The sequence below is a fragment of the Kogia breviceps genome, chromosome 12, assembly GCF_026419965.1.
Source record: "Kogia breviceps isolate mKogBre1 chromosome 12, mKogBre1 haplotype 1, whole genome shotgun sequence".
NCBI classification, from domain to species: domain Eukaryota; kingdom Metazoa; phylum Chordata; class Mammalia; order Artiodactyla; family Physeteridae; genus Kogia; species Kogia breviceps.
The window spans coordinates 24,547,242-24,691,420 of NC_081321.1; the positions used below are offsets into that span (position 1 = coordinate 24,547,242).

General features: G+C 40.2%; 2 protein-coding genes, 1 long non-coding RNA gene and 1 pseudogene across 5 annotated transcripts; 2 read left to right on the top strand and 2 right to left on the bottom strand.

Annotated features, from left to right (window-relative positions):
* Positions 1-2,821: 2,821 nt before the first annotated feature.
* Positions 2,822-17,511, bottom strand: LOC136792350 (uncharacterized). The gene is made up of 3 exons (XR_010836002.1): positions 17,336-17,511; positions 5,694-5,812; positions 2,822-2,888 (listed from the first exon to the last, which is right to left on the bottom strand). It is a non-coding gene; the product is annotated as an uncharacterized lncRNA (long non-coding RNA).
* A 47-nt stretch (positions 17,512-17,558) lies between these two features.
* ETFBKMT (electron transfer flavoprotein subunit beta lysine methyltransferase) lies at positions 17,559-23,054 on the top strand. Of its 2 annotated transcripts, none has more exons than XM_059080892.2 (4): positions 17,559-17,692; positions 19,238-19,620; positions 21,650-21,780; positions 22,551-23,054. In XM_059080892.2, the coding sequence occupies exons 2-4, from the start codon at positions 19,295-19,297 to the stop codon at positions 22,892-22,894; spliced, it is 801 nt and encodes a 266-aa protein (XP_058936875.1). In that variant the 5' UTR covers positions 17,559-17,692; positions 19,238-19,294; the 3' UTR covers positions 22,895-23,054. The 2 variants fall into 2 exon arrangements, with proteins under 2 accessions (XP_058936875.1, XP_058936874.1); XM_059080891.2 differs by having other exon boundaries at positions 17,596-17,692; positions 19,188-19,620.
* A 1,113-nt stretch (positions 23,055-24,167) lies between these two features.
* Positions 24,168-66,999, bottom strand: AMN1 (antagonist of mitotic exit network 1 homolog). 2 transcript variants are annotated; one of them, XM_059080896.2, is made up of 7 exons: positions 63,105-66,999; positions 50,768-50,900; positions 46,905-47,049; positions 44,559-44,776; positions 43,839-43,895; positions 38,677-38,788; positions 24,168-25,831 (listed from the first exon to the last, which is right to left on the bottom strand). In XM_059080896.2, exons 1-7 carry the CDS (start codon positions 63,140-63,142, stop codon positions 25,758-25,760), a joined length of 777 nt encoding a protein of 258 aa, XP_058936879.1. In that variant the 5' UTR covers positions 63,143-66,999; the 3' UTR covers positions 24,168-25,757. The 2 variants fall into 2 exon arrangements, with proteins under 2 accessions (XP_058936879.1, XP_066865073.1); XM_067008972.1 differs by having other exon boundaries at positions 63,125-63,317.
* Positions 64,672-73,189, top strand: LOC131766500 (ferritin light chain pseudogene; annotated as a pseudogene).
* The last annotated feature ends 70,990 nt before the right edge of the window (positions 73,190-144,179 follow it).

Genomic DNA, 144,179 nt, shown 5'->3' on the forward strand with positions numbered 1-144,179 from the left:
AAAAGAAGTCTTTCAGGTTGAAATGAAAGGACACTAGAAATGTTTTTTGGTTTGTAACACTTTTTTCTTATCCTATCTGATTTAAAAGGCAACAACAGAAAGCAATAATTATAAATTTATGTTAATGAGCACAGAATGAAGATGTAATATGTATGGCATTAATGGCATGAAAGAGAGGGGAAGAAATGACGTCATATAAGAGCAAAATTTTTGTATACTATTGGAATTAAGTTGGTATTAATCTGAGCTACGTTTTTATAAGTTAATATATTAATTGTAATCCCAGAGCAACCACTAAGAAAATAACTAAAAGATATATACCAAAACAAACAACAAGGGAATTAAAATAGTACACCAGAAAAGATCTATTTACACAAAGGAAGGCAGTAATGGAAGAATAAAAGACCAAAAAAGACATGAGACATATAGAAAACAAGTAGCAAAATGGCAGAAGTAAGTCCTTCCTTATCAGTATACACTTAAATGGATTAAAACACTAACTAAAAGGCAGAGATTGGCAGAATGGAGTTTTTAAAAACCATGGTCTAACTATACACTGTCCACAAGAGATTCACTTTAAAGACATAAACAGGTTGAAAATAAAAGAATGGAAAAAGATATTCCATGAAAAGAGTAAGCAAAAGAGAGCTAGAGTGGCTATAACAATATTAGGTAAACAGACAATTAAGACAAGAATACTGAATAGTTATGAAAGACAAAGAAGGAAAGTATATGATGACAAAAGGGCCAATCCATTGATAATATATTATAATTATAAACACATACACCCTAACAATGAAGCCCCAAAATACATGAAGCAAAAATTGACAGAACTGGAAGAAGTAGAAAATTTAGTAAGTGGAGACTTTGATAATAACTTCAATAATAGCTAGAACAACTAGACAGAAGATCAACAAAGAAATAGAAGACAAGCTACACTACAAAACAAACTAGACCTAACAGGCATCTATAGACATTACACCCAATAACAGTAGAATACACATTCTTCTCAAGTGCACATGGAACATTCTCTAGGATGGACAGTGTGCTGGGTGAAAAAAACCAGTCCCAATGATTTCAAAAGTACTTAAATCATACAACGTGTGTACTCTAATCATAATGGAATGAAATAAAAAATCAGCAACAGATGAAACTTGGGAAATTCACAAGTATGTGGAAATTAAACAACACAGAAAGAAAACTGTAAAATTCGTATTTCTGCAATTTTCTCATTCTCTGAACACCAACTAGGTGCCCAGTTACTTCTATTCTGACACCATCTATTTGGAGTTAGCATCAGACCCCACAGGTCTAAGGGCTCAGTCCCACAGACTGCCCTCACTGCAGACGCCCGTCACAAGGACCTGGTCCTCAGGTTACCAACACTTCTGCCCAACTTGGCTGCAAAGTCAGGGGTTCCCACAATCCCTTTCTCAGTTTCAATAAACCACTACAACTCACAGAAATCAGGAAAGGGCTTTACTTACTGTTGCTGGCGTATTACAACTCAGGAAGAGTCAAATGGAAGAATGCATAGAAGAAGGTACTGGGGAGAGAGGGAGGGCAGAGCTTTCATGCCCTGTCCAGCTGCACCGCCCTCCCCCAATCTCAATGTGTCCACCAACCCAGAAGATCTCTGAACCCCATCGTATAGGGGCTTTTATGGAGGTCCCATTAGGTAGGCACGATCGACTAAATCACTGGCCATTGGTGTTTGAACTCCATCTCCAGTCTGTCTTTGCTCCCGTGAGTTCTGGGGATGAGGCTGAAAGTTCCAGCCCTCTAATCATAAGGGTGGTTCCTCTGTTGACCAGCCCCCAACCTGAAGCTGTCTAAAGGTCTACCAAGGGTCTTCCTTGGTAGTCCAGTGGTTAAGACTTCGTCTTCCAATGCAGGGGGTGCGGGTTGATCCCTGGTCGGGGAGCTAAGATCCCATATGCTTCGTGGTCAAAAAACCCAAACATAAAACAGAAGCAATATTGCAACAAATTCAATAAAGACTTTAAAAATGGTCCACATCAAAAAAAATCTTTTAAAAACTGCATTAAAAATAATAATAAAAAATAAAGGTTGGTTGAAAAGGACTTGTTATGAGTAATGAAAGATGCTCCTATCACAGGAAATTCCAAGGGTTGTAGAAGCTTTGTGCCAGGAACTGGAGACAAAGACCATATATATATTTTAACATATAACACAGGTCTGAGGATCCTAACAGTTAAGAGGTGCAGCACATGACTAGAGCCCATTTAGTCATTAATAATTAGTCCGGTCCAGGATCCATATTGTATGAAAATGTCTCCAGGGTGAGGCCACTCAGGACTTCCATCTTGTCAGATTCTAAAAGCAGGAGTGCTCTCAGCAATATCTACCTTTACCCTTTTAGGCTTCTGATAAATTGAGCTAAGAGACAATGTCATCTCTTGCTCTGAGCCTCTTTTGTGGTATTAATGTAATATTGGATTTCCCTTATTTCATAACTCATTTATTTGTTCCTCTACCCTCAGCTACTATTCCTCCTTCTCTCTATCTATACCCAAACTTTTCCACCTTTGGAAGGGACATTAGGTTTGGCCACAGTGCTGGTTTAGACTACAGGCAGCAATACTAGTCAAGCAAGTACCTGTGCCTCAGTGCACCCTGATTCACATAGGGAAGGGTTATAAGATAAGTGGGCTATTTCTAACACTAGGCAATACAGTTACATTCACTGTTAACCCCAATTTTTTTCAGATAGGGTGAAGGTACAACCTGTACCAGGAACAAAGACCAAATACACATATCTTACTATATCAGAGTCTTCAATAAGCCTTTGTGGGAAATGCTTCATAAGACTTCAGAGGATGTCTCTGGAATATGAGCCATCCATCCACACCATACTCCTGGGAAAACTGTAAAGAAGGAAAATTGAAATGAACCAAAACCTTTATGCCCTTTTAAACCTCTACAGATGGATTTAATTCAGTCTCTTTCTCACGGGATTCTAAATGTGTTCTTACTACTCCGTCTCTGTTTTCTGCTTGGGTTGAAGCCTTCTCTTATTGTAAAGTAACTGCTATGACAGTAGCAAAAATTTTTTTAGTACTTATGTTTCCCACTTGAAGAAAACTCACCTAATTTGTCTAGTGATTGAGGAACCCAATTCACTGAAACAGTAGTTAAGGAACTCTCTCTAGGGCCCTGTCACACACAAGCTTTGCTGCCTTATCACCAACAGTCCTCAGAGAAAATTAAATGAATAAATGGTAATTTATGAAACTACCAGAGGAACTCTGGTTACTACAGCCAAAGGCTTTCATGGCCTTTCGGGTCACTCCAGCAGGAACTCATAGACAATCCCCACATATGCTGCTCTCTGAATACTCCATGTATCTGTGGATCTCACCCTCATCCTTGACTCTGTTCTTGTACAGTCCAGTATGGCAAAAGGTGACAGAGGGTGAATGCAGAATATCCCAGCTTATAAAATGGGTCCAGCAGCTTTTCCAAAAGGTAAACTATAGGAACCTCTGCGTGACCTTCATCCCAAAGACTTTGGCTTACTGAAAAGCATACCTATATAGGACCGTCTTGAGCATCACTGGGATGTTTTCAGAAACAGAAGCATAGGGCTTCCCTGGTGGCACAGTGGTTGAGAGTCCGCCTGCCGATGCAGGGGACGCGGGTTCGTGCCCCGGTCCGGGAAGATCCCACGTGCCGCGGAGCGGCTGGGCCCGTGAGCCATGGCCGCTGCGCCTGCGCGTCCGGAGCCTGTGCTCCGCAACGGGAGAGGCCGCAACAGTGAGAGGCCCACGTACCGCAAAAAAAAAAAAAAAAGAAAAGAAACAGAAGCATCGTGAAGGAGACCATTTTCCCAAAAGCCTCAGACTACACAGCAGGTGGCTCTCTATGAGCAGTTTCTACCCAAGAGCTGGGAATCAGGATGCAGGCATACCTGGAGTCAGTGACTTCCAAACTCTTCTTTGTCTCTTTCTCTTCCTTTGCTTGGCTATCTTTTCTCTCTCTGTTAGTTTAAACCTCCTATTGCTAAAGTGAAATTCATAAAGTTTCTTCCCTTAATCTTTGTTACTTTGGGAAAATGAGAAGGATGAACAAAGAGAATGTTACACAGACCCGTTAATCTAGAACCTTATTTCTCTATAGACTCGGGCCAGCAGGTTGGGTTCTCGGTGAGGACCCTCTTCCTGTTTACCCACAGCCATCTTCTTGCTATATCTTCACATGGTGCTGAGCAGAAAGAGAACGAGCTTCTGCCTGTCTCTTCTTATAGGGACACTAACCCCATCATGAGTGCTCTACCCATATGACAGAATTACCTCCCAAAGGCCCCATCTCCAAATTCCATCACATTGGAGATTAGGGTTTCAACATCTGAATTTGGGGGGATGTAAACATGCAGTCCATGACAGCCAGTATTAACAGGACTGAGAGGCACTGTTCAAGGTCTTCTGATAAATCTCATGCTAATACTTGTCTCCACAGTCATTTGCTATATTCTCCTCTGTGCAGCCACTCACTTTGTAACTGGAGTTACAAAGGCAAAAGTCATGGGAAGCTTGGATGCCTGGTCTTTGCGGAGTCTGAGAGAGCAATCTTCAGGAGTAACATAGATCTAGTGAACTGAACAAACCAAGATGTGGTAAGACCTAGATATGAGACTCAGTATCCATGTCGACCAAAATTAGGGGCTGCAAGACCTTGAAAGACTAGAATATTTCCACTGAGAACCTGGCAGGTGTTTGTCCCAATGGCTTTTCCGTCCAACCCTCTTGCACAGGACTTCAGCCCCCATCAGTTCTTTCCCAGCACTGTAAGCAAAATCCAGATGGCTAAAGATACGGCTGCTAAACAGTTCTTCTCTATTCCCAGAACGAGCTGAATTTTGACAGACCCCTCTTGCTGAAGTTGCGTAAAACAGCTTACTCTTTTCCCCTAAACTGACTGCTCCTCTTGAGATTTCTCATGCCAGGTATTCTCAGATAAAGGCTCATGCTTAGATTCTGTGGTTCATTTTTTTCTACATAAACAAGTAATTAAACTTTCTAAAATGCCTGGGGGAGGCCTAGGGTCCTTTCAGAATCACCACCTGAAAGTCTGATTATGGCAAAGTTGAAGAAACAGCAGTTTATCAAGCCCTGGAGGAGATAATTCGGAAGTTAACACCAAACCTGTCACAGGGAGGAGACTCACACGTGTACGGAGACGAACCTACTTTCTCTTTTCCCACCACAATCCATTGCTCTATGCCCACAGCTGTGCTCGCTTAACAGGAACTAAGGCAGACGCCACATAAGCAGAACCGCAGAACAAGCCAGAGCCAGAAAGGCCCAAGATGGGGACAGTCAACTGCCCTGAACCGGTTCCAGCCTGACCATGAGGGCAGCGCCCGCACAGAAGAGCCCCAAAGTGTCTAAAAGTTGCCTTTGCCCCTTACCATGCTAGGACCTCCGCCCAAAGGTGGGACTTGGACGTTGCGCGGCACAATTAGTCCGTGTGCAAGGGAGCCCGAGGGACTGCGCATGCTCCAGCTGTTTCTCTCCGCCCCTTTCCCAGAATTCTGGTGGTGCACCCACCTCTTACCCCTTAAGTTTTCTGCTCCCCCCAACCCCCCGGCAGGGAGAAGGGGTCTTCAGAGCAGGAGCTCTCCCTTGCCCAGTCCTTGATCAACAAATAGTTTACTCTCTGCTTTGCCGAACCTGGTCTCGTTCAATTGGCGCCATCGGCACGGGGCAAGGAAAGGACCCAGTCGGAGTCCACCCGATCCGAGACGGTCGTGACAAAGTCGAATGAATGAAAGAATGAAGAAATCCAAAACCTGGAAGGCAGAATGGAATGGTTTTTAAATTGTGTTTGAGGGCCATCGTCTGCCAGACTTTTGGGTTGCTAGTCATTTGTGTCCCTTGTAAAATAGATTCCTGGGTTCCACCCCAAACCTACTAAATCAGCACCTCCAGGCGAAGACCTGAGAACTAACATTGAATCCAGTGTCTTAGGTGGTTCTTATCATCAGGGTAGCTTGGAATACCTTGTTCTAGCACTGTGTTTGCAAACAGAACTGGCACTTGGAGCTTTTAAAATGACAGCTCCCAGATTCCACTCTGAATATGTGCACCTAAACTGGTTGTGAGGGATATTACGTGTGTGATTTTTAAACTCTTCTCAGGTGGGGCTGGGCACTGCCTTCCCTGGTAACTCGACAGGAATGCAGACTCTCCGGCACCACCAGGACCTGAGCCAGAATCTGACCTTTAACAAGATTCCTAGGTGACTGGTCTGTATATTAAGGTTTGAAAAGCACTGCCATGGGGTACTTGGAGGTGCAGGTATTCTAATTCTGATTCCTAACGCTTATATAAGACAAGTGCAGCGCCCTCCAGAGGGGAGGCACCGAGGCACCCGTGAAGAGGAGCCCACGGTGCCTTCTTGGGCTCTGGGTAATATTTCATTTGAAACAGTTTTTGCTGATGAGAAAATTGGAAACAGACGAAGGTGAAGTGATGCTGTAGAAAGAAAACTGAAGTAGGAGTAAGCAAGATTTGAGGTTCAGAGTTTAGGGGCTACAATATGACTTGAAGGAATGCTGGGGGACGTGTTTGGAAACTATTTGCAAATGGTTTCTTCTTAGGGTGTTTGCTTATTTGAGGCTGCTGGGAGAAGGGGTTCATGGCCAAAGACACCCAGGCTATCCTTGGGGTTCCCCGCTGCTCTCTGGCAAACCGCATCATCTCCCCAGATCTCCATTTTGACTTTTGTAAACAATGAACTTTGGCAAGGGACAAGTCCCTTTCAGCTTTAAGATTGAGAAGCTGGGAACAAGAGACCTTTTTTCCTGTACTGAAAATTAAAATCAAGTTTACTTTTAAAGTTTCATTTGTAATATTACCTTTATGTATAACAAAAATGACTGGCCTTAGAGTTCAACTCTCTTGTTTGCTGTCCCAGAACTTTTCTGTATGATTTCATATCAGTAATATAGATGAGGAATTTCTAGCTACTTTTTGATCTCCAGGAAGAACGAGTGAACCTGTAGTTTTCTGAGTGTTTCTTCTGGGCCCATAATAAATTCTTCATATAAGTTTCATGATTCTCTAGTGAAGTAAATGTATTGTGTGGAAATAAACGAAGGGCACCCAGATGAGAATGAACAGAGGCTATGTATTGGGAGTTTGCTCTAGCGAGGGAAGCAGCCAGCACCTCTTGCACTGGGCGGAGACCTACAGGGGAGTGAGAGTTCCCAGGTGAGCAGTGATTGGAGATTGCTGGCCCCGGAAGCAGGAGGCGCGCTGACTAGAGCAGGGCATCTTATTCTTTTGGTCTGAGGAGCATTTTGGCTTTCTCCAGTAGCTCCTGAGTTGGAAGCGGGGCAAATATTAAGGAAGCTGGCAGTCATTGACCTCATCTGATCATTCTGGACTAATATCTGCAGAGGTTGTGATTTGGCTTCTGGGACCGCTTGCTGCCAAGGTTGTGGGTCAGAGTCTATTGTCATACAGACTGGTCATTGTCCCTTTGTATATTCAGTCTCTTAATATGAAACTGTTGGAAAAAAGATAGCATTTTGTTTGTTTCTAAGAATAGCTCCTGTCACAAGCCACATTTAAAATACATTTTGAAGCAGAGAAAATATAGAGCTAGTCTATCTTAGACAATTTTCGTTTTTAAAAGACATAAGAACCATGTCTATTGAAGACCAAGTTTCTTTCTTTTTTTTTTTTTTGGAATATAAAGCTTTTTAAATTGAAGTATAGTTGAAGCACAATGCCATATCACCTTCCAGTATATAGCAAAATGACTCAGCCATATGTATATATATGAATATATATAGTTTTTCATATTCTTTTATACTATAGGTTATTATAAGATATTGAATATAGTTTCCTGTGCTATACAGTAGGACCTTTTGTTTATCTATTTATATATGAAGACCAAGTTTCTGATCAAATATTAGCTTAATTACCTCTCTGCAATCTGATCAGCTTGATCTGTACGTAAGTGTGGGGCGAAAAAACAACTAAACGAATTCTGGCTAAACTAAGCCAGATCAGTTACGACAGATTCTCTCTCTGTTAATGATGCATGTAGGTGAACCAGATTCCCAAAGTTAGAACTTAATTATAAGCCTTCTTATATGGTTAACTAATTCTTTAATTGATCAGCCAATTATTTAATTAAAGGATAATTATCCTCCAAAGGGCAAAATTATTACTCCCATACAGATATTATGAAATGAACATGTGTAAAATATTTTTGAAAACTCATTAATGAGGAAACTGGTGTCAAAGAAAAACCATAGGGCTTCCCTGGTGGCGCAGTGGTTGAGAATCCGCCTGCCGATGCAGGGGACACGGGTTCGTGCCCCGGTCCGGGAAGATCCCACGTGCCGCGGAGCGGCTGGGTCCGTGAGCCGTGGCCGCTGCGCCTGCGCGTCCGGAGCCTGTGCTCCGCAACGGGAGAGGCCACAGCAGTGAGAGGCCCGCGTACCGCAAAAAAAAAAAAAAAAAAAACCATAATGGAGGCCACAGTTTGAATATACCCTTAGCAATCACCCCTAGCCCCATAACCAAAGCTTCCAACTGTCCTGATCTCCCCCAAATGCTGACTCTGACCTTAAACAAAACTTAAGCTTTCTTCACATCAGCATGCCCTTACAGCTTCCTAGCCCATCAGCTATAAACAGGTAAGCTTGTGTGATGCTACACTGCCTGCAAGAATGTAAGTTTCTATTAACCAATCGCGACAGAAAACAACATCCTTCCTCATTTAACTGAGCTGTAGCTGCTGAAAGCGAGTGTCTTACCCTTTCTGGTTTTCAAGTCTCCCAGTTTGTGAAGTTTTTCTTGATCAATAAAATATTCATATCAAGTAAAGCTCTCTGAATTTTTTTTTTTTTTTTTGGCCGCACCTCGCTGGCTTGCGGGATCTTAGTACCATGAGCAGGGATCGAGCCCAGCCCCCGCAGTGAAAGCGCTGAGTCCTAACCACTGGACCGGCAGGGAACTCCCTCTGAATTTTCTTTTGACACAGGTAAGCTGTTACAACCAGTTCCAAGAGGACTCTAACAGATTCATTCACAGAGCAGGAGAATTAAAATGAATCTGCAGATGGAGGCAAAACTAGCTTCTTTTTCTGTAGAGCAGGAGAAGAGGAAACTGGACAGGACAAGATTTACATGACTGGTTGGGATTTATTTAGGATTGCTATAAGCTGTCTACAATTTGCAAAGTTGTAAAATAGTTCGCAGAGAATCAGAGTGGGATGATTGACAGAGGCTGTAGGGTAAACAATGCATGATTTTCCATTAAAACAAAATTTTCCTACTACTGTTAGAAATTCTAACCTCAGGGATCCTTATAGTTTAACACCTCTATTCCCAGTCTAATTTTTCTTTATTAAATAAGGTAATAGTTTATGAAAGCTTGTGTACATGGTAGTCACTACACTTTAAGAATTCTGAGCGTATCAAATAAAAACCCAAGGATAATTTCCAATTAGTTACCTACATTTTATTAAAAGCTCTTACATTTTTTTTTCTCCCCAAGTTATAAAAGCCTGATGATGTTCAAAGGTATCAACAGCACTATGGGCATAAAATAATTTGAAAAAATGTAAACAAAGTTTTAGGGAACTAAAGCACTATGGCAAATTCTAACTACCATGACTATCAATGTAATATTAGTTCATAATGGGAAAAATGGGCTGTGAGTTGAATATCATTCCTAGTGAACTAAGCTAGGATATCTTTTCTCTTCCACTAAAGAAAGATTTCAAAATCCACGTCAGAGAGAATGTTCTTTGGGTTATTATTAAGGGGTAACAACCTTGAATCCAATCTAATTTGTTTATTTCTTAGAGTAAATCATTGATTAATTCACTCAACAAATATTCATTGATATCCTAATATGGGTTCCATCTTGCACTAATGGGCAGGAAATCAAGCAATAAATAAAATGGACAAAATTCCAGGTTCAATAAGCATGTGGAAGGGACTTCCTTGGTGGCGCAGTGGTTGAGAATTCGCCTGCCAACGCAGGGGACACGGGTACAAGCCCTGGTCTGGGAAGATCCCACATGCCGCGGAGCGGCTGGGCCCGTGAGCCGTGGCCACTGAGCCTGCGCGTCCGGAGCCTGTGCTCCGCAACGGGAGAGCCCACAACAGTGAGACGCCCGCGTACCGCGCTGAAGAGTGGCCCCCACTTGCCGCAACTAGAGAAAGCCCTTGCACAGAAACGAAGACCCAACACAGCCAAAAATAAAATATAAAAATAAATAAATTAAAAAAAAACAAAGCTGGGAAATTGTCTGCTTTTTTTTTTTTTTTTGTGCGGTACGCGGGCCTCTCACTGTTGTGGCCTCTCCCGCTGCGGAGCACAGGCTCCGGACGCGCAGGCGCAGCGGCCATGGCTCACGGGCCCAGCCGCTCCGCGGCAAGGGGGATCTTCCCGGACTGGGGCACGAACCCGTGTCGCCTGCATCGGCAGGCGGATTCTCAACCACTGCGCCACCAGGGAAGCCCTGTTTGCAATTTTAAATAGGGTGGTCAGACCTCATGGAGATGGTAGCATTTGAGCAAAGACTTAGACGAGATGAGGGGTAAAAATCCTCAGCAAAGGACTAGACAGCCAAATTCAGCAGCACATTAAAAGGATTATACACCACGAATAAGTGGGGTTCATCTCTGGAAGGCAAGGATGGTTCAAATACAAAAGTTGATCCATGTAATGCACCACATTAACAGAGAGAAGGGGAAACCACACCATCCTCTCTCTGATGCAGAAAAAGCATTTGACAAAAATCAAGGACATGAGGGGTTAGTTGTGCACACGGCTAAGATAAGACCATCCCAGGCTGATGGTGGAGCAAGTGTGAAGACCCTGAAGCAGGAAACAGCAAGGTGTGTTTACAAAACATCAAGACTGTAGGCGGAGGGAATTCCCTGGCATCCAGGGGTTAGGACTCCGCGCTCTCATTGCGGAGGGCCCGGGTTCAATCCCTGGTGGGGAGAAAAAGATCCCACAAGCCTCGCAGGACAGCAAAAACAGAACAAAACAAAAGAAAAGTTGGTCGAGTGTATTTGAAAAGTCGTCGAAAGGGGAAGGCAGTCGGAGTGGAAGTCAGAGAAGGGGCTGGGCCGGATGTGATGGGAATGGGCAACGGGGTGAGGTCGGAAGGTTCCAGTGGAGCATCGACTGGACCTAACTTCCTTCTAAAAGGATCACTTTGGCTTTTTTGTTGCAAATAGGCCACAGGGAGCAAGGGCGGAAATCAAGGGGTTGGTTAGGAGAACATCACAATAATCCAGGCTAGAGGTGATAGTGGCTTGTACTAGAGGGAAGCGCTGCAGGTGGTGACGAGAGGTCAGATTCTGGGTATATTTTGAAGGTAGAGCCTACGGATTTCCTGGTGGGTTAGTTGTGGGGAGAGAGAGAGAGAGAGGGAGAGAGAGAGAGAGAGAGAGAGAGAGAGAGAGAGAGAGAGAGAGAGAGAGAGAAAGGGAGACAACCAGAGATGGAGAATGTCATGGGTGATACCAAATCTTTCCTAAACTTTAGGCCTTAACTCTTTTCTTTTTTTTTTAAAGAATCAATTTTATTTAATTTTGGCTGCGTTGGGTCTTCGGTGGTGCGCGCGGGCTTTCTCTGGTTGCGGCGAGTGGGGGCTACTCTTCGTTGCTGTGCATGGGCTTCTCATTGTGGTGACTTCTCTTGTTGCCGAGCACGGGCTCTAGGCGCACAGGCTCAGTAGTTGTGGTGCTTGCGGCTTAGTTGCTCCTCGGCACGTGGGATCTTCCCGGACCAGGGATCGAACCTGTGTCCCCTGCATTGGCAGGCGGATTCTTAACCACTGAGCCACCAGGGAAGTCCGTATTTATATTTTTTAAATATTTATTTTATTTATTTATTTTAGGTTGCGCCGGGTCTTGGTTGCGGCAGGCGTGCTCCTTAGTTGCGGCATGCGTGTGGGATCTAGTTCCCTAACCAGGGATCGAACACAGGCCCCTTGCATTGGGAGCTTGAAGTCTTTTTTTTTTTGGGGGGGGGGGGGGCGGAGCTTGAAGTCTTAACCACTGTGCCAATAGGGAAGTCCCCAAAGCGCCTATTTTTAATGTGCCCAAATTATGAAAGATCAGCAAAATACTGCAACAATTTGCACTTAAATGGGACATAATTGGAATAGAAGATGTATGCGTGGCAAACAAACACATGTAAAGATGCTCAGACATTGTTAGTCGTTGAGGAAATGCAAATTAAAATCATGATGAGATACCACTTCATACCTACTAGGATGGCTATAATCAGAAAGAAAGACACTATCCAAGTGTTGGTGAGGATGTGGAGTGTGTTGAGAAGCCAGAGCTGGTGTACTGAATTAAGAATATGTAGATTATGACCTGATGAATGAAGGGGCACAAGCCACCCATCCAGGGTCAGGCTGCCTCAGCATCCGAGCTCCCATTTAGGGAAGTGAAGCCCACAGGTCATTTTGATTGAAGATGCAACTTCAGTACATCCACACAAAGGAAGTAGAATCACAAGATTTATTATTACGTACAGACCCCAGAAGCAAGAGGGTACAATGAGCTGGGAAAGGGAGAGCCGGGCGAGCAGGAGATGGAGAGCAGGGTAGCGAGCACCTATTACTCATGAGGCAGTTGGACAGAAGTCGCTAACTTTCGGTAGGCTTAACCCAAAGTGGTTATTTTAAAAGGTGCCCCGGGAAACGCAAAGTGGGTACTTACTGTGGGTATCCTCAAGTTTTTTTCTAAATGCTCAGACTCTAGGTGTCAGTGGTGTTTTTATACTGTAAAACGACTAGGCAGCAACTCAGAAAACTGAAATTGTTTTCCTCATCACATGGAAGGAACTGGGATTCTCATTCACTGATGATGAGAATGTACAATGACAACCCTTTTGGAGAAGGTTTGCAGGTAATCACACTACCATGTGATCTAGCCATTTCACTCCTAAGTATTTGCCCAATGGAAAAGAAAGCATATGTCCATACAAAGACATGTGCACAAATATTCAAAGCAGCTTTATTTGTAATGGCAAACAAATAAACAATACCCCCCCCAGATATTCATCAATAGATAGACGGATAAACACATTTTATATATACATACAATGGAAAACTACTTAGCAATGAAAAGGAGTGAACAATTGATGCATGAAACAACAGATGAATCTCAAAATAACCATGTTGAGTGAAAGTAAAGACAAAAGAGTACATACTGTATAACTGCATTTATATAAAAATCTAGAAAATGCAAACTAATCTATAGTGACAGAAAGCAGATCAGCGGCTACCTGGGAATGGAGGGGATGTGGAGGACAGGAGGGAGAGATAACACAGGGCACTGAATATGTTTCAGTCTCTTGATTTTGGTGACAATTTCACGAGGGTATACACATAGCAAAACATCAAATTGTACACTTTAAATATGTGAAGTTTATTGTACGTAAGTTGTACCTCAATAAAGCTGTTAAAAATAACATTTGGAATGAGACACTGATATATAATATTTGTTAATTTCCTCCTTTATTTGCTTTTTCTTTCATTTAACAGCATTTATTGAGTGTCTTAACTGTGGCAGAAGGTAAAAAAGGAATGAGATGGTCTGCCTCTAAGCCCAGTAGAGGAGGCAGGCAGTGACAGTTCTGCATGGTGCTCTTGCTGGATATATCTGTAGGAAGCTAAGAAAACGTCAAGATCGGTGTGTGTGTAGGGGCCATTTCTGAGGGCCTTAACTCTGAGCTGCATTCTGAAGGATGAGGAGGCAGTTAGGGTCAGTGAGGAGAGGGTGTATGTGTGGTGGCCCCGGCAACTTTGTCTCAAGCAAGGCATGGAGCGAGAGGACAAGGGCTTGCCACAAGAAAGCAAAGTGTAGAGGCGGGGAGGGTTCTGAAACAAGGCAGGATGGGTAAGTAGGGACTGATTACTAAGAGCTTCGGAAGCTGTGATGAGGAATTTGGCTCTGATATTGAAGGCATGGGGAGCCAGAGAGGCTTTCAAGCAAGGAAGAATGAGATCAGATAGCATGGTCATTCAGGTCAAGTTGATAAAGAACAAATGATATCTTTCCCTTAGATTGTCTATCATTATGGTTAAGCAAGCATATTTAATTGCTCTCCAAGTCCTGCTAATGGCTCTTCCTGAGTCACGTTCAGATGTGTCCAATTCCTTCCATGCCCTCATCAGTGCTTGCTTGGGTTACCACCACATTCTTCAACTGATGTCTCCTTCAATCCAACCTCTCTCTTTGATACCAGCAGCTTAAAACGGTTTTCTAAAACTCTAAAACTCAAATCGGATCCCCTCACTCTTTGCTGAAAACCTGATCTTCAGCCTCCAGTCCTGTGTCTTACCAACACTAACTCCATAGTTCCAATAATGATAATCACAGTGTTTACGATATGCCAGGAACTGTGCTAAGCACTTTACTTTTATCCCATTAAATCCTCCCAATACATTATTATTATCATCATTATTATTTTACAGAGGAGAACACTGATACTTAGTGTAGGGGAGGAAAAACTTTCCTTTACCCTCTTATGTTCAGCGTCTGGGATCTGCAAGCTAAACTGACAAAAGACAGATTAACAGGAGAAAAAAACCAGAGTTTACACATGCAACACATAGGCACATGAGAATTCAGTGATGAATAACTCATAGGGTGTGGTTAAAATTTTGTGTTTATATACCTAACTTAGTAAGTGTTGATGAAAAATTAATTAATAGTCAATCTAAAGAAGAAATAGAGGTTCTTTTCCGAGCCAACCTGAGGATTATAACCCTAGAGACAGTCTTTCAGAAAACTCTGAGGACTGTTCCCCTAGTCAGAAGTCAAAAGCACATATATATACATTTTTGAGACAAAGGATCATTCATCAAAATGACACACTGACATTTTACATAATGTTAACCAGAGATACAAAGTCCAGACCTACATGTAGGAAGGGAGCAGCAGGTCACCATGACCCCTTACAGGATTAAGAAAAGAATGTTATCTTCTAAGGAGTTACATTGCTGGCGTCAGAAGAAGGGGAAAAAATGATCTTTATGGTTGAGCAGACATTCCTGCCTTGAGGAGGTCTGGCTAATGTATAATGTAGATGCACATTGCACATTAGGAAGAGCCCTGTCAGGAAGGGCATCTGCTATGCTTAAATTTTCTTGTCCTGCTTTAAAAAAACATATATTTTATTTCATCATAGGTGATGGGGAAGGAGAGAAAGGGCACTTATGGGAATGACTTTTTGGAAAGATAAATGGTTTTTTAGGAGAATAGGTAGGAGATATGATAGTCTTGAGACAATGTCTGTTTGGGTGTGGTGCCCACTTCTCAAGTCCAAGAAGATTAAATTTGTTCTCGAGGAGGGGTTTTATGACAGTTGAGTTCTTTTGGGAGAGTCAGCTTTAGGCAGATAAGAGATTTCAGAAACTCTTTCGCTCAAAATAATTCCTGTGCCACACTGGCATATCCTAATCCGCTTCATTAGGAAGGTTTAATAATGTGCCCAAGGACATACAGCTAATAAGTATAATTAAATAACTTGTTCAAAAAACCCTTAAAAACAAATTTGAGTATGGGGATAAATTTTTTTAACTTGCACTTGCAAGAGTGTCCAGTTATTAGAGAACTGTCTCGTGTACAAAAATGTACGCAGATATTTAAAGGCAAAAATCACAAGGTCAGATGATAGCTCAATTGTTATCAGACAGTTGATGGGTCTGATTTGTTGCATTTGGGTCAATTTTGATAAAAGCGAGACAGTTCTTTCAATTAAAAAGAACAAAAGGGCGGGACTTCCCTGGCAGTCCAGTGGTTAGGACCAGGAACTAAGATCATCTTGCATAGAAAGTGGCGTGACCAAAAAAAAAAAAAAAAAATCAACACCAAACAATAGAAAAGAAAATCCACGTTTGTTTCTCAGGGCTTACAGTCTGTTTCTCTTGCCTTATCTGGTTTATCTTATCTTGTAGGAATGTAAGGCCTTTTTTTGGACTATGGAATGAAAGTTTCAGAAAAAACCATTTCAGCTGCACTATAGAGAATGGGATAGAGGAAGGCAGGATTGCAGAGAGACCAGTTGCAGGAATTCAAGCAAGCAATCATAAGGCCGAGGCAGGAGGGATGGAGAGAAGCAGATCGATTTAAAAACTATCACTGAGGGCTTCCCTGGTGGCGCAGTGGTTGAGAGTCCGCCTGCCGATGCAGGGGACACAGGTTCGTGCCCCGGTCCGGGAAGATCCCACGTGCCGCGGAGCGGCTGGGCCCGTGAGCCATGGCCGCTGAGCCTGCGCGTCCGGAGCCTGTGCTCCGCAACGGGAGAGGCAACAGCGGTGAGAGGCCCGCGTACCGCAAAAAATAAATAAATAAATAAATAAAAATAAAACTATCACTGGGATAGAATACAGAAGCTGGTTACAAACAACAATCCTTGATTTCCCTGGTGGCGCAGTGGTTAAGAATCCCCCTGCCAATGCAGGGGACACAGGTTCGATCCCTGGTCCGGGAAGATCCCACATGCCACAGAGCAACTAAGCGTGTGCGCCACAACTACTGAGCCTGCGAGCCACAACTACTGAAGCGCCCCGTGCCTAGAGCCCCAGCTCTGCAACAAGAGAAGCCACCGCAACAAGAAGCCCACGCACCGCAACAGAGTAGACCCCGCTCGCCGCAACTAGAGAAAGCCCATGCTTAGCAACAAGATCCAAGGCAGCCAAAAATTAATAATGTGGTTTGATTGCTCATCTATTAAAAAAAAAAATCCTTAGACAAATTGATTTTTCAACCGGGGGTGGGTGGTGGGTGGCATGCGGGATCCTAGTTCTCTGACCCAGGATGCAACCGCGCCCCCTGCAGTGCAAGCTTGTAGTCTTAACCGCTGGACTGCCAGAGAAGTCCCTAGACAAATTGATCTTGAACATCTATTAAGAATTATTACTAGGGCTTCCCTGGCGGCGCAGTGGTTGAGAGTTCGCCTGCCGAGGCAGGGGATGCAGGTTCGTGCCCCGGTCTGGGAGGATCCCGCGTGCCGCGGAGCGGCTGGGCCCGTGAGCCATGACAGCTGGGCCTGCGCGTCCGAAACCTGTGCCCCGCGGGGGGAGAGGCCACAGCAGTGAGAGGTCCGCGTACTGAAAAAAAAAAAAAAAAAAAAAAAAGAATTATTACTAGCAAGAGAATCAGTGAGTGTTATTGAAACGAGAAGTTACAGTTGAAAAAATAAAAAAGATTGTACGTGTATGAAAATTATTATAAAAGGGAGGACATATTATGATTTAATCCCAGTTGAATATAAGCGTCATTAAGGGTTTGTGCTGTGTCTATTTTGCTCACCGCTCTATGCCCAGTGCCTAGAAGTGTGATTGACACGAAGCAGATGCTCCACGGCTTCAGAGTGGATTTTTTAGAAATCAGTATTTGACATTTCCGTATTTCCCAAGTGAGGTCAGGGCGCCGGCTGATTTCACACTTCCTGTCCCTTTAAGAAGCCCAGGTAAGGGAGAGAAAGTGCTGCCGGGAAGGAGGGCGGAGCAGGAGGGCGGGGCGGGGACGCAGGGTGTTGGGGGCCGGCTCTGGGTGGGGGGAGTGGGACTCAGCGTGCAGTTGTAAAGAAGGCGCGAAAAGAGGCGCAAAGGCGAGTGACAGACCTGCCCTGTGCTTAGCTTCCCAGGACGGTGTTAGCACAGCCAGGTAAGGAGAAAAGGAGGACTGGGCCTGCCCCTTTAAGACTGACTCCCGTCCTCCTTCGAGGGAAGTTACGTGCTAACACTTTGGAACTTGCCCCTTTAAACCTGTCTTCTTTCCTTACCAGATAATCCAGGTACCAAGTGTCCACCGCATAATCACAAATTCATAACGGATGCTTCACTGGTGCTGGCGTGGGCGGGGCATCATCGGTCTGCATGACAGGGTGTCCCAAATCAATCATCTTGTATTTGCTCTGCTTTCTTTTGAAACCTTAGGCTCGTGCGCTTCAAGGGCTAACCCAATCATTCCCTACACAATTAGTCCAGTGAGGTCAGGCTGTTAGAGACCCTGAGATTACAAGGGATAAACGTGGGCTGGCACACCCACTTAAGGTCTATCCTTGGTTCACAGACAGACATTTTGCCCCTCCTCGTGTCTTGGTATTTTAACTAATTGCCCACGTTTAAAAGTGGGAGTTTATGGGTAAGTAGCTGGATTGTTTTGAGAAATTGAAAGATCTGGCCACGTGTCCCCTGGCTGGCTCCTTTGGACTGTTTTGAAATAGTTTCCAGTTTGCCACAGCCCTTCTGTGATCTAACAACCAGCTTGCATCACTCATTTATCACCAATCTGGCCCTGGGTAGGCATTTGAGTTTGGGGCCCTTACTCTTAAGTACTTGGGTGGACGTAAGACTATTTATACATTTATGCAGAACAGATCAGAGGTCCCAAACAACTGGGTGTATAATTTGTGCTTAAACTGCTTTTCCTCATTCTTATTTTTATCAAGGTGTCTTTCTATTAAGTCCAGGTTTGGTAAAGACGACTCATCAGAGGTATTTACAGAAAGAGATTTGGGAGTTGATATTCTTTTATTACAATTAAATCCATAGTTTTTGTTTTGTTTTGTTTTTGTTTGTTTTTAGGAAAACACCTGAATCTTGATTACATTGATGTTTTATGCTAGGACTATCTTTATTGAGCAGTCAGTATAATTTGTATATCTCTAACCACAGTTACAATTTGGTAATCTACACAATCTTCGCTAGACTTTATAAAGGCAAGAGCTGTGTTTGCCCTGATAATTGCTTTATTCCATCACTAGAATCTAAGCTTCCTGAAGATGGGGACTTTATTTTGTTCACAGCTGCCAAGCACAGTGTCTGCTTAAAGGGAAGTGATTTATTAAGTGAATGAAAGAACTTTAAAGGTATACCTTATTTTGTGTAAAAGGCGTGTTCCTGAGGATTCTCTCAAAATCAGATGCTTGTATATTTGTTGTTATAAGTTACCAAAAAGGATTCTGTTGTGGAAAGGCATCTCTTAGAAGATTGGATTTTCCTAAATTAATGCACCAACGCTTTCACCTAAAATGAACTTTCACTTGTGCATCATCTGCTACAGAGCTAACACTAACATTTTCTTACTAGGCAATAGGATTTGTAAGTGTTGGTAAACCTTGGAGTTTTCAGTATTATTTATGTTTTCCGAGGTCCAGGGATTCCAGTTGAGATCAGTTTGGCAGCCAGACCCGTATTCTTTCCCCAGGAAGAGCAGCTGTTATCAAGAGCAGCACCAACAAACCTGTGCTTTGGGACAGGACCCATGGCCTCGAGCCCAGGTTGGAGAGCGTTTACATCATTTGCCATGAACCGCTGTGGTGTCCTTCGGAAGGCTGTGAGAAGCAGCGGTTTTCCCTTGTTTCCCTGGGGCCACTGTCCCTGGAGGGGAACCGGAAGCTTTTTGGACCCTGAGATGAAAGCTTTCCTGGAGGAGAACACTGAAGTCACCAGCCGTGGTAGCCTCACCCCTGAAATCCAGTTGCGGCTTTTGACCCCCAGATGCAAGTTCTGGTGGGAGAGAGCTGACCTGTGGCCCCACAGTGATCCTTACTGGGCAATCTACTGGCCAGGAGGCCAAGCCCTGTCTAGGTACGGCCGTAAGGGAAGCGGAAGCCTTTAGGGCTCCGCATATCCTTATTCTTTTCAGCCCCTTCCAACTCCTTATTCTCCTTGCTCCTCACAAAAAAACAGAGTAAAACCCCAAATTCTTTTCTTAATTTAGAGCAGTTTAGGAATAGTTTTGGGTTGCTTTTGTTGCATAGCTTTACTTTCTGCTCCAAGCTTATCAAGGTGTTTCCTGATATATAGCTCTCTCCCCAAGAAAAATCCTAGGTCAGCTGTCAAGACCCTAGGTAGCTGGTCATGATTCAGAAATCTCACACTGTTCTCAGGTTCATGGTTCATGATGCATGGCCCGTGCAGAGTTCCTCAGTGGAGCTTAAAGCCCCAGTCCTTCAGGTCGCCTGGTTTAATCCTGTAAATATTGCTCCTTAAACCTTACACTTCCTCCATCATTGCCTCTTCCCAAGCTCCCAAAGAAAGAGCGATGTGAGTGATTGGGACATTACTCAGGTGAACTCTGGAGTTGCACCTGCATTAAAATTATTTTTTAAAAAATATTTATTTATTTGGCTGCGCTGGGTCTTAGTTGTGGCACTGCCTCTGCATTTTTAAGGTTCCCCCTTTCTAACTCCCCATACTGCAAAGGTCTTAAAACTGAAAGGAAAAGGATAAGGACTTCTCTTTCACAGGAATGGTATGGTCTTGCAGAATTCAGGTTGTATATAGTTTTAAATGCAAAGTAAATAAATGCAAACATAGAGCTTTTGGAGAATCCTAAGTTCTGGAAAGCTTTCCAATATCTAACAAGTCCAATATTCTGGCTGTTGTGTTGCCAAGTTTTCAAGCTTTATTTACTTATATCATAAAAAAATACATTTTAAGTGATATTTATGAAAGTTGTTGTTTATCAATTCCAAATATAAGTGCAATCAAATTCCTTAAGAGACTGTCTGAATCAGAGGTCACCAAGAGGTGATCCACAGATGTGTTTTCTTTGGCCTTTACTTGTAAACTTAAAAAAAAAATCAGTTGCTAACATTTAAAACTTGAGGGATTGCATGTAAAAATTTATTTTGATTTGAAAAAAAAAAGAATCTCTGAAGAATTCCCAGGTGGTCCAGTGGTTAGGACTCGGCGCTTTCACTGCCTGGCCTGAGTTCAATCCCTGGTCAGGGAACTAAGACAGGGAACAAGCCACGAGGCAAGGCCAAAAAAAAAAAAAAGAGAATATCTGATAACACTGGATTTAAATCTCTGATAACACCCCATTTCTGTGGGGCAACAATTAGCTCAAGACGGGTAACAGCTGCCCCTTTAGACAGGATACTACATCCCTGCCTTGCCATAGTTCCTTGGTCTTTTTCTGGCTTGCTGGATCTTAGTTCCCAGATGGGCCCTCAGCAGTGAAGGCATGGAATGCTATCCATGGACCACCAGGGAATTCCCTCTGCTCTTATTATTACAATACTAAGGCCAAGTGTCAGTTGGCATTTATTATTTCAGTGTTTTCCCATTCACCTTCACTTGCTTGGTAACTGCTTAGCCCAGGTCCAAATTCTTTGGTTGAACTGGACTTTGATTGTACCTTACCAGAGAGGTAATTATAAAACAGTTCAAGCAGTAGGTGAAACCACTCTCTGTTGAACAATGAAAAGGAGACTGTGAATCTTGCATCTAGCTTACTGAGTCCTGCTTTTAGCAGTATTTTGTCAGTCTGTGTTTTTGGTGCTTAGTAGTTTCTGGATCATAGTTAGTGCTCAATACTTCTAAAAAGTTGACTTGAAGAGCATGATTAGTCAGTTGTATGGAACTGCTCTTCACACCTGCCAAAGAGAAAAACCAAAATGACTAGGTCCTCTCTCTGCCACCTCTGCCCAGCTCTTAAGATCGACATTTTATCTCATTCTAGGCAGGCCAAACTTGCCAATGTTGGACCAAATTCTTCTGCTAAGTTTCACTATTTCTTTGTCCAGTCAATCCAAAGAAAAATTTTTGTACACCTCTTATTGACCTTCTTCTATCTTAGATAATGTTTTCCCTTTTCTTTCTAATTTAGGTATCTTTTGGATAATCCTGACATTGTCAGGGGAAAATCTGTGTTAGATATTGGGAGTGGATGTGGAGCTACAGCTATCGCTGCTAAGATGAGTGGCGCTCTAAGGATCTTGGCCAATGACATAGACCCTAGTAAGAATTTCACATTTTAAGATACTTGAAGCTCATCTGTTTTTCTTCCACGACAAATATCTACAGATGCCTCAACTCATCATAGCCTAGCCCATTTCCACGTGCATCTTATAATCTGATAGTGTGAACTTACTCAGTGGGACATTATCTGTGGGAATCGTGTGAGGCCTGAGTTGATGGTGCATTTTTCACAGGAGGACTTCCATTTGTGCCTGGCAGACACACACCAAAGTGATACCAACCTGGGAGCACTAAGTGTTGGTCATTGCTGGGCTAGGCATTTCCTGAAATATGTAGGTAGTGTTTATTTGACCAAAACCCAAATGAAGATAGGCCAGTGTCTTTGAGGGAGGTTTTATTCCATTTGAACCCAAGTTGAGACAGGTAAGTTTTAATTTTATCTGATTTTCTTCTCGTCTTCCCTTTCACTGAGGATCTAGCCCTCGAGGAGCCTTACTGTATATGGGGTCTCAGTTCCAACTTGTCATCCTGCTCAAGCACAAGGCTTGTGGATCAGCAAATGTTCCTTAAAAACCTCAACATTTCCAGGTGTTTGGTATTGTTTTATTTTCAGGATATTCATATATTTGAGAATTGCAGGAAATAGCTTATGTTGGCATATACTTTAGGCTTCTTTACCTAAAAAAACAACTTTCAACAGAATGGGAAAAAAAAACATATTGTTGGAGATTTTCTAGATTATTTAAATTAATTAATAGGGAATTAAAACCACCTAGCATATACCAATTCACTATGTGCTTTTTCTAAAGTTGCAGGAATGGCTATTACACTAAACTGTGAGTTGAACCAACTGAATCCTTTTCCCATTTTAACCAAAAACATGCTGGATTTGGAACAAGATAAGTGGGACCTTGTTGTGCTTGGAGATATGTTTTATGATGAAGGCCTTGCAGACAGTCTACATCAGTGGCTGGAAAGTTGCTTTTGGGTCCACAGAACTCGCGTACTAATTGGGGACCCTGGGCGACCCCAGTTCAGTGGACATAGCATTCAGCATCAACTGCACAAAGTAGCAGAATATTCACTTCCGGAGCCTACTCGGCAGGAGAACAACGGACTGACAACAAGCACGGTGTGGGAATTTCAGCCTTGAGCTGTTGAGGTACCTCCAGTAGGGATATAGCTATGTTTGGGTTTAACCCGAAAAGACTGTCCAGTTCAAAGAAGGACAATTTGTGTTAAATGGCAAATCTCGTTTCCAAAATATGAAGGTTGAAGTTTTGTCACCCTTTGTTATGTAACTTGTTCTGCAGTAAGCCAAATATAGAAATCTCTATCTGTAATTTTTTTTCTAGTTTTACTGCTATAGGAATATAATTATAGAAGGCAATATCCACATGTAATTTAAGCAGCTGAGAGGAATTAGATATTTTAGCAGAGTCTCTTTCTATAGTTGAGGACAACTGTGATGTATCTTTGAACTAAACAAAATAAAAAATACAGAAGAATACTATATTTTAAAAAATTATCTGTTAAGATCAGAGATGCAGTTGGTATGGTACAGAATACAGTAAGTCCCCTACATACGAACCTTCAAGTTGTGAACTTTCAAGGATATTAAAGTGCCCCTGTATGCCAGCTGTTGTACTGTACTACCGTACTTTTCAAGATACTCTACTGTAAGATTTAAAATGTTTTTTTTGTTTTTTATGGTTATTTGTATGAAAAGTATTATAAACCTGTTACAGTAGAGTACTGTACAGTTGACTGTGTTAGTTGGGTACCTCGGCTAACTTTGCTGGACTTAGGAACCCACCCTCGTAATGGCGCTCGTTCATATGTAGGGACTTACTGTACGTGGGCTTCAGAGTGAGGCCACTCTGTCACTTTCTAGTTGGGATTTGGGGCTAGTTAAGCTCTCTGAGCTTTCATTTCTTCACCTATAAAATAGTAATAAAATGTAATAAACTGCACCTCAAAGCGTTATTATAATAAATGAAAGTATATAAAGTGTGTAATATAGGATAAGTACATAATAGGGCATCAATTAAGAAACACAGATAGGGCTTCCCTGGTGGCGCAGTGGTTGAGAGTCCGCCTGCTGATGCAGGGAGCACGGGTTCGTGCCCCGGTCCAGGAGGATCCCACATGCCGCGGAGCGGCTGGGCCCGTGAGCCATGGCTGCTGAGCCTGCGCATCTGGAGCCTGTACTCCGCAGTGGGAGAGGCCACAACAGTGAGAGGCCCGCGTACCACACACACACACAAAAACAAAACAAAACAAAAAACAAAACAAAAAAAACACAGATAAAGATTTTAGAATTTCCTACATACTCAGCACTGTGATACCTTATGATGCCTCTTTATGGTTTACTAAGGAGCGATGACTTCCAATCTCTGTACATGTCACAGACCAGAAACTCGAAGTATGGGTATTACTTTTATTTATTTTCTTGTCTATTCATTCAACAAATATTTGGGTGCTTATTATGTACCAGACACTGTTCTAGGTATTGGAGATACAGCAGTGAAAAAAAGAGAAATAATTTCTGTCTTCATGAAGCTTATATACTAGGGTGGGGAGACAGATAATAAATAAAAAATAAAACATGTCAGATGGTGACAGATGGAAAGGCGAAAAATAGTTTAGGGTGACAGGTAAGGGTGACAGGGATAGGTAGGATAGAGATGGGAGACCCAAATTTTAAACAGAGTGCTGAGAAACAGCTAAGATAACTAGCAGTATTAAAAAAAAGATCAAGCTGCAAACTGCTTTAGGATGATAAATCCTTTATAGACTCTAAAAATCTGATACCTTAGATCTTGAAACTAGTTTCCCCCAAAGCGGAAAAAGCTATTGACTTGGTTAGGTGTTCAATATTAAATCTTACTGAATTTGTCTTTAGAAAAATTTCATAGATGGAACAGGCCTTACCCATTTTACACATATATACATATGTACTACCATTACAGTGGCAATATATGTTATCTACGCTATAAACATATCACATTGTAAAGTAGTTAATAGTAAGGACAAGAAGTAGAGTTGAATATGTAAACCCTTCCATCTAAACATATACAAGAAATCTACCATACCACACTTTCCCTGTTATTCACTACATCACAGTTAAAATAGGAAATCTTTAAGAAAGTCCCACTGAGACAGGCTTATGGCACAGGGAATATGCTGAATTTGGGGGTAGTTTAAGCACAGTATACTTCAGAGAATTTTGTGATTATAGAGAGTAATACATTTCATTTGAAAACTAAGACCTGTGTGTTTATTTCACAATGTGAAACCAGTAGAGCTTCAGGATACAAGCTCTGTGATGACATTTCGTGTTTACTCATTCTTACACATTCTTTTTTTTTTTTTCTTACACATTCTTGACTGCAGTTTTTAAGGATGAAAGTTTGTAGATGAATAGCATGTATTTGGGAAAAGTAGCCATACTCAGTAACATTCATATGCTGAATGGCTAAGGTATATGATTCCTGGATTATGACATTAAAACTATTATATTTCTTTGTTTCATTGAAATAATAAATTCTGTGAAGAAGTTACAGGCCTGATGTTCAGCTTTGCTTTTTGGCCAGTGGACATTTAAATAATTTGGAAGGTAGCAACCAAAAAATAGCTAGGAAGGTAATTATGCTTTTAGAAATACCTTCACTTAGAATTCTCCTAATGTTTATCCATATTGGTAAATTTCTCTTACAGCAGCTCAAAAATCTAGGTAGGAGAAGGACATTTCCAGGGAAAACAGGTAATTTAAAACTTTGCTGTTAAAGAAACGAACACAATACCCTCCCCAAATACATCAGAGGGCATGCTAGGATTGTCACTTCAAGAACAATCACTCCTCAAACAAACTTAGAAATAATAGCACTATTAAAATGTTTAAGAGCCTGGTTAACTTCAAAGCATAAATCATATTATTGGAAAGCCAATCTCTAGGTCATTGTTTCCCGGGAAAGTAGTATGAAGATCATAGCTTTGATAAGCTTCAATAAGCATCAGTATACAGTCCACGTCACTTGCTTTAGTTTGTTTGGGCCTACTAATTGCTCCAAGACTTCTCGTGAATGATCTACAAAAGAAAACAATGACAATATATTAATTCACAGTAATCAAAGATATTGAATGTGTCCTCATGTATAAACTGGGGATGATAATAACTATTATATCTCACAGGGTTATTTAAAGGATTAAATGAGATGATATATAAAGCATACTATAAGCTAAAAATACATTTAATTAGTGGTAACCATCACTATTATTAGCTGCAGTAAACATATCATAGTAATACTTGTAAAAAACAGGTATTTACTGTTTTCTCTGTAATTTCATCTTAATTTCACCAACCAGAGTGTAATAGGGTTAAAGTTTCTCAGGGTCCTGGCAGGAAGTGCATTACACACTAAACTAGGGTGCTTGAACAGGTTTTAACTACAAAGGAGTGATTAAAGAAAGCATGATTAAAGAAAGTCAACAGGTATGGTAAAACACCTCGGGAAGCTGCAACATGCCCATAAAGGTTAGGGGACAGAGTAGTTACTAGAACAGGACAACTTGACCTGTAGTTGAACATTTTTCCATGTCATATAATATTTATAAAACATGATTTTACATAGATAACTATTACATGAATTCCTTGTAATTTAACCAATCTGTATGACTGGACATTTAGATGGTTTTCAATTATTCACAATATATAGCAGTGATTTTAATATAGTTTACATATCTTTTGCAAAGTCAGTTTTATATCTTTTAATACTTTTAATGCTTTAATGCAAAAATACTGCTAAAATTTTATTACTTTAAAAATTATTCAGGAGTTTAATAAACTTGTTCCATAGATACAATCTATGTTGTATGTATAACATATCTCTCACCTAGTCTTGGGAAATTTCTAGTTTAGTCATTCTCAGACTTAAAGATTTTGTAGACCACTAGGAAAAAAGGCAGGCCCAACACATGGTTACTAAGTTTTATTTTAAGTAAAAGAAAAATAAGCCAAAACGTTAAAGATTTAGTGCAAGAAGGAGAACTAGAGAGTGTTTGGAAACAAGAAGTTATAGTTGTGAAAACAAAGGTTTACTTCAGCAGCTAATTTTTTTAAAAGCAGCTAAAAATATAACAAATGCAGTTTTCATTGTCATAAAAATATCAGTTATTATAGAGGAAGTATGTTATTACAGGAGATCTAGATTAAGGACAGGTTTCAAATAGGTTGAAAGTAAAAGGATGGAGAAAGATACATCATGCAGACAGCAACTGTAACAAAGCTGTAGTGGTTATACTAATAGAAGAGGGAGGAACACTTTCCAACTTATTCTATGAGGACAGTATTACCTTGACACCAAAGCCAGACAAAAACATCACATATACAAAAAACAACAGACCAATATTTCTTATGAATATGTACTCAAAAATCCTCAATAAAACACAAGCGAACCAAATATAGCAACACAGAAAGGGTTATAATGCCATGATCAACTGGGATTTACCCCAGGAATGAGGTTAGTTTAATATCTGGAAATCAATTAATATAGTACACTCTATTAGTTTCCTCTTGCTGCTGTAACAAATAACCACAACCTTAATGGCTTAAAACAACACACATTTATTACTGTACAGTTTTAAAGGTCAGAATTTCAAAATGGGTTTTACTGGGCTAAAAGCAGGTATTAGGAGCTTAGCATTCTTTTTGAAGGCTCTAGGGGAGAATCCGCCTCCCTGACTCTTCCAGCTTCTAAAGGCCACCACATTCCTTGAATTCCTCCATATTCAAAGTGAGCAACATTGGACAAAGTCTTTCTTATGCTGCCATCTCTATGGTTCTCCTTCTTCTGTCTCCCTCTTCTACTTTTTTTTTTTATCTTTTTTTTTTTTTTTTGGCGATACGCGGGCCTCTCACTGTTGTGGCCTCTCCTGTTGCGGAGCACAGGCTCCAGACGTGCAGGCTCAGCAGCCTAGCTGCTCTGCGACATGTGGGATCCTCCCAGACCGGGGCACGAACCCCTGTCCCCTGCATCAGCAGGCAGACTCTCAACCACTGTGCCACCAGGGAAGCCCCTCCTTCTTCTACTTTTAAAGACCCTTATGATTACATTGGGCCCACCTGGGTAATCCAGGATAATCTCCCTATTTTAAGGTCAATATACTTGTAGGTTCTGAGCATTAGAACATGGACATCTTTGGGTGGGGGCATTTTTCTGCCTATGGCACCCATATTAATAAAGGACAAAAATGACATGATCATTTCAATAGACACAGAAAAGGCATTTGATAAAATCCAACATTCATGATAAAAACATTCAACAAACCAGAAACAGAAAGGAACTTCCTCAACCTGATAAAAGGGCATCTATGAAAAACCCACCACTAACATCATCCTTAATGGTGAGAGACTAAGTATTTTTCCCCTAAGATCAGGAACAAAGGTAAGGATTTCTCCTTTTGCCACATCTATGCAACACTGCACTGGAGGTTCTAGCCATGGAAACTAGGGAAGAAAAAGAAAAGGCATTCATGTTGGAAAGGAAAAAGTAAAACTCTTTATTTGTAGTTAGGTAATATGGTACTAAGGAATCCACTAATAATTAGAACTAATAAATGAGTTCAGCAAGGTTGCAGGGCACAAGATCAATATACAAAAATCAATTTACTTCTACACAATAAACAATCCAAAAATTAAAAGCAGCTCTTTGCCCTTTTCCTGTTTGCCCATCTGGGTTCCCCTCGAACCTTAAAAGAACCTAATTAGGGTTTCCCTGGTGGCGCAGTGGTTGAGAGTCCGCCTGCCGATGCAGGGGACACGGGCTCGTGCCCCGGTCCGGGAAGATCCCACGTGCCGTGGAGCGGCTGGGCCCGTGAGCCATGGCCGCTGGGCCTGCGCGTCCGGAGCCTGTGCTCTGCAGTGGGAGAGGCCACAGCGGTGAGAAGCCCACGTACCGCAAAAAAAAAAAAAAAGATAAGAACCTAATTATAGGAATGAGATAACTAAGCAATTGAAACTAACTCCTGACTTATGCTCTCCTGAATGCACATCATGCCTTGTCTAACCTGTTGATTCTTTTCCTTTAAGCAGTTAAAAAAATGACTTGCTTTCTACCCCCAACAGCTCCCTTAGCAATCCTGCAGGCAGACCACACAGGCAAGGTTTTCTTCTCTCTGAAGAAAGAGTCAGTCAGTCTGCACTCAATGGAGAATGATGCAAAACCCAACCTCATGCCTCAATGATTGAATGAGATTCTTTCCCCCATTTTTCCATTTAAAAACTCTCATGGCTGAGCAGAATCTTTGGAGTTGGTCTTTGGACATGAGTTTACCATCTCCCCAGATTGTCAGCTTTTCTTTTTCTTTCTTCTTCTTCTTCTTTTTTTTTTTGTGGTACGCCGGCCTCTCACTGTTGTGGCCTCTCCCGTTGTGGAGCACAGGCTCCAGATGCACAGGCTCAGTGGCCATGGCTCATGGGCCCAGGCGCTACACGGCATGTGGGATCTTCCCGGACCGGGGCACGAACCCGTGTCCCCTGCATCGGCAGGCGGACTCTCAACCACTGCGCCACCAGGGAAGCCCTCTTCTTCTTATTTTTGGTCACATCGTGTGGCTTGCAGGATCTTAGTTCCCCGAGCAGGGATTGAACCCGGGTCCTTGGCAGTGAAAGCACAGAGTCCTAACCACTGGACCGCCAGGGAATCACCCCGGCTTTTCTGATTTAAGCACCTTTTTTTTTGTCTTTTCTTAATGGTAGTATCTTTTTATTTTTTCTATTATTTATTTATTTTTGGCTGTGTTGTTGGGTCTTTGTTGCTGCAGGCAGGCTTTCTCTAGTTGCAGTGAGAGGGGGCTACTCTTCCTTGTGGTGTGTGGGCTTTTCACTTAGGTGGCTTCTCTTTGTTGCAGAGCACAGGCTCTAGGTGCACGGGCTTCAGCAGTTGTGGCTCATGGACCCTAGAGCGCAGGCTCAGTAGTTGTGGCGCACGGGCTTAGTTGCTCTGCGGCATGTGGGATCTTCCCAGACCAGGGCTCGAACCCATGTCCCCTGCATTGGCAGGCAGATTCTTAACCACTGCGCCCCAGCGAAGTCCCAAAGCACCTTTCTTTTCTACTGACACTTGCCTCGAATTATTGGCATATTAGTGGCAAGCAGCCAAAGCTGGGTTCCGTTACAAAATGAAATTACCATCAAAAAGAATAAAATATTTAGGAATACATTTAACAAAAGAAGTGAAAAACTTATACTCTGAAAACTACAAAACATTGTTGAAAGAAATCAAAGAAGACCTAATAAATGGCAAGATGTCCATAGATCAGAAGACTTAGTATTAAGATGGCAGTACTCCCCAAACTGATCTACTGATTCAATGCAATCCCTAGCAAAATCCCAGCAAACTTTTTAAAAAGAAATTGACAAAACAATCCTAATATTTACATAGGAATTCAAGGGACCCAGAAGAGCCAACACAGTTTTGAAAAAGAACAAAATTGGAAACGTGTACTTCCCGATTTCACTTTAGCTGGTGCTTCTAAGACTATTTTGGCATCTTTACTAGTTATGAATACATTATCAAATATTATATGTAAATATTTGTTTTCTGACTATATTTGTCACTCTTCTGTAGGAATTTATTATTGCACATAAATAGAAAAACACTTTTCCTTTTAGTTGTGAGCATACAGTATATTTTTATGTAATTTTTAAAACTGGATGCTAGAGGGCAGTATTACATTACTCAAAGTCTCCTCAGGCAGCTTTTCTTTTCCCCATAAAAGTATAGAATATTTAGAGCAGTGAGTCAATAGTAGGAATATTTGATGCCTGTAAGTTTATTACGCTATAGCGAGAAACTGGGGGGGGTCTCTGAGTAGTTCGTATCTCTTGCCAGAATACTCTGTAGAAACTGTGGAGGAGGAAAAAGAATTTTCTCTTTACCCTTCTGAGTTCTTGGCTGAGATCCCCTCTGACCAAAGACAGATTAACAAGAGAAAAACAAGCAGAAGTTTATCAACAAGTATACTTCATGGATACATGGGAGATAACCCATGAAAAATGAGTAAACTCCCTGAGAGGGCCCAAGCCACCACCTTAAATACCATCTTCAGCTAAAGACAAAAGAAAGATTTGGGGGTTGTTGGGAGACCGGTTATGGGAAGTTACCAGGAAAAGCATAGTAAACAAGGGTAATGAAACCGGGCAGGACCCTGCTGGGCCTTCCTGGGTACAAGCCCCTCCATGGTTTCCACTTCCTGTCTGCAGAAAAAGCTTTCATCTCCTAGGCCTTCCCCATGTTCCAAAGAGCAGACTCAAACAGTTAATGATTAGAGAAGTAGAAAAATGTAGAAACAAAGAAAGCAGGCAAGCAAGAAAAGTAATAATAGCTTGAACAATAGAGTCACAGGACTCCTGGTTCCTCCTGAAGGGATAGAGATAACAATCTGACATATCTTTGAGTTGTTCTGCAGAAACTAGGACCCCACCCCACCCCCACCCCCAACCAGGTGAAGGATGTTGACTGCATGCTGACCACCAGCACACAGACCCCAGACTGACTGGAACGGGGAGACTGATGATTAAGATTCCCAGAACTATCACCCTGTTATTTCACCAACAACCAATCAGAAAAATGTCCACGAGCTGATCGCACACCCTGTGACCCTCATCCCTAACGTTGCCTTCAAAACCCTTGACTGAAAGCCATCAGGGAGTTCCAGTCTTTTGAGCATCAGCTGTCCTTTCTCCTTGCTTGCACCCTGCACCACAATCGTGTGTCAGTAGACTGGCTCTGCCGCACGTGGAGCGAGCAGACCTGATTTCGGTTTGGTAACAGTAAGAGTCACTATACAGATTTAAGTCAGTGCCTTCTCCACTGAGTATGATTCTGATTTAGAGGCACCCCTCCCTTCTTAGTACAGAGAGGGAGACACTTTACAAGTGGAGATTTCCTTTATAAATGTATGTTTTCCTTACAAAAGGGTAACTTGTACTGTTTTCAGAGCTCCTCCAGTGTCTGCTATTTCTCAAGAAAAATTAGCTTAAAATAATCCTTATGCCAAAGAAAAGAAGCATATTTGGGGGTGGCTTATTCTGCCACTTGCCAAAACACAGACTCTCAGGACTGAAAAAGACTCTAAAGGTCGTTTATACCAATCACACTACTGATGCTTGATGTCACTCTCCTACTTCCTTCCCTTTTCTACTAATAGTGAAACCACTTGACACCAAAGGCTTAGGAAATTGCTCTACTGGGGAAAGAAGTGGAAACTGTGGATTAGGTGACTTAGGTTTTTACTTCCAGTTCTACTATTAACTATTTCTAAGATTTGGGGCAAGCCACCTAAATTCATTGCATCTCTGTTCCCTTATCTTTAAAACAAGGGAGTTGTGTAGATGACTTCTAAGGAAGCTTTTACCATATTTCTAAAAATCTCTGACTGGGCTTCCCTGGTGGCGCAGTGGTCGAGAGTCTGCCTGCTGATGCAGGGGACACGGGTTCGAGCCCTGGTCTGGGAGGATCCCACATGCCGCGGAGCGGCTGGGCCCATGAGCCACAACTACTGAGCCTGCACGTCTGGAGCCTGTGCTCCGCAACAGTGAGAGGCCCGTGCACCGCGATGAAGAGGGGTCCCCGCTTGCCACAACTAGAGAAAGCCCTCGCACAGAAACGAAGACCCAACACAGCAAAAATAAATAAATCAATTAATAAACTCCTAGCCCCACATCTTCTTTAAAAAAATAAATATAAATATAAAAATCTCTGACTAATGTAGTTGGAGACCACTTTTTGAAAGAGATTCATTACGGGACCTTTTGGAGCCCCAAGAAAAAGAAGAAACTATGGGAAATATAAGTTAACAAACTTAAGTTTTTCAAATGATCAAGGAAAATGTAATTTAGACATTTTTATAGAATACGCAGTGAAAAAAGTGAGGCTGGACACATTTTTACCAACAATGATCAAGGTTCTAATGCTTCACTACGGTGGCATAAAGAAGTTTTGTAATTCTGGATTAGTAATGGATGAATAAATAATGATAAGGAAAGAGAATAATATAGGATTTAGAAAATAAAATATGTGAAATTTTAAAAGTAGCTGTCCTTGAAGCAAGGAATCAGCTTCAATTACAGGGAAACTCTGAAGCAAACCACTTGTCTCTTTGTGGTAAATCTTGACATATTTATTATCCAGGAATCTAAGTAAAGAACTTGCACTGTAAAGTAATCAAGCTGAAACAAATCCTCTGATATCCCTTAAATTTGAGTTGATTCAATCAAAGTGGCAGATTTCCTGTTGGGTTTTCCTGCCTTTCAATGTAAACATAAGGACTCTAGTGCTAATTGCTTTATTGCCCTTCTAAAACCTAAACTTAGATGACTGTGATTACTGTGAAACATGTCTAGATAATGATAGAAACTGAAATGCATGTCCATTATAGGAGATTAACAAAACTGTGTGAGTTGAAATTACTGAAAATCATTGCAGACATAATTGAAATTAAAATAATTTAATACATTTAAAAAGTATTTTGTTTCCATAACGTCTATGGTCTATAGTATTTTAAATAGCAGCTTAGTTTTTTTGTCTCTTCTGCAGAAATAAAATCAGAGTGCTTCTAACAGTTTCAAGACTTAATTTATAATGTGGAGTTTTGCTTATAGTCTGATTGTAATGTTAAGAAATTTTATAAAAACTTACAAATACAGTGGAGAAGATAAACCCTATTAATTCAGGGAATCTGATGAGTAACTACAGTTGACACTGCCAATTTGGGGGTCAGGTTGCTTTGAGGATAACATAACACTAGAATTGCACAAACATATGATATACATACATTCTTTTTATAGAATATGTATCGTTATTGTCTTATCTAGCCAGATGTGAGCAATCACATGAATACGTAAGAGGAAACACAGAAGGTGTCATGAAAGAAGAAAGAACATTTATCAGGCAAAAAAAAAAAGCATTTGTCTTCTCTGGAGAAAAAGAAATTAACAAATAAATGTAAGATGAATATATTAGCCCACTTTATTTTCATTCAATGACGGTAGCAAAAATATACAATGGTAGGTGCTGACGGGAAAGCGGGAAGAGTAGAGATGATCTGGGTAGTTGAAAAACTTCACCTTTTTTTCTCTTTAAGAACCTTTATTGGTAAAAGCCATTGTATGTGAACCCTTATATTATCAGATCACCCAACTGTATGACTGACAATTATATGTAAGGAAAAGCTGAGGTCCATAGAAGTTAAGTTATTCAATGTTTTGGAGACTAGGGATTGGTGCTCATTTCACTTTATCTTGAGATTTTTGTTTAATCTTAGCACTGTTATTAGAAACTATGTCACAATGGACAAATACCACTTCAGTTTCTCACTTTCCTCTTCTGTGAAAGGAGGGATCAAAATAATAATATATGAATTATTCTGTGTTAAAAAAATATGTGGGAGGGCTTCCCTGGTGGCGCAGTGGTTGAGAATCCGCCTGCCGATTCAGGGGACACGGGTTCGTGCCCCGGTCCGGGAAGATCCCACGTGCCGCGGAGCGGCTGGGCCCGTGAGCCACGGCCGCTGAGCCTGCGCGTCCGGAGCCTGTGCTCCACAACGGGAGAGGCCACAGCGGTGAGAGGCCTGTGTACAGAAAAAAAAAAAAAAAATGTGGGAAATGCTTGGGTGGGGGAGCAAAACGTGCCACCCCAAAATGTCTCTTTGGCATGAGGATTATTTCAAGCTGATAACAATCAAGGCCCAAATGACTCAAGAAGAAATTCTGACCTTCCCCTTACTGCCTAAAAGTATAGATCAAGTTATCGCCAGAGGTTGTGTGCAAAGAATATGGGCTAGGTGTGGTGGTGGAAACTCAGCAGGGCCTAGAGATGAGAGTCCCTTTATGGTGCAATTGCGCTGCATGGCCCAACAAATATTTGTTTACCAAACATTTGCTTTTTCATCTTTCATGTGAATTGCCTTCCTCCCCTTTGAAGTCTCAAACCTCTACCCCCAACATCCTCTTTAGCTGCTGAAAATGTTATTTAAGGTGAGGGTTCCAGCCATTTTGGTGAGTTACTCAGTTCTCCTGGGTCTCTTCCATGTATACACGTTATTCAACTTTGTTTGATTTTCGCCTCTTAATCTGCCTCCTGTCGATTTAATTCTTAGACCGGCCTGAAGAACCGAAAAGGGTAGAGGAAAACGCCTAACTCCCTGGCACTTAGATAAAAACAGTTAAGTTTATTAGCAGTAGTATTTCTCAGAGCCTTTGAGAAATTAATATTCATTATAGTGGTACGTTGCATTTCCCAAACATTTGGACATATAAACATATTTTGTTTTATGCTTTATCCCTTGATGTCTTCTAGGACACCATACCATATAACTGTCGTTAGTGAGATCAAGGGATTGTGGGGCAGAGCAAGGAAAAAGATACGACCACCAGGTGGCAGTAGCACACAACGAGCTTTAATTGGGCAGCACTTTGATCGGTTTGCATGGAAGGGGCGTCCCTCACAACAGAAGGACTTCCACTTACTCAGAAAGGGAGTAAGGTAAGGGAATTCCCAGAAGACTGAGCTGAGGAGGGGGGTTATGTAGCTGTAGCTCAGCAGCAAGATGGCTGGTAAATTCAGTATTCTGAGCCATTATGTGGATGCGGAAAGATTTAGTGGGATTAAGCTTTCCTAGTATCTATAATCATACCAGCTAGGCATTTCTCTTGAATTCACCAACTGATAATACATCTTTGGTTTCCAGGGATCTCAGTAATTATATAATTTATCTCAAAAGTCTTCTGCTTTAAAAATCAGACTAATCACTGCAACATATTTTCCCGACTTCAAAATTCATACTTGTTAGTCATTTCTATATTGATACAGGCACCTTTAAGCATTTTATTATTGGCCTTGTTGTACTCAAATTTTAAGTTTTTGGTTGTTCCTTCTAAAGATTTCATTACCTATAGGGTCTTTGATGATTGTTTTAAGCAGTCTGCCTAAGGGTAAGTTTTTCTGGTTGACTGTCTGTATAGTTTGTCTTCACTTCTATTAAAAGTAGAGGGAAAATGCCAAATTAACTACTTCTAAATTGTAATCAGAAAGATAATCAAGATAAAATTAGCAAAGGCTGAGTTTATAACATGTTATGTAGCCAAGTTATCCTGCGACAAATATAACAGAACATTAAAACATTATTTCAGCTAAGGTTCTAGGACTAGAGGTACCACCTGCTCTCTCATTCCAAAATGAGATACCAGACTTGTACCTGACTTGCAAATGCTTGGCTGAAAACTCATTTTGGAATCCATGGTGCCTCATCCATTCAAAGATATAAAAGTGTTAAAGTGGAAAGTGATGGAAAACTGGAAATTGAAGAAAGGTAAGACAGTTGTAGAAAGAGGGTTGCAGGTGCTTGCTCTTGCCTTCAAGCCTAGTGAGAGGGGGCTCTAAGGAGATCAGCTGGAGAATCTGATTTGTCCCTTGGAGCTTGGGAGACACATTACACTAATATCAGACCTAAGAAAACTAAAAAGCAAACGGCTGTGGTAAGAGTCCATGTGGTTAAAGAGAGGACTGAAGTTGGGAAATAACCTGCACTCTTACTGTCTACAGTATTGTGTTTCCTGTGGACAGATGTGGGCTGGCATGGGTTGCCTTGTAGTTTGCTCATGAAAGCAACTTGGATGGTCTAGGAAACCTCAACAGAAAGAGACTGAAGGTGTACTGCCAGCTGCCTGGATGCAGAGGAACAAAATGCTAGCTACTAGCCAGAAGAGACACATTTGCTTGAATCAAGAGAACTGCAGACATAGGAGATATATGCAGTGATGAGGGGAGTGGCGGAAAGTAGACCCTGAAGAAGATCAAAAGTGCCCCACTTTTGAGGGAGTACGCATCAGGATCAGCTCACCCACGGAGCCCTCAGTGCTGCCACTAGGTCCCAGTGGTAGTAGTCAAGTTGGACTTTTCTTCCCCTTCCCTTCCCTTCTGTGCACTGCAGTCCCACCCTGTACTGACATTGATGGGGTCAGAAACCATGGTGGGCAAGCTGGGAAAGGAAGAAGAGAAGCGCGAGGTAAAACAGAGAATCTAACAACGTCCCCTTACCCACAGCAGCCTTTCCACCTAAGCAAACTTGAGTTGACTGGAGGAGCAAAAAGCTTTAATTTGTACTTGTTTGGAGTATTACATGGGTCTAAGACGTTTTAATTACTGAAATGAGAGGGTTTCAGTGATATGAAATGACAAAGACTTTTAACTATCTGAGAATGATAAGAAAAGTCAGTGGCACATGTCGGAGATTTTCATTTGGCTTTGGGAAAAATTAGGCCCTTTAGAGCAAATTTGTAATTAATATAGTGTGAGGAAAATGGAGTCACTTTATGAGTACCACTTTCTTGTTCAATGTGTTGATTAAATAGCTCAGTGAGTAGATTTACATACTTGTAGTTCGTATTCTGAAAAGACCTATTATCAAAAATTGCTGTTATTACATTTCACATATTGTGGTCTCCTCCACCTTACAATAATAGCCTACTTGTTAGAATATAATTTTCTGCCTTGTTTGATGACCAGAGAGCCTCTGCCTGCCTTCTCATAACCCCCAGAATAGTGTTCACATGTACCGATTCCCTGTGCTCAGTCACATGAATTTTTCTGGTTCTAAATTATTTTTTAAAAATTATGATTACTAATTTTTAATGGGTAAAATCATTCACATGATACAAAATTCAAAAGGACAAACGGGTATATGGTGAAAGCTTTTTCCTAGTCTTGTTTCTCCACAAACTTCCCTAGAGGTACCCACTGGTAACAGTTTCTAACGTCACTTTTGGCTTTAGTGCTCTGAGAGATGTCTGCCTAAAATAAGATTTAGTCTTCATTACAGATGTCACTGATAACCAAATATAACCCATTACAGGCTTAGTTTAGATTGGCAGTTCAAACACGAGAAAAACCAGAAGATGTCAAAAGGACTTCTAGGATAGTAACTATTAGACTGTAATTAGGAAAAAGAGCTGGAAGGGCTGGGCATAAGTACTGACTCACACGTAAGATCCTGGTTATACTGTGGTATGGGACCCATTGTAGGGGTGATGTGAAAGGGGTATTATGGCTCTTATACAAGCCAAAAGGGCTGTGACTACTTAGTGAAGTACCATATTAGCCAAATGATTCTGAATCTCAGTGGCTACAGCTCGATGAGATTACAGTTAACAGGTCATTTATGGGGCTTCCCTGGTGGCGCGGTGGTTAAGAATCCACCTGCCAATGCAGGGGACATGGGTTCAAGCCCTGGTCCAGGAAGATCCCACATGCTGCAGAGCAACTATGCCCGTGCACCACAACTATTGAGCCTGTGCTCTAGAGCCCGCGTGCCACAACTACTGAAACCCGCGCTCCTAGAGCCCATGCTCCATAACAAGAGAAGTCACCACAATGAGAAGCCCACACACCGCAATCAAGAGTAGCCAGCCCCTGCTCACCACAACTAAAGAAAGCCCGTGTGCATCAACAAAGACCCAACACAGACATAAATAAATAAATTAATTTTTTTTAAAAACAGGTCATTTAGCATATTTGAAAGATGTAATATTATAAACTTGACTTGATAAAGCATAATGTTTAATATCATGACCACTACCACTGCCACCATCCTCCTCCTCAAGGCAGTTAACATTTACTGAGCATTTGCCGTCACCACCATCACCATCACCATCACCATCATGACTTAACATTTACTGAGCCCTCACTATGTGCTAGGCACCACATGAAGTCTTGTCAGATAGTCATCATGACCAAGTTTATGAGGTAGATACTGTCATTATACGCACTTAATGTGAGGAAACTGAATAATGGAATGGGTTAAGTAATTTACTCAAGGTCACACAGTTATTAAAAGGTGAAACCAAGATTTGAACCCAAGCAGCCTCATACTAACCTGTTACCAGGGGGCATCCATGGAAGAGTAATATACATATCTGAGGACAGCAAGTAAGGACAGCTTCTACAGCCTCATCAGTCAGATTCACACAATATCCCATATGAATCTCCTATTCAAAAATAAAGAAGGTATAATCAAAAGAAAAAAAATAGGACAATAATAACAGGGTGAAAAAGCTTGGGAAATATTGTACTCTGATAACAAAAACCCCAAATATCTACTTGCAAGAAAAACTCTATAGAAAGGACCAGTGAAAGTCTGTAATAATTTGGAAGGTATAGCAGCTTTAAGAGTTAAATGCCCAACCACTTTATAAGGCAATTTGGCAGTATCTATTAAAACTGACAATAAGTATGCCCCAGAACCCAGCAATTCCAACTGCAGATGTCCACTATATAGAGAGAAACTCTTGTACATGTGTGTAAGGGAACAACTTATAAATAATGCCAACTGCAATATTATCTGTAATAGTAAAGAAGTGGAGACTGGGTAAATAAATGGTGGTTCATTAATATATTGTAATAAGATAAAACAGTTACAATGAAAAATATCTATTTGTATTAATAGACATAAATCTTAAACATAATGTTAGTTCAGACACTTTAGAAAACAGTATGGTAGCATCTTACAAAGCTAAACATGTACTCAACTATATGACCCAGCAATTTCATTCTAGGTGTTTACCCCCCCAAGATGAAACCATATGTCTACACAAAGACTTGTATGCAAATGTCCATAGCAGTATTTATAATAGTCCAAAATTGGAACAACCTGAATGTCCATCAAATGGTGAATGTATGAACAAACTGTGTCATATTCCAGACTATGAAATACTACTCAGCAAAAAAAAGGAATGAAATATTAACATGTGCAGCAACATGGGTGAATCCCAAAAACATTATGCCAAGTGAAAGAAGTAAAAGAAAAAAGTAAAAAACCAAAAGATAATTTACTGCATGATTCCATTCATATAAAAGCATAGAAAAGTCAAAAAACTATACTGACAAAATCAGTGGTTGCTTGGGAGAGGGCCACAGCAGGGCACTGACTGCAAAGGGATGGGAGAAAACCTCTTAGGGTGATAGAAATATTCTATACTTAACTGTGGTCGTGGTTACAAGGCTGTATAACAATTATCAAAATTCATCACACTGTACACTTAAAATAGGCGAGTTTTATTGTATGTAAATTAAGCCTCAATAAAGCTTGAAAAAATTTTAAAACAATTTTGAATAAAAAAGCAAATTGTAAAACAACACACACACTATGAAACTATTATGTGCTATTTAAAAACATATAAAACAATACAATATCTTATTTATGGATATATACACACATACACACACATATGCATAGAGAGAGAGATGAAGTATCCAAATATGGAAGGAAAGATACACAGAAGAGTGGTTACCTCTGAAGGAAGAAAGGGGGAATATATGAGGGGAGGGAGCTTTAGATATAACATATAATAATTTTTTAAAAAAGAACTGGAACAAATGCAGAAAATGTTAAAATTCAAGTGGTTGGTCCACAGGTCTCTGTTATATTACTTTCTATACTTTTTCATGTTATTTGAAACATTATCTACCTTTTGTTTAATGTTCTAATTCAGAACCCTTTTGCATTGCTGGTGAGAATGTAAAAGGGTACAGTTGCTATGGAAACAGTATGGCAGTTTCTCAAACAATTATACACAGAATTAGCATATGATCTAGCTATTTCACTTCTAGGGATATACCTAAAAGAATCGAAAGCAGGGATCTGTACACCTATGTTCACAGCAGCAGTATTCACAATGGCCAATAGGTGGAAACATATCAATGGATGAATGGGTTAAAAAAAAATGTGATTATAATGGGCAAATTCATAAAGACAGAAGATAGAACAGAGGTTGCCAGAGGCTGGGGGAGAAGATAATGGGGAGTTATTGTGTAAAGGGTAAAGAGTTTTCAATTTGGGATGATGAAAAAGTGATGGTGATGGCTGTACAATGATGTGAATGTACTTAATTCCACTGAATTGTACACTAAAAATGGTTAAAACAGCAATTTTTATGTATATTTGCCCACATTAAAAAAATTTAACAATTCTGGAAGTAAGATTCATGTGGTAATTGATATGTATACTTATGGTAATATCAACTTTTCAGGAGAAAAGAAATACTATGTTGGTGTACATATTATAATTAATCATATCTTAGAAATAAAGAAAACTTGAATATATTGAAAACTCATAAAAATTGAGGCAGAAAGTATTGTATATTATACATGGGCAAAGGCATCCTATGATATGAATTGGCAAAAGCTACAGACAATGAAATAACAACTGAGAACAACTGATGGAAGGAACAGTGTTCAAGTCAGGTTTCATCTAAAATATATTAAAAGAAAGAAAATACTCAACTCTGGCAAATTGGGGTCCTAACAAAAACTGTGAATTCCCAACATAACCTTTATGGGAAACAATTTAGCAATATGAATTTGGGACCATTAAAAAAAGAATTCATAACTATTGATCCACTTGTTTCACTTTGGAGAGTTCATTAGAGCAATGGAAGAAAAAAGTGATATGTCCTGACACATGAATATTTCCAGTAGCTAAAAGCTGTAAATAATCTGATTTACCAACATTAGAAAAATGATTAAAGGAAAGTGATACATAACATGGACAGCTTTTGTTCTCTGATATGCCAGTGCCTAGAACATAGCAGATACTCAATAAATATGTTTAATAAATGAATAATTTTATACAGCAAATTAAACTTTCAATCATGAAGACTATAGAAAACTATAAAATGACTGTAATATGAAGTTAAGAATATGATAACATTTATTAGGTGCTACCATATGTCTGGAACTGAGTCAAAGCTGGGGATAAAATGATGACAAGTGATGAACAAAATGGTCCATGCTCACTGAGAACTCAGATCAACAGATTTCAGAGGCAATCCTGACATTCAACAAACGCTGTAGCATACGTTTGTACTAAATGTCAATCTTTAGCAGACAGAGGTCCTTAGACTTTTAATCAAATTTATTTTCAAATTATAAACTATTTAGCAACATTGGTAATTTAATTTTCCAGAACTGAACAAATTAAAAGCAACAGATTAAAACAGGGTATCTAATAAATAGCAGGCATACATGTTACCCAAAGGAGAAGAATCAGTGAAAAAGATGAAGACATTTGTACTTCCGTTTCAGTCAGAAATTGTGGTTAGAAGGATGCTATGAGCCAGAGGTTAAAATATATTCCTTTAAGGAAGGAATTAAGTTCTAACAAATTAGAAAGATTTCCATTAAAATGTTTTGGCACTTACAGAAATAAGCTTTGGAAAACTGAAAAAGTGAAAGATTCAATGACACTACAATGACCAGCACACGGGTTACTGGATTTTTTCCTAAGTCTGCTTAGGTTGGTGCTCCTAATTTTATAAAGCTGACGTAAATGTGTAGGTATATTTCCTACCACCGCATAACAACTAATTTCCTGGTCGTTTTATTAGGAAGTGATAAACTAGGTTAACTGTTTGAGAACTTTGTTAAAAACGATGGAGACTAACACACCACTGTAAAGCAACTCTACTCCAATAAAGATGTTTAAAAAAAATGAGGGTGGCCATAGGATAGTGTAAAAATTGAGTAACCTAATGAATGTTAGGCAGCAGCATGGAGGCTAGAATGTAGTAAGTGCTCAACAAATGTTGGTATTTAAAACAGTAAAAATTATGGCAGTTATTGTCCCTACAGTTAGAATGCAATTTGGAACTTCATATTTTAAAGAAAGGAATTTCTTAATTAAAAGATTTGTAAAAATATATACGCTCTTTTATATACACACATACACATACATACATAAATACAAGCAGGATGCAAATATATAAATATCACCAAAAAAACTCTTTCAGCATTCAATCAAGCAGAAATATTTTGGCAAAAACATGGCACCGCCACTCTATTATAATAGTGATTACTAACTTTTATAATTCATTTATAGCCAGCTTACTTCCAAGAAGGATTTGATGTGACTTATTGTTGACAAGCACAGCTATATTAATTATGAGTAAAAACAAAATAAAACACTGTAAACTGAAAAAGGAAAAAAACAAAATCTTGGGACAAAAGCCTTCTTAATATTTAGAAGTAGGTTACAGGTGTCACGTCGGTCATTGAATACAAAGGCTGAACACTAATTTAAGATCTTTTTAAACAGCTGCACAATGTGGCTTCTGGAGAGGAAAAACCTTTTCTCTATCCTCTTATGTGTGTCTTTGGAAGCCTTCGAATTAAACTGACAGGAAGATTAGCAAGAGAAAAGACCAAGTTTATTCACAAGTTCACAAAGAAAGTGGCCCAAAGAAATGGCTAGAATTTAGAGTTTATATACCCATCTTAATAGGGGAAGTGGAAGGGGAGAAAGGACACTCAGAAAAACAGGTGGCTTTTTAGGGAAAACGAAATGACCCTCAGGAGAATAGATGGGACTTAAGGATAATCTTGTGACCATGTTTATTTAGTGCAATTTGTCATCTGACTTCCTCATGTATGAGATGTCTACCTTCAAGGGGGTTTAAGGCAGTTGAATTCTTTTGGAAGCGTCTGCTTTTAGGCAGATGGGGGAAGGTAGGGTTTCAGACAAAGTCTTTTCTTTTTAACCTTGCTGTCTCTCAGACACCTTCAGATCAAAATAATTTTTATGCCACAGTGGTATATAGTCTGGATCCCTTCACGGATTCAGAAAAAGGTGATGGCAAGAGAATAAATATGATGTCAAGAAAAATACACTGGCAACAGAATAAGCAGTCCTGGGAAAAGTATCAGTCAGACATGAAAATTCTAAAGAATGTCATTTTACATTGATAAATTTTCAGTATTTTCATTCATAAGACTATCTTAAAATGTATTAGAAGCTAAAATTTCTGGAGAATAAGAACTTTTATTGCAAGTAAAATGGGTTTTATTATAAAGTACACTTTATCGCCTAACTTTAACCAGTTTTTCTTCACTCTGGGAATAAACAGGAGGAGGCAAAAAAAAAAAAAGTCCATGGAAATACCTAATTGAGAATAAGGCACTGGTTGTCTTCTAGGTTTAAAAAAGAATTTCTGAGGATAATATGAATTCAGGTAATCACCATCTTTACAGATATTTTAAAATTACCTCTAATTTCTTGGCACAAGGTCCACTAACAAGCGCAACCACACCACTGTCAGATACCTGAGCAAAGGAAAAAAGGAACATAGCACGTAAATGGAGATGATGGAAGCAAACTTTTATAAAAATTATTATTTAGATGTAGTTTTATCTCCTCCCGTTTGGCAAACGTGTCTTAGCCACACATACCTTCCACCCTTACTGAAAATAATTGAGGGGGGTGTACCAAATTATACTGTAATTATTTAACTACCAAAGCATGAAGCAACAATTTTAGTGGACTTCCCTGGTGGCGCAGTGATTAAGAATCCGCCTGCCAATGCAGGGGACATGGGTTCAAGCCCTGGTCCGGGAAGATCCCACATGTTGTGGAGCAACTAAGCCCATGCGCCACAACTACTGAGCCTGCGCTCTAGAGCCCACGAGCCACAACTAGTGAAGCCCGCACACCTTAGAACCCATGCTCCACAACAAGAGAAGCCACCGTAATGAGAAGCCCGTGCACTGCAACGAAGAGTAGCCCCCACTCTCTGCAACTAGAGAAAGCCCGCTCGCAGCAACGAAGACCCAACATAGCCAAAAATAAATACATAAATACATAAATAAACAAATAAATTTTTAAAAATTTAGCAACAACAAAAAGAATTAATTGTGTTCTGATGAGTTATGGAAATACTCTGGGCAAATACATACAGTCTCTGAATTTCATGTCTGTATTTCATTTACCTGAGTAGCTGAAAAATCAACACACTGCAAAAATGGGCAGTTTTCTCCTAATGCCTGCAAGGACACATCAGTAATACCTAAGCAGCCACCTAAATCAATGATCTTTAGCAGCCGGCAATTGAGTGCAAGAGCAAGGACTCCTTCATCAGTGAGATTGCAGCATCTTTTCAAAGAAGCTTCGTGCAGGTAAGAACAAGATGAAGCCACAGCTTTTATTCCTGAGGGAAAACATAATTCTGTATCAATGAGCTATATATGTTTATATATGAGAAATGTGACTGATTTTCATTTCAGCAAAATCACCAGTACTGATACATCCAATTGCATGTTAGCTTTTTTCAAAGTAGTGCATGTGGGGATATACTTTATTTCCAGTGATGTTGTCATTATTTAAGACTCTTTTGGAATGTTTCAAGAATTCTCTACATAATCTGTAGTATATTCTTCAGAATATCTGCAATTAATGACAAGACTTTTTTGTTTATGATTAGACTTGTTTTTAGGAAATCACCAAAAGTCATTCAGAACTAAAATAGGTAATTAAATAGTAGATGATTCTCCTTTATGTTAAAAGTTTTAAATAAAGTTAATTTTCTTGTGGACTCTGAAAAGAAATCAAAAGTTAAATGGCCCAAATGTCTTAAGTAATAGTTTTCATGCTTATCCTTAGGAATCATACCTGTATCTCTGGTGTTCTCTCTTCCCTCTTTGATTCTGCCCTTTGCTACCACCATGCTCCTTCTTTGTTAGCCTGGACCAATCTTACATTTTATCAAGGGTCAAGAAAACAGAAGCCCTTAAATCCAATTCAACTGATGTAAAAGCACTTTGGTGACAGGTACGTGATAACGTGCCACATAAATAGAAACGTACTTCAGGAATCCTGGGCCCTTCAGTCATGGACAAACATTATAGCACTGTTAAAAGACACTTTCATGGGCAAAATACACAAAAGGGAAGATGGTAAATTCGTGTGCAGGTCATTTTTATTGTTTTCCATATCTTAAGAAAGAACTCTTATTTTCATTAGTGTCCAGCATGAAAGTTCTTTTTAGTGAATCAATATTTGTGTAAACATTTTAAAATTTATGCTTCTTTGCAGTATTATGAATATCCTAACTTGCTAACCAAGCTAACTGTAAAATAGAGCCAACTACCCACAGATTTTTCAGAAACCTAGGTAGCCAAAAAACTCTTTCTTCCTTATACTGAAGAAAAAGATAAAAATCCTCTATTGAAAAAAAATGGTAAAAATCCATTAATTCATATAACAGTCACACTGAAAAATGCAGTTTGTTTGGCTATAAAAAACTGTAACTGGACAAGGCCGGTACCAAGTGTGGCTGCTTGCTGCTCGAAAGGCCAATACTCCAGAGATAAGTGTTGGTGGAAACGGAAAAGTTAGCTGTATTCAGGAGGCCAGCAACCTGGGAAGCTGGTGGACTACTGTCCTAAGACCATCTCCAAGTTGCCAATTGGGAGACAAAGGATTTACAGGCAGTGTGAGGGAGGGAGCTGCAGGGCACATGAGCAGTTTGTACACAATATTCAGATTGGGTGGCATCAGGGGAAGTTTCAAGCAACACCAATCTTCTGGTTTCAACCAGTCTGGGATCTACGTGCTGATGGTCAGCAGTTTTCATCTCGTGGGGTATGCTTCCTGTAAAAACAACTTAGGAGTGTGTGTTAGACCTTTATATCTTTCAGGGAACTGGGAGCTTGGTGATTTTGCTATGTGACTGGCTTATAGTATAAATTGTTGCCACCTTTTGGGCCCATGTCCTTGAAGTTGGTATCTGGAATTAAGCAAGCAGGATTAGTTCTTTCCTAGTCAATCAGTCATTGTCTAAAATAGTTTTATGGCAGCAGAAGTGGAAAATATATGATTAGTTTTGTGCTGTTCAAAATGGGGCAGCTTATGCTCTGGCTACAAAACTATGCATTGAACAGGCTGATAGGAGAATGCCTAGTAAATTTAATCTGATGATGAGTTAACTTTCTGTTGTAATATTACAAGAAAGCCTTAACAAAGTATGAACTGGTCATTTCTTGTTTCACTATACTAGGAAAAATATATAAAATATAGAGGTATCTATCCATGCTTATTTTAAATATGTTTAAACTTCAAGGTAGTGACTTAGTGTATTTCCCAACTTTCAGCACTGATTATAAGCAAGAATTCTAATTTGGATTCTTTAGCTTAGTTTGAATATTTTATTGATAAATATAGTTCCTATTTCTCTGACATCTTTATACCCTCTTTTAACATATTTTCCCCTTCTCTGCTCCAAAATTATGCCAGATGGTGAATAGTACTCAACCAATTCATTGTGTTAGTAAACATACCTTTTGAAGTTATGGAAATTCTGTTTTCTTTTGAGGAATTTAAAATTAATTTCTTCAATTTTCTGCAGTTACATAGGTGCAGGAGAGCAGTATCTGAAATATCACAGCTTCGTAGATCTAGAGTTTGGACTTCAGGATGTAAAATCTATAATAAATACATGATTTTGAGAAATTAATATTTCCTATAAATATAAATGTTTATTCCATATTCAGTGTTTTGATGGTCATAACAAACAGCAGGTGGAAAATACAGCAAAGAACACAGAAACATATCTGTGTGAAGACAGATACATAGAGCAGGAAAAAACCAACCTACTTCCAACTGGAGGTGCAACTTCTAGTGTCCCCAAAGTCTTACTGGGACACAGAGCACTGTTGAGACAGTTGGTACAGAGTAAGGACCCATGAGACCTGCAAGCAGAACCAAGCTGGTGGGGGGAGCTTATCCTCTTCCAGTGGTTCCTATTATTAGAGATTCTAACTACGTGTCTCTTTGCTCAGCAGGTATGAGTCTTTAAGCACTTATATACCAAATGCTTATCTAGAATATTTACCTCCTTCATTTTTATTTTTGGGAGCTAGTACAAACAAACCCAGTATTACTGAATGTTTACTTGAGGGCAACGAATAGCAGATCAATTTCAAAGCATTCTGAGCTCTTTTTCTGGGGGTATTTTCCTTCTCTTTTGCTTTATTTTTATGAAAATAGAAATGGCTTATACTTTTATGAACATGAAAGTAATGTACTGTTATTGTAAAACATTCAGAGAGCACAGAAAACTTATAGAAATGATATAAATAACTATTTCTATTTATTGAGCACTTACCAGGAAGGGTACTAAGTGTGTTATATAAAATGTCATTTAATATTTTCTCTCTCTCTCTCTCTTACATACACACACACACACACACACACACCACCCTAAGAGATTGGTCATTGCTATTTTATAAATGAGAAAATTGAGGCACCCAGAGCTTAAGTAGCAACACAAAGTACACAGCTAAAAAAGGAGCAGAGCTAGGACTAGAAGCCAGGTCTTCCTAATTCCAAAGGCCACGCATTTAACTAGTTATAGCTAAAATTACCCATAATATCAACACCCAGTAACAAACATATTAGTTTTGATGTTTTTTGAGTTTTTAAAAAAACATTTGAAGAAAAATGGGATCAGATCACATATATTTATAAATGGGCACTTTTTATAAAAATAATTAATTGTGGTTGCATACTGTTTCATTTTGTGCATGCACCGCAACTTATTAAATGCATCCTACACTGGCAAACACTTCAGCTGAACATTCAGACTGATTTTAAGAGGCAATGTAGTACAGCGTATAAGCATGCACTCCGGAAGCAAGGCTGCCTGAGTTCCAACCCTGTGATTGTAGATCAAGCTCTGCTTGCTTTCTGTGCCTCACTATCCTCATTAAGATGAGGATAGGGCTTCCCTGGTGGCGCAGTGGTTGAGAGTCCGCCTGCCGATGCAGGGGACGCGGGTTCGTGCCCCGGTCCGGGAGGATCCCACATGCCGTGGAGCGGCTGGGTCCGTGAGCGGTGGCCGCTGGGCCTGTGCATCCGGAGCCTGTGCTCCGCAACGGGAGAGGCCACGACAGTGAGAGGCCCGCGTAGCACACACACAAAAAAGATGAGGATAATATTTGTGAGAAACCAAGGTGCCATGCTTATAATATATGCTATATATAACTGTTAGCTATTTTATTATTACGAAAATGTTATGGTGAGCATTCTTCTGTGCTTTTTAAGTTATTATTTTCTTGAGATTAACAACAGTAAATGGTAATTATGTGACGAGGTGATGGAGATGTTAACTAACGTAGTGTGGTAACCATTTCATAATATTTGTGTATCAAGTCATCACGTGTGTTGTACACCTTAAACTTACACAAGGTTTTATGTCACATATCCCAATATAGCTGGAAAAAAATAACAGAGGTGAAATTTTTGAGTCAATGGTAAGCAAATTTTTAGGACTTTTGATAGAATGCCAAACTGTCCTCCTAAAAGGTTTTTTCAAATCAATTTACACTCTCACAGCAGGGGATAAAAGTGATTGCCCCCAACACTATTGCCAGCACCAGGTATTACTATTTTTGAAGTCTCTGCCAAACTGAAAGACAAACTGTGACTTCGATTACTAATAAGGTTAAATATCCTTTTACGTATTATTGGTGACTTATATTTTTTCCTTGGAGTATTTCCTGATTCTTCTGTTTTATTATGTTTGTTTTGATTTTTCTTAGTGGTTTGCAGGCATGATTTACACTGGCAAGATAAAAAAAATAGAATTTCATACATATTGCAAATATTTTTCCTAGTTTGTTACTTTATTTTTTTCTTCTTGCCATAAAGAAGTTTATATTTTTATATATTTAAATCTATCAATCTTTTTCTTCTTGTTTTCTAACTTGGTGTCATGTTTAAAAAGGCCTTCTCCACCCAGAGACTATAAAAAGATTTAGGAAATTTTTCAAAAAGAGCCATCCCCAGATGTGTGCAACTTTAAAAAAAAGGTTAGATCTGGTCTTTTAAATAATTTCATAAGCAGGACTTTCATAAGGATGGGGATTAGACGGAAACACCAAGGGAAATAATGCTTTTGATTTTTCTATCTCATTTACCCCCTTAGCCCTTTTTTATTCAGGTAAAATTAGGTTTAAATGAATGTTCAGGACTGTCATAAACCAAAAATTTAAGTCACTGAAATACAGGTTAAAGGGATGTGGGGAAGGAAGGAAACCACGTTTTCTGTAGCGTCAATGTTTCATCTGTGAGCCACACATACATTACATACATCCACAGAACCGTCAACAATAAGAACTGGATTCCACCTCCAAAGAGCAAAGCAGACTACAACACTAAAATGTCTATGTCCAAAGGCAAGCTAACAAGAAGAAAATAAAGCATTAAAGGCCCATCAGGTTAATGCAGAGGAAACACTATGGCACACTGGAGCACAATTCCAATGTGAAGTCACCACTGTAGACATATGGCGAGTGCTACCATCAGAGCTTGCTTCCTTCTGATCACAGGCTTTGGGCAGAATATGTAGTAAAGTCAGCAATAAGCAGTTCCAGTCTCTGTAGGCAGTGAGTGATGATAGCTGCAAACCCATTTTACGGCTAGGACAACTGTGGTTCAATGTCAGAAAGAGTAGCAAGGCTAGAATTTTAATTCAGATTGGAGGCCTTTTCTATACTTATTCCCTTACAGAATAGTTAATTTTAGCTTAGTTGGTGAAGGGGAGTGAGTATAAATTAGCTGGAGTGAGGTACCCAAGAAGAATGAGAAGAATTTAGAAGAGTGATTTTTAACTGACTGCTAACCATGAATGACAAAGCCAATACGCTACGATCATTTTTTAAATGGAATAAGACATACTAGAATAAAATAGAAAATATCCAAATGTATTGTACAGGGTACTGTTACACATAGGTGTGGCTTGTGCGCTAGCATCACAATGTAACATACATATTTCTTACTGTGGGTCTTTTTTTTTTTGCCATTTGTTTATTCACCCTGCATTTTAATTTTTTTCCAGCTCTATTAAAGTATACTCAATCAAAAAGTTTAAACTTCTTGAAAACATGGAGTTCATGGATGCTGGTACCATGAAGACAAGAGAAACACCTGAAAGCATAGTGGGAGAAGATTTTTTAGAAACTATTACACATGGACATTCTGGTTATCTGGAGAAAAGAAGAACCCCAACACTTTATTATATTTTAAAATTATTACTAATCCTACTATAAACCACTGTTACAAAAATCTGAAACCATAGCTAAACAGTAAAATATAATAGCCTGCTTTACAGGCTATACATGCTCTTTGTATATGCTCTTACCTCACTTATATTCGAATCTGTTATCTGCCCCTGCACGCTCATTATTTTGATCAGTCTATCTTTTATGTTGGGTGGCAAAGGCTTAATGTCTGTGATATATCTAGAAATATTCTTCATGAAGCACCAAAGGCATCTGAAATACAAATACAATATAGTAAATTACACTGTACAGGTACTGATTCCTAATATTTGTTTTTTTTAAATAGATCTTTATTGGAGAATAATTGCTTCACAATACTGTGTTAGTTTCTGTTGTACACCAAAGTGAATCAGCCATATGCATACGTATGTCCCCATATCCCCTCCCTCTTGAGCCTCCCTCCCATCCTCCCTATCCCACCCCTCTAGATCATTGCAAAGCACCGAGCTGATCACCCTGTGCTATGCTGCTGCTTCCCACTAGCTAACTGCTTTACATTCGGTAGTGTATATATGTCGATGCTACTCTCATTTCATCCCAGATTCCCCTTCCCATCCTATGTCCTCAACTCCACTCTCTATGTCTGCATCTTTATTCCTGCCCTGCAACTAGGTTCATCAGTACCATTTTTTTTTTTTTTAGATTCCATATATATGTGTGAGCATATGGTATCTGTTTTTCTCTTTCTGACTTACTTCACTCTGTATGACAGACTAGGTCCATCCACCTCACTACAAATAACTCAATTTTGTTTCTTTTTATGGCTGAGTAATATTCCATTGTATATATGTGCCATATCTTCTTTATCCATTCATCTGTCGATGGACACTTAGGTTGTTTCCATGTCCTGGCTATTGTAAATAGAGCTGCAATGAACATTGTGGTATTATGAATTACCTCTTTTTGAATTATGGTTTTCTCAGGGTATATGCCCGGTATTGGGATTGCTGGGTCATACGGTAGTTCTATTTTTAGTTTTTTAAGGAACCTCCAAATGCTATTTGTTAGCACTTAGTCCTTTCATAAACAGGGTGTACATTTTATATGAATATTTACAACTTAAGCTTGGTAAGATGCAAAAGCCTAGTCTGTGCTCAGTTATGGGCAAGTTTCTTTTCCTCTACAACTTTTTCTCAGCATACCTCATTTACTAAAATGCATTCTGATGATAAGATATTTTTCTTAAGTCAGTCTCTCCAATTCCTAAGACACAGTTTCTACCAAGTTTTTAGTCACATATTTCTAAGTAAACATTAAACTAGGGCCTACAGATTGACAAATTTTATTTGTTAATCCAACAATCTTGCTTTCACTATTTTTCTTAAAAATCATGCAGGTATTAGAATCACTGAAGAAAGAACTGTAACCACAAAGACTCCACAAATAGTACAAATCACAGAGATAATAAACTTAGTGCCAGTATTGCATATGCACAGTTATCAAAGCAGGCAACAACGGAGACCTACATGATCAACATACCTCATATGTGGCCTGAGATTCCAACTATCCGAGACACTCATATGTTAAACAAATAATACAAACCTTATTTAATTTCTGCCTACAAATACTCCCTCATATACACACTTTTACATTCATGAATAAATATGATCATACACTTGAATTTTTTTAGTGCAATCTTTATTTTTTCTTCTTTTGGTTGCCTCTGCCTTTCCCTCTCCTTTCCTTCCCCCTTCCATTATTTAGTTCCTCACCCTATTCTGTGTATGTTCCCTCTTATTTTTTCTCTGTGCTTGTACACACACGTTTACTCACACATGTATGTATGTATGTACTCAAACATCCACTTAAACGGTTAGGTTGGGGGTGGGGAGAGATCACTGTTTCCTAGAATGGCATCACTGTATACTCACTTTTCTACACCCTCTTTCATTCAATAATACCTTAGGAAATTCTTTAAAGCATTAAGTGTGGTTTTAACTCTCCTTTAATGCCAATATAATATTTCGCAGTGTGGATGACTTTAGTCATCCCCTATTGATGAGAATTCCACTGTTTCTAGGATATGTTAACATATGGTGTCAGACTGTTTTCTTCATAGTTCCATCATCAGTGTTGGAGGGTTCCCTTTCCTCTACATCCCTAAGCAGTAGGTATTATTGTTCATTTTATTTATTTTTCCATTATGTCCATTTCCCAATCTCATCCCCCACCACTCCAGGAAACCATTCTAATGTCTAATATGTATCCTTTCATTGTATGTACCCTCTTAACATGATTGTTATATGGATGCATTTCTAATTTATGTATGTGGTATTTGTCACAGATTTGCTTAGTCTCTCACTCAGTACTGTTTTTTTTTGTTTTGTTTTTTTGTTATTTATTTTTTATTTTTGGCTGCATTGGGTCTTCGTTGCTGTGCGTGGGCTTTCTCTAGTGCAGTGAGTGGGGGCTACTCTTCGTTGTGGTGCGTGGGTTTCTCACTGTCACGGCCTCTCTTGCTGCGGAGCGCAGGCTCCAGATGTGCAGGCTCAGTGGCCATGACTCACGGGCCTCGCCGCTCCGAGGCATGTGGGATCTTCCCGGACCAGGGCACAAACCCGTGTCCCCTGCATCAGCAGGTGGACTCTCAACCACTGCGCCACCAGGGAAGCCCAAGATAAACACTTTTAACCAGTCTCCTGTCATCTGTAAACTGCCACTGTAACAACCAATCATCGTAAATGTTAAACAACTTCCTCAATCTCACTTTATAAACTATCCTGTAACTACATGCCTCTGAGCTTCTAACCACTTTCAGTTTGAAGTCTCTCTGTTCACGAATAGCTTATTTCTCACTCAATAAAATATTCGTATCAAATAAATCTCTCTGAATTTTCTTTTGACAGTTTTTGGTGTCAGAAGTGGGACCTACAGAAGATCCCTGATTAGTCAAGAGGCTGGTGAGTAAACAAGTGCCAGTACTCATGGAGCCCATTATGCTCACTGTTTTCTCACTGACCAGGAAGTTTCACAGTACACCTCTCTTGAATCCAAGCTTCACTCCCTTTTGTGTTGAGCTCTCCAATTTTATTGAGCAACTATTGTTGAAACTTTTTGATAAGTCACCCTATTCTGTTCAAAAAGGGGGGAGTGTAATTCCCTGTGTTTCACAACAGCTGTTCAAACACAGGACCCCTCAGAGTTAAGATGTCCTAGAGTCTCTAAGGTGAAGATGGGTTCCACCTGGTCCAAATCACAGACCAGGGTCTTGTGCCTTTTGGAAAAATGGGTGAACTTTATGAAGGATGACTGGAATTGCAGTGGCCACTTTGGGGAACATTTGATTTAGATAAGATAATTCACCTTAGGGACACCCTTAAAAAGAGAATATTCCAAATTCCTCAGAGACAATGGTAAGCAAAAGCTTCTGAAAGACAAAATGACTCCAAAAACAGCTTCTCTAAAAGAATCCTTACAGCACACAAATAAAAAAAAATTTGGCAAAAAGCTCTAGCCATCAGCAGGTAACCTTAATTTATTCCATATGCCAGAAATAATTTGGATCCAGCTATTCTTTTGAGTTTTATATTACTGTACCTGACACATGGTTAAAATTTAAAAATGAAAGTTATACAATCTCTGTTTGTGTCTGTCTATATATTTATGTATATATGAATTAATGTATGGTCTGTGATATTTTTTAAAGAGCTCTATTTAATCTGCTTAAAGGAAAATAAGCACTTATATAAATTAAGTGCTCTTAAAACTCTCAGAAATATAGAAACTAATCCAAATGCTTTTCAAGTTGGTGTGATCTGGAATGATTTTTGGTAAATAAAAGCTACTTTAAATGTGTTGGTTTAATAAAATAGGCTTGTCCTCAGGGTTGTCAACATTAAATATAATGCAAATATACAAACATTTCTACCCAGGTTTACTAGTAAAATAAGCTCGTGCTATCTCTACATTACAAAATTTGGCAGCACGAAAAACAATATAAGATGATGATTAACTGTTTAATGTTTAATCCAAGCATATTTACTAAAAACAAGTAAATTAAATAGATGTAAGATAAAAGTTTATACTAAGTTAACTTAAATGATGGATATTCATTATCTATTATATCCTATCTAGATCATTTCCAAATAAGATAATATACTGAAACATTAATTGCTAAACATAAATTTATCATAAGTTTTTGGCTTCTTAATTTTTACAGATAAAAGCTACTTGGGGATATAATAAACATGTCTTTTGCCAGATTAAAAAACTGTACTATCAAAAATATGAACAGGTCAATTATGAATGTGAATGAAGTTGAATCAGTAACTTAAAAACCTCCTAAAAGTTCAGGACCAGATGGCTTTACAGGTGAATTCTACTAAACATTTAGAAAAAAGTTTAGCACCTGTCCTTCTCAAATTATTCCAAAAAACTGCAGAATGAGGAATGCTTCCAAACTCATTCTGTGAGGCCAGCATCACTCTGGTACCCAAACCAGACAAAGATATCACAAAAAAAGAAAATTACAGGCCAATATCACTGATGAACATAAACACAAAAATCCTCAACAAAATATTAGCAAGCTGAATTCAACAATACATGAAAAGGGTCATACACTATGATCAATGGGGATTTAACCCAGGGATGGGATTGAACCAATCTCATCCTTGAATGTTTCAATATCCACAAAGCAATTAATGTGATACACCACGTTAACAAATCGAAAAAGAAAATCATATCATCTCAATAGATGCAGAAAAAGCTTCTGACAAAATCTAACAATGGTTTATGATAAAAAAAACTCTCAACAAAGTGGGTACAGAGGAAATACACCTCAACATAATAAAGGCCATATATGACAAGCCCACATCTAACAACATACTCAACAGTGAAAAGCTGAAGGCATCTCCTCTAAGATAAGAAACAAGACAAGGATGCTCACTCTCAGCACTTCTATTCAACATAGTATTGGAACTCCTAGCCACAGCAATCAGACAAGAAAAAGAAATAAAAGGAATCCAAATCAGAAAGGAAGAAGTAAAACCATTATTGTTTGCAGATGACATGACATTACATATAGAAAATCCAAAAGACACTGTCCAAAATCCTACCATAATTCATCAATGAATTCAGTAAGGTTGCAAGATACAAATAAATATACAGAAATCTGTTGTATTTCTGTATACTAACAATGAACTATCAGAGAAATTAAGAAAACAATCCCATTTACAACTGCATCAAAAAGAATAAAATACCTAGAAATAAATATAACTAAGGGGGTAAAAGATCTGTACTCAGAAAACTGTAAGGCACTGATGAAAGAAATTGGAGATGACACAAATTGATGGAAAGATACACTGTGTTCATGAATTGAAAGAATTAAAAATGCTAAAATGACCATACTACTCAAGGCAATCTACAGATTCAGTGCAATCCCTATCAAAATACCAATGGCATTCTTCACAGAACTAGAAAAAATAATCTTAAATTTTGTATGGAAACACAAAAGACCCTCTAATAGCCAAAATAATCTTGAGTAAGAAGGTCACAGATGGAGGTTTCATGCTCCCTGATTTCAAACTATACTACAAAGCTACAGAAATCAGAAGAGTATGATGCTGGCACAAAAACAGAAGGATAGACTAATGGAACAGAATAGAGAGCCCAGAAATATACATTTCTGGTCAATTAATCTATGATAAAGGAGGCAAGAAAATACAATGGGGAAAAGACAATCTCTCCAGTAAGTGTTCCTGTGAAAACTGGAAGCTACATGTGAAGGAATGAAATTAGAACATTTTTTCACACCATATATAAAAATAAACTCAAAATGGATTAGAGAGGCTTCCTTGGTAGCACAGTGGTTAAGAATCTGCCTGCCAATACAGGGGACACAGGTTCGAGCCCTGGTCCAGGAAGATCCCACATGCTGTGGAGCAACTAAGCTTGTGCGCCACAACTACTGAGCCTGTGCTCCAGAGCCTGCGAGCTGCAACTACTGAAGCCCGTCTGCCTAGAGCCCGTGCTCTGCAACAAGAGAAGCCACTGCAATGAGAAGCCCATGGCGCCACAATGAAGAGTAGCCCCCACTCACTGCAACTAGAGAAAGCCCGCGCACAGCAATGAAGACCCAATGCAACAACAACAAAAAATGGATTAGAGACTTGAACGTAAGACCTGAAATCATAAAATTCCTGGAAGAAAACATAGGCAGTATGCTCTCTAACATTGGTCTTAGCAATATTCTGGGGTACATCTCTTCAGGCAAGGAAAACAAAAGCAAAAATAAACAAGTGGGACTATACACATCAAACTATAAAGATTTGCACAGCAAAGGAAACAATCAACAAAACAAAAAGGCCATCTACTGAATATAAAGATATTTACAAACAGTATATCTGATAAGGGGTTAATATCCAAAATACACAAAGAACTCATACAATTCAACATTAAAAAAAAAACTTGATTAAAAAATGAGTGGTGGAACTGAATAGATATTTTTCCAAAGAAGACACACAGACAGCCAACAGGTACATGAAAAGATGTTCAATATCACTAATCATCAGGGAAATGCAAATCAAAACCACAGAGATATCACTTCACACCTGTCAGAATGGCTATTATCAAAAAAAACAACAAATAACAAGTGTAGGCAAGGATGTGGAGAAAAGGGAACCCTTGTGCACTATTGGTGAGAATGTAAATTGGTGCAGCCACTATGCAAAACAGTATGGTGATTCCTTAAGAAATTAAAAATAGAACTACCATATGATCCAGCAATTCCACTGCTGGGTATTTATCCACAGAAAACAAAAACACTAATTCAAAAAGACACATGTACCCCTATGTTTACTGCAACATTACCTACAATAGCCAAGACATGGACGTGACCTAAGCACCCATCAACATATGAATGTATAAAGAAGACGTGATATATATTTTAAAATGGAATATTACTCAGCCATTAAAAAGAACAAAATCTAGCCATTTGTGACAATATGGATGGACCTACAGGGCATTATCCTAAGTGAAGTAAGTCAGGCAGAGAAAGACAAATACTGTATGATTTCACTTATATGTGGAATCTAAAAAACAAAACTGAACAAACAAAACAGAAACAGTTTAGATACAGAGAAGAGCTAGTTGCCAGAGGGGAAGGGATGGGGGGCAGAAAACAAATAGGTGAGGAAGATTAAGAGGTACAAAACTTCCAGCTGCAAAATAAATGAGTCATGGGTATGAAATGTACAGTGTGGTGAATATAGTCAACAACTATATAATATCTTTGTATGGTGACACTGTAACTAGATTTATCATGGTTATCATTTTGAAATGTACAGAAATACTGAATCACTATGTTGTGTAACAGTAACTAACATAGTGTTGTAGGTTAATTATACTTCAAAAACAAACAGCAAACAAATTCATAGAAAAAGAGATCAGATTTGTGGTTACCAGAGGCAGGGGGAATTGGATGAAGGCAGTCAAAAGCTACAAACTTCCAGTTATAAGATAAATAAGTACTAGGGATATAATGCACAACATGATAAATATAATTAACCCTGCTGTATGTTACATACGAAAGCTGTTATGAGAATAATTTCTAAGAGTTATCATAAGAAAAAACCCCTTTTTAATATTTCTTTAATTTTGTATCTGTATAAAACAATAGATGTTCACTAAACTTATTGTGTATGTAAGTCACTATGCTGTACATTTCAGACTTACACAGTGCTGTGTGTCAATTATATCTCCAAAAAACCAAGAAAAAATTGTACTGTGAGAAAACATCTCTAAAAAATATAATTTTTTGTAATTATGTATTCATGAATTTGTTAATTTACTATAGGATGCTGTTATTATGATGGTTCACAACTGCATGCTTCCTAGTTTTCACTGGAAAATAAACGTTAATAAAGGTTAAAATTTATAATCAATATATAAAAATAAAATACTAGAAACAAGAATGAAAGAAAACAACTTTGTATACAAAGTATGAGAGGAAAATGGGATGTATTTTTAGAAGAAGAGCATGCAAAGAATATAGGTTGTATTTTTGTTATGGAAAACAGAGAGTAATTTTGTACAGTAATTTTGTAAAGTAAAATTACTGTTCATTCCAGAATGAGAAAGAGAAAAGGAATAACACAAACTCTAAATGGATATAGAAAGTGCTTGTTTAGAAATTTTATGTTGGAAGGTCAAAGTTAGCTAAAATTATTTATAAGGGTTTTAAAAAATGAGCTCAATAATAAACTGAAACAAACTAGAACGTTTTTCCCCTGTGTTAAAAGCACAAAGTTTCTTAAATTATTGGTCTGCTCTTAGTAAGATATAGTAAGTCCCCTACATATGAACCCTCAAGCTGCAAACTTTCAGTTTCTTAAATTATTGGTCTGCTCTTAATAAGATACAGTAAGTCCCCTACATATGAACCCTCAAGTTGCGAACTTTCAAAGATGCGAACATGCATTCGCATGTCCAATCACATAAGTTAGTTCACGTGTCTGGCATACATAGTCGCATGTGTGCATCCTCTACAAGGGTTGTGTTTTTGCGTACTTTACTATATAGTACGGTATAGAGTACAGTATAGTACAGTATCTTTATTTCAAGCTCAGAATGTCCGGAAGTAAACATAAAAGCAGCAGTGTACAGCTGATTGTGTTAGTTGGGTACCTAGGCTAACTTTGTTGGACTTATGAACAAACTGGACTCACAAATGCATTCTCGGAACAGAACTTGTTTGTATGTAGGAGACTTACTGTATTATAAAAGGTTTTTATTTACCTTTTGTGTAAACAGTCTAGGAACTAAAGTTTCTGTGTCTTAGCAAAATAATTTCCTGTGCTTCATGTTATCTTTATCAGGTCCTTAACTACTTAGGAAAACTGAATCTTTACAACATTACAAGAGGTAAGGTTTTTTTGGTTTTGTTTTGTCTTTTACAACTATGTAACTTTCTGTATTTGCTTTTCAAATCTTTTAATTGTCACTTTGGCTGAAGAGGTAACCAAGTTTTGCTTCACAGTAAAGCATTTACAATCAAGGACAGGCCAAAATGCTTTGTCTTTATGGAGATTCATGGAAAGGACCCTGACAAGTACTCTGGAATACAGGTTTCTGATAACTTTAAGCTCATACCACTAAACTGAGTAAGAATTTCTAGAACTCTAATGGAGAAACTGCTTAATTCATAAAACTGCTAACCCAAGATCAAGCAAAACAAGGATTAATTACATGGGACCAAATGAACTGATGAAAATAATTATAACTTTTATGACTGTTTGAAACACTGTCAGTTCTTCAGTGCTTATTTTCCAGATTTAAAGAACCCTTTTTTTCCCTCTCCTTCTAAGCTATCTAAACTTAAAACAATTTGGTAATGTATACTTTTGTAAGCAAAAATGAAACATTTACTTTTTCTCCTTACCTGATCCCTTCAGAATTAAAACAAATTAAAAAAAAAAAAAACCCTTACTGAGTATTCTTATTTTCATGGCAATATAGATATTTGCATAAATTCAATAAGAATCTGTTCTTTTTGTAACAGGACACAACTGGACAAGTCCTTGGCTTGCCTTCTTAGCATAAAGAGGCTTTTAAAGATCTAACCTGAGTTTACTTATTAAGACAGTTTTGAGGATCTTAAGTTGACTTTATGGAGCCAATAAAGCCCCTTGGATATTACCAAAGCTTTGACTGGAGTATCGTATTTGAGAATGTGCATAAAATCACTATTCTTGCTGCACTTATGTAAATAACAAGCCATGTTTAAAGAGACTAGACTTATTTTACAAACAAATTACTTATGATTATCTTTGGTAAAAATGAGGTGACTACAGAGAGAAAAATTATGTTTAAACAGAAAACTTTGGCATATTCATAATCAAATTCCAGTCCTGTTTATTGTCTTTGAGGTTTTGTATCTAACTGTAAACTGGACTGGGTCCTGAACTCTTCTAGTTTTCTCCAATATCTGGCTACGACTCTCCAAACTAATATTTTCAGTTTTCTCCCACCCTTCTGACTTGAAATAAAAACTAAAACTGTCCTTTTCCTCGAACCCTACAAGCTAAAGCTATCAGTCTTGATATAGACTTCAGAGAAGTCACAACAGATCATGTATAGACAAGACAACCTTCATACCTACTTCTATGTAGGCCACTCAGAGATCAGCAGAATGCCTGATGACATCATCAGAGACATTCAAACTGCAAACCAGGAAAATCTATCAGTTGAAACTGCCACCTTCATTCCACCTTCATTTAAAAATCCGAGCTCAACTCCAAAAATTTTCTCGACTGGCTGCTCTCCACTCAACAACTGCATTTATAATTTTTTCCAACTAATCTTTAATCTTTGCCTTTCTTTTGTTTCCATAGAAATGCTTCTTATTGAATGCCTGATTGCTCACACCATATAGAAGCCTACTTAGATGAAAGCTTACCTATAACACCGCCTCCTAAAATAAGACATCCTCATGTTTATCCCATCCTAAGTAATCATGACATAGTTCAGTACTATAAGGCACTAATGCAATATTGAAAGGCTTATTTCCACAGGTCCATAAAGCTTTCTGTGATCTGCTTCCAAAGAGGACAATGTGCCCCATATATTAAAACCTAGAGACTCAGTTTATTGGAAAAGACACCAAAAAAAGACTGCACTTAAACCTCATTGGGAGAGACCTTATCCTCTGCAAAATCTCTACAGTTACAGCAAGAATCTGTAAATTCTTTCGCCAGAGTTATTTTAGACAACTGCATAGCCTTAGACACCCTAACCACCCAAGACGGAAGTGCATGTACTGTAACTGGTAAAAAAAAAAAAAAAAAATGCTGTTTCTATGTTAATATATCAAAAAGATCTTAAAGATCAGATGCCAGTCTTTAATCAAATAGGCAACGCCTCTCCCCTTGATTATTTAGTTGGTTAAATGATAGCTCCTGGGACCCCGCTCTGGAGAATCTTTAATCCTTGACTACTATTCCCCTCATAGTCATTATATTAACCTCCCTAGTGCCTTGTATCCTCTGAAGAGTTTAAATGTCTTTCAGCGACTACTTACACATCATATGTTATCCATCAGGATTAGACAACTGGAAGAACTCAATGATCCCACTGACCGTGTCCAGGGTGACTATGTAACTGCCAGTAACAGCAATTACATGACCATCCATCCCAAGGACTACATCAAAGGGGTAGTGAGAGGAACACCATATTGGTTCCACTCTCAGCTTGCTGAGAGAAAGACCAAAAGTCGGGGGCTTTTTAAATAAAATAAATGGAGACCAGGCTTGAAAATCCCCCAAGCTAACCACACCAGTTAGACCGCGTAAGCGAAACCAAATCTAGTTTATACCATGAATATAAGTGACACTTAACAGGTTATTCCTTGTAAATGCCTCTAATAATCAACTTAAATTGTCTTCTTAAAATAGCATAAGATAGGGCTTCCCTGGTGGCGCAGTGTTTCAGAGTCTGCCTGCCGATGCAGGGGACGCGGGTTCGTGCCCCGGTCCGAGAAGATCCCACATGCCGCGGAGCGGCTGGGCCCGTGAGCCGTGGCCGCTGAGCCTGCGTGTCCGGAGCCTGTGCTCCGCAACGGGAGAGGCCACAGCAAGTGAGAGGCCAGCGTACCACAAAAAAATAAAATAAAATAAAAATATATATATAGCATAAGATAATCACTTTTAACCAATCCCCTGCCGTCTGTAAACTCCCAACGTAATAACCATTGTAAAGGATAAACAACTTCCTTGTGCTCACTTTATAAGCCATCCTGTAACTACATGCCTCTGTGCTTCTGGTTTCTCCCTCAATAAAATATTCATATCAAGTAAAGCTCTCTGAAATTTCTTTTAATACTAGGTTAGCCTTCTAAGGATTTAAATACGTTAAGTTTATTGCTCACTACAACGCCATGAGATAGGTACTGTTATTATACTAATTTTGTAGATCAAGAACTAGGGCCCAGAGAGGTGAAGTTACTCTCCCATAGTCACACAACTGGAGAATAATAGCAAAACCAGGAGCTGAACCCGGCAAGCACAATCAAGGATTTGGGCGCTGTGTCAAAGAATCAATATTCATCCCTGTTACAGTAACTGGGTGGCACTTTGCTGAAGGCTTTTGAGAGCCCCATCCAGTGTTTTTTTTGTTTTGTTTTACCAAGGCTTTCAGCTCCCGTCAGAGACAGGCCGCTGCCAGGAACCGCCCGGGCGTGGAGCTGTCAAGGCTGACTGTTAGGACATCTATCGGGGGCCAGAGGGGCAAGCCTGCCGGGCAGCCCCCCTAGTACGACGGTCCTCAGCGAGGAGAAGACAAAAATCACAGACCCAGGTCTGGTCACACCCGCGGGGCCTCCTCGGTGGGAGGCAAGAAGGGGGCGGGGAAAGGGAGGCGCGCGGGGCGGCGGGCGCGGGCGGCGCCGGGGCGGGGCGACAGGGAGGCGGGCCGGGGAGGACTCACAGATCCAGGAGCTGACTGACCCGCTGCTGGCTCGGCATCGCGGCCGCCCTCGGAAGCCTCTTCCGCGGTCCCGGGGCCACCGAAATCCAGCCAGAGACCGCCTCTCAACTCCTGCCCCGCGCGAGACGCGTAGACCCTCGTGACGTCGCCCGCCTCTTCCGGTGACCAGGCGCGGGCGCGCTGGCGACTGCCGAGCCCCTTTGGGGCGGAGCCCGGCGCGCTGCGCCGGAGCGGCGGAGGGATAAAATGGAAAGGAGCATTGCGCTCAGAGAAGCGCTGCGGCAGTTGTAGTTCTGCAGCCCCGCGGCCCGTCTCCGGCGGTTTCCCGAGTCGGCCAGCCCGGCGCGCGACCTAGCCCGGTACCCCTGGAGCCGCGCGTGGCTGCGAGGTCGCTGCTCTTACTACAGGCGTGCGTTTGATGCTGGGCCGAGCATTTGGCGATGCACAGCGGGGACCCCCTTGGATACAGACTCCGTGACCGTCAAACAGAGAGTTTTAGCGGATCCGAGAGTGACTGCCGTTTACCGAGCACTTTCTGTAAGAAAGCACGCACTGAGCTGCGTACTTTCAGTAATTAACCATATTCTTTTAATCCTGTGAAGTCGGAATTATTTAGCCTTATTTTACAGATGCGGACACTACGTGCCTACAAAAAAGCTCAGTAAGCATTTCATCATGGAGAACAGGGGCTTGTGTTCAAATCAGAAAGGTTTCTAAAGAAGAGGGACCTTTCCCCAGGTGGAATTCTCTCTCCTTGGTTATGCTGCAGAGTACTTGCTACTTTTTGGTGCTTTTTCATTCTTCCTTGTAGATTAATTTGTTGTTTATATGTCTTCCTTTTGTAAGCTTTTGAAAGTTGGAACCCAGTCTTGTTCATCTCTTCAGGATGCTGCTTATTCAATCAGCACGCATTTAACCAAGCACTGAAGGAGGGCAGGGATTATGCTGGGTGCTGAGGATACAGTGGTGAACCCTTGAACCAGACAAGTAAAAAGACAATCAGGGCCTTCCCTGGTGGCGCAGTGGTTGAGAATCCGCCTGCCGATGCAGGGGTCACGGGTTCGTGCCCCGGTCCGAGAAGGTCCCACATGCCGCGGAGCGGCTGGGCCCGTGAGCCATGGCCGCTGAGCCTGCGCTCCGCAACGGGAGTGGCCACAGCAGTGAGAGGCCCACGTACCACACACACACACACACACACACAAAAATAGACAATCAGAACAACTGTTGAATGCTAAGATGGAGTTCGTTCTACCGGCCCACCCATGGAAGGGTGGGGGCAGCAGGCTGAGAGAAAAACGTGGTCGGTTAGGGACTGCAAATAGTTCAGGACGGCTACAGTAGAGAGTGGTGAGGTGCGTGTAGAGGAGGGCACAGGCAAACTTCTTCTATAAGGGGGCAGAAAATAAATATTTTAGGTTTTGTGGGACATCTCCCTCGTTCCTGAACCGAACTGGGCTCCGCGTGTCCTACCTGAAGCCGAGCTGATCTACTGACAACCTGGTAGTGAGGGAAAGTACAGGGCGCCAAACAACAGGCAGCTGATGCTCAAAAGACCGCGACTCACCTGATGGCCTTCAGGCAAGAGTTCTTAAAGGCAACACTGCAGGTGAGGGTGGCAGGGTGCATGATCAGCTCACAGACCTTTTTCTGATTGGTTGGTAGTGAGGTAACAGGGTGATGTTTGGGGAACATTAATTCTCAGCCTTCTGGTTCCTTCCAGTCTAGAGGTCTGTGTGCTTGTGGTCAGCGTGTGTTCACCATCATCTGCCTGGTTGGGGATCTTAGTTTCTGCCGAACAACTCAAAGATACGCATCAGATTGTTATCTATATCCCTTCAGGAGAGCTAGGAGTCCTCTGGCTATTGTTCTAATCATTAACTGCTTGAGTCTGCTCTGTAACTCATGGAAGTCCAAGCAAGAAGCAGGAGATACGAGAAGTTTGTACCCAGGAAGGCCTCGCAGGGTCCTGCTTTGTTTCAGTCCAACTTTTCTTTGATACTCCTCAGTCCTGTGGGGAACAGGGACGGGACAAGAAAGGGAATAAGTTTTGGACAAGAGGTTAATCATAAACTTGGCAGGGAAACTCGGTTTTAGGAGGACTGGGCTTCATCCCTGACGTTAGAAGGTCACAGCTACTCACCTTGTAGCGCAAAAGCAGCCGTAGACCATATGAATGGCGGAGGTGGGGGAGGTGTGTTCCAATAAAACTTTATGGACGCTGAGGTTTGAATTTCATGTAGTTGTCAATGTTACGAAATATCATTCATCTTCTGATTTTTTTCAACCATTTAAAAATGTAAAAACCTTACATTGAAAACTACAAAAACAGGCAGCGGCCTGGGTTGGATGGCTGTGGTGGCTTGCTTTCTGATCTGGAAAGCTAAAGTGGGGGCATGATGGCCTGTGTTACGTTAAACAGTTTAGGCTTTGTCTGAAGTACTTTGTGCAGAGTCACAGATAGGTTTTAAGCAAGGACAGTACATGTATAGGAAGGATGAGTTTTTGAAAGAACTCTGTTAAGTAGTAAATGAATTGTAGCGGTCACAGATGGAGAGGTATCTTTTGCTAATAGCCTAAACTAAAGTAATAGCAGCAGACTGGATAGACAGATTCAAGAGGTAATGGAAATAGAGCCAATAGGGTTTAGAGATTGGTTGGAGTGGAGGGAAAAGAGAAGAGTCAAGGCTAATTTCTAGGCTTTGGGTTTGGATAATTGGGTGACATATGGTGATGCCATTTTAATGAGCTGAGAGGATTATTGGGGTTTTTTGAAGAGAAGGGGAGATTAAATTTTGGACATATGAATTTTCCAGTGTCTATGGAAGATATAGCCTTGGGGCTATAGATCTGGAAATTATGCCGGTTTGCTTTTAAAGGTGAGATTGAATAGCAGCAATAGTACATGTATTTACTTATGAATTCAGTACTTTGGGGGCAGAATCGTCTGCTGCTCTGGGAGTCATTTGGACCTTGGAAGACCTTGACAGATCAGATAAGGGCAGACTTCACGGCCCTTCCTATCTGTTTGTTGAGTGCTGACCAGCTCGAATGCTACACAGCTATCCATCTAGGTCTTCCTGCTGATTACCTGATTTTTCAACACCAGAAACACTGCCCCAGTATCATGAGGTGTTAAACTTTGGGTGCCTGCGTTCTTCTAGATAGTCAAAAGAAAATGTCAGCTGCTTTTTAATTTGTTTTTTTCTTTTTAAGAAAATGTCAATTATATAAAAGGTAAGATAACAAAGTCCTAGTTATTTCTAGCCAATTATTTTAAAGGTCAAAGATTTGTAAACCCTCATGATATCACAATTCTTAGAAGTGCAGATTTTAGGGCCTACAATTTACAAACTAGCCTCTCAGGTACTGAGCATAACTATGTCAAGAATTTGAGTTTCTTACCACTGAATAATATAGGTCTGATGTATGTTGTGGTTGCCGTAACATACTCATGTCATTCCTACCTTATTTTTTGGCAGTGATGTGGTTTGGGGACTGACTTCATCTTCAGTGGTGGGTCCAGATTAAGGCTAATCAGTGATTACTATAGTAATTGATTCAAAGGTTAGCAGGCCTAGATTAATCAAGAAACCACAATATTCCCTCAGCCACCAAGATGGGTTCAAGAATGGGCACATGGGCATGTGACTCATTCGTGGCCAATAAGAAGCAGGAAAAGATTTTCTGGAGATTTCTGGGAAAGAAGTTTCCTCAAATTTATTTGTATGATGCTTTGTGAAGCAACATTGTGTTCTCTCATCATTGTCATTTTGAATGAAGTTAAACAGGAAAACAGAGTAAGAGAATCACAGGAAAACATCCAGAGACCTGATTGAATCATGCATGAACACCACCCCTCCTCTTCACTATCAGATGACAAAAATAAAACAATTTCACAAGGAGTTTGATATCCTTTATTCAAGGGGAAACAATCTATGGATTGGGGGAATACAGTACTTCACAAACAGTGGAGCACTCTTCCTGAGGGATGTTTGGGCAACAGTGCATTTTACACAGTGTTTGAAGCAGCAATGAGGAAACGGCATGATTGGCTAGGAGGTCAGGGATTTCCTTATAAGGCTAGCAGGTCAATCAGGGAATAAGGAAAGAGTATTTGGCTTAAGGTGATTGGCTGGGGTTGCATATCTGAAAACAAGGAAATCATCACAGTTTCTTGGCAGTTGGGGATTGGCTGGCTGGATATACTGTGCTTCTGATCAAGCAGAGCATTTATAGGAACATGAAAATTATCTAAGTTTGGGTTTGTTGACATGCCATCCTGGGCAGGAGCAGCCTCATCTTGGACCTAGAAATTTATTTCAACACTACTTTCTGTTATATAATTCAATTAATCCCCTTTGTTGTTGATAAAATTGGTTGACTTGAGTTTTCTGCTTCTTGCTGCCTCAAACAGCCTAACAGTTACATATTCATAGCAGGAGTCACCAGCATATAGACAGAAATTGAAGGTATAGGAATAGATGAGCTCACTCAACAGGTGTATATAGAGTGAGAACAATCAGTCCTTGTAGAGATAGCTGAGGAATAGCAATTGGCTGGCAATTGACACTGAGAAGGAATAGCCAAAGAGGAAGGGAAAAAATAGTGGGGTACTACAGAAGATAAACCTCATCAAAATTGTCACATGCTACAGAGAGGTCAACTAAGATAACACTTGAAGGTGATTTAGCAGCAAGGAGGTCACTGAGGGTCACTGAGGTGGTGGTGGAGGATGTAGCCTGATTGTAATGAGAGGAATGAATGGGAGGTGAGGGAATGAACATGTAAGTACAGTAAGTCCCCTACATATGAACGAGTTCCATTCCAAGAGTGTTCGTAAGTCCAATTCATTTGTCCAACAGTTAGCCTAGGTACCCAACTAACACAATCGGCTATATGGTACTATATTGTAATAGGTTTATAATACTTTTTGCACAAATAATACATAAAAAACAAACACAAAAAATAAAACATTTAAATCTTACTGTACAGTACCTTGAAAAGTACAGTAGTACCATTTATATCACTGCTGCTTTTACTCTTGCTTCCAGACATTGTGGGCTTGAAATAAAGATACTGTACTACTGTATTGTATACAGTACTGTACAGCAAAGTACACAAAACCACAACCAGTTGTAGAGGATGCACGCATGTGACAATGTACGCCAGACACGTGAACTAACTTGAGTGATTGGATGTGTGAACGAACGTTCGCATCTTTGAAAGCTTGCAACTTGAAGTTTTGAGTACTGTAGCCCAACTCTCACTCAAATAAATACTTGTTCAAATGAATTGCTGCTTCTATTTAGATTCATGCTGAGAAGAAAAGTAGATTGTATAAGGCTATATAGCTCTACTTCAAAGAAGGTAAAATGGGGCAATTCAGAACTATTATTTATGGACCTTTTTACCCAGATGTCAAACGTGATAAAAAACTTACATGAGTTCACGTAATCATCAGTCTGAGGTATCATGCTATTTTATAAAGTGAGAACTTTCCCAAATAAAAAGGTGTGTCAGACTCCAAAGCCCATGCTCTTTCTACTCTGTTTGGGCGCTCAGGAGAGAGGTTTATGGTATATCCAGGACCAGCAATATAAAAGTGATTACGAATTTCAAGATGGTGATAGCAGAGCATTAAACCAGGGGTGGGGCCTGTGCAGCTGCACAAGTGGCCCCCCCATGAGGCTGGCTCTTGGTGCATCCGACCTCAGGACTTCCCAAGAGAATCAGTTACGACTACTGACTATTCAGGAACACTGTCAAAATAAATTTCAGAGACAAATGTGAACACAGGGAAACATTTTTACTAGCAGTGCAAGGGAACTAGGCCTTCAGAAATAGTGGCTCGTCAAATAGAATGAGGAAATTGTAGCTCAGATGATATGGCAGATATTTATAGTTCAGATACAGCAGTTGACAATTCAGATTGGATAAGAACAAGATGTTCCTGTCTTTCGGTAAGGAAAACAGGATGTTCTTGTTTTTGTGGCTTATCTCAGGAGGCAAAGCTTTTAGGACTTCCTGTTAGTCAAGGCTTTTAGGAGGTTCCTATTATTCATTGTTTATCTTGGAATGCAAGGTTATTAGGAATGGAAGTCTTTCTGGTGCATGGTCAGTGATTTGTGGACAGGCTGGGCAAAGGGCAAGATGTCATTTTTCCTTTCTCCCCTCTTTGCCTGCTGTGTCCACTTTACTGTAGTTACCTCTAGCTCAGAACCTTCTCCATTTCCTTCCCTAGATACCATATAAAGAAAACTTTATTATAGTTTGTTCCTCTGGGTAGGTTATATAAGAATAATAAACAATATTACTTCCTTAAATCATGTTATTCATTCCTAGTGTGTGTATACAAATATATAAGTATATGTATATAAAATGATTAAGTATATCTCTTATGCTATATATAAGTGAATATTGTTTCAATAATAAGAACATGTGTGCACATAAGCAGATGGCAATAAATTGTTCAAATCATCTTTACATGTCATATCTCAAAATATAAGAATAGGCCATGAGTTAGGTTCTTCACTCTTAAGCCATACTGATTATATCTGGATTCAAAACAGCAATTGCAGACTTCCCTGGTGGCGCAGTGGTTAAGAATCTGCCTGCCAAGGCAGGGGACATGGGTTCGAGCCCTGGTTCAGGAAGATCCCACATGCCGTGGAGCACCTAAGCCCATGCACCACAGCTACTGAGCCTGTGCTCTAGAGCCCGTGAGCCACAACTGCTGAGCCCATGTGCCACAACTACTGAAGCCTGCATGCCTAGAGCCCGTGCTCTGCAACAAGAGAAGCCATCGCAATGAGAAGCCCGCGCACCGCAATGAAGAGTAGCCCCTGCTCACAGCAACTAGAGAAAAGCCCGCGCCCAGCAGCGACCCACTACAGCCATAAATAAATTAATTAATTAATTTTAAAAAAAACCAGCAATTGCTCCTCTAATATTAATTTTCAATTCAGTATAACATGTACATCATCATCTATTACTAACCCCAAGTCATTTCAGTTGGCTGTTGTTAAAGTGACCAGGTTAGACCCAGGATGGAATCATTTATGTAAAGCCCCCACATTTGCAAACCAGAGTTTAACTTAGTTTCTATCCTCTGCTCTCCCAACGGAAGACCTAGGCCAACCAGTCAATGCTTGCCTGCTCAGTAGAAGTTAACCTGACCTGGCTCCAAGATTTCCCTTTGCTCCATATAATGAAAGTAACACTGCCATTGGTTAAAACCAATCAGCAAATGTCCAGTGTCACTTCCTTATGCCTCCTTGCTTTGGTCTGTAAACATTTCTTGCCTTGTATGGCTCTTTTGAGCTCCTTTCTGTCTGCTAGGTTAGATGCTGCCCCATTTATGAATTGCTGAATAAAAGCCTACTTGATCAGTAAATTATCTCTGGAAAGTTTTAACAGTATCGATGACAACTATGAATATTTATTGAGTGGTTAGAATAATGCCTTGCACACAGTAAGCATTTTATAAGTTCTAACTCATATAATCCTCAAAGTAACCCTGATTGGTAAGTATCATTATCATTATCACCCATTTTCCAAATGAGGAAACAGAGGTCCAAAGAGATTAAGAAACATGCCCAAGTCCACATGGCTTATCATTGGTAAAGCTGGTATTTGAAGCCAAGCAATCAGGCTGTACAGCTGGATTCCTAAGCATGTAGTCATGAGCTACGTGCAAAAGAATCAAACTGGACTGCTTTCTCACACCATATATTTGAATAACTCAAAATGGATTAAAGATTTAAATGTAGTCCTAAACCATAAAAATCCTGGAAGAAAATATAGGCAGTATGCTCTTTAACACTGGTTTTAGCAATATTTGGGGGGGGGTATGTCTCCTCAGGCAAGGGAAACAAAAGCAAAATAAATAAGTGGGACTATATACATTACAAAGCTTTTCACAGCAAAGGAAACTATCAACAAAACAAAAAGGCCATCTACTGAATATAAAGATATTTGCAAACAGTATATCTGATAAGGGGTTAATATCCAAAATGTACAAAGAACTCACACAACTCAACAACAACAAAAACAATCGGATTAAAAAATGAGCAGAGGGGGCTTCCCTGGTGGCGCAGTGGTTGAGAATCCTCCTGGCGATGCAGGGGACACGGGTTCGTGCCCTGGTCTGGGAAGATCCCACATGCCGCGGAGCAGCTAGGCCCGTGAGCCATGGCCGCTGAGCCTGCGCGTCCGGAGCCTGTGCTCCGCAACGGGAGAGGCCACAACAGTGAGAGGCCCGCGTATCACAAAATAAATAAATAAATACATATTTTTTTTAAAAAAATGAGCAGAGACCTGAATGGATATTTATCCAAAGAAGACATACAGATAGCCAACAGATACATGAAAAGATGCTCAACATCACTAATCATCAGGGAAATACAAATCAAAATAACAGTGAGCTATCACCTGACACATGTCAGAATGGCTATTATCAAAAAGACAAGTAACAGGTGTTGGTAAGGATGTGGAGAAAAGGGAACCCTCATGCAGTGCTGTTGGGAATGTAGATTGGTGCAGCCACTATGGAAAACAGTAAGGAGATTCCTCAAAAAATTAAAAATAGAATTAGCATATGATCTAACAATTCCACTCCTGGATATTTATCCATAGAAAACAAAAACACTAATTCAAAAAAATACACACCACTATGTTTACTGCAGTGTTATTTACAATAGCCAGGATATAGAAGCAACCTAAGTGCTTATCAACAGATGAATGGATAAAGAAGATGTGGTATAAAAAATAATGAAATCTTGTCATTTGGAACAACATAGATGGACTTAGAGGATATTGTGCTAGGTGAAATTAATTAAATCAGACAGAGAAAGACAAATACTATATAATTTCACTTATATGTGGAATCTGAAAACCAAAACAAGTGAGCAAACATAACAAAACAGAAACAGAGTCATAGATACAGAGAACAAACAGGTGGTTGCCAGAGGGGAGGACTTGTGGGGAGAAGAAGAGAGAAATAGGTGAGGGAGATTAAGAGGTGCAAGTTTCTAGTTATAAAATAAATGAGTCATGGGTATGAGTTGTACACTGTGGGGAATATAGTCAATAATTGTGTAATATCTTTGTATGGTGACAGATGGTAACTATATCATAGCGATCATTTTGAAATGTACAGAAATATCTAATCACTACGTTGTGTAACAGCAACTAACATATTGTTGTAGGTCAATTATATTTCATAAACAAACAGACTCATAGAAAAAGAGATCAGATTTGTGGTTACCAGAGGCAGTGAGTGTGGAGGGGAAAGTGGATGAAGGCAGTCTTCCAGTTATAAGATAAATAAGTACTAGGGGTGTAATGTACAACTTGATAAACACAATTATCACTGCTGAATATTATATATGAAAGTTAAGTCGCAGTGTGCTTGGGATCCCACGGATCTGTTTCTTGCTTCAGCAGTATCTGGACTGAATAGACCCAGGGACGCCCCCTTGCTCCAGCCTTTGCAACCATCAATCAGCCACTGGCACCAGCCAACACCATTTTTTGACCTCAACTCCTTACAAACATGACCTCCCAGATTTGTCCGAATTAACATGCATGTGTGGGCCTCCCACACCTACCCCTCTCTGGGCTTCTATTTCCACCATGACTATGTGGCCCTGGAGGGCGTGGGCCACTATTTCCACGAACTGGCCAAGGAGAATCGCAAGGGCACCGCAGGACCGTCTCTTGAAAATGCAAAACCATCGCGGCAGCCACGCCCTCTTCCAGGATGTGCAGAAGCCACCTCAAGATGAGAGGCGTAAAACCCAGGATGTTATGGAAGTTGCTATACTCATGGCAAACAACCTGAACCAGGCCCTTTTGGATCTGAATGCCCTGGGTTCTGCCCGTGCAGACCCCTACCTCTGTGACTTCCTGGAGAGCCACTTCCTAGATGAGGAGGTGAAACTCATCTAGAAACTGGGCGACCACCTGACCAACATCTGCAAGCTGGCTGGTCCCCAGGCTGGGCTGGGTACGAGTTTCTCTTCGAAAGACTTAAAAGGCTTAATTGCAAGCATGACCAGGAGCCTCCGAAGCCCAGAAACATTTGAGGAGCCCCTCTGGTGTCAGGGTTTCTGCCTGAAGCCCCACTCTGCAGCCTCTAGGCAGCTTTTTAACCACCCTGGAACCCTCTCCCAAGCCTTGGACCAAATGAAAACAGTAAAGTGTTTTGCAGGAAAAGAAAAAAAAAAGAAAGAGAAAAAGAAAGCTAAGTGAGTAAATTCTAAGATTTTTTTCATCACAAGGAAAAACATTTTTTCTGTTTAATTTCATATCTCATGAGATGATGGATGTTCACTAAACTTTTTGTGGTAATCATTTCATGATCTAAGTCAAATTATTTTGCTGTATACCTTAAACTTATACGTGCTATATGTCAATTATATCTCAATAAAATTGGAAGAAAAATAATAAAGTCCTTTACTGTTATGTTATTGTCAAGTTCTCCCTTTGTGTTTGTTAATATTTGCTTTATGTATTTAGGTGATCCTATATTGGGTGCAAAAATATTTACAATTATTATAAATATAATAAGTTATATTTATTGTATTGATTGCTTTATCATTATGTAATATCCTTCTTTGTCTCTTGTTGGTCTTTTCTTAAAAAAATAAATTTATTTATTTATTATTTATTATAAACATTATTTTCGGCTGCATCGGATCTTTGTTGCTGCGCATAGGCTTTCTCTAGTTGCAGAAAGCGGGGGCTACTCTTTGTTGCGGTGCACGGGCTTCTCTTTGCAGCGGCTTCTATTGTTGTGGAGCATGGGTTCTAGGCGCACGGGCTTCAGTAGTTGTGGTGCACAGGCTCGGTAGTTGTGGCTCGTGGGCTCTACAGTGCAGGTTCAGTAGTTGTGGCGCATGGGCATAGTTGCTCTGTGGCATCCTAAACCGGGATTGAACCCTTGTGCCCTGCATTGGTAGTTGGATTCTTAACCACTGTGCCACCAGGGAAGTCCTACGGTCTTTTTTTAAAGTCTATTTTGTCTGATATAAGTATTTTTAACCCAGGCCTTCTTTTCATTTCCATTTGCATGGACTATCTTTTCCATTCCCTCACTTTCAGTCTATGTGTATATTTAGATCTGAAGTGAGTCTCTTGACGGTAGCATATATATATAGGTCTTGGTTTTGTATCCATTCAGCCACTCTGTGTCTCTTGGTTGGAGCATTTAGTCCATTAACGTTTAAAGCAATTACTGATAGGTATGTACTCATTGCCATTTTGTTTCTTGTTTTCTGGTTGTTTTTACAGTTCTTTTTTTCCCTTTCTTCTTTTGCACTCTTCCTTTGTGATTTGATGAATATCCTTAGTGTTATGTTTGGATTCCTTTCTCTTTTTATGAGTGTGTATCTATTGTAGGTTTTTGGTTTGTGGTTACCATGAGGTTTATATATAATTACCTATATACATATACTTTATTATTTTAAGTTGATGATCTCAAGTTTGAATGCATTCTAACAACCTTGCAGTTTTACTCTGCCCCCACTGTTTAACTTTTCTTTTTCTTTTTTCCTTCCTTTTTCTTTTTCTTTTATCTTTTCAACCAATGTTTAATACTTTTGACGTCATATTTTACATCCTTTTGTTTTGTATATCCCTTAAATACTTAGTGCGAGTATAGATGCTTTTACTACTTTTGTTTTTTAACCTTCCTACCAGCTTTACAAGTGGTTGATCTGTTAACTTTACTGTATGTTTGCCTTTACCAATGAGATTTTTCCTTTTCGTAGTTTTCACATGTCTTGCTGTGGTCTTTTATTTTCTGCTTAGAGAAGTCCCTTTAACATTTCTTATAAAGCCAATTTATTGATGCTGAACTTTTAGCTTTTGCTTGTCTGTAAACTCTTTATCTCTCCTTCAAATCTGAATGATAGCCTTGCCTGGTAGAGTATTCTTGGTTATAGGTTTTTTTCCTTTAATTCACTTTGAATATCATGCTACTCCCTTCTGGCTGGCAAAGTTTCTGCTTGAAAAGTCAGCTGACAGTCTTATGGAAGTGCCCTTGGCCCACTGATGAGACAGGCTGGGTCTTGGGGGTGAGGGGGTCCAGGACTGATTGATGCCTTCCCACTGGTGGGCAGGTAGCCCCTGGTGCTAATAGGCTAGAGGGAAGATTCTAAATTGGAGCTTGTCAACACCATTGTCCTCATGGCAGAATGAACTTAGAAGAATGGCTGCCACCAGTTTCTGTCTCCAGGGGTGATTCCCAGTTGCCTCCTGCCTCTCCCAGAGGTTCTCCAAGATCAGCAAGTGCGTCTGACCCAGGCTCCTTTCAAATTACTGCCTCTGTGCTAGATCTTAGAGCGTGTGATATTTTGCATGCTCCCTTTAAGAGTGTAGTCTCTGTTTCCTACAGCCCTCTGGCTCTTCCATAAGCAAGCCCCACTGGACTTCAAAGCCACATGTTCTGGGGGCTCACCTTCCTGGTATAAGACCCCTGGGCTGGGAAGCCTAATGTGGAACTCAGACCCCTCACTCCTTGGGGAGAATCTCTGAAATTGTGATTATCCTCCTGTTTCTGAGTTGCCTACCTAGGGTTATGAGTCTGGACTATATTGTGTCTCCACTCCTACCCATCTCACTGTGGTTGTTTGTTTATATTTTCGTTGTGGAAAATCATTTCTGCTAGTCTTCAGGTCATTCTCATAGACAGTTGCTCTATAAATAGTTTTAATTTTTGTATGCCCATGGGAGGAGGTGAGCTCAGGGTCTCCCTGCTCTGCCATCTTGACCACATCTATGATTTCCGAGCAGGAAAATGGCAAAGACGGGAGTAGAAAGTAGCCAATCCCTTGTCTGGTACCTTTTTAAAACCTGATCTTTAGGTTATAACTTTGAAGGGGGCTAAGGGCAAATAGAGTAAAGATAAGCCAAGTGAGCCACTACTTTATTATCCTACCATGTGCAGGTTATTTCCCAGTAGGAGTGTCCTTAATTCAAGGTAATGTGAAAATAACATGTGTTCTTTTTATTTAATTTTTTTATATCTCATCTTATGTCCTACTCCAAATTGGAAACAATAGTGCCCATGATCATGAGTTCTTGTGCATTGTTAAAATTTTCCATTAGCTCGACCCTTGATGTAATTTGTTTCTAGGCTATAGATCCATGTCTTTCAAATTCTCATGAGTTTGAGGCATACAGTGTATGACTCCAGATCCAAGGCAGGAAACAGCTGGGCAAATTCAAACAGGATAAGCAAGGAGGTGTTAATAAAGGGGCTGCTTACAAAGGTTTGGGCACAGTTAAGGGAAAGCAGGGGTAATAATGTTTCAATACGTTAGGACTAGCAATAGCAGGAAGCCCTTACCTCTCCTAGTCTTGAAAGGGCAGGGAGGGAAAGTTACCAAAACCTGGAGAGAATGGCCATACCCACCTAAAAGGAGCTATGTATGACCTTTGGGTCAATTAGGGAAAACAGCCTGTGGCAACCCAGCCAGGAGGGAGCTGGAAGAATAAATACTCTAACCCATTCTCTATCTCTCCTTTTGATCTGTTGATACGGTCATGTCCTCAACCCAACCAGAAATCAGAGGGCAAGGGGTCCCAGTTTATGCAATCTATAAAGGTCGGCTTGTTAGAGCCCAGAGTAGAGAAGGATAGAGTGGAAAATATCCAATTCATAAACAGACCACTGATTTTTAGATAAAGCAATTAAATATCATTAACATTTTGAAAATTAAGAATAATAGCTGAGTAAAGCCAACATAATAATGATCAGTTTTGTAACAGTGAGAGGGATGGCAATTATTGTCCTTCATAAGGATGCTGACCCACTGCAAAGACAACCTTGTCTTTTTCTAGTTAGCGTCACCAGTTATTTTTATTTTTACAAAATTATGATTCCTAACTCACATTTATTGGTCATTTAAATGGGAGCAAATGCTTGGTACTTCTCTCAGACAGTCAGACTTTTAAAATCCATTAATGACATTCATTCAAACAGATATTTAATACCTACTATGTGCTAGGGAGCATGTATCAGTAAACAAACATGTCCTCTTGGAGTATAGATTTTAGTGTGAGAGATAGAAAACAAGCACACAAACAAACAATATGTGGACATAAGATAAGGACTATAAAGAACAAGATAGGATCAGGGAGAGAGAGGGTGTCGGGAGAGGCAGAGAGATGAGAGAAGGATTACTTTTGCTCGGATGGTCAAGGGAGGCATCTCTGAGGCTGTGACATTTTTGCTGAAACCTATTAAAAGATAACCTGCAGCTTATTAAAAATTTTGAGAGTTTATTTGAGCAAAAACTGCTTAGAATTGGGCAGTGCGAAACTAGAAGTGGTTAGGAGTGCTCTGCTAGTAGGATTTGGGAGGAAAGACTTACACAGAGAAAGCAAAGAAGGAAATTATTTGGTTGGCTATAGCTTAAAGCTTAGTTGGCTCTTTGTGATTGGTTAAGTGTTTTGATATCATAACTTTGAGGCGTTTACAAGCTTAGATTTTGGTTTGCTTACATAGGATGCCATGGCATTAGAGCCAACCCCAATCTAATTGTTTCCTTATTTAATTGTTTTATACTTCAGACCTGAACTATAAAAAGGAGCTAACCATGCAGAGATCTGGGGACAGAGGGAAGAGAAAGACTCTCATGAAAGGAAAATAAAAATGGAGTCAGCACTGCTAAGAGGGCTCTCTAAAATGAAGCCAGGAGACCATTAAGGAAGTATGGCTTATGCACATCTCAGCCTGGATGGAATCTGACATTTTGACCTGATGAAGTAATCCAGAACACCTGCCAGAAACCCAAGATACTTATTGGATCCTTACCCTAAAATAACTCGTAATAGTCTAATTATTGGACCCCTACCCTAAAACAACTTGTAATTCCTAAGGACAAATATTTTCTAACTCATATCAGAGTCAATCACAATTCTTGCCAGGCAACTTTTAACAGCCTTGTCTTTTTGTCTTTATAAACTCCTGACTCTTTCTCTTCCTCAGGACTCTCCTTTGGGTTCACCTGAATCTGTGTCTCTCGAATTGCAGTTCTTAAGACCACTACTTTTTTATTTGCAGCCTCCTGCATTATTTTTTTGGTTGACACTCTGACGCAAAAAATGCACTTAGTAAAGTCTGAAGGACTGAAAGAGGTCAGTGTGGAGCGGGAAATAGTAGGAGATAAGATTGGAAAAGTCAAGTCAGACCAGGTAAAACCTTGATCACCAAAGAACTGAATTTGAATGTTATTAAAAATGAAATGGAAAATAAACAAGCAGTTACATCAGTTTCATTCTTCAGGACAAAGGTAGAAAACTGCAGAATACTGAAAGTAAAAGCATTAAAATTCAGATGCATGTCCTCTACCTTTTGGCTTAAAGCTGTAGATGATCCATGTTTTATGTTGTATGTGACTGAAATATGTTATTAAAAAGTATTTTAAAGAGTATTTTAGGGACTTCCCTGGCGGTGCAGTGGTTAAGAATCTGCCTGCCAAATCAGGGGACATGGGTTTGAGCCCTGGTCTGGGAAGATCCCACATGCCACAGAGCAACTAAGCCCACGTGCCACAACTACTGAAACCCCTGCGCCTAGAGCCCATGCTCTGCAATAAGAGAAGCCACCACAATGAGAAGCACATGCACCACAACAAAGAGTAGCCCCTGCTTGCTGCAACTACAGAAAGCCTGTGCACAGCAGTGAAGACCCAATGCAGTGAAAAATAAATAAATAAATTCTAAAAAATTTAAAAAGAGTATTTCAGTTATCACTGTTAGGAAAAGCAACCGTCAAAATTCCTCCACTCTATGTACCTGTTAATTTTGAAAACAGCAAAAGGAAACATGTTCTTTACAGATATTAATGTCAAAAGTTAAACATTTTCAAAGTCTAACTAGAATAAATAACCAGTGTTTCCTACTACCTGTATGGGGTTCACTATGTACTATTTTTGTGAGACTTATCACAGAAGGACCACAGACCCACTTTAGACTATACACGTAGCAGGTCACCACTTACCCTTGTGTAGTTAGATGTGTATGGAATACCTGTATCTATTAGTGGCAGTTTTTTACTGTAATGGAGGAAGAAACAGCAGGATCACTGTATATGGGCTGTCAACCCCAATCAACTACTCTTCCCACTGCATTCATCTGTCCTCATGGCTATTTTAATATATACATATATATTTATTTATTTGGTTGTGCTGGGTCTTAGTTGTGGCCCACAGGCTCCTTAGTTGTGGCATGTGAACCCTTAGTTACAGCATGCATGTGGGATCTAGTTCCCTGACCAGGGATCGAACCTGGGCCCCCTGCACTGGGAGTGCAGAGTCTTATCCACTGTGCCACAAGGGAAGTCCCCATGGCTAACTTTTAATAAGTGTATTTTTGTATTATGTACATTTTTAATCAGCCTGTCCTGTTTAGATTGTATACATCATTATATCTGACATTCTTGTAACCACTGTGTGATCAATAAGATTCCTATAAGAATTCTGCTTTCTAAAGACAAAAATACCATGCTGAGAGGACTGACTTATATCCCACATTAGTGGGTAGACACTATTTATAGGATCTTTATGATTTATTTATTTATTTATGGCTGCATTGGGTCTTCATTGCTGCGCGCAGGCTTTCTCTAGTTGTGGTGAGTGGGGGCTACTCTTCGTTGCAGTGCGCGGGCTTCTCATTGTGGTGGCTTCTCTTGTTGCAGAGCACAGGCTCTAGGTGCGGGGGTTTCAGTAGTTGTGGCACGTGGGCTCAGTAGTTGTGGCTCGTGGGCTCTAGAGCCCAGGCTCAGTAGTTGTGGCGCACAGGCTTAGTTGCTCCGCGGCATGAGGGATATTCCCAGACCAGGGCTCGAACCCGTGTCCCCTGCACTGGCAGGTGGATCCTTAACCACTGCACCACCAGGGAAGTCCCTATAGGATCTTTAAAACAAGCACATTTGTAATGAACTAAGGTGAATAAAGGTACAACTAAAAGCTGTCCAAAAAAAAAGATGCAATGAAAACCACTAAAGGTTTAAAGAAGGGGATTGTTACCATTTGGGCTGCAGTGTGAAGAATGGAGGAAGCTGTGGGGAGTGAATCACATGTCTTGAACAGAGCTGAGCTGGTGGTGGTTTCCCCAAAGGCTACACCTCTCCAGAGCCCCCACCTAGAATCCTCAACCCCCTTACAAGCAGGTGGAAGGTGCCCTCCAGGGAAAAGGAACAGTGGTGGTGGTGGTGGTGGCAGGGGTGCTGCTGGAGATGGTGGTGGTAGTGATGGTGTTACCAAACACAAGTCCATGTGCCTGACACACAGTGAGGCCAAATAATACTGAAATGACAGAGTTTAGAGCAGAGAAAAGTTTACTGCAGGGCCACACAAGGAGACCAGCGGCTCACGCATTAGAAAAACCTTGAACTCCCCAAAGCCTTTCAGCAAAGCCTATTTAAAGGCCAGGTGAGGGAGGGGCATGGTTAGTTGCTGCAGACTTCTTGGTGTTGGAGCCTTTGTTCTGGCAGCTGTCCATGTAGGGCAAGTCATGATGTTCCTGTAAACCTCCGACAAGATAAATGTTCATCTCTGTTCTGCAACTTTTTATCTCTATATGAATGAACTCCTAAAAGTCAGAGCCTTGCCAATAAGCTATCATGTATATTTCAAGCTCTAGGCAACATTCTTTTACAAAAGGTGCAGAGTCAGCATGAGTAAGTAAGCACAGGCAACAAAGCACGAAGTTTGAAGTAAAATGGAACAAATCTAATATGGAGTCAGATTTGTTCTTCCTTATTACAATGGCATCAGGAAGCATGTGTATCTACAGGACCTCAGTGCCTGGGGCTCTGAAGCCTTTGACCCTGGGTCGCTGTCATGGCAGTGATAAAACTTGGAATCTCTTCATCATTGACCCCTAAATCTCAGAACCATGCAGCCTGCATGGTTGGGCTCTGACCTCAGAGTCTGAACCCTTATTTTGGCCCAAGATTACTGTGATATTGTGATTTATAACAAGAAATATATATTTGTTCTTTGTCCTGTTTCTGGCAAAGAGCTCCTAAAACCCTTGTACTTTCCTAAGCAATAAGAGCAAGGGAAGCATCTTTTGTTATAGTATCTGGTCTTTGTTCCTGAAACAGCTTCAGAGGAACATCTTGCTCTAATAGGGAAGAACAAATCTGACACCATATTAGATCTGTTCCTTTTGCTTCAACGTTACTTTATTTATTTATTTATTTTTTTTGCGGTATGCGGGCCTCTCACTGCTGTGGCCTCTCCCGTTGCGGAGCACAGGCTCTGGACACGCAGGCCTAGCGGCCATGGCTCACGGGCTTAGTTGCTCCGCGGCATGTGGGATCTTCCCGGACCAGGGCACGAACCCGTGTCCCCTGCATCGGCAGGCGGATTCTCAACCACTGCGCCACCAGGGAAGCCCTTCAACGTTACTTTAAACTGACACCATATTAGATCTGTTCCTTTTGCTTTAACCTTACTTTAACCTTTGTGCTCTGTTGCCTGTGCTTAGTCACGCTGGCTCTGCACCTTTTGTAAAAGAATGTTGCCTATAGCTTGAAATATACAGGATAACCTGACTGTGACCTGGCCTGAACAGAGAATAACATCTGTCTTGTTGGAGGTTTACAGGAACACAGTGACCTGACCAACATGGACAGTTGCAAGAACAAAGGATCCAATACCAAGAAGTTTGCAACAACTCACCATGGCCCTCTCTCAACTTGCCTTTAGAAGGGCTTTGCTGAAAGCCTTTGGGGAGTTCGGGCTTTTTAAGGCGTGAGCCACCCATCTCCTTGCATGGCCCTGCAATAAACCTTTCTCTGCTCCAAACTCCGAGCTTCAGTATTGTTTGGCCTCACTGTGAGTTAGGCACAGGGACTTGAGTTCGGTAACATTGTTATTCATAAAAAGCCCCTTTCAACTACACCTGAGTTTATGTTAATGAGTTGACTTTTGGAAAGCTCCTAAGGATGGGGGCTGGTTGCCAAGGGAACCAGCTAGTAATTAGATGGTTGGAACTTTCAGCCCCTGCCCCCCAACCTCTGGGGAGGGAAGAGGGGCCTGGGACCGAATCAATCACCAATGACCAATGATTTAATCAATTTTGCCTGTGTAGTGAAGTGTTCATACAGATCCAAAGGAAGAGGTTCAGAAAGCTTCCAGGTTGGTGAACACATGGAGATTTGGGGAGGGCAGCACATCCAGAGACAGCAGGGAAGATCACTGCCTCTTCCCCTGAAACTTGTTCTCTGTATCTCTTCCATTGGCTGTTCCTGAGTTATATCCTTTCAGGATAAACAGGTAGTACATAAAACATTTTCCAGAGTTCTATGAGCCACTTTAGCAAGTATAATTGAACCCAGGGAGGGGAACCTCCCATTTATAGCTAGAAGGTCAGAAGCCCAGGTGACAACCTGGACTTGCAGTTGGCATCTGGTGGGAAGGTAGTCTTGTGGGACTGAATCCTTAACCTATGGGACCTGATGCTATCTCCAGGTAAATAGTGTCAGAATTGAGTTTAATTGTAGGACACCCAGCTGGAATTGCAGAACTGCTTGATGTGTGGAAAACCTACACAGCTGGAGTCAGAAGTGAAGTAGTGTAGTATTTGTCGTGGTCCAAATATGGGTTGGAACAGAATTTCCAGACACAAGGCAGAATATAGAGAAGACAGAATTTATTAAAGGGAAGGGTCACTGCCAGAAGAGCGGGCCGACTTCCTGATAATCCAGGAGAGCCGACCCCAAGCAACAACCCCAAGCAACGGTTACTGGTCTGTTTTTATAGCCAGGGAACAAAGGAATGTGGGAGTCACCTGCTGATTGGGCAGGGTATGCATACTTCCAGTGTGCAGAGCTGGAGAAGAACAGGACAAATACCTTTCCTTATATGGGATGGGAAAGGAGCAGGGCATGTTGCTTGGGAGGGTTCAGGGATATTGTAATGGTCACTATGTGACAGAGTGATAAGAGCCTGGTGACTCTCTGTCCCTGCGATGCTGGCCTTTGAGTTTATCTTGTTCTTTGTCCTTGGAGTACCACAGTGTTGAGAGTAGAGGAGAAAAACACAGAAGTGAGTTTTCCTTATACTGAGTCACTTGACTCCCAAGTAATTCAATTTCTTCACTTGTAAAATGGCAATCGTAATATAGTACCATAGCTAAAACCCATGAGGACAGGTATGTCTCAGAATTCAAAACTTTCAGGATTTTAGAAAGATGTCATGGTACATATACCAGATATTATGAGACGCCCCCATCGGGGTCTAGGGCATAATTAAAACATTAACATTTCTGCATTGAAAGGTATCAAAATTATGGTGGACAGACTCTTAAGATGGCCCCACAACCCCCACCTCCTGGTGGCATGTGATCCTGTCCCTTCAAGTGTTAGGCAGGACCTGTAACTTGCTTCTGACTGAAAGAATAAGGCAAAGGTAATAGGATGTATATGATTAGACATATGTGATTATGTTATATAGGATTGCAGCACTCATCTTGCTGGAGTCTCAGTCTCAGCCTCCCCTCGCCCCACTTCTTACGGGCTTTGAGGAAGCATGTGGCCACATTAGGGGACCCCATACAACCAGGATGTAGGCAATCTCTGGCTGACAGGCAGAAAAAGAAAAACAAAAAAACACCCAAACTGAAGCCCTCAGTTCTACTAACTCAAGGTATGCATTCTGCCAATAACACAAGTGAGCTTGGAAGTGGATCCTTCCCCATATGAATTCAGGAGAGACTGCAGTCCCAGCTGACACCTTGATTGAAGCCTGGTGAGACCCTAAGCAGAGGACCCAGCTAAGCCACACCCAGACTCCTGACCAAGAGAAACTTACAGACAGTTAATATGTGTTGGTTTAAATCACTAACTGTAGTCGTATCATTACACGGCAATAGAAAACTAATAAAGGTATGGCTATCCATGCTTTTCCCTGATCTTTAAAATTAATAAATAAAAGATATAAAAAATTATAAATAATTGAAATAGCCTCACATCTGTCTGAGACAAATTTTGCCACCAAAAGAGTTTGGGCAGCAAATATAGGAAAAGTCTGTTGATTTTCAGAGGTTTTTTGTTTCGGAATTACAGATTAGGGATTGTGAGCTTGAGGTATATAAATTTGCGGGGTTGCTGTTGGATGATAAAAGATACCATGTGTAATGGGCTTGGAATAGGATTTACCACCCAGGAGTACTCCATAAATATTGGCTACTCTTATGATTAGAATCAGAGCTCCTGGGGCAGGTCAGCCTGTCTGCTCTGTTACTCCTTGCCAAGTCATTTTTCCTCTCAGGTTCGCCATTTCTAACAGGAGGGCCTCTCAGAGGAGTCCAGAGAGGGTCAGAAACACCTATAGGTGTTGAGACCCTGTTCTGGGCGGCCTCTGGGCTGGGTGTTCAGTGAGCTGTAATGTGAATTGCTCTTGAATGAAAAGGCCTATGGTCTGCTTGTGGCCTTACTGCAGAAGAGATGCACATCAAGATGGCATCAAGATGCCATCAAGAAATGGCTTCTTGATGAGTCTCAGTTTTTCTGTCTGTCAAATGGAGCTGGTTGGGCCCTCCCACCTAATTATTTGTATGACAAGATATACTCACTCTGGACTGAGGGATTATTTTTGTCTTGAGTATTATCTGAGGAGAAGAACAGGTGCAAGGGTTGGCCTGGCCTCTCCTCATAGACACAAAGGAAACAGAAATGTTCCTGACCGTAATCCTAAGCCCCACCCCGACTCCCACACAGAGCACAGAGGAGGGGCTCCTTTCTTCTTGCCTAGTCTCCGGTGCAACTGGAGTGGGGACTGCAGTTCTCCACCCGCCCAGACCACCATACCCACCTCTGCATTCCTCGCATCTCACACAGGAAAGATCTGTGTCAGTACCCCTCTCCCACTCCCCCCACTAGACTGTAGGTTCATATGGGCAGCCCAATGCCCTGCATGTACCTTGGCAAAAGTAGAGTCAGTGAAAATAGGAAGAGTGGGGAGTTTACCAGGTGAACAGGAAGGTGAGACAACACTTCCCACCTGGACATGCACTGATGACAGCCCCAAGGATGGTCAGAGTAGTCAAAGTTGGATATATTTGGAAGATTGAACCAATAGACTTGCTGAAGGACTGGAAGTAAGGGAAAGAGAGAAATAAAGGTGTTGTTCATTCGTTCATTTTCAACTAATAATTACCGGTTGGGCTTCCCTGGTGGCACAGTGGTTGAGAGTCCGCCTGCCGATGCAGGGGACACGGGTTCGTGCCCCGGTCCGGGAAGGTCCCACATGCCATGGAGCGGCTGGGTCCGTGAGCCATGGCCGCTGGGCCTGCGCGTCCGGAGCCTGTGCTCCGCAACGGGAGAGGCCACAACAGTGAGAGGCCCGCGTACCACACACACACAAAAATAATAATTACTGGTTATTGACTAGATACCAGGTACTACCTAAGATGCTTTAGGTACAGTGGCAAACAAGAGAAGGACCCTGATCTCAAGGAGCTTTCATTCTAATTGATGGAGATAAGCAATAAACAAAATATTACAGAAACTAAGTGCTAAGAGGAAAACAAAAGAGGGAGATGTAATAGATTATGAGGTAGGATAGATGTGGCTGAAAACCCAATTCAAAATGCTTTAACTTTAAGGTTTTTGTCTCACATGGAAAGTCAAAGTAGGATGGTTCCAGGGCTGGTTACTCAGTGGCTCAATGGCACTGTGACTCTAGTTCAGCATCTCTGTGATTCTCTTGAGTTTTCCTCTCATGCTTGTAAGACCGTTCTGTGGGTCTAAGCAATATATTCTCATGCTAAGGTGTCTGGAGGCAGGGAAAATGGAACTGTGTTTTCTCACATCTCCCTTTCTAAGAGTACAAAATATTTGCCTAGAAGAACCCCAGCAGTACCCTTGTATTATAGCACATACCATGACTAAACTATTCATTGCCAAGGGAGATGAGACATCACCTTTGGTTTAGATCAGTCGTGCTTTATCGCTTGGGTTGGGGATGGGCCTGACTGCCCCTGTAGTATATGGCCACCTGATACTTGAACAAAATCAGGGTTCTGTTAAAAGAGGAGGAGGGCACAGGGGATTAGTGTAAGCAACAAACACTGCCATCGGCAGAGAGTCAGGGAATAATTAAAAGGGGCAGTAAGTCAGTCTCCCTAGAGATGGTAATGTTTTACTTGAGACTTGTCAAGAAGTTGTCAGTCTTATGAAACCTGGAGACTAGCATTCACGTGTAAAGAGCAAATGCTCCGCTTATGGGTACAGGGTTTCTTTTGAGGGGGATAAAGATGTTCCAAAATTGACTGTGGTATGGTTACACAACTCTGAATATGTTAAAATCTATTAAATTATACACTTTACAAGGATATGACTAGATTTGATAGGCATTTTTAACAGATCAATTTGGAGCCATAAATTTGGGAAGAGTATCTGCAAAACAAATAACTGAAGAAGCCTAGTACCTAGAGTATTAAAAGTACTCTTTCAATATGCTAAAAGAAAAATAACACAATATAAAAATTTGCAAAATACTTGAGTAGGCAGTTCTCCAAAAGAGGAAATGCAGATAGTCAATAAAGATATGAAAAATGTTCAGTCTCATTAATTAACCAGGGAAATACGTATTAAAACTGCAATAACGGGGGCAGAGCCAAGATGGTCTACTAGGAGGACGTGGAATTAGCATCTCCTCACAACTAGGGCATCTACCAGGCACCTGTGGGGGACCACGGACACCTAAGGGGATGGGAGGAAACCCCAGCGACCGGGTAGGATGTGAGGTGTGGGGGGAGTGAAGGGGGAGGAGAAGTGGAGGTGGGATGGGACTAGCACCCCTGAGGGGTGGCTGGGGGAGGGGAAGGGATCCCATGCCAGAAAGGGGGAAATTGGGGAACCATTGGGAGGACAGAGGATCAAGAGGGAGCATGGCCAGGTTTCCCCTGACTTGGACCCCTAGGAACCTGCTGATATCCCAGGCCTGATCCTCTGCCCATCTAGGCCCCCTCCAGCCAGGTGGGTCCTGAGGGAGTGCGAGGGAGGGGAGGGGAGCAAAAGGAACGCCGGGCCTCTGGGACGGCACCCCTGAGGGGCAGCTGGGGGCGGGGGAGGAGTTCCTACACCCAGTGGTACCCACCTATGGTTATAAGTCCAGTGGGGAAGGGGGAGACCCTGGGGGAGACAGTGGAGGAGGGGTGCGAAGGAGCGGAACAGATCGGGGCCAGTGCCTTCTCTGTCCACTTAGGCACTGGGGAGCCTGTTGTGCTCCCAGGCTTAATCCTCTGCCCTCGGAGCCTCCCTTCTTCCGCACAGAGCCCAAGCGCCCCAATACACCCCCACCCAGGGCTCTACCTCTACATTCGGAGACCCCCTGCCAACAGAGCTGGGCCTAAACCCCACCCACACGTTCACGCAGGGCCCTACCTCTAAACTCCGGAACTCCACACTCCAGAGGCCCTTCTTTCCACATGCTGCCTCTCCCCTTCTGCACAGGTCCTAAGCAGAGGCCCCGCCCCACGCTTGAATGTTGCCCTGCCTAGGCCCCGCCCCACACTCAAACATCACCCCCCCCCACTTGCCTAGGTCCCGCCCCACCTAAACCCCACCCCTGCCTAAGTTCCACCACCCAACTAAACTCCACCCCCATAGCCAGGGGTTTTTTTCTTCTTCCTCTGTTATATCGGGGTTCTGTTTTACCTTGTTGATTCATTTTTGATTCTTTTATATTTCTATTTTTCCTAATGAAGCTTTTATTTTTCTAATTTTATTTTATTCTTTATACTTTGTTAGTGATCTCTCCTTTTGGCTTGTTGCCACCCCCCCCTTTTTTTCTTTTTTCTGCTGTGGTTTTATTTTCCCTTGTTGCAGTTGTTTCAATTATACTTTTATTTTTTCTAAAAATTTTTTTTCTTTCTAATTTTATTTTGTTATTTATCCTTTGATATTGTACTGCTCCTTTTTCTCTTTCTTTATTCCTTTTTAAAATAACATTAAATTGACCATCTTAACCATTTTTATTAAAATAATTTTTAAAATTTATTTACTTATTTATTTTTGGCTGCATTGGGTCTTCGTTGCTGCACATAGGCTTCCTCTAGTTGCGGTGAGCAGGGGCTACTCTTCATCGCAGTGCACAGGCTTCTCATTATGGTGGCTTCTCTTGTTGTGGAGCATGGGCTCTAGGCACGTGGGCTTCAGTAGTTGTGGCATGTGGGCTCAGTAGTTGTGGCTCACAGACTCTAGAGCACAGGCTCAGTAATTGTGGCACACAGGCTTAGTTACTCCATGGCATGTGGGATCTTCCCTGACCAGGGCTTGAACCTGTGTCCCCTGCATTGGCAGGTGGATTCTTAACCACTGAGCTACCAGGGAAGCCCTTTTTATTTTTTTGTTTTTTTACCATGCCACAAAGCTTGCAGGATCTTGGTTCCCAGGCCAGAAGTCAGGACTGAGCTCCTGTGGTGGGAGCTCCAAGTCCAAACCATTGGACTAACAGAGAACCCCAAACCCCAGGGAATATTAATCAGAGTGAGGCCTCCCGGAGGTCCTCATCTCAGCACCAAGACCCAGCTCTATCTAACTGCCTGCAAACTCCAGGGCTGGACGACTCTGGCCAAACAACCGGTAAGACAGGAATAGAGCACCACCCATCAAAAAAAAAAAAAAAAAAAAAAAAAAAGAAACGACAAAAAAATATCTAACTGACGAAGGAGCAAGGTAAAAACCTACAAGACCAAATAAATGAAGACAAAATAGGCAAACAACCTGAATATGAATTCGGAGTAATGGTAGTAAAGATGATCCAAAATCTCGGAAACAGAAAGGAGAAAATACAAGAAACATTTAACAAGGCTCTAGAAGAACTAAAGAGCAAACAGTGATGAACAACACAATTACTCAAATTAAAAATACTCTAGGGCTTCCCTGGTGGCGCAGTGGTTGAGAATCCGCCTGCCGATGCAGGGGACACGGGTTCGTGCCCCGGTCCGGGAAGATCCCACATGCCGCGGAGCGGCTGGGCCCGTGAGCCATGGCCGCTGAGCCTGTGCGTCCGGAGCCTGTGCTCTGCAATGGGAGAGGCCACAACAGTAAGAGGCCCGCGTACCACAAAAAAAAAAAAAAAAAAAATACTCTAGAAGGAAACAATAACAGAATAACTGAGGCAGAAAAAACGGATAAGTGAGCTGGAAGATAAAATGGTGGAAATAAATGCCAGGGAACAGAATAAACAAAAAAGAATGAAAAGAATTGAGGACAGTCTCAGAGACCTCTGAAACAACATTAAACATACCAACATTCGAATTATAGGGGTCCCAGAAGAAGAGAAAAAGAAAGGGTCTGAGAAAACATTTGAAGACATTATAGTTGAAAACTTCCCTAACATGGGAATGGAAATAGTCAAGCTCAGGAAGCGCAGAGTCCCATACAGGATAAATCCAAGGAGAAACACGCCAAGACACATATTAATCAAACTATCAAAAGTTAAATACAAAGAAAAAATATTAAAAGGAGGAAGGGAAAAGCAACAAATAACATGCAACAGAATATCCACAAGGTTAACAGCTGATTTTTCAGCAGAAACTCTGCAAGCCAGAAGAGAGTGGCAGGGCATATTTAAAGTGATGAAAGGGAAAAACCTACAACTGAGATTACTCTACCCAGCAAGGATCTCATTCAGATTCCACAGAGAAATTAAAACCTTTACAGACAAGCAAAAGTTAAGAGAATTCAGCACCACCAAACCAACTTTACAACAAATGCGAGAGGAACTTCTCTAGGCAGGAAACACAAGAGAAGGAAAAGACCTACAAAAACAAACCCCAAACAATTAAGAAAATCGTCATGAGAGCATACATATCAATAATTACCTTAAATGTAAATGGATTAAACGTTCCAACCAAAAGACATAGACTGGCTGAATGGATACAAAAACAAGAGACGGGGACTCTGTGATGGCACAGTAGTTAAGATTCTGCCTGCCAACGCAGGGGACACAGGCTCGGCCCTGGTCTGGGAAGATCCCACATGCTGCGAAGCAACTAAGCCCATGTGCCACAACTAGTGAAACCTGCACACCTAGAGCCCATGCTCCACAACAACAGAAGCCACTGCAATGAGAAGCCCATGCACTGCAACAAACAGTAGCTGCCACTCACTGCAACTAGAGAAAGCCCATGCACAGCAACAAACACCAAACACAGCCAAAAATAAATAAATAAATAAAACAAGACCCATACATATGCTGTCTACAAGAGACCCACTTCAGACCTAGGGACACATACAGACTGATAGTGAGCGGATGGAAAAAGATGCTCCATGCAAATAGAAATTTTTAAATAGCTGGAGTAGCAATTCTCATATCAGACAAAGATAAAGAAGGACACTAATAATGATCAAGGGATCAATCAAAGAATAAGATATAACAATTGTAAATATTTATGCACCCAACATAGGAGCACCTCAATACATAAGGCAATTGCTAACATCCATAAAAGGGGAAATTGACAGTAACACAATCATAGTAGGGGACGTTGACACCCAACTTTCACCAATGGACAGATCATCCAAAATGAAAATAAATAAGGAAACACAAGCTTTAAACAACACATTAAACAAAATGGATTTAACTGATATTTATAGGACATTCCATCCAAAAACAACAGAATACACTTTCTTCTCAAGTGTTCATGGAACTTCTCCAGGATCATATTTTGGGTCACAAATCAAGCATTGGTAAGTTTAAGAAACTTGAAATCATATCAAATATCTTTTCTGACCACAGTGCTGTGAGACTAGATATTAATTACAGGAAAAAAACTTTAAAAAATACAAACACATGGAGGCTAAACAGTATGCTACTAAAAATCCAGGAGATGACTGAAGAAATCAAAGACAAAATCAAAAAATACCTAGAAACAAATGACAGTGAAAACATGATGAGCCAAAACCTATGGGATGCAGCAAAAGCAGTTCTAAGAGGGAGGTTTATAGCAATACAATCCTACCTCAAGAAACAAGAAAAAACTCAAATAAACAACCTAAACTTACACCTAAAGCAATTAGAGAAAGAAGAACAAGAAAACCCCAAAGTTAGCAGAAGGAAAGAAATCATAAAGATCAGATCAGAAATAAATGAAAAAGAAATGAAGGAAACAATAGCAAAGATCAATAAAACTAAATGCTGGTTCTTTGAGAAGATAAACAAAATTGATTACCATTAGCCAGACTCACCAAGAAAAAAGGGAAAAGACTCAAATCAATAGAATTGTAAATGAAAAAGGAGAAGTAACAACTGACACTGCAGAAATACAAAGGGTCATAAGAGATTGTGGAAGTCCAGCTCCTGCAGGTCTAGGAATACCTGAGGGATGGACAGTGTCGGCGAGAGGAGGTTAAATAAATCAATAACACTGTGTATATGCATGGTCTCTCTTTTCTTTATTTTCTTACAGTCAGGTTTATATACTCTAAGTGATTACATCATCAGGTGTTTAACTAAAACCTCAGAAGATATTTATTATAGATTGTACCTAATATTTCTAGATGTACTTTTAAAGTAATTCTAAAGGTTCTCAAAACATCATTGTTTTTTCTTAGAGTAGGTTCAATCCGTACTAATAACAAAGCCAAGCTAATATGTAACAAGCCATTAAAAGAAACTATGAAGGAGGAAGTTTCCTGAACTTTCCTATGTGTCCCAGAGGTCCGCATGGACAAGTTTTAACAATGTACCCCTAAATCATCTACAATATATTTCACAATTTAATCTATCACTGTGTTCTTCTGGGCAAGAAGCTTTGTCTGAATGGACGAGTCAACAATTCCAGTGCTGGCAGTTGACTCTGTATGATTAATTTATCCTTATACCAGAGCCAACAATATCCATAATCATTTATTACTCCCATGTAGGGCCATTGTTTTTTTATTAATGGTGTTTTCCACAGAAACAACCCTACATTTCCAGGTTGTTTGTTTTTCTCCCACCAGCCAGGGGCTGTTGTTAAAAAGTCCCAATTCGTAGGTTTTGGTTTGGGAAGGGGAAGAGGATGTTTTACACGGTTAAGCTTGGGACGGGGTGGGGGGGCGCAAATCCCCCAAGTACTTTTTCAAGGCAGAAGCATAAAATTACAAAACAGATCAGAAGAGATGTAGTCAGCTTCCTGGGCACAGCACTGCCCTGCAGCGCTGTCTTGGACTGTTGTTCCATGACCCTGTCATGGCACAGAGGCTCCAGGTTGGCTTCCAACAAGAGATTACTACAAGCAACTATATGCAAATAAAATGGACAACCTGGAAGTAATGGACAAATTCTTAGAAAAGCACAACCTTCCAAGACTGAACCAGGAAGAAATAGAAAATATAAACAGACCAATCACAAGCACTGAAATTGAAACTGTGGTTTAAAATCTTCCAACAAAAAAAAGCCCGAGACCAGATGGCTTCACAGCGAATTCTATCAAATATTTAGAGAAGAGCTAATACCTATCCTTCTCACACTTTTCCAAAATATAGCAGAGGGAGGAACACTCCCAAACTCATTCTACGAGGCCACCATCACACTGATACCAAAACCAGACAAAGATGTCACAAAAAAAGTAAATTATAGGCCAATATGTCTGATGAACATAGATGCAAAAATCCTCAACAAAATACAAACAGAATCCAACAGCACATTAAAAGACTCCTACACCATGATCAAGTGGGGTTTATCCCAGGAATGCAAGGATTCTTCAATATATGCAAATCAATCAATGTGATACACCATATTAACAAATTGAAGGATAAGAACCATATGATAATCTCAGTAGATGTGGAAAAAGCTTTTGACAAAATTCAACACCCATTAATGATAAAAACTCTCCAGAAAGTAGGCACAGAGGGCACTTACATCAACATAATAAAGGCCATATATGACAAACCCACAGCCAACATTGTTCTCAACGGTGAAAAAGTGAAACCATTTCCTCTAGGATCAGAAACAAGACAAGGTTGCCCACTCTCACCACTATAATTCAACATAGTTTTGAAAGTTCTAGCCACAGCAATCAGAGAAGAGAAATAAAAGGAATCAAAATTGGAAAAGAAGTAAAACTGTCACTGTTTGCAGATGATATGATACTATACTTAGAGAATCCTAAAGAGGCTACCATAAAACTACTAGAGCTAATCAATGAATCTGGTATACTAGCAGAATACAAAATTAATGCACAGAAACCTCTTGCATTCCTATATGCTAATGATGAAAAATCTGTAAGAGAAATTAAGGAAACACTCCCATTTACCATTGCAACAAAAAATAAAATATCTAGGAATAAACCTACCTAAGGAGACAAAAGACCTGTGTGCAGAAAACTATAAGACACTGATGAAAGAAATTAAAGATGAAACAAACAGATGTTTATTCTTGGACTGGAAGAATACCTTGTTCTTGGACTGGAAGAAACAACATTGTGAAAAAGACTATTTTACCCAAAGCAATCTACAGATTCAATGCAATCCCTATCAAACTACCAATGGCATTTTTCACAGAACTAGAACAAAAAATTGCACAATTTGTATGGAAACACAAAAGACTCCAAATAGCCACAACAATCTGGAGAAAGAAAAACGGAGCTGGAGGAATCAGGCTCCTGGACTTCAGACTATGCGACAAAGCTACAGTAATCAAGACAGTATGGTACTGGCACAAAAACAGAAATATAGACCAATGGAACAGGAAAGAGAGCCCAGAGATAAACCCACACACCTATGGTCATCTTCTCTTTGATAAAGGAGGCAAGAGTATACAATGGAGAAAAGACAGCCTCTTCAATAAATGGTGCTGGGAAAACTGGACAGCTACATGTAAAAGAATGAGATTAGAACACTCCCTAACACCATACACAAAAATAAACTCAAAATGGATTAAAGACCTAAATGTAAGGCCAGACACTATAAAACTCTTAGAGGAAAACATAGGAAGAACACTCTATGACATAAATCACAACAAGATCCTTTTGATCCACCTCCTAGAGAAATGGAAATAAAAACAAAAATAAACAAATGGGACCTAATGAAACTTAAAAGCTTTTGCACAACAAAGGAAACCATAAACAAGACGAAAAGACAATCCTCAGGATGGGAGAAAATATTTGCAAATGAAACAATGGACAAAGGATTAATCTCCAAAATATACAAGCAACTCATGCAGCTCAATAACAAAAAAACAAACAACCCAATCCAAAAATGGGCAGAAGACCTAAATAGACATTTCTCCAAAAAAGATATACAGATTGCCAACAAACACATGAAGGATGCTCAACATCACTAATCGTTAGAGAAATGCAAATCAAAACTACAATGAGGTATCACCTCACTCCAGTCTGAATGACCTTCATCAAAAAATCTACAAACAATTAATGCTGGATAGGGTGTGGAGAAAAGGGAACCCTCTTTCACTGTTGGTGGGAATGTAATTGATACAGCCACTAGAGAGAACAGTATGGACGTTCCTTAAAAAACTAAAAATAGAACTACCATACAACCCAGCAATCCCACTACTGGACATATACCCTGAAAAAACCATAATTGAAAATGAGTCATGTACCACAATGTTCACTGCAGCACTATTTACAATAACAGGACATGGAAGCAACCTAACTGTCCATTGACAGATGAATGGATAAAGAAGATGTGACACATATATACAATGGAATATTACTCAGCCGTAAAAAGGAATGAAATAATGCCATTTGCAGCTACTTGGATGGACCTAGAGATCATCATACTAAGCAAAGTAAGTCAGAAAGAGAAAGACAACTACCATATGATACCACTTATATGTGGAATCTAAAATATGACACAGATGAACTTATCTATGAAACAGAAACAGACTCACAGACATAGAGAAGAGACTTGTGGTTGCCAAGGGGGAAGGAAGTATTGGGAGTTTGAGACTAGCAGATGCAAATTATTACATGTAGAATGATAAACAACAAGGTCCTACTGTATAGCACAGGGAACTATATTCAATATCCTGTAATAAATCATCATGGAAAAGAATATGGAGAAGAATACATATATTTACATATAACTGAGTCACTTTGCTGTATACCAGAAAGTAATACAACACTGTAAATCAACTATACTTCAATTAAAAAATAATAATATAAATGAAAACAAAAAAGAAATAGAGCTCATTCCATGTCTCTACACAAAGATCTACCTCATTAGTTTATTTTCTTAAGTTAAATATTTCCCTATTGGTGGTTATTTAGCTTTTTTTCAATATTTTGTTGTTCCCTACAATGCCATAATGTACTATCTCTTTATACATATATCTTTGTGCACGGATGCAGTGATATCTGCAGGGTAAATTCTTAGAACTGCTTGGCCAAAGGGTAAAAAATATTATATATTAAGAATAAAAATAAGTTAGTGGCAAAAGAAGCCTCGAATAACCAGAAAATGAAAGAGAGGTGAGTCAAGTGGGGGAATAGAGTTATCTGGACAGCAGCACTGACACCACTGGGTAATGAAGTCATTGAGAGGGGTCCCACCATCTGAACCTAGAAGTCAGTTTTTCTTGTAGCCTTTGATCTAACCAGAGACAAGTTTCTGCCCACACTTAGGATGCAGAAGTTAATTCAGAAGTATATTTGTATCTTAAATGCTCCGGTGAACTGTGAATTACATAGAAGTGCTGGGTTAGCCTCCCCTAGGAAAATGGCTCCCGGTTAAAAACCTATGTGTGATTTTTCAGACCCGACCATAGGCAATCACAAAGGCTCTACCTGGCAGGCTTCACGGGTGGGGGGAAAGCTGCCCTCCCCTCAAGGGATTTGGTGCAGGGCCAGTGCACGGCAGTCTGAAGGGAGATGCAGCCAAGGACTCAGGTCCCCCTGGCAGGTCACGCTCTATGCATATTTGCATTCCTGGCCCAGGTGCCTTCATTCCAAAGTCTCTCTCTCTTTTTTTTAAATTGAAATACAGTTGATTATCTGAGGTCTTGAGGTCTTTTTCAAGAGGCTCTACTAAGGCCTGCTTATTGTGAAGGGAAGGTCGGGGGAGATTTGAAGGCACTTTTCCCCACTCTCTGTACCCAGTACTTTTCCACTCCTCACCCTTCCCCCACCTTCCTCCCCAACACATGCTCCTCAGGCTCCCTAAAACTGCTGGAGCCTTTTGTTCTGGGTCCCTCAGCAGTGAACTGACCCTCACATCTGTGCTGATCCATCTGACCCTCCACCTGTGTGCCTTCCCATGGGGGAAAAATGGACCAGGGGGAGTTGGCACCTGCTCTAGTCTCAGCCTCCTGCTTTACCATCATAGGAAGTGATTAAAGGCTTGCTGCTTTAGGAAGTAGCCTTATGAGGCATAGAAGTTCCATTTCTATGAAGCACAAAAGTTTTAAATTATGATGCAGTTTAATTTATATATTTTTTTCCTTTGGTTGCTTATACTTTGGGTGTCATATTTTAATCCACAGACACAAAGATTTATCCCTATATTTTCTGCAAAGAGTTTTACAGTTTTAGCTCATACATTCAGATCTTTGGTACATCTTAAGTTAATTTTTGTATATAGTGTGAGGCAGAGAGTTCAACATAATTCTTTTGAATACAGTGTTCAATTTCTAAAGCATGGACATTTACTTTATAACATATTGTATATACTCTTCTGTATGTAGACTATATTTCATAGATTTAAAAGTAGAAATAATCATTTTGGATACTGTGGGTGGAGAGCAAGTTGTAGTGGAACAAGAGACAAATCAGGAACACCATTTGGAATGTCTCATGGGTTTTTGGCTGAAGCAAAAGGGTGGATGGTGGTGCCATAACTGAGACAGCAATGAATGCAGAAGGAGCAAGGTTTGGGGGGAAGAAACAAAATTATCTTTAGGATATGTTAATTTTGAGTAGCTTTTTCAACACCCAAGCAGAGAAGTCAAAAAAACAATTGGAGGGACTTCCCTGGCCGTCCAGTGGTTAAGACTCCGTGCTTCCACTGCAGGGGGGCATGGGTTCGATTTCTGGTCTGAGAACTAAGATCCTTCATGCCGCATGATGTGGCCCAATAAGTAAATAAATAAAAGCTCTTGGGCTTCCCTGGTGGCGCAGTGGTTGAGAGTCCGCCTGCTGATGCAGGGGACACGGGTTCGTGCCCCGGTTCGGGAGGATCCCACATGCCGCGGAGTGGCTGGGCCCGTGAGCCATGGCCACTGAGCCTGCGTGTCCGGAGCCTGTGCTCCGCTACGGGAGAGGCCACAACAGTGAGAGGCCCGCGTACCACAAAAAAAAAAAAAAAAAAAAAGACAAACAATTGGATAAATGAATCTGGAATTTAGTGAGGGAAGCAGGGCTATAGGAATCTATACCATATTGTTGTCATAAAGCCATGGGACTGGTTGAGATTACATAGAGAAAGAGTATAGACAAAGAAGAGGAGAGTATCATGTATCTAGAGTGTGCTCTAGAGTGTGCTAATATTTAGAAGATAGGTAGAGAAAGAGGTAGGTACTAGAAAGGAGACTAAGAAGGAACAGCCAGTGATGAAGAACTTTGGAGACTGTGGCTTAGAGAAAAAAATGTGGCAGATAGAGAAAAATGTTTCAAAGAAAAAAGAATGGTCAATTATTGCTAAGAGATTAACTGTGATTTGGACAGAGACCTAATCATTAGATTTGACAAGATAAAAATGTTTGGTGACTTTGATAAGAGATATTTCATTGGTGATGCAAATAAAAGCCTGATTGGCTTTACACGACACACTGGGGAGTTGGACAAGTGGCCAACCTTTGGTTTATTCATGTTTTTTACAGTTTCTTTTAAATAAGATCTGGAGGCATATTATCGACTACCTGTTCTTCTTTATAAAGCAATGCATGTACTGGCATTAAAGTACACCTTGCATTGTTACATGTATTTAGCTGGTGTACCATCAGAACTGAATCCAGCATACTCCTCCAGTCTATGTTATAGTCTACAAAATACTGATAATATAAATAAAAATATTTTCTCCTGAAGCAATGGATTTTAGTAATGAGCAGAACAAAAATTACTTTAGCACTTCTCCTTCATATACCACATATATGCCAAGAACTGATTCATTTTCTAGTGGTTGGTGGCTTCATCCAGCTCTAAACAATACTTGGTAGCATATACACAGGACCATAATTCCTCTTTCACATTGTATGGCATTGACATTACACAATGATAAATAATACGACAATGGCATCTTGCCAATAGCTTGTTTTGCTTTCTCTCTGAGTGTATTTTCAATAACTTTGCAGCTGATTTTTACAAACCTTTCAAGAACAGTAAGAACTACCTGTTTTAGTGTATAAGGAGTGCAACTTCGTATAAAATATCTGCAGTTTTGGCCTCTTTCCGACTTTAGCAAAAGAATTATTTAATTTTGTACCATATTTTTTGTTTTAGTAATGAAAAATTTAATTGGGCTACCAGAAGCCACAGTGTTTTGTTAGAAATTGAAACGAAAGCATTAACTTCATGCCGAAACTTGACCAAGTTTCTCAGAAGATAACACAGTGAGAAAAAAAATAGCTGGATTGTGAGTTTTTAGATATCCACTCTCATACTTGTGTTTATATTTTTTCTTTTTCACTTGTTTTTATGAAATTATCATATTTGCCTCTTGATTTACCTAAAAATGGAAGTCCTGTTCATTTTTTTACATTTATGACATTCTGAACTTTAATGTTTACATTACTATTTTTATCACTATGTTTTTGCTTTAGTAAAACACTTTAAAAATCCTTGATAACATTTTTTTTAAACACTGAAGTCCACACAACAGTAACCACACGAAAAGTTAGTCTTGTGAAAATATTTTAAACCAAGATGAGTTGCACCTGGTAATTGAATGTTAGTGGAGACAAACTGCCAAAGACAGTTTTTAAAGTGCATCTTGTACCTTCAAGAATGAAATTATCACAAAAGATATAGTGGGACTTAAGATTTGAAGACAGCAGTGTAAAGTTAGAATTTTTCCTTTTTGGGAGAGTATCACTCAGAAGTGACAAGCAGACTGAGAAGAAGAAATTATGAGACAAATCCCTAAATTACAAAAAGTAGAAGGGCTGAGTATGGGAGGATGTTAAGAGTGCATATTTTAGAAAGATCTTGTTAGATTTAGGGTTTGGGATTGGATATGGGTCAGGGTTAGGATTAAGTAGCTAAATATACTGTGTAAAGGTTAAGGACATAACTTAAATCTCTTGTTAGAGGCTAAATCTTTCATTTCAGAGGTAGGAATGAGATTCACAGGCTGTTTGGAGGAGCTTCTCTAGACCCCATACAGTTCCAAGAAGCAGAGAAAGTGTAGCAACATACATATCACACAGACAAGTTGTTTTTGCAGAAAACAGTCTGCATCTGTGACAATCAGGGAGAAGAGAGACTTTACATTGCAAACATCACTGTAATGGCCTACCTCCATTGGCTGGGGAGAAGTCAAGGTCAAACAAACTCACACACAGAATGCTAGATCATAATCCAAATTCCTGATGGCTTGAAAAACAGTAGAGAGCCAGAGTAGCAGGAAGCTGCCTGGGTGGGCAGGAAGCCAGAAAGTACAGTGTTGGCCTAAGGAAGTATTCCTATAGCAATACAATTGTAGTGGGTACCAAACCTTGGAATGGCAGCTGTATGGACAAACTGAACCTGGAACACTGTAAGCCCAAACTCCAAGAAGGATTGAGTGGTCTTGGTTACTGAAAGAAACAGAAACAAACCTTGTCTAAAGGAGAGCTCTCCAAGTTTGGTTCAGAGACTCCCACATATTATGATCAAGCAATGAACTCACAAACCAGACTACCAAACACATAAGAAGGCAATAACCATGAGTGAGAGTCAGCAGAAACAAGAAACAGCAGATTTAAATTTCCCAAAGATTTCAAGCATTGGAGTTATAATTATATACATATAACATAAAACACATATGTGGGAAGTGTGTTAAATAAAGCATGCAATTTAAAAAGTGAACATGGAAACAATCCAAAAGAAATCAGAAATAAAAAATATAGTTGTTGGCAGCAAAAAAAAAAACAAAAAAAAACCCTCAGTGAAGAGATTAACTAGATTAGATAACTCAAGTGAGAATTTGTAAACCAAAAGATATATCTGAAGAACTGCAGGAAAGAGAAACAACAACAACAAAAAAGGAAAATATGAAAGAAAGATTAAAGGACATGGAAGATAGAATGATATGATCTAAAAATTGATAGAGTTCCAAATAGAAAGAAAAATGAGAAAGGAATAGAGGTAATATATAAAGAGATAGTGGCTATGAACTTTCCAGAACTGATGAGAAACATAAATCCAGATCTTGAAAGCAAAGAAGAAAAAAATAATGGAATAGGAAAAAAATAATTCAAGAAAAAACTGCAGAAATGAAAGGAGACTTGAGTCTGAAAATGTAAAAGACACATATTAATTTAAAAAATGATCCCACTTGGTCAACACCAATATATGTCCTCATAACATTATTAGATTTCAAAAATAAAGTATTCTTTGAAAGTTAAAGAAAATAAGTTACTTATAATTAGGAAAACTTACGCTGACTTTGTATTTCATCACAACATTCACTCCTAGAAGACACTGTAGATATAGCAATACAGACAAGACATTGTAGATATAGCAATACAGACAAAAATCCTCAAGGAAAGAGGTGTGATCCAGGAATTCTATACCCAGTCAAACTGTTGCTTAGGTATAAATGCAAACAATTTTGAAAACACAAGATTTTAGGGGTATTGTTTCCATGAACTCATTTGAATAATCTGCCAGTGGGCACATTTTATCAAAGAGATGACTAGAAAGAATAAGGTAGATAGCATAAGGACTGCAGATAAATAAGACTGAAACTAAAACAAATGTGGGAATAATTGTTATTAAACAGAAAGATAATATAAGACAGATAATATAATTAAAATTGGGAAGTTGTGGAGAGAAAGAGGAGAAGGAAGAGGAAAGCTACTAATTTAATTATTGCTCAGAATAGGGCATTTATAAGGTCTAAAGAAAGAAGATTAGACAATACATAAAAATACAAACATTCATAATCATCAGAAGACTGCACATAAAACCATGCAAAATCTCACACAGGAAATTACTTTTTAACCTTGAAAACATGAATCATAACACAAAATAACACGACATAACCATGACTAAATATATCTTTCATATCAATAATTATGATAATTATAAATGAGTTAAACTCACCCAGTAAAAGGGGAAAAGTCAAACTGGATACAAAACAAAAATAATTTAACACTGTAAAGAATGAGAAACTTAAAACCATCAAAAGAATAGGAAATGAAAAGAAAAAAATGATAAGTGGGCAAACCTGAATAGGCTAATGCAAAAAAAAAGTGGTCATGATCTTCATTTCAAATATGACTGAGTTTGGGACAAAAAAGCATTAAATAAGAAGAAGGGCACTTCATATGCTAAAGGGCCCAATTTAGAGAGAGACCATTTACAGATATCTATGTACAGATAACATAGCATCAATTTAAACACAGCCCTTAAAGTAAAAGTTAAGGTCTACACAGAGGAGTGAACAGAAACACATTAGTGGCAGGATACTTTAATTCATCCCCTCAGTCCATGATAGATAAAGCACATTAAAGAAAAAAGGATATAGTGGGCTTAAATAACATAATTAATATGGTAAAATTAATTTATGGATATCAAATTCTGTGATTCTGAAAATAGAGAATATACCTCCTATTTATATTCCCAATTTAAAAGGAAACCTCAATAAATTCTAAAAAAGATAAAACAGTACAGACAACTTTCTCCAGTAGCAATGCTATAAAACTAGAAGGCATAACAAGAAAACAAAATCCTCTACCCATCTGGAAGTAAAATATCTTAGGTTAAACAGTTCTTGAGCCCAAAAGAAAAATCCACATAGAATTACAAATACTTAGAAAATAGTGATAATGAAAACATTACATATCAAAACATATGTGATATTGCTAAAGCAGTGTTCAGAGGAAACATTATACTTTAAATACTTTTATAGTATGCCATACTAGCAGATATATTGACCTGGATTTGTTCAGAATAGCTAGGGATTGTACTAGGGGATTCCAAAAACCTACTACATATATAAACATACAAGTTAATGCAGAAATCACTAGCAGCAACATTATAATCCAAGAATCAATGGAGGATCTGTCTCCTAAGGCAAAAGAAATAAAAGCAAAAATAAACAAATGGGACCTAATTAAATTTAAAAGCTTTTGCAACAGCATAGGAAACCATTGACATAACAAAAAGAAAACCTATGGAATGGGAGAAAATATTTGTAAATGATATGACTGATAAGGGATTAATATTAAAAATACATAAACAGCTCATACTACGCAATATCAAAAAACCAAACAATACAATCAAAAAGTGAGCAGAAGAACTGAATAAGTATTTTTCCAAAGAAGACAGACAGATGGTCAGGAAAAGATGAAAAGATGCTTAACCCACTACTTATTAGAGAAATGCAAGTCAAAACAACAATGAGGTAATGCTTCACACCTGTCAAAAAGTCTACAAATAACAAATGTTGGAGAGGATATGGAGAAAAGGAAACCCTTGTACCTGCTAGGAATGAAATTTGTGCAGCTTCTATGGAAAACAGTATGGGGTTCCTCAAAAAACTAAAAATAGGGAATTCCCTGGCAGTCCAGTGGTTAGGACTCAGCACTTTCATTGCCAGGGCCCAGGTTCAATCAGTGGTCGGGGAACTAGGATCTCACAAGCCACGTGGTGCAGCCAAAAAAAAAAGAAAAACAAACTTAAAATAGAACTACCATATGATCCAGCAAATATACAAAAACACTAATTTGAAAAGATATATGCGCCTCAATGTTCATAGCAGCACTGTTTACAATAGCCAAGATATGGAAGCAAACCAAATGCCCATCAATAGATTATTGGATTAAGAAGATGTGCTATGTATATATATGTATACAATGGAATATTACTCAGCCATAAAAAAGAATGAAATTTTGCCATTTGCAATATGGATGGACTTGGAGGGTATTATGCTAAGTGAAATAACTCAGACAGAGAAAGACAAATACTATGTGATATCACTTATGTGTGGAATCTAAAAAAATAATACAAATGAATGTATATGCAAAATGGAAACAGACTCACAGATAGAGAAAACAAACTAGTGGTTACCAAAGAGGAGAAGGAAGTGGAGAGTGGCACATTAGGGGAATGGGATTAGGAGATACAAACTACTATGTATAAAATGATAAGAAACAAGAATATATTGTATAGCACAGGGAATTAGAGCCATTATCTTGTAATAACTTTTAATGGAGTATAATCTGGAAAAATATTGAATCACTATGCTGTACACATAAACTAATATAAATAATACAGTAAACCAACTATACTTCAACTTAGAGAAAAGTCAATGTAATTCTAGGAATCAAAGTATCTTTCAAATTCTTCTGGTATCAAGGCAAAACTGTGAGTCTGCAAAGCAACATTTCATTAAGGGAGACTACTGCAATAGGGAGATACTCAAAACTGAAGCCAGAAACATCTCTGAGAAGGAGTGCCCAAGCATAGCTTTATATGCAGAGACCATGGGACAGGTGGCTATGGAAAGAAGAAGTGGTGTATTAAAATTAGTAAGGAAAGTCCTGAACTTAACGAACTATGTCAAATATTGCAAAAACAGGAAGATCAAGACAGGAAATATTAGTCAGTGGTTAGGCACATGAGGTAGAGTTTGGGTCTTAGATAGAGCAAACAAATTACAGTGTAGAAAGTTTGCATAAAGTTCAGGGCCTAACCTTCCTTTAACAGGCTAAAGTTATGTCAAGCTAAGTTTGAACAGCCTTTTCACTGGCTGTCAGTGCCTTCTTAAATGATTTTGGTTTTTAAGCAAATATAAATTGCATATATTCCAAGTTATGCTGACACAAACATATCCTAGAATCTTGCTCTACAAATATTCCAAACTAGGTCTTATTCACAGGTAAATAAATCACAAAGCATCTAGAAAATTTCACTATATCAACTAATAAGAAAGAATGAAAATAAATGAGGTATCCAAATGAAGGTCAACAAAGATCAGAAAAATTAATCTAAGAAAACAGAAAGAGGAGATTAAAGTAGAAATTACTTAATTATAAAGCAAACAAACAAAAATGGTAGAATTAAATAACCCAAGAGCTGGTTGCTTGAAAAAGTAAACTTCTGGCAAAGTTAATTAAGAAAAAAAGCAAAAAATGCTTGGTACAAAAATTTGGAAATTCTAGATAAAATGGATACTTTTTATGTTTTAATTAATTTATTAATATTTATTTATTTCATTTAGTTGCTCCAGGTCTTAGTTGCGTCACATGGGATCTTTAGTTGAGGTATGCGGGATCTTTAGTTGTGGCATGCAAACTCTTAGTTGCAGCATGTGGGATCTAGTTTCCTGACTAAGGATCGAACCTGGGCCCCCGGCATTGGGAGCATGGAGTCTTAGCCTCTGGGACACCAGGGAAGTCCCAAAATGGATTCTTTTTAAAGAACTATCATTTACCAAAACTGATCTCAAAAGAAAGTCTAAACGAATTAATTACCATAAAAGAAAACACACAAAAAAGCACCAAGTGCTTTTCATAGGTGGTTATGCTGCACCTTTCAGGAGCACATAATGCCAAAATTATTTAAGCTATCCCATCATATAAAGAAAGAAACCTTCCAAATTCTTTATACAAAGCAAGAATAATTTCAAAACTAAATCTGACAAAGACTAGGGGAAAAAAACTGGTCATTAATCTCACTTGTAAATATTGATGAAATAATACTAAATAAAATATTAAGAACGGGAATCCTGCAATATCTTAAAGAAATAACATCACAAAATTGGGTTTATTTCAGGAGTACAAGGATGATTAAATATTAGGACATATATTTTATGAATAGATCTGAGAAAGATCAATTCTACACACTTTGAAAAGAATTTGATAAAAACATTTAACTTCTACTTTTGAATCAAAAATGTCATTAGGGGGCTTCCCTGGTGGCGCAGTGGTTGAGAATCCGCCTGCCAATGCAGGGGACACGGGTTCGAGCCCCGGTCTGGGAGGATCCCACATGCCGTGCAGCGGCTGGGCCCGTGAGCCATGGCCGCTGAGCCTGTGCTCTGCAACGGGAGAGGCCACAACAGTGAGAGGCCCGCATACTGCAAAAAAAAAAAAAAAAAAAATGTCATTAAAAGAATAAGAATATGGCTGAGTAATATTCCATTGTATATATGTGCCATACCTTCTTTATCCATTCATCTGTCGATGGACACTTAGGTTGCTTCCATGTCCTGGCTATTCTAAATAGAGCTGCAATGAACATTGTGGTACATGACTCTTTCTGAATTATGGTTTTCTCAGGGTATATGCCCAGTAGTGGGATTGCTGGGTCGTATGGTAGTTCTATTTTTAGTTTTTTACGGAACCTCCACACTGTTCTCCATAGTGGCTGTATCAATTTACATTCCCACCAACAGTGCAAGAGGGTTCCCTTTTCTCTACACCCTCTCCAGCACTTATTGTTTGTAGATTTTTTTCATGATGGCCATTCTGACTGCTGTGAGGTGATACATCATTGTAGTTTTGGTTTGCATTTTTCTAATGATTAGTGATGTTGAGCATCCTTTCATGTGCTTGTTGGCAATCTGTATATCTTTTTTGGAGAAATGTCTATTTAGGTCTTCTGCCCATTTTTGGATTGGGTTGTTTGTTTTTTTGATATTGAGCTGCATGAGCTGCTTGTAAATTTTGGAGATTAATCCTTTGTCAGTTGCTTCATTTGCAAATATTTTCTCCCATTCTGAGGGTTGTCTTTTCGTCTTGTTTATGGTTTCCTTTGTTGTGCAAAAGCTTTTAAGTTTCATTAGGTCCCATTTGTTTATTTTTGTTTTTATTTCCATTTCTCAAGGAGGGGGTCAAAAAGGATCTTGCTGTGATTTATGTCATAGAGTGTTCTTCCTATGTTTTCCTCTAAGAGTTTTATAGTGTCTGGCCTTACATTTAGGTCTTTAATCCATTTTGAGTTTATTTTTGTGTATGGTGTTAGGGAGTGTTCTAATCTCATACTTTTACATGTAGCTGTCCAATGAGGTGGATGGACCTAGAGTCTGTCATACAGAGTGAAGTAAGTCAGAAAGAGAAAAACAAATACTGTATGCTAACACATATATATGGAATCTAAAAAAAAATAAAGGTTCTGAAGAACCTAGAGGCAGGACAGGAATAAAGATGCAGATGTAGAGGATGGACTTGAGGACATGGGGAGGGGGAAGGGTAAGTGGGATGAAGTGAGAGAGTGGCAGGGACATATATACACTACCAAATGTAAATTAGATAGCTAGTGGGAAGCGGCCACATAGCACAGGGAGATCAGCTCTGTGCTTTGTGACCACCTAGGGGGGTGGGAGGGAGACGCAAGAGGAAGGAGATATGGGGATATATGTATATGTATAGCTGACTCACTTTGTTATAAAGCAGAAACTAACACACCATTGTAAAGCAATTATACTCCAATAAAGATGTTTTAAAAAAAAAAGAATAAGTATATAGAACACTTCCTTAACATGAATCTATTTTAACCCCCAATCCAGCTTATGTTCAATAGGAAAATATTAGAGCCACTCTCATAAACAAAAGTTTTTTAAAATGATGACTACTATTTCCACTAACATTTTCTAGCTAATGTGATTATCTTTATAATTTGAAGAAAAATTAGAAGTATAAAAATACTGGACACAAGGATACCTGCTCTTGTCACTTCTATTCAACATTGCACTGAAGGTTCTAGCCAGGGCAATTAGGCAAGAAAATGAAATAAATGACATCTGGATTGGAAAAGAACTAGTAAAATTATCTCTTTTTGCAGATAACAATCTTATTTAAAGAAAATTCTGAAGAATTTACAAATCCATTAGGGCTAATAAATGAGTTCAGCAATGTTGTGGAGATATAATATCAATATACAAAAATAGTTGTATTTCTTTTTTTTAAATTCTTTTTTAAATTATTTAGTTTTGGCTGCATTGGGTCTTCATTGCTGCATGAGGGCTTTCTCTAGTTGCAGTGAGTGGGGACAACTCTTCATTGTGGTGCGCAGTCTTCTCATTGCAGTGGCTTCTCTCCTTGTGGAGCAGGGCCTCTAGGCGCGTGAGCTCAGTGGTTGTGGCTCATGGGCTCTAGAGCGCAGGCTCAGTAGCTGTGGCACATGGGCTTAGTTGCTCCGTGGCATGTGGGATCTTCCTGGACCAGGGCTCAAACCCATGTCCCCTGCACTGGCAGGCGGATTCTTAAGCACTGTGCGACCAGGGAAGTCCCCAAAATACTTGTATTTCCATACACTAGTAATAACAATCCAAAAATGAAATTAAGGAAAAAATTTCATTTACAATAACATAAAAAAGAATAAAATACTTAAATTTAACCCAAAAAAAGTGGATGGCTTATACTCAAAAAACAAAACACCACTGAAAGTAATTAAAGAAAACTTGAAATTGAAAAGATATCTGTGTTCATGGATTGGAAGACCTAATATTGATGATATTCACCCAAATTAATCTATAAAACTTCCAATAGACTTTTTTGCAGAAATGGAAAATCTGGCCCTTAAATTTGAATAGAGCTGCAGGGGGCCCTGAATGACCAAAACAATCTTGGAAAAGAAGTTAAAAGTTAGAGGACTCACAGTTCCGCATTTCAAAGCTTATTTCAAAGCTGCTGTAATCAAACTGTGTGGTACTGGCATAAATGGAGTGAATTGAGAAAACCCATAAACTTATGATCAATTCATTTTCGATAAAGGTGTGAAGACAATTCAATAGGGGAAAGAATAGTCTTTAGCAAACAGTTCTGGGACAACTGGATTATCTACAAACAAAAGAACGATTTGGAATCCAAGTACCACACACTATATATAAAAATTAACTCAAAATGGATCAAGACCTAAATATGAGGTAAAACTCTTGGCAATTCCCTGGTGGTCCAGTGGTTAGGACTTGGCACTTTCACTGTTATGGGCCTGGGTCAAGGAACTAAGATCCTCCAAGCCAAGTGGCACAGTCAAAAAGCAAAGATATACATATATATATATAAAACTCTTATAAGAAAACATAGATATAAATCTCTGTGACCTTGCATTAAGCAAGGGTTTCTTAGATATGACTCTAGGAGCACAAGCCACACACACACAAAAAGATAGATTGGACTTCATTAAAATGAAAATTTTTTGTGCTTCAAAGGTCACTATCCAGAAACTGAAAATACAACCTACGGAATGGGATAAAGTATTTCCAAGTCATATATCTGATAAGGGATAAGTATCTTGAATATATAAAGAACTCTAACAACCTAACAATAAAAGACAACCCAACTTAAAAAATGGGCAAAGTATTTGAATAGGCATTTCTCCAAATACAAAGGGGCAATAAGCACATGAAGATATGCTCATCACCACTAATCATCAGGGAGATGCAAATCAAAACTAAAATGAGGGGGCTTCCCTGTTGGTACAGTGGTTAAGAATCTGCCTGCCAATGCAGGGGGCACGGGTTTGAGCCCTGGTCCAGGAAGATCCCACATGCTGCAGAGCAAATAAACCTGTGTGCCACCACTACTGAGCCTGCACTCTAGAGCCCGTGAGCCACAACTACTGAGCCCACATGCTGCAACTACTGAAGCCCGCACACCTAAAGCCCATGCTCTACAACAACAGAAGCCACTGCAATGAGAAGCCTGCCCACTGCAATGAAGAGTAGCCCCAGCTTGCTGCAACTAGAGAAATCCTGCACACAGCAACAAAGGCCCAGTGCAACCAAAAATAAAAATTAAAAAAAAAAGTAATGAACCTTGCTAATGTGGATGAGTCTTGAAAATATTATGCCAAGTGAAAGAAGCCAAACAGGCACATATTTTATGATTCCATTTATATGAAATGTCCAGAATAGGCAAATTCATAGAGACAGAAAGTAGATTAGTGGTTGCCAGAGGTTAGGGGGAGGGAGGAATGGGAAATGCTTGTTAATGGCTATGGGGTTTATTTTGGGGTGACAAAAATCTTCTGGAATTAGATAGTGGTAATAGTTGTATAACTTTGTGAATATCCTAAAAATCACTAACTTACACACTTTAAAATTATAAATTTTATTGTATCTTAATTATATCTCAAAAATATTGCCAAGCTGTAAGTTATTGTATAGTAGTCAACTTTTCAAAAAAGGAAAAAAATAATTTTGAGGGAAAGGAAGTGGTAAATTTATAAATTATTTGCAGATGATATGATTATATACCCAGAAAATCTAAGAGGAAAACACAAAATATTACAGATTATCAGACAATTGAGGTGGGTTAGTATGAAATTAATATTCAGAAATCATTCATTTTCATACATATAAACAACAAGCCATTCAAAAAGCTCTACTTAAAATAGCAAAAGAAAGATTGAATTCCTGGGAATAATCTAACAGAAAATGTGCAATAAACAAAGAAAACTTTTAACTACCAAGGGAAACAAAAGAAGATTTGAATAAATGCAAAGGCATTGGATAGGATAACTTAACATCATAAAATGTAAAATTCTTTCTAAATTAATCTATAAAACCCACCCCTGTTTTAAGAAAAAAATTTTAAGAGATGGACTAATTCTAAAGTTTATACACAGGGATTTCCCTGGTGGTCCGGTGGTTAAGAATCCACCTTCCAATGCAGGGTACGTGGGTTCGATCCCTGGCTGGGGAGCTAAGATCCCACATGCTGCAGGGCAACTAAGCCTGTGTGCCGCAACTACTGAGCCTGTGCATTCTGGAGCCTGTGCGTCACAACTAGAGAGAAGCCCGCTCATGGCAATGAAAAGATCCTGCATGCCAGAACCAAGACCTAATACAGCCAAAAAAAAAAAAAAAACCATGTTTATACAGAAAAAAATTAAATGAGAACATGTCCGTGCGCCACAACTACTGAGCCTACATGCCACAGCTACTGGGCCCGCGTGCTGCAACTACTGAAGCCCTCGCACCCAAAGCCTGTGTTCCACAACAAGAGAAGCCACCGTAATGAGAAGGCCGTGCACTGCAATGAAGAGTAGCCCCTGCTCACTGCAACTACAGAAAGCCCGTGCAGCAACGAAGACCCAACACAGCCAAAAATAAAAGGTTAGAAGTCTGACACAGGCCTCACTAGGCTAAGATCAGGGTTTTGGAAAGGCTGTGTTTCTTCTGGAGGCTCTGGGGAAAAATAAATATTTCCTTTCTTTTTTCAGCTTCTAGGGGATGCCCACATTCCTTGGCTTATGGCTCCCTTCCTCCTATAAAGCCAGCAACATAGCATTCCTCTGACCTTGTTTCTGTTGTCACATCTCTTTCTCAGATCCTTCCTTCTGCCACTCTCTTTCACTGATAAGGAATTTTATGACCATATTGGGTCCACCCGGAGAATCCAGGATACTTTGCTCCTGGATGCAAAGTCCCTTTTGCCATGTAAGGTGATATATTCATAAATTCAAGAGATTAGGACATCGACATTTTAGGGGACCGCTATTTTGCCTACAACACATGGAATTGATGAATATATCAGTTAAGACTGCACATGACTGCTTAAAACAGTAAAGGGGGCTTCCCTGGTGGCGCTAGTGGTTGAGAGTCCGCCTGCCGATGCAGGGGACGCGGGTTCGTGCCCCGGTCCGGGAAGATCCCACACGCCGCAGAGCGGCTGGGCCCGTGAGCTATGGCCGCTGGGCCTGCGTGTCCGGAGCCTGTGCTCCGCAACAGGAGAAGCCACGACAGGGAGAGGCCCGTGTACCGCAAAGAAATAAAAAACAGTAAAGGATCTCTTTGTCTCATGTACCAGGAAGTCTGGGAAAGGGGAGGTCCAAGACTGGTATGGTAGCTCAATAATGCCATCAAGGGGGCTTCCCTGGTGGTGCAGTGGTTGAGAATCCGCCTGCTGATGCAGGGGACATGGGTTCGTGCCCCGGTCTGGGAAGATCCCACATGCCGCGGAGCGGCTGGGCCCGTGAGCCATGGCCACTGAGCCTGCTCATCCGGAGCCTGCGCTCCGCAATGGGAGAGGCCACAGCAGTGAGAGGCCCGCATACCAGGAAAAAAAAAAAAAATAATGCCATCAAGGAAACCATCCCCTTTTGTCTTGCACTTTACCATACTTAGCAATGATTGCCAAGCCTCAGGCATCACACATGTGTTCCAGGGAAGAATAATGAAGTAGAAGGGGCAGTACCAGAAAAATTCAGTTTATATTTTATTAGCCAGAATTGAATCATGAGATCACTTCTAACGGAAAGGAAATCTGAGAAGGTAAGTTTTTTATTTTCCTGCTTCCCTAAAAAAGGAAGGAAAATTGAAATAAAGTTGAAATGAGTGATGTATGTGCTAACTTACAGAAGGACTGCAACAACCAAGTGAACTTAACAAAGAACTTTATCTCGTTATTGAAGAGCAGGTAGCAGGTACTGGAATTTTCATGGACTATTTGCTACAAGTGTTACTCAATACGGGTTGGTCCTATGTTCAAAATTGATGAAAAGACTCACAGATCAAGGCATGTTCCCCACACCTACACCAGTTTTCTTAGCTTTGAAAGATACACAGTAACAATGCACAAAGCCAAATAGCAGAGGCCTTCTGACATCCGGCAACAGGTGAGGTGCAGCTTCTACTCTCCTCCACTCCTCAGGGCTCAGTCCCAAGAATGAGGTAGAGCCCGGTGCAGACAACTTCACCTTAGGCAGCCACCCATCCTCTTCCCTGCCTGTGTGTGTCCTATGCTTGCTGCATGGTCTCTCTAGGAGTGAGTGCCAAGTCACATGCCTCCCAGTGCAGCTGCAACCCATCACTGTCAGAGATTTCACAGTGAGTGCTTCCGAAAACCAGGTGTAATCTGACCCGCTAACCTTCCCCATTTATCTTACATCACTACATTCTGGAGAACAGAGTGGCAAGAAGGCAAATCTAAGGTTATATCCACAGGGTCGCTGGGGCTGATCTAAGAATTCAGACCAGCTGGAAAAACTTTCCTTGCAAGCACCAGGTACCTAATAAATATTGTCCCATTCTTCCTCCTGAATTCAGAATCAATTGAGATGTGAGTCAGACAGATGAAGGTCAAACTATCATCTTAATAAAGCTGACTGTAAGACGTGGCCAAGTGGGCACACTCACACTTTCCCCAGACTTATGGCTACTCACTGGCACAGCTGAAAAACACAGGCTTCCCAGTAGAACAATAGAGGCTCATGTTAGGAGAGCAGACCCACCGTCTCCAAGACATAGGTCTAGAAAGCGGGGAGGAAGGGCTGAGCTGCGTGTTCTTCCCAATTCATGTGCCCAACTAGTTGTTCCTATTCCCCTGGAGAGGAGTAAAGGAGTGGTGGGGAGAGGCTGAGTGATTCTCAGCCCTCCTGGCAATTTGAAGTCACCCAGGCAAAATGTGAAGCCAGAGAGAAAGTTCACTGTGTGTGTGGTATGTAGTTTTCCTTTCTAATTAAACTTTTTCTTTTGAGATAATTATAGATTCACACGCAGTTATAAGAAATAATACAGAGAGAAGAACCCATATAGTTTTTAGCTAGTTTTCCCCAATAAGAACATCTTGCAAAACTATAGCACAATATCACATCCAGGATATTGACATTGATACAGGCAAGATTCAGTGTCTCCATCCCTACAAGGATCCTTCATGTTGCCTTTTTATAACCACAGCCATTTCTCTACTCTCTAGGAAGGTTCATTTTCAGTATGCTCTGCTCTTTTCATAAATGGCAGGTTTCCTCTGATGTATTTTCCTTTCTTTCATACAAAGCAAATAAAGACACCTTTTTACTTTTTTTTTTTTCCAACCAGTAAGACTATCTTTAGGCACCTAAAACCTATTGCCTCTAGGTTTCTGTTAACACTTCTGTTGTTTGAGAGAATTACCTAGAATCATAGCACAGTTCTTTGGGAAAGGGGGTGGATAGAAAAATAAGTTCATTCATAAAATATTATTCAGACATTCTTTACTTTTTAAATATCATGATCAAGGACTTCCCTCGTGGCGCAGTGGTTAAGAATCCTCCTGCCAATGCAGGGGACACTGGTTTGAGCCCTGGTCCAGGAAGATGTCGTGGGGCAACTAAGCTCACGTGCCACAACTATGGAGCCTGTGCTCTAGAGCCCGGGAACCACAACTACTGAGCCCTCATGCCACAACTACTGAAGCCCATGCGCCTAGAGCCCGTGCTCCACAACAAAGAGAAGCCACCGCAGTGAGAAGCCCACGCGCCGCAACGAAGAGTAGCCCCCTTTCGCCACAACTAGAGAAAGCCCGCGCGCAGCAACAAAGACCCAACACAGCCAATAAATAAATAAATATCATGATCAATATAGTTTTCATTTTTCCTTTAACACAAAGCCATAATATTTCTGGGGCAGCTTTTATTTTTAAGATGTCTATGGCCATTGTCTCCCTCCTGCTGAACTTTTCAATAAACCAAATAACTAGTGTGCTTCTGATCATATCAGAAACTAAAACACAATTAGAAATGTATTTGTTCTTTGATGACCCTTCATGATATACTCAGCTTCTCAGGACATCTGTAGCTTGGTTTACATAATAGAATTTCTGGCATCATTTCAGAACATTCTCAGAAATGTCCTCACTTCACATGTCTTACTGCCTTGTCCCTCCACTTCTCTTGGTTTTCCAGTCCCCTCCCGGCCTCACTCTCTTCCCTCGCTCAGAGACCCCGTCAGCCATCATCATTTCCTGCATTCTCAAAGTTTGCACATTCTTACTCTTCTGTTTCACTTGTGCTCTAACCTCACATGGCAATCTGCCTTCTCCATTCCTATCAGGAGGCAACTTGGTAAAGAACATACAGCTTTAGATTTTAAATCTGACAAATTCACATCTTAATTTTGCTATTTTATCTGCTGTGGATATTTACTAACTTTTGCTCACCATCATCCAACCCCTTTTCTTTGTTTCTTTTCTTCCAGTTCTGTTGAGATATAACTGGCATACTGCACTCTGTAAGTTTAAGGTGTACAGCATAATGATTTGACTTATATACATCATGAAATGATTACCACACTAAGTACGTCAATCATTTCATACAAAGTTAAAGAAATAGAAAAAAAACTTTTTCCTCGTGATGAGAAGTCTTAGAATGTACTCTCCTAACAACTTCCTTTCTTTCTTTTTAAAATTTTATTGGAGTAGAGTTGATTTACAATGTTGTGTTAGTTTCAGGTGTACGGCAAAGTGATTCAGTTATACATATGCATATATTCATTCTTTTTCTTTTCTCATAGAGGTTATCACAGAATATTGAGTAGAGTTCTCTGTGCTATACAGTGGGTCCTTGTTCGTTATCTATCTTGCATGTAGTAGTGGGTGTATGTTAATCCCATGCTCCTGACTTATTCCCTCCCCGCCCTCCACGTTTCCCCTTTGGTAACCATAAGTTTGTTTTCGATATCTGTAAGTCTGTTGCTGTTTTGTAAATAAGTTCATTTTTGTCATTAAAGAAAATTAGATTCCATATATGAGTGATATCATATATTTTTCTTTCTCTGTCTGACTTACTTCACTTAGTACAATAATCTCTAGGTCCATCCATGTGGCTGCAAAGGGCATTATTTCATTCTTTTTTACGGAGGAGTAATATTCCATTGTATATATGTACCACATCTTCTTTATTCATTTCTCTGTCAATGGACATTTAGGTTGCTTCCATGTCTTGGCTATTGTAAATAGTGCTGCAATGAACATTGGGGTGCACATAGTTTTTGAATCTCCAGGTATATGCCCAGGAGTGGGATTGCTGAGTCATATGGTAGTTCTATTTTTAGCTTTTTAAGGACCCTCCATACTGTTTTCCATAGTGGCTGTATCAAATTACATTCCCAGCAAAAGTGCAAGAAGTTTCCCTTTTCTCCACGCACTCTCCAGCATTTACTGTTTGTAGATTTTTTGATGACAGCCATTCTGACCAGCATGAGGTGATATCTCACAGTAGTTTTGATTTGCATTTCTCTAATAATTAGTGATGTTGAGCATCTTTTCATGTGTTTGTTGGCCATCTGTATGTCTTTGGAGAAATGTCTATTTAGATCTTCTGCCCATTTTTTGATTGGGTTGTTTGGTTTATTTTTTGAAATAGAGCTGCATGAGTTGTTTGTATATTTTGGAGATGAATCCCTGTCAGTCGCTTTGTTTGCAAATATTTTTTCCCATTCTGTGGGTTGTCTTTTCATTTTATTTATGGTTTCCTTTGCTGTGAAGAAGCTTTTAAGTTTAGTTAGGTCCCGTTTGTTTATTTTTATTTTCATTACTCTAGGAGGTGGATCAAAGTAGGTACTGCTGCAATTTATGTCAAAGAGTGTTCTATGTTTTCCTCTAAGAGTTTTATAGTGTCCAGTCTTACATTTAGGTCTTTGATCCATTCTGAGTTTATTTTAGTGTATGGTGTTAGGGAATGTTCTAATTTTATTCTTTTACATGTAGCTGTCCAGTTTTCCCAGCACCACTTATTGAAGAGACTGTCTTTCCTCCATTGTATATCCTTGCCTCCTTTGTCACAGATGAATTGACCATAGGTGTGTGTCCTAACAACTTTTGTATATAACATACAGCAATGTTAATTGTATTTATCATGTTGTACATTACACCCATAGTGCTTATGTGTATTATAACTGGAAGTTTTCACCTTTTGACCACCTTCATTCAATTCCCCCTCCCCCACCCCCTGCCTCTGGTAACAGATATGATCTCTTTTTCTATGAGTTTGTTTGGTTTTTTGTTTGTTTTCAAAGTATAATTAACCTACAACACTATGTTAGTTCCTATTGTACAACACAGTGATTCAATATTTCTATACATTTCAAAAGTATCATAACATAACAAAACAGAAACAGAATCATAGAACAGAGAAGAAACAGGTGGTTGCCAGAGGGCAAGGGTATGGTGTAGGAGAAGAGAAATAGATGAAGGAGTTTAAGAGTTACAAACTTCCAATTACAAAATAAATGAGTCACAGGGATAAAATGTACAGCTTGGGAATTTAGTCAATAACTATGTAATATCTTAGTATGGTAAGAGATCGCAACCTCTTTTCTTTTGGTGACAGCATCCCAATTCTCCTTTGGTGAATTAACTCTCCAACACTGTGTTCCAATCTTGGAGGCACCCCACTAAGTAAGCATATGACCTTTGCTAGGGCAAACAGTCTCTCTCTCTCTCTCTGGAATTGGACTCTGGAGTGGAGTGATCCAAAGACATTAAGTGATTTACACAGGCAGCTATGTCCTAAAGAATCAGTCTATCCATTTCTACTAGTGAGACCTGTGAAAATGCTGTAGTTCCATCCTTTACATAATGGTTCACTAGCCTCCTCTTTGTTTTGTCAGCTTGCACACACCCTTTAAAAGAAATTCCTTTTATCTTATATTAGCCAGAGTAATTTTCTGTTGTCTACAACCATAAAACCCTAACTAACTAGCAGTGGAAGCTTATATTAGTGACTTAAATTCTGTATAATCAAGAAAATTATATTTACATATATGGATGTCATGAGGATTAAATGTGAAAACAAACTTAAAGGGTCTGGCATGCAAACAGCACAATAAATCTGTGACCTCTAAACTCAGGTGAACCTCCAACAGAGCTTAGCAATCTTTATTTGTTCTGAGCCATCTGCTTCTCCAAAATTCCCTCATCAGGTTTTAACAAACATTTACAATTTTCTTCAGGCTGTCTATTCAGCCTTCCCCTCAGTCTCAACAGCCTGTCTCAAGTGTAACAGGAGAATGTCAAGGAGACAGAAGTGCGAGGTTTGCAGAATCTTGGAAGGTTTTATTGATCTTGTGATTCACGTCGGTGTCATGATTTCTTAAGCCCTGCTCATAAGAACTTTTTGAAATAACGTATATAATTAAAGCCATCCCAAATTTACAACATTAATCAGAGTCTCCTTACCATCATCTGCATCCTATAGTAAGTGTTTGTGATACTTGAAGTGGTTCCTTTTGCACATATGCACCACTCTGTAATATGCAGTGTTAACTGGGTAGATCAATGGAGTGAGGTTGTAATTTGCTCTGCTGCTGAAATTCTTCCTCCTAATTTGATGATGTCAGACGTGAAGGTCATATCTGGTAGCTTATCTTCTTACTGTGGGCTTCTGGTGTGCAGTGGAAGTCAGTACTATTCAGTCTTTGAACAACTGTTAGGATCAGAACGCTCCTGGTTTGTCCTGGCACCAGAGATACTATTTGAAATTTTTTGTGCCTTTTTCCCAGTCAATCATCAGAACATCAAGATTACATATGGCTACAAATAATTTATGTAGTAAAGGATGTGAATTATGTCTTAGTTACAAAAGAGTCTATAAAGCATTCTCAACATAACAAAAATACAAACATATCAGTATAAAGCACATCAGCCATAAATTTATGCAATACCAATGATAAGTAAAGAAGTAGCACTATGCTATGAAGGAACATTAACTAACTTGAAAAGGTAGTTTCAGGGTATATAGAACCAAAGCTTGTACCTTTCTCATTGATTTCTGGATAAAGAGGCTCCCTTTTTATATTTTTCCTTTCCCTCCCTCCTTCCTTCCTTCCTCTCTGATTTTTTAAAGCTACATAAATAATCTAGGACTAGCATTGTTTGTTAGACATGGCATTTTCTCAGTCTATGTGTTTCAGTTTTTTTTCTACTTAAAATTTCATTTTATTTTGTAATCACCCCCCCACACACACTATTGAAGTTTTTCAGTGTTTAGATATTTTTCTTGGATGAAACATGAGTTTCTTCTTGTTACCCCGATCAGTTTTTTAAAAATTGTTTATTTTATTTATTTATTTTTGGCTGCATTGGGTCTTCATTGCTGCACGCGGGCTTTCTCTAGTTGCAGCAAGTAGGAGCTACTCTTTGTTGTGGTGCGTGGGCTTCTCATTGCAGTGATTTCTCTTGTCACAGAGCACGGGCTCTAGGCACGTGGGCTTCAGTAGTTGTGGCACTTTGGCTCAGTAGTTGTGGCTCACGGGCTGTAGACTGCAGGCTCAGTAGTTGTGATATACAGGCTTAGTTGCTCTGCAGCGTGTGGGATCTTCCCGGACTAGAGCTCGAACCCATGTCCCCTGCATTGGCAGGCGGATTCTTAACCACTGCGCCACCAGGGAAGTCCCTCCCCCTGATCAGTTTTAAACCTCAGGACCGCAGCAGCACTGCTGACTGGCTTCTGGGCAATCTTTTTGACAAGATGGGCTTGAAGTACAGAGATGGTTTCATTATTCTTAGAATGGAGGCTCTGGAGAGTGCAGCATAAGAAGTTCTGAGTGCTCAGTCTCAGTGACAGTGATTACACTGGCAAAAATAAGAATCAAGTCTTGAAAAAGAGAAAACACCTGTCCACCTGACATCTGGTTTTGCTCTTGAGGAAGGGCACATACCAACATGGAAATGTTAAAATATCTGATCTTGTATGCCTATGAACAGCGGGCTGCTCCCTGGTACCCTGCGATTAGGGATTAAGGTATTATTAAGTATGCTGAGCCTTTGTTTGCAGCACATTTATATGGTAGAAATGTAGGGACAGCAGGAGTAGCTGTAGTAGTAACAGCTACAGGATGTGGACTCAGTGTCTATGCTAACACACTGTGGAACATAACTCTTAGAATTTGGTCTCATGACAGTGATTGAGGAGAAGTTTAGGTATGAAACCCTGAGCATTCCAGGGAGAACTTGGTTTTAGCTGAGCAATTTTGTCTAGGAGGACAGAATGCAGCAAGGTTCTTGGAGTCTTGGGACAGCCACCAGGAAGCCTCTGAAGGAGGTGCTGGCACATAGGAGTTGACATGAAGTTGGGTGCAGCTCTTACTTTTACCATATTCTCTGCAGAAACTAATTGTTAGGGTGAGCCTTCTGGTCACCCTTTATTGCTTAGGCATCATTTCTTAAAATGTTTCAAATTCTGGGCTTCCCTGGTGCCGCAGTGGTTGAGAATCTGCCTGCCAATGCAGGGGACACGGGTTCAAGCCCTGGTCTGGGAAGATCCCACATGCCGCGGAGCAACTAGGCCTGTGAGCCACAACTACTGAGTCTGCACATCTGGAGCCTGTGCTCTGCAACAAGAGAGGCCGCGATAGTGAGAGGCCCGCGCACTGCGATGAAGAGTGGCCCCCGCTTGCGGCAACTAGAGAAAGCCCTCACACAGAAACGAAGACCCAACACAGCAAAAATAAATAAATTAACTAATAAACTCCTACCCCCAACATCTTCTTTAAAAAAAAAAGAAAAAAGTTTCAAATTCTAACCTACGACTAGACTTAAACCATTTTTATTGCACTTCAAAAAATATTTAAAACATTAGAATCTCCTACTTTTTGTAACATCCCACTCAAAGTTGGCCATAATACTTCTTCTCTTAGCTGATATCCATTTAATCATTCATTTGACAAAGATGTGTTATGTGACATTATTATAAACTTTAGAGAAAGCAATTTTGCTTTTAAAGTGGTTAGTAGAGTGATAGGTGAGCTATTCGCTACTATATTCAAATAATCCAGCGATAAGGCTTTACTGAACAAAGCAGTATGGGTGCTAGCATAAAAGCACGAACAAATACCCAGATAGCATACGTGAGAATTAACCAGGCAGAGAAAAATGATATATACTAAAAATCCACACATGCGTGAAGAACAATCTAAGAATGTATCAAATCAAAATTGTGTTCAAAGCAAAAATCATGTTTGCATGACGAACAGTAGAATACCAGTTAAGACAAATGAATACCCTTGATCACAGAACAACGAGAAATTGTTCCAGCAAGAGGGTGTGACTGCCAAATGGGATCATATAAAAAAAGTATGAAGGGAAAACTAATTTTGAGGGTATAACCAGGTAGAACAGAAACTGATTCTTGCAGTTCTGCTTCAGATTATCCAAGAGAGTTGTCCTCCCCTTTTAACCATTTATGATAAGCAAAAGAGTCAAGCATTAAAAATTATTTTTCTGGTGGATGTGACTTACTGCAGTACTAAGCTTGCAAATTTTCCAATCATTTCCATTATTTATCTCAGACCTTTACTCTTTTATTCATTTTAGTAAGGACTTATGTGCAAACCATTGTGAAAATTTAAAAATGAAAGAGTTTTTAACCACTTTCTATTTTCCTTTATTGTATTTTGGATTTCACTAGGTTGGAACAGGCTGGACCATTGTGAGAGCCTGGAGCTTGACCAGGTCATGGGGCTGGGCAAAGGTGGCAAGATTAACAGGCTCCACTGTCATTTCAGAGAAACATCTAACCCAGTGGGCAAGGCGTGGTTTTCATGGATTCCCATTCATAATCTGTAGGAAAAGTTACAGTGCTTGAAAATGGAAGACCTTGATTTTAATTGTTGTTGTTGTTTTGGGTTTTTTGGGGGACAGGCTACACAGCTTGCAGGATCTTAGCTCCCTAACCAGGGATTGAACCTAAGCTCTCAGCAGTGAAAGCACAGAGTCCTAACCACTGGACCACTGGGGAATTCCCTGAATTCTGGTTTTACTGTTTAGTAGTGATACTGAACAAGAGACTTTACCTGGGTTCTCAATGTCTCTTCCACAAAACAGAGATAAAAAACCCTGCTATTACCACATCCTGATTTTTTTCTTAAAGGTCATATGAGCCTCACATCAAATATATGTGAAGCCATTTTTTTAAAACTTTACAGTATTATAAACATATTATTATTTTAATTTTTGATACTATTATCATTCCTTATTACCTTGAATCTTTATGTTCTTGGCAAAAGCTATGATAGGTTTTAAGTCTTGAATACAGCTTGAGAAAGGCTAACAGCTAATAGCTAATGCTGAAAAAAAGAAAAACTATGTCTTTGAAAATATTAACACATTTGAAATTAATTTTTGAATCAGAAGATAATGCCTAAAGCAAATCTATATTACAGCAAAACATTAAATATTTATCTCCTTGAGATTGCAAGGACTTTGTATCTAGCACCCTAGAATAGGACCTATTTTCCCAGCACCAAAAAGCTGACCTATTAGCAGTTGCTATTGCAAATGGTTGCCACCAAAACAAATAGTGGAGATTTAATTTATGGACTATGTGAAAGGCAAATCCCTTAGGATATTTACAAATATTTTTTCTGATTATAAATATAACACATTCATTGTAGAAATTCTGGACACGCCATATATGCATAAAGAAGAGAATTATTATACCTTGTAATCACATTTTGTATAGATAGTCCCTGTTAACATTTCTGCATAGTTTTTCCAATTTCCTTCTCCCTCTCATATGCTTTTTTGTTTTCACTTTTTTTTTTTTTTTTTTTTGGCAGCACCACTCAGCTTGAGGAATTTTAGTTCCTGGACCAGGTACTAAACCCTGGCCCTCAGCAGTGACAGGGCGGAGTTCTAACCACTGGACCACCAGAGAATTCCCTCCACATTTTTAACTGTAAGCAGTACCATAACATTATATAATTTTTAAAAATTATTTATTTATTTATTTTTGGCTGCGTTGGGTCTTTGTTGCTGCACACGGGCTTTCTCTAGTTGCAGCAAGCAGGGGCTAATCCTCATTGCGGTGCATGGCACTTCTCACTATAGTGGCCTCTCTTGTTGCAGAGCACAGGCTCTAGGTCCGTGGGCTTCAGTAGTTGTGGCATATGGGCTCAGTAGTTGTGGCTCGCAGGGTCTAGAGTGCAGGCTCAGTAGTTGCAGCGCACAGGCTTACTTGCCCTGAGGCATGTGGGATCTTCCCGGACCAGGGCTTGAACCTGTGTCCTCTGCATTGACAGGTGGATTCTTAACCACTGCTCCACCAGAGAAGCCCTGGCAGGTGTATTCTTAACCACTGTGCCAACAGGGAAGTCCTATATAATCTTTCAAAACTCAATTGTTTTTTTGCTTTTAAAATCTATTTTTTTTTTAGATCTAAAATCTAAAAACCTTTTAAGAAAATATCTGAATTTGTTTCAAAGTTAAATATTTTCCCTCCAAGTATATTTCCAAGGACTCAAGTTCAAAATCTTGCACTACTCTGAACCACTTCTCTTTTTTTCTTATGGGAAATCATCTGAATTGACTTGATTCTGAATCAAATCTGAATTCTATCCTAGTAATTCCTTCCTTTCTATTCTTATTACCATGGCCCTGGCCCAGGTCCCTGTTTCCTCAACACTAAATCACTGAAGTAGGTTTTTGACTGGTCTCCTTCTTTCTAGTCTCTTTTCTCTATAATCTATTTTATAAACCTCTTTAATGTATCATTACCCTGCTCAAAAATATTGACTGACTCTACATTCCGTAGCAGAGGTCCCAAACTGGATCCAGCTCCAAGGCTCTGGACATAGAGTCTGCAAATTGTGTTCTGTGTTCAGTGTCGTGAACATTGTTTTTTAATTAGTTGGAATCCTTTAGATGCTTCACCGATTTGTGTTACCTGCCTGGCCTCCAGGTTTCCCAGTATGGCTGAGCAGACTGCATTGTATAACTCCAGGGGGACTGTGCACATAGCACGCCCTAGTTGTGCACAACCTGTACAATAAGCACTACTCTACCTGGTGGTCCTGCTAAAGCCTATGGACGTTTGAGGTTCTACACTCTAGTCTATACAACAAGAGAAAGAAAACTGATATCTTGTCTAACCCTGTCTACCATAATAGCTAATCAGTCCCATCCTGTACCACAGCCTGGAAAAGGCTGACATTCCTAAAAGCCTTGCTCGCTAAGATAAGCCATTGAAAACAGGAATATTCTAAAAGCCTTGAATTCCAAGATAAGCCATAAAGTAGTTTTTTATTCAAAAGACAGAAACATCGTGTTTCTCTTATCAAAATGGAGTCAGCTGTTACCCAATCAGAATTGTCCACTACCATGTAACAATCTGAGTTATCTCCTGACCTTGTGGTTTTCTACACAAATGCATCTTATTTTCTTGATTAGGTGTCTCCTTTGCAAATGCAAATGAAAACTCTAGTCAGTTCTTCAATTTGTCTCTGAGTTTTGCAGATTAAAGTGTAAAAGTCCTTGAATCCTAATTCCAAGTTCTTCTAATGTGGACCCTATGACCCTAGTTTTCTCCTTGCCTAAATATTGTACTTGAGACAAACTGACTTATTTCCCCCTTAAGATAATCTCAATTCTTTGTTGCATTTTTCCTTCCCCTGATCTTTCTGCTCTCCTTTTCCTCTCCTCTTAACCTACATTACTTCCATTCTTTAAGGCCTATATCAATCCTACCTCCTTCACAAAGTCTTATTTTATGACAATAATGCCTAAAACAAATCTGCATTACTGGAAAACACTAAATATGTTCTCGAGATTGCAAGGACTTTGTATCTAGCACCCTTTAGGTTTCTTTTTTTTTTTGTATCTAGCACCCTTTAGTTTTCATCCTTTTTTCCCTCTTTCTGCCCTTATTGTCTATTTTATTGTTTATTTGATATGGTGTACCTCCTGTATGTATTTTTATTTTTCTTATTCATTTTTAATTATCTTTCAAGTTAAAATACAAAAATATAGAGGAGCAAAATGAAATGTCGAAACACTTGTAATAAAACAATAAATACCAAAAAAACCTAGTTGAATATTTGCATTATATTGGGATGGATAGGGCCCTCTAGTCTGATGCCAAAAGGTATGAACCTTAAATTTAGAAACAATAATTTGACTTCGTAGAAGTGTTACATTTCTGTATATTTGTTCCATGGAGTAAAACATGAAGATCCTTCTTTGTTAGGTGGCTTTTCAACTTTTAGAAATGTGCCTGTGCTGTTGTGTTGATTTCAGAAGGGGCTAATTTCCTTGTCCATAACATAGGGAAAAAAATGACCAGCCAGGGCTTCCCTGGTGGCGCAGTGGTTGAGAGTCCGCCTGCACATGCAGGGGACACGGGTTCGTGCCCCGGTCCGGGAGGATCCCACATGCCGCGGAGTGGCTACGCCCGGGAGCCATGGCCGCTGAGTCTGCGCGTCCGTAGCCTGTGCTCCGCAGCGGGAGGGGCCGCAGCAGTGAGAGGCCCGCGTACCGCAAAAAAAAAAAAAAAAAAAAAAAAAAAGGCCAGCCTTTCCGGGCCTTGATTAACAGCATCACATATCTCTATAAAGCACTGTTGCCATTGTAAAGAGAGTAAAAATGTGTAGAACATTGATACTTATGATAGATTTCACTGCCAAGGGCGTAGGTGTGGCCATAAAAACAAAAACAAAACAAACAAAACTGTCAGAAGTACTATAGAGCCTTTGGTTTTAGACAGAATCTGAACAGTTCCAGCAAGAATATAATGGAAATTTTATGAATGCAGGGAATGAAACTACTAAACAGTAGATGGGAGTTAATCACTATTCTTCTAGTCTTAGGGCTAAAGAAAAGCTGTAGGACTGGTCATTAATACTTTCGACAAATGAAGAAATCTACGTTATTTTCAAAAAGCCAAAAAAGGAAGATTCCCCCCACCGCAAGGAAAATGTAGTAAAATCTGAGTAATTTGTAACAAATAAAGCACCTTTAAACTGAAACCGTGCACCTCAGATTGGGACTTGAACCTACATGCTGGGACTCAAACCCGGCCAAAACCCAGATTGGGACTTGAACCCATGTGGCTGGGACTCAAACCCAGCCAAAACCTACAGTCTTCCGACTGAGATCACACACCTGGTTTCAGGACTTAATAAAGCTCAGGTTCTTGATGTCTCATTGCAGAAAGAATTCAGTGAGAGAAAAAGCGATAGGTAAGAAGTGGATTTATTTAGAGAGACACACACTCCACGGACAGATTGTGGGCCATCTCAGAAGGTGAGAGAGCCACCAGGATATGGAGGTTGTCAGTTTTTATAGGGACGGGTAATTTCATGGCTAATGAGTGAGAGGAGTATTCCAGCTATTTCAGGAAGGGGCGGGGGATTTCCAAGAATTGACCACTGCCCATTTTTTGATCTTTATGGATCACTGGAGCTGTCATGGCGCCTGTGGGTGTGTCATTTAGCTTACTGATGTGTTACAGTGAGTGTATACTGAGGCTCAAGGTCTAGTGGAAGTCGACTTGTCCGCCATCTTGGACCCATTTGGTTTTAATCAGTTTATGTCATGTCCTCAGGCTATGTTATTCTTTCAAAGGTTGTTCCCTGCCCCCTTCCCTCCTGTTTCAAAACTACTATGAATTGACACTCTGTTCCAATCTGTTGAGTGGGTGAGGTCCAAGTCCAATTTGGGAGGTTCCCTGCTTCCGTAATTTCTATGCACACTCTCTAGACCCTACCCCAGATGCCTCTAAGAGTTTTCATCCTGTTACAATTTTCTCAAGCTTATGTAAAGTGTAAGTAAAAGCTTCTTTAGTACATTGTGTTCTATTTATTGACCTAGGACATGTAATCTAAGTAGAAAATGGTGAACTTAGTGTGCAAATCCAAGGAAGTGTTGAGAAAGTCCTGTTGCCCTCCCTTCCAGATCAAGAATGTTGGCGTTTAGGGCTGGCAACTTGGCTGGGGTGAGAGAAGTGGTGAACAGTGTAGCATGATGGAAATTTGTGTTGGGCTAATTCTTTGAGAAAATAGTCTTTTGCCCACATCAAAGGACGTATGTGGGAGAGTTCATTAAACTTATGGAGGCGCAAATGCCAATCGAAGCTCCCTCTTGTCACTCTTCCCCTTCCAAACAAATTGTCAGCCCCAAACCCAACTACGTACAAATTCTGGAGATGGCACTACTGTAAACCTTTCTGGCAAATACATCTTCACCCTCATTTCCATTCTACCCTCCTTCAGATGGCAGAGGTAAGCGAAGAAAGAAAATAATAACGTTTATTAAACACTGAATATGTGTCAGATGCTATTGTATCTGCTTTATGTTTAATAACACATTTACTCTTCTGAACAATTTATGTTTTATTGATTTTAATTTTGCAGATGAGGAAACTGAGGAACAGACAAACTAATTAGCCTGCTTAAGGTCACGGTTAAAAAAGCTATGTCAGGAATGACTGGAATGTGACCTGAGGACCTCCACCTTTGCACCCGTGCTGGACTTTTGCTGAACACTCTAAATTAAACTGCTGAATAGTTGCCGAGTTGGCAAAAGGAAGGAAGAATATTGAGCATTGGACTTTGTCTGGACTAAGGATGAGATGTGTTCCATAACCCAACTGTATGTATCGAACAATTTTACCCTCCAATCCAAACAAGAGTTTACCAACAACTCTTGGTAAACGTCCCTCTTTTTCCCATAAAATGCTTACCCATCTTCCTCCAGAGGGGAATCTCAGATCCCCGAGCTGCAATTCTAAGACCCCAAATAATCTGCGTTTTTGCCCTATTTATAGCTTGGGGTCCTTTCAGCTAACAGTCACAAAGCTAATAACTGGTAGAGCCAGGATTCTAACCCAGGCAGTGAGGCTTCAGAATCTACACGCTTAGCTACTACACTAGGAACAAGGGGTGGGGGTAAGTGGTGGGCTGGAGGAGGGGCTCAAAGAAATAATAACAGCTGCCATTTATTGAACAATTTGTACTGAGTACCTTCAATCCTCAGAACCACCTACAAATCTGTAAAATGAGGCTTGGAGAGTCTAATTAATGTAAGAGACCCTGAAGTCCTGAGAATTTCCCACGTGGCCCCTGCATGTCTCTGTCTGAAGTTGTTCCTCCCATTCCTTCTTGCACAGCATCTTAGCCCCTAACTGTTCCTCTCACTCATTCTGATGGATCCAAATCGCCCAAACAATGGCTGCTAATCTGCAATAATTCCTTCCTCTTCCAAGAAACTTTTCTGACCAACTATTCCCAAAACTAGCTGAATTTTGGCTGACAATCCCCTCCCCGACCCTAGCTAAAATTCTTGCTCCTTCTTTCCCCAAGATAGACCATTCCTTAGCTCCTTCAGGAGCCTTCTCAAGCCTGACATTTAAAAAATAAACTCTTACGCTAATGGTGCTCTGGCTGATATTTTTCCACATTAATTTCCCCAAAGCCACATGCCTGGGAAGTAATAGAACTATGATTCAGATCCCGACCATTTATTTGCTACACTATACTGGTAACTTTCAATTTTAAAAGTTACTTGTTGACTTATTTGTTTGCAGTTTGAAATGCCCTTTCTCATAGAAGTGATTTCATGGTCTGAAGCCAGCTCTTTAGGCTGGTATACCCACCCTGAACTGCCATAAGTGGAGGAAACAAAGCAATAATGAAAGATTGGAATTGAGTGAATGAAAGAAGTCAGTTTTAGCAGAATGACCATATAATTTATTGTCCAACTAGGAGACTTTGGAGAGTGAAAGAGGTGCTATTAATAATTACACCGGGACTACAGGTATAAACTGGGACTCTCCTGGACACACCAGGACATATCTTTTCTCTAGGTTTAGGTAACAACTGAATGACTTTGAGCAAGTCATCCTACCCTGCTTGAGCCTCAATTTCTTCATTGTAAAATGGGAGGGTTGACACTAGCTCGTGAGAATGAGAGTGTATGGTGCACACTTGAATTTATAAAGTACCGCAGAAAAATAACTTTTTCATGATAATTATTGCTAATATACTGACCTGAGGTCTTTGGTGTGTTAGAACACTATCACACTGTATATTAATTGTGGATTCATGTTGCTCTCCTCTTTGATACTCTCTTCTCAACTGTGGTGAGAAGCAGAGGAAGCAACCAAACAGTAAGAGGACATAGGTACTCCATCCCCGCACCAGGGCACATCAAGTACCTAGAGAATAAATTCTATTTCCTTCCAGAAACCAAACCAAAACAAAAAACCACTTTTGAAACTGAATACTGCTAGATCCATTAAACTATAACTTGCTTGTCTAATAAATAGTAAGTTGTAACCTGCCTTCACTGATCAAGTTCGCTTTAATTGTTCTTGCAAACTGCATACCACTCAAGCTTCACTTAGCTTAGACAATATTATCACAAGACTCCTTTGACCACCCCCTATAGATAACACCTCTGACGTATGGGTCACTACCATCAACTTAGATAACAGTTGCCTAAGTTGTTTTTCAGGAACTTGGAGCTAATTCTTGTCTGGTTCAGACCGGTTGAGAGCACTGACCATTCAACTGGGCCTGATGAGTGTCCGATGAATGACCTTTTCACGTCAGAAGGCCAAAAATTCCACCCCGAGAACATGCTAATGCTGCCATTTTCTGAACATGCATCCTAAGACAAGCCATGAGCTCAACTACATCTGTGCAGACCACCAATTTCCTCAATTTTCTTACCTCCAACCATCTTTTCCATGCCTCATCACCCTACCTCTTTATCCCATAAATATCCCTAAACCCTCTCTTGGTGGAGGTGGATTTGAGACTTGTTCTGCTGTCTCCTTGCTTGGCTGCCTTGTAAATATACCTTTTCTCTGCTGCAAACCTCAACATCTCTGTGTTCAGTTTGCTGCAAGTCAGTCAATCGAAGCTGGGTCAGTGACACTTTGTTTTTATTGAAGTAGAAAGTAAATCGATGTTGGTGAGTGAAACATCAAATTTATAAACATAAACCCCAATCACCATGCCAGTCAGAGAAAGGTTCATGGATATTCAGTCACCACGAAGTCCTTGAACCCGAGTCTCAGTGAGCCGAGTTTACCTAAACTCTGTGCTCAGGTTAGCTTATCCTCTGGCTATTGTTCAAACATCTTCCCCAGATCTTCCTCCAAGGTGGCCCTAATTAGACCAATGTGCTTTTCAGCCTTTGTTGACTGTTCACTATTTCTCATTGTAATATCTTCAGGAGGAAGCCCATTTCTACAGTAACCAGTACATTCCTGGGGAATCCATTTTGTGGACTTCACACACTCCTTTGGTCAGCTTCCAATGTGTCCTTGGCTTACTAGAGATCTGGTAGTCTCAAGTCTGAAACGTAATTTGGTTTTCATTCTCTTATCTCATGTATGAGGGCCAGCTATTCAACTTCCTTCTTCTGTACTGCTGACCAGGACAACTTTCCCATAGAACTGAAAATCCTCCAAATACCCACATCTACATGACCTTGTTCTCTATTTTTCCAAGGCTTTTAACCAAATAAAACTATTTTCAATTCTATGTGTGTTTCTTACATACAATTATGATTCATTTATTCAACAAATATCCATTGAGCACCTAGTATATGACAGGCATGGGTCTAGGTCTAGGGATAAAATAGTGAATGAGAAACTAAGTTTTTGCTCGCAAGGAATCTACTTCAATTGGGGAACACAAAAAACTACAAATTAATAGATACTATATCGAATGGTAATAGGTGCTATGGAGAAAAAATAAGAGCAAGGGGAATAGGCAGTCCGGGGGTGGGGGGCAGAAATACAAAATAGTATATAGGGTGCTCAAGGAAAGCTTTAAAATGAAGGTGACATCTGAATAAAGACTCAAAGGAAGTGAGGGAGGAAGCCATATGGAGATGTGATGAAAGAGTGTTCCAAACAGAAGGAAGAGTAAGTGCAAAGGTCCTGAGGTGGAAGCATGTTTGCATTCAGGGAACAGAAAGGAAGCCAGTATGGCTGGAGCTGAGGGTCCAAGGGGAAGAATATAAGGAAATGAGGTCAGGGAGATTAGGCCTGGGTCTTTGTTTTTAAGGTCAGGAGTGAACTAGGATGTCACTGGAGGTTTTGAGGCAAAGTGACATGATCTGGCTTGCATTATAACAGTAGGAAGGATAGATACAGAGAAGTATAGAGATTAGTTGGAAAGTTATTGCAAAAATCTGGGCAAGAAATGATGATGATTGGGAACAGAATGGTAGCAGTGAAGTGGTACAAAATGGTCAGATTATGGATATATTGCATTTTTAATTTAAAGCCAATAAAATTTGTTAAAAGATTCATGTACAGTTTGAGAAAAAGAGAGACCTCAAAGATGACTCCAAGATTTCTGCTCTAAACATGTAAGAGAAAAGTTTTTCTTCACTGAGATGGGTAATGCTATAGAAGGAATAGATTTGGGAGGAAATCAAGGGTTTGTGTTTAGATAAGTTGAGTTTTTGATGCCAGTCTGACATCCAAGTGGATATGCTGAATAAGCAGGAGTTCAGAGGAGAGGCCAAGGCTTGGAGATATAAATTGGGGAATTAGCTTGCAGATGATCTTTAAAGCCGTACAACTAGTTAAGCCCACCTAAGGTGCAAGAGAAGTCAAAGACAGGAAGAGGTTCAAAGTGTGACTTTTGTGGCACACAAGAATTTAGAGTTTGGGGAGATGTAGAGAAATTGGCAAAGGATACTGAGAAGTAGCAACCAATGAGACAGGAAAGGAATTGAGAGAGAGATGTCACACAAGCTACGTGAAGAAAATGGTCATAATCATACTCTACAATAATATACTTTTACATTTCATCACATGATATAAATTTACTTGCTTAGGGCTTCCCTGGTGGCGCAGTGGTCATGAGTCTACCTGCCGATGCAGGGGACGTGGGTTCGTGCCCCGGTCTGGGAGGATCCCACATGCCACGGAGCAGATAAGCCCGTGAGCCATGGCTGCTGGGCCTGTGCGTCCGGAGCCTGTGCCCCGCAAAGGGAGAGGCCACAATGGTGAGAGGCCCGCGTATCACAAAAAAAAAAAAAAAAAAAAAAAAAATTTACTTGCTTATCTCCTTCATGAGATGTCAGGTTTTTGAGGCCTGGGAATATATCACATCCATTTCTCTATCTTTAGGGCTATAGTTAGCTCAGTGCCTGCCAAATGTCAGACTTCTTCCTGATGGGAATAATTTTCTTTTTTTTTCTTTTAATAAAACTTTTTATTTTGAGAAAAATGTAAATTAGACAAAAGTTGCAAGAATAGTACCATGAACTCTGGAATCCCCTTCACCTAGGTCACCAATTATCAGTAAATATTATGCCATTTGCTTTTCTTTCTCTCTCTCCCTTTGAAACTGAGTTACAGACATCATGACCTGTCACACCTAAATAATTTAGCATCTATTGTCGAAGAAAAAGATATTCTCTTACAAAACCACAGTGTAATTGCCAAATGTAGGAAATTTAACATTCATGTAGTGTTATCAATCTACAGTCCATATGCAAATCTTGCCAATTGTTCTAATAACCTCTGTTACAATCCTTCCCCTTCACACATTTCATTTAGTTCCAGTTCCTCTGTGTCTTCCATCTCCCTTAATCTGGAACAGTTCCTCAGACTTTGTGTTCTATAGCATTGACTTTTTTTTTTTTTTAGCATTGACATTTTTGAAGCACAAAGACCAACAGGTTTTTAGAGTAGGTTTGGAGTTTCTTGATGTTTCCTCATTTTTAGATTTCCTCCATTTTAGGCAGGACAATACATAAGTGATATTGTATACAAATGAGAAACTCAATGTTGGGTGAATCACTAATAAAGAAAGTAATTCACTGATTTCTTAAAGGAAGATGTCAAGTCAGAAACTGTGAGGGGTCTGAGATTGTCACCTACCTGCATAGAGATAGGGAGGGAGGGAGGGAGAGAGAGGAAGAGAGAGAGAGGCAGGCTAGTAGTAACACCAGGTTTCTGGATCAGCGATCAGAACTTTATTTACTCATAATGCCAGAATAACACTGCAACTTTGTCCCTCAGGCCCAGCACCCCTCAGATGACGCAGTGAGAGTGAGGTGGCTAAGCCTATATATATGGAGGGATCAAACTGTAGTAGAGGAGCACAAATATGGATCTGGGAGTTTACATGGGAAGAGACAACCATTCCTCTTTGACCCTAATGTAAACTAATTTTCCTTAGGAATAGGAGGGGAAGAGTCTTGGATTCTTACCCTTTGGAAGCTAAAGTATCTAAACTGTCTTTATGGAGAAGACAAAACCAGCCTCTCTGAGATTACAGCCAGGGTTTTCTCCTCTTTTGACGTGTACCCACGTAGGGAGATAGCTCTCTATCCTTCCCAAGGTCTCCCTAGGGAAGAGAGAAAGTTCCCTATCCTGGAATGAAAGGCTTTGACCCCAGGTAAGATACAGAAGTTTTATTACCCTTTAAATGGCTGCAAATGGCTTGGCAATTCAAGGCTATAAAGAGCAAATATTCCAGGCGGACATAAAAGCAAACATTCTCATCATCTTCACAGTAGATCAGTATCCATGCTCAAGAGGCTGGGATTTTGCAGGAACACGGGGAACATTTATTTTCCTACACAGGACTGTGCAAAATTTCAGAATGGGTAAAATTTGCCTGTGGTAACATATAGACATCCTTTCTTCACTATTTCTTTCCCATGTAATGCATCTTTTCTTTCACCTTTGGTGCTCCTGTGAGACTCTACCCTATCACTTCAATTTTGGGGCATGAAGCCCCTTCTGCAAATACTCTGTTACAAGACAAGTCCGTGTCCCAAATTTAAATGTCCCATACGTTTAAGGCAATGAACCTTAGCTAGTTGTTAGAAGGAAAGTAAACTAATTCAAAATTAGCTATCAATGAATTCTATGCTCTTAATAGTGCAGGAGATTTCTAAAGGAGTACCAATATCTATCACACAGAGGTGAAGGGATTGAAAGAATGAAGTGAGGTAAAGTTTGTGAAAGTACACTTGTAATTTGTAAAATACCACAAAAATGAATGTCAGTTTGCATAATAATAATTACCAATACTACACTGAAGCCTGGGTACAGGAAGACACTGTATTTCTGTTCATGGCTTGTGTTGACATTTAGGACACAGGCCTTTATTTTCCTGTTTTCTGTCTCATGGTCACGAGATGGCTGCTATACATCCAGACTCATGTTAACATACACTCCTGGCAGAAAGAAGGATGTGAAGCAAAGGGTGAAGAGGGCAAAATAAGTTTTGTCTTTTTATTCAGGAAGGGACACTCAGAAACTACTACCTCCATCTCAGTGTGTAAAAATGTGTCACATGACCGGCTCAGATGCCAAGGAGGATGGGAAAGTGTTTTTAATTGGGCATACAGCCACTTCAAATAAAATCAGGGCTCTACTAGGAGGAAGGATTGGGTTGGGTGTAGGGGATGGATATTGTTTGAGTAGATGACTAGAAATGTTCACCCCATATAGCAATTTTACTTCTACGAATTTATCCTACAACTATACTCACTGTTGCAGCACCTGTTGGTGTTCCCAGCTAGATCGCTGGGGATCTCTGCTACCATTTTGGTGTGCCTTCCCCCCAGAGATGCCCTGAGATGATTAGAGCCACCTGAACCTGAAAGGCCTAGAGTCATGTGCTACTCCCATACTCCCCACACCACCCCCTGGGGAGCCCCCAGCTGGTGACTGTATGTTGGGCTACGATGTTCTGATCCCTAGCCTGAGGGCAGAAAGACTGATTGGAGTTTACGCTGCAGAGCTCCCTGTAGGAAGACTGAACCTAGACTCCACCCGAATCCACATTCTTTTTTTTTTTTTTTTTTTTTTTTACGCGGGCCTCTAACTGCTGCGGCCTCTCCCGTTGCAGAGCACAGGCTCCGGACGCGCAGGCGCAGCGGCCATGCCTCACGGGCGCAGGCGCAGCGGCCATGCCTCACGGGCCCCGCCGCTCCGCGGCATGTGGGATCTTGCCAGACCGGGGCACGAACCCGTGTCCCCTGCATCGGCAGGCGGACTCTCAACCACTGCGCCACCAGGGAAGCCCTGAAACCACATTCTTGCTTCACTTCTTCCCCTTCCGGGTCCTGCTTCCCTCGCTTTCTTTGGTTTCTCCTGAGAGTGTTCTCCTAACAAATCCCTTACACAAGAGTCTCCACCAGAATCTCTGCTTCTAGGGGGACAGACCTGAGACACTCGCACATGTGTGAAATGACGCAAACAAGATTTTTCATTACTTCATTATCTGTAACAGAGAAAGAGCTCAAAAGCTAAATGTCCATCACTAGGATACTAGTTAAATAAAGTACCATAATGTATATGCGATTGAATACTTACCATTTAAGCTGTTAAAAAGAATAAGGTAGGGGAACTAGAGAAGATGGCGGAAGAGTAAGACGCGGAGATCACCTTCCTCCTCACAGATACATCAGAAATACATCAACACGTGGAACTGCTCCTATAGAACACCCACCGAATGCTGGCAGAAGGCCTCAGACCTCCGAAAAGGTAAGAAACTCCCCATGTACCTGGGTAGGGCAAAAGAAAAAGGAATAAACAGAGACAAAATAATAGGGAGGGGACCCGCACCAGTGGCAGGGAGCTGTGAAGGAGGAAAGGTTCCCACACACTAGAAGCCCCTTCGCGGGCGGAGACTGTGGGTGGCGGAGGGGGGAAGCTTTGGAGCCGAGGAGGGCAAAGCGGAGAGATTCCCGCACAGAGGCTCGGTGCCGACCAGCACTCACCAGACCGAGAGGCTTGTCTGCTCACCTGCGGGGCGGGCGGAGGCCGGGAGCTGAGGCTCCGGCTTCAGTCAGATCCCAGAGAGAGGCCTGGGGTTGGCGACGTGAACACAGCCTGAAGGGGCGATTGCGCCACGGCTGGGTGGGAGGGAGTCCGGGAGAAGTCTGGAGCTGCCAAAGAGGCAAGAGACCTTTTCTTCCCTCTTTGCTTCCTGGTGCGCGAGGAGAGGGGTTAAAGCGCGCCGCTTAAAGGAGCTCCAGAAACGGGCGCGGAGCTGCCGAAGAGACAAGACACTTTTTCTTGCCTCTTCGCGTCCTGGGGCGCGAGGAGAGGGGTTTAAACGCGCCGCTTAAAGGGGTTCCAGAAACGGGTGTGAGCCGCGGCTATCAGCGCGGACCCCAGAGACGGGTGTGGGACGCTAGGGTTGCTGCTGCCGCCACCAAGAGGCCTGTATGCGAGCACAGGTCACTCTCCACACCTCCCCTCCCAGGAGCCCGTGCAGCCCACCACTGCCAGGGTCCCGGGATCCAGGGACAGCTTCCCCGGGAAAACGCGCGGCACGCCTCGGGCTGGTGCAACGTCACGCTGGTCTCTGCCGCCGCAGGCTCGTCCCGCATCCGTGCCCCGCCCTCCCCCCGGCCTGAGTGAGCCAGAGCTCCCGAATCAGCGGCTCCTTTAACCCCGTCCTGTATGAGCAAAGAACAGACGCCCTCGGACGACCTACACGCAGAGGCAGGGCCAAGTCCAAAGCTGAACCCCAGGAGCTGTGCAAACAAAGAGGAGAGAGGGAGGTCTCTCCCAGCAGCCTCAGGAGCAGCGGATTAAAGCTTCACAATCAACTTGAAGTGCCCTGCATCTGTGGAAAACGTGAATAGACAGCGAAATATCCCAAGTTGAGGAGGTGGACTTTGGGAGAAAGATATACTATTATTTTCCCCTTTTTTCTTTTTGTGAGGGTGTATGTGAGTGCTGCTGTGTGAGATTTTGTCTGTATAGCTTTGCTTTCACCATTTTTCCTAGGGTTCTGACCGACCCGTATTTTTAAAAAAATTTTTCTTCTTAATAATTATTTTTAATTTTAATAACTATGTTTTATCCTACTTCATTTTGTCTTTTTCCTTTCTTTCTTCCTTTCTTTCTTCCCTCCTTTCTTCCCTCCTTCCTTTCTTCTTTCCTTCCTTTCTCCCTTCCTTCCTCCCTTCTTTCCTCCCTTCCTTCCTTCCTTCCTCCCTTCCTTCCTCCCTTTCTTCCTCTCTTCCTTCCTTTCTTGCTTTCTTCCTTCATTTCTTCCTTCCTTTCTTCCTCCCTTCCTTCCTTTCTTCCTTCCTCCCTTCCTTTCTTCCTCCCTTCCTTCCTTTCTCCCTTTCTTCCTCCCTTCTTTCCTCCCTTCCTTCCTCCCTTCCTTCCTCTCTTGCTTCCTTCCTTTCCTGCTTTCTTCCTTCCTTTCTTCCTCCCTTCCTTCCTTTCTTCCTCCCTTCCTTCCTCCCTTTCTTCTTCCTTCCTTCCTCTCTTGCTTCCTTTCTTCCTTCCTTCCTTCCTTCCTTTCTTTCCTTTCTATTTTTTCTTCCATTTATTTTGAGCCATGTGGATTAAAGGCTCTTGGCGTTGCAACCAGGCATCTGGGCTGTGTCTCTCAGGTGGGAGAACCAACATCAGGACACAGATCCACAAGAGACCTCCCAGCTCCATGCAATATCAAACAGCAAAAATCTCCCAGAGATCTCCATCTCAACACCAAGACCCAGCTTCATTCAAGGACCAGCAACGTACGGTGCTGGACACCCTATGCCCAACAAATAGCAAGACAGGACTACAGCCCCAGCCATTAGCAGAGAGGCTGCCTAAAATCATAATAAGGCTACCAACATCCCCAAACACACCACCAGACGTGGACCTGACCACCAGAAAGACAAGATCCAGCCTCATCCACCAGAACAGAGGCACTAGTCCCCCCAGCCAGGGAACCTACTCAACCCACTGAACCAACCTTAGCCACTGGGGACAGCCACCAAAAACAACGGGAACTACAAACCTGCAGCCTGCAAAAAGGAGACCCCAAACACAGTAAGATAAGCGAAATGAGAAGACAGAAAAACACACAGCAGATGAAGGAGCAAGATAAAAACACACCAGACCTAACAAATGAAGAGGTAATAGCCAGTCTACCTGAAAGGGAATTCAGAATAATGATAGTAAAGATGATTCAAAATCTTGGAAATAGAATAGACAAATTGCAAGAAACAGTTAATAAGGACCTAGAAGAAATAAAAAGCAAGTAACGATGGGCAACACAATAAATGAAATGAAAAATACTCTAGATGGGATCAGTAGCAGAATAACTGAGGCAGAAGGACGGATAAGTGACCTGGAAGATAAAATAGTGGAAATAACTACTGCAGAGCAGAAGAAAGAAAAAAGAATGAAAAGAACTGAGGACAGTCTCAGAGACTTCTGGACAACATTAAACGCACCAACATTCAAATAATAGGGGTCCCAGAAGAAGAAAAGAAAAAGAAAGGGACTGAGAAAATATTTGAAGAAATTATAGTTGAAAACTTCCCTAATACAGGAAAGGAAATAGTCAATCAAGTCCAGGAAGCACAGAGAGTCCCATACAGGATAAATCCAAGGAAAAACACGCCGAGACACATAATAATCAAACTGTCAAAAATTAAATACAAAGAAAACATATTAAAAGCAGCAAGGGAAATAATAACAAATAACACACAAGGGAATCCCCATAAGGTTAACATCTGATCTTTCAGCAGAAACTCTACAAGCCAGAAGGGAGTGGCAGGACATATTTAAAGTGATGAAGGGAAAAAACCTACAACCAAGATTAATCTACCCAGCAAGGATCTCATTCAGATTTGATGGAGAAATTAAAAACTTTACAGACAAGCAAAAGCTGAGAGAGTTCAGCACCACCAAACCAGCTTTACAACAAATGTTAAAGGAACTTCTCTAGACAAGAAACACAAGAGAAGGAAAAGACCTACAAGAACAAACTCGAAACAAATAAATGGTAATAGGAACATACATATCAATAATTACCTTAAATGTAATTGGATTAAATGCTCCCACCAAAAGACACAGACTGGCGGAATGGATACAAAAACAAGACCCAGGGACTTCCCTGGTGGCGCAGTGGTTGAGAGTCCGCCTGCCAATGTGGGCACCTCGGGTTCGTGCCCCGGTCCGGGAGGATCCCACGTGCCGCGGAGCGGCGGGGCCCGTGAGCCATGACCCCTGCGCCTGCGTGTCCGGAGCCTGTGCTCCGCAATGGGAGAGGCCACGGCAGTGAGAGGCCCGCGTACCGCAAAAAAAAAAAAAAAAAAAAAAAAAAAAAAAAAAAAAAAAAAAAAAAAACAAGACCCATATATATGCTGTCTACAAGAGACCCATTTCAGACCTAGGGACACATACAGACTGAAAGTGAGGGGATGGGAAAAGATATTGCACACAAATGTAAATCAGAAGAAAGCAGGAATAGCAATTCTCATATCAGACAAAATAGACTTTAAAATAAAAACTATTACAAGAGACAAAGAAGGACACTACATAATGATCAAGGGATCGATCCATGAAGAAGATATAACAATTGTAAATATATATGCCCCTAACATAGGAGCACCTCAATACATAAGGAAAATACTAACAGCCATAAAAGGGGAAATCAACAGTAACACAATAACAGTGGGGGACTTTAACACCCCACACTCACCAATGGACAGATCATCCAAAATGAAAATGAATAAGGAAACACAAGCTTTAAATGATACATTACACAAGATGGACTTAATTGATATTTATAGGACATTCCATCCAAAAACAACAGAATACACATTTTTCTCAAGTGCTCATGGAACATTCTCCAGGATAGATCATATATTCGGTCACAAATCTAGCCTTCATAAATTTAAGAAAATTGAAATCATATCAAGTAACTTTTCCGACCACAACACTATGAGACTAAATATCAATTACAGGAAAAGATCTGTAAAAAATACAAACACATGGAGGCTAAACAATACACTACTTAATAACGAAGTGATCACTGAAGAAATCAAAGAGGAAATAAAAAAATACTTAGAAACAAATGACAATGGAGACACAACAACCCCAAACCTATGGGATGCAGCAAAAGCAGTTCTAAGAGGGAAGTTTATAGCAATACAGTCCTACCTTAAGAAACAGGAAACACCTCGAATAAACAACCTAACTTTGCACCTAAAGCAATTAGAGAAAGAAGAACAAAAAAACCCCAAATTTAGCAGAAGGAAAGAAATCATAAAGATCAGATCAGAAATAAATGAAAAAGAAATGAAGGAAACAATAGCAAAGATCAATAAAAGTAAAGGCTGGTTCTTTGAGAAGATAAAAAAAATTGATAAGCCATTAGCCAGACTCATCAAGAAAAAAAGGGAAAAGACTCAAATCAATAGAATTAGAAATGAAAAAGGAGACGTAACAACTGGCACTGCAGAAATACAAAAGATTATTAGAGATTACGACAAGCAACTGTATGCCAATAAAATCGACAACCTGGAAGAAAGGGACAAATTCTTAGAAATGCACAATCCGCCAAGACTGAACCAGGAAGAAATAGAAAATATGAACAGACCAATCACAAGCACTGAAATTGAAACTGTGATCAAAAATCTTCCAACAAACAAAAGCCTAGGACCAGATGGCTTCACAGGCGAATTCTATCAAACATTTAGAGAAGAGCTGACACCTATCCTTCTCAAACTCTTCCAAAAGATAGCAGAGGGAGGAACACTCCCAAATTCATTCTATAAGGCCACCATCACCCTGATACCAAAACCAGACAAAGATGTCACAAAGAAAGAAAACTACAGGCCAATATCACTGATGACATAGATGCAAAAATCCTGAACAAAATACTAGCAAACAGAATCCAACAGCACATTAAAAGGATCATACACCATGATCAAGTGGAGTTTATTCCAGGAATGCAAGGATTCTTCAATATATGCAAATCAATCAATGTGATACACCATATCAACAAACTGAAGAAGAAAAACCATATGATCATCTCAATAGATGCAGAAAGCTTTTGACAAAATTCAACACTCATTTATAATAAAAACCCTGCAGAAAGTAGGCATAGAGGGAACTTTCCTCAACATAATAAAGGCCATATATGACAAACCCACAGCCAGCATTGTTCTCAATGGTGAAAAACTGAAACCATTTCCACTAAGATAAGGAAAAAGACAAGGTTGCCTACTCTCACCACTCTTATTCAACATAATTTTGGAAGTCCTAGCCATGCCAGTCAGAGAAGAAAAAGAAATAAAAGGAATCCAAATCAGAAAAGAAGAAGTAAAGCTGTCACTTTTTGCAGGTGACATGATACTATACATAGAGTATCCTAAGGATTCTACCAGAAAACTACTAGAGCTAATCAATGAATCTGGTAAAGTAGCAGGATACAAAATTAATGCACCGAAATCTCTGGCATTCTTATACACTAATGATGACAAATCTGAGAGGGAAATTAAGAAAACACTCCCATTTACCATTGCAACAAAAAGAATAAAATATCTAGGAATAAACCTACCTAAGGAGACAAAAGACCTGTATGCAGAAAACTATAAGACACTGATGAAAGAAATTAAAGATGATACAAATAGATGGAGAGATATACCATGTTCTTGGATTGGAAGAATCAACATTGTGAAAATGGCTATACTGCCCAAAGCAATCTACAGATTCAATGCAATCCCTATCAAACTACCAATGGCATTTTTTACAGAACTAGAACAAAAAATTGCACAATTTGTATGGAAACACAAAAGACCCCAAATAGCCAAAGCAATCCTGAGAATGAAAAATGGAGCTGGAGGAATCAGGCTCCCTGACTTTAGACTATACTACAAAGCTACAGTAATCAAGACAGTATGGTACTGGCACAAAAACAGAAATATAGATCAATGGAACAGGATAGAAAGCCCAGAGATAAACCCACACACATATGGTCACCTTATCTTTGATAAAGGAGGCAAGAATCTACAGTAGAGAAAAGACAGCCTCTTCAATAAGTGGTGCTGGGAAAACTGGACAGCTACATGTAAAAGAATGAAATGAGAACACTCCCTAACACCATACACAAAAATAAACAAAATGGATTAGAGACCTAAATGTAAGACCAGACACTATCAAACTCTTAGAGGAAAACATAGGCAGAACACTCTGACATAAATCACAGCACGATCTTTTTGACCACCTCCTAGAGTAATGGAAATAAAAACAAAAAGAAACAAATGGGATCTAGTGAAACTTCAAAGCTTTTGCACAGCAAAGGAAACCATAAACAAGACGAGAAGACAACCTTCAGAATGGGAGAAAATAGTTGCAAATGAATCAATGGACAAAGGATTAATCTCCAAAATATATAAACAGCTCATGCAGCTCAATATTAAAAAAACAAACAACCCAATCCAAAAATGGGCAGAAGACCTAAATAGACATTTCTCCAAAGAAGTCATATAGATGGCCAAGAAACACATGAAAAGCTGCTCAACGTCACTGATTATTAGAGAAATGCAAATCAAAACTACAATGAGGTATCACCTCACACCAGTTAGAATGGGCATCATCAGAAAATCTACAAACAACAAATGCTGGAGAGGGTGTGGAGAAAAGGGAACCCTTTTGCACTGTAGGTGGGAATGTAAATAGATACAGCCACTATGGAGAACAGTATGGAGGTTCCTTAGAAAACTAAAAATAGAATTACCATATGATCCAGCAATCCCACTCCTGGGCATATACCGAGAGAAAACCACAATTCAAAAAGACACATGCACCCCAATGTTCATTGCAGCACTATTTACAATAGCCAGGGCATGGAAGCAATCTAAATGTCCATTGACAGAGGAATGGATAAAGAAGATGTGGTACATATATACAATGGAATATTACTCAGCCATAAAAAGGAAAGAAATTGGGTCATTTGTTGAGATGTGGATGGATCTAGAGACAGTCATACAGAGTGAAGTAAGTCAGAAAGAGAAAAACAAATATTGTATATTAACACATATGTGGAACGAGAAAAATGGTACAGATGAACTGGTTTGCAGGGCAGAAGTTGAGACACAGATGTAGAGAACAAACGTATTGTTACCAAGGGGGGAAAGCAGTGGGGCGGTGGTAGTGGTGGTGTGATGAATTGGGCGATTGGGATTGACATGTATACACTGATCTGTATAAAATTGCTGACTAATTAGAACCTCTTGTGTAAAAAAAATAAATAAATTTTTTAAAAAATATTATTTATTGAGATATTATTTTGTGGCCTCTGTCTCCTTTTATATCTACATTTTTCAAAGTTATCTACACTCCATCACCTCATACTCAGTCCTCCACTGCTATAGTGTGGCTTTGTCCTCTCCTCAAAATAACTCATAGCCAAGGTCATCAATGACATCAATGATTCCTTTCCTTTAAATACAGTGGCTGCTTTTCAACCCTCAGCTTCCTTGTCTCTCAGCAGCATTCTGAGACAGTACACTCTCCTGGTTTTCTGCCTACCTCTACACTCATTTCTTCTTAGTCTCGTTAATCAGTTTATAGCCTTCAGTCTTTAAATGTCCTAATTTCTCAAGACTCAGAGAAATGGAGAGAAACTGGCTCTTTTCCATCCTTCCTGCTCTCTTCCTAGGCATTATTATCCACATCCATTGTTGCAATGGCTATCTATGGACAAATTCAATACCAGTTTTGTAGAATCTCTGCTGAGCTGCGATTTTCAACTGTATATTTAACATACCCACTTGGAAAGCCCAGTGAATGGCACCACCATTCCTCAAATTTCCTCTTTCAAGAAACTGAAGATCTTTTCCCTTTTATACTCATATTTAATCACAATATTCAATCAATTTTAACTTTTAAATATCTCTCTGATCTGTTCATTTCCCTCCATGTATATTGTTGTCACCCTCTTTTAGCTGGGCCATAGTCACTCACCTGGATTAGTGCAATGGACTTTTTTTTTTTTTTTTTTTGCGGTACGCGGGCCTCTCACTGTTGTGGCCTCTCCCATTGCAGAGCACAGGCTCCAGACATGCAGGCTCAGCGGCCATGGCTCATGGGCCTAGCCGCTCTGCAGCATGTGGGATCTTCCTGGACCGGGGCCCAAACCCATGTCCCCTGCATCGGCAGGTGGACTCTCAACCACTGCGCCCAGTGCAACGGCCTTTTAACTTGCCTTCCTGCTTTCAATCTCGACCTCCTCTATTGCATTTATCACACTGCACCCAGAATAATCTTTTCAACATATAAATGTAATGTCACTCCCTTCAATAAAATTTTGCAACACATTTTCAATGCATTTCAAATAAAATCCAAATTTCTCATCAAGAACTCCAAGTCTACATGATCTGGACTTTGCCTGCTTCTCTCATCTTGGTTCAAAGCATTATCCCTCTGGCTCCCTCTGGGTTCCTTCCTCAATGTTGGGTCTTTATTGTTTCAGAGCATCTACTTTTGTTGTTCCACAGCTTTTTGTTCTGTTTTGTTTTGTTTTTAACATCTTTATTGGAGTATAATTGCTTTACAATAGTGTGTTAGTTTCTGCTTTACAACAAAGTGAATCAGTTATACATATACACATGTTCTCATATCTCTTCCCTCTTGCATCTCCCTCCCTCCCACTCTCCCCATCCCTCCCCCAGGTGTTCACAAACCACCTACCTGATCTCCCTTTGCTATGCGCCTGCTTCCCACTAGCTATCCATCCTATGTTTGGTAGTGTATATATGTCCATGCCACTCTCTCACTTCGTCACAGCTTACCCTTCCCACTCCCCATATCCTCAAGGCCATACTCTAGTAGGTCTGTGTTTTATTCCCATCCTACCCCTCGGCTCTTCATGACATTTTTTTTCTTAGATTCCATATATACGTGTTAGCATACGGTATTTGTTTTTCTCCTTCTGACTTATTTCACTCTGTATGACAGACTCCAGGTCCATCCACCTCACTACTCACTACAAATAACTCAGTTTAATTTCTTTTTATGGCTAAGTAATATTCCATTGTATATATGTGCCACATCTTCTTTATCCATTCATCTGTTAATGGACACAGGTTGCTTCCATGTTCTGGCTATTCTAAATAGAGCTGCAATGAACATTTTGGTACATGACTCTTTTTGAATTATGGTTTTCTCAGGGTATATGCCCAGTAGTGGGATTGCTGGGTCGTATGGTAGTTCTATTTGTAGTTTTTTAAGGAACCTCCATACTGTTCTCCATAGTGGCTGTATCAATTTACATTACCACCAAGAGTGCAAGAGTGTTTTTTCTCCACATCTCTCCAGCATTTATTGTTTGTAGATTTTTTGATGATGGCCATTCTGACCGATGTGAAATGATATCTCATTGTACTTTTGACATATATTTATAGCATATCTCTAATGATTAATGATGTTGAGCATTCTTTCATGTGTTTGTTGGCAATCTGTATATCTTATTTGGAGAAATGTCTATTTAGGTCTTCTGCCCATTTTTGGATTTGTTTGTTTTTTTGTTATTGAGCTGCATGAGTTGCTTATAAATTTTGGATATTAATCCTTTGTCAGTTGCTTCATTTGCAACTATTTTCTCCCATTCTGAGGGTTGTCTTCTCATCTTGTTTATGGTTTCCTTTGCTGTGCAAAAGCTTTGAAGTTTCATTAGGTCCCATATATTTTTTTTTGTTTTTATTTCCATTACTCTAGGAGGTGGGTCAAAAAGGATCTTGCCATGATTTA

Coding starts and splice junctions, on each gene's coding strand:
- ETFBKMT (XM_059080892.2), top strand. CDS start 19,295: ATGGCCTCGAGCCCAGGTTGGAGAGCGTTTACATCATTTGCCATGAAC. Junction 19,621..21,649: donor GGAGGCCAAGCCCTGTCTAG/GTACGGCCGTAA, acceptor TTTCTAATTTAG/GTATCTTTTGGATAATCCTG. Junction 21,781..22,550: donor GGCCAATGACATAGACCCTA/GTAAGAATTTCA, acceptor CTTTTTCTAAAG/TTGCAGGAATGGCTATTACA.
- AMN1 (XM_059080896.2), bottom strand. CDS start 63,142: ATGCCGAGCCAGCAGCGGGTCAGTCAGCTCCTGGATCT. Junction 50,901..63,104: donor GTCAGTCAGCTCCTGGATCT/GTGAGTCCTCCC, acceptor TTTGTATTTCAG/ATGCCTTTGGTGCTTCATGA. Junction 47,050..50,767: donor CAGATTCGAATATAAGTGAG/GTAAGAGCATAT, acceptor TATTTATTATAG/ATTTTACATCCTGAAGTCCA.